This window comes from Stegodyphus dumicola, chromosome 1 (assembly GCF_044657685.1).
Source record: "Stegodyphus dumicola isolate Sdum_Otavi_A_Nest chromosome 1, ASM4465768v1".
Classification (NCBI taxonomy): domain Eukaryota; kingdom Metazoa; phylum Arthropoda; class Arachnida; order Araneae; family Eresidae; genus Stegodyphus; species Stegodyphus dumicola.
Window position 1 is genome coordinate 107,690,527 of NC_140768.1, and position 121,896 is coordinate 107,812,422.

Consider the following 121,896-nt stretch of genomic DNA (forward strand, 5'->3'; position numbering starts at 1 on the left):
TCGGGCAGCACACGGTTTCATCGGTTATTATCAGAATTCCCTGACATTTTAAACCCATCCAAATCAGGGCAGCATACTCATCAGCCAGAAGTGTATCATCACATTGAAACACATGGCCCACCTGTATTTTCCAAGCCTCGTCGTCTTTCTCCAGAGATGCTAAGAGCTGCTCGCAAAGAATTTGAATTCATGCTAGCACAGGGAACCATTCGCCCATCTAAAAGTCCATGGGCCAGTCCACTTCACATGGTTAAAAAGTGTAATGGTGACTGGCGGCCTTGTGGACATTATCGTCGACTTAATGCCGTCACAGTCCCTGACAGATATCCAGTCCCACATATCCAAGACTTTACCCATCTTTTTCATGGAACAAACATATTTTCTACCCTCAATCTTGCCAGAGCATATCATCAGATCCCAGTGCATGCTGAAGATGTACCCAAGACCGCAGTGACTACACCATTTGGTTTCATACACCAAGTACTGTCTGGCCTCGATTTCTGCATCCCATATTTTGATGATATCCTGGTTGCATCTACAGATGCGGAAGAACATTTTCAACATCTGCGTCAGATTTTCACTCGCCTTATAGATCATGGATTAAAACTAAATCCATCCAAATGTGTACTTGGTCAACCCTCAGTTTCCTTTCTTGGATGTCTTATCACTCAGAATGGAGTCAAACCTTTACCGGAAAGAGTCAAAGCAATTAACGACCTACCTCAGCCCAAAACCATCTCTGAACTGAAGCGTTTTCTAGCAATGTTAAATTTCTACCGACGCTTTCTGCCAAATGCCGCAAAAAGACAAGCCTGCTTACATGAGTTTCTGAAGGATAGCAAAAAAAAAAAAAAAAAAAAAAAAAAGATCAACGAGCTGTCCCTTGGACTGAATCTGCATCTGCAGTATTCGTGCAATGCAAACACGATCTGGCAAATGCAGCCACACTTTCTTATCACTCATTTAGTGATCAGCTCACTATAATGGTTTATGCATCTGACACGGCCATAGGAGCAGTGCTTCAAGCCCATACCACTAAAGGACTTTCCCCAATGGCATTCTTCTCCAGAAAACTTACTACTGCAGAAAGGAAATACAGCACATATGACAGGGAGCTACTTGCTGTGTACTGTGCTGTTAAATACTTCCGGCACAACTTGAAAGGACACGACTTCATCATTTTTACCGATCATCGACCATTAACCTTCGCTTTTAGAAAAAAATCTGACTCATGTTCTCCTCGTCAGCTTCGACATCTGGATTTCATCGCCCAGTTTAGTACAGGTATCAGATATGTCTCTGGTACTGATAATTGTGTCGCTGATGCCTTGTCTCGGGTAAACAATATCAACCTCACTACCCCAGATTTCCCTGAAATTGCAAAAGCTCAATTGCATGATGAGGAACTCAAGAACCTAATCTCAAATCCACAAACCTCCCTTCAGTTACAACCGCTGCACATTGATCCAACGCTTAAAATTTACTGTGACATAGAGAACAATAGAATACGTCCCTATATTCCTGTCAATTTTAGACGTGAAGTGTTTAATGCCTTACACAATTTGGCACATCCTGGAATCCGTGCCACCAAGAAGCTGATCAGACAGATTTGTCTGGCCAGCAATGAATCAAGACATCACAGAATGGACTCGTTCATGTATTAGATGTCAACGGTGTAAAGTATCCCGTCACACTCACAGCCCCATTCAACAATTTAACCTTCCAGCAAGACGCTTTGATCATGTGCACTTAGACTTGGTTGGCCCTTTGCCTCCTTCAAATGGTTACACTTACCTCCTCACTTGTATTGATCGGTACACAAGATGACCTGAAGCCATTCCTATTGAAAATATATCCGCTGAAACTGTAGCTCGAGCATTCATCTCCCAGTGGCTTTCAAGATTTGGCATGCCTACCACCATCACTACTGACCAAGGCCGACAATTTCAATGTCACTTGTTCGCATCCCTCACCTCTCTTCTTGGCATTCGCCATATTCGCACAACACCATACCATCCATCTGGAAATGGGATGGTGGAACGCTTTCACCGATCTCTCAAACAAGGTCTGAAGTACCACAGTAGCACACACTGGACAGAAGCCTTATCCCTAGTCTTGCTTGGTCTTAGCACAGCATTTAAAGAAGACATTAGTAGCACTTGTGCTGAAATGTTATATGGTGCAACCCTCCGTCTGCCAGGTGAATTCTTTCACCCAGAATCTACTCCAGTTATCGACCCTCCAACATTCCTTCAACGTTTACGTGAGACCATGAGCAATATCTCGCCAACCCCAGCATCTTCGCATAACCAGCCAAGCTATTTTGTACATCCTGCGCTTGAGACATCTTCGCACGTATTCGTGGGCAACAATGCAATTAAGCCAACTTTAACACCTTCATATGATGGTCCATTCAAAGTTGTCAAACGAACACCGAAACATTTCACCATCATCTGCAATGGTAAACAATCAGTGATTGGAATCGATCGTCTCAAACCAGCATTTCTAATGCAAGATACAACAACTTCCTCATCAACATCACTCCCGGAAGAAAGCTTACATCCCGTTAAAGTGCAACCTAAAACTACCAGATCTGGAAGAAAGGTTAAATTTAACCCACAGTACTTATAACGTACCGATGGTACTTGGGGGGGGGGAGTACTGTGACGAGAAGCTACTCCGCGCTGTGCCCTCATGTAGCTAGCCAATTAAATTAGACTTCTCGATGACATCAGATTGTGGGCGTGGTTTTCTGTTACGTTACGCGATGGTCCATTTTAACTACTGACTATCTATCTGACAATTATATGTTTTGGTAGTGATTGAATGCGTACTGCATGCCTTCGGAAGAATGTGTCCTTTGCATGTACTGCGAAAAATGTTTTAAAAATAGAGTGCAACTACGGAGTATACTTATGTTAATCCGCACCGTACATTTATTTCAGTACGCAGTAGAAGTATTACTTTAATTTTTTTCTTTCATTTTAAAGAAAATAAAATTGCTGAAAAGGTACTTTTTTCTTCTTTGCTATGCTTGAATTAATCGTTGTTAAACTTTTTCGGATCTTAACGATGTGAGAAGTGTTATAAATCTTTCTCTTTATCTTTTATTATCTGTAATACCAAAAGACTTAACCAACATTCCACTTGCAAATTACAAAATTATTATTACATTAACGTACCAGTTAGTCTTTTTGCATCTCTTGCATATTTAGGCTCCTTGAAAACTACGTTTATGGTATAAATTCATCACTCAATACATAAATTTTAATAACACTGTATATTTTTCAGTTTCATTGTCTTATTTTTTAAAAATTGGATACTCCTCTATAATTGGGATCAGATTCAGAAATGCACATACAGTAAGACCCCGCTTAACGCTGTTTCGTTTAGCGCTGTTTCGGTTTAGCGCTCTTTTATTTCAACCCGGCAATTCTCCGAAATTGTGCGCAGCGCTAGGTTTCCAAATAACATATCCGAAACAGTGTAGTTGTGTTTCTTGCTTGGTGGACGCATTTTTATCATTTGAAACATTTGTTGACATTATTGTAAGTTTAAGTTTGTATAATACTATAACGATTAATACAGTGACAAATATTATGATCTTTAGTTTTTATCATGGGTGATAATAAAAAACAAGAAAAGAAAGCAACCAGAAAAAGCATTTCACTGGAAACTCAAAGGCAAGTGATTAGAAGATTAGATTCTGGTGAACGTCAATCTCAAATTAGCGCTGCATTGATTTTGGCAACTTCAACAATAAGGACAATTCTTAAGAATAAAGAAAAAATACTGTCATCAGCAACTGCAACTACGTCAAGCTCTGAAACTAGAATTACCCGTTCTAGAAATAACATTATAGAGGAAATGGAAAAACGACTGTCTATATGGATTGACGACGAAATTGAACGCAATATGCCATTAAGCCAATCTATCATAATGCCTTCTTAACAAAAAGGCAGAAAATTGGAAACCCAGAATAGACTGAATGATCTGACTGAGAATTTTATTTGTTTTTAAAAGTATATGCGTTTATATTGTTTTTATTTTTGTAAGAAATAAATGTTTGATTTTATTTTTATTAAAAAAAAACATTATTAAATTTAATGCCTAACCATTTTTTATCCGTCTTCCCCTAACCCTATTATTTACATGTTAAGATAGCCTCGCTTAGCGCTGTTTCGCATTACGCTCTACTTCGATGGAACGTATCCCCCGCGTTAAGCGGGGTCTTATTGTACATACATTTCTGAATCTGATCCCAATTATAGAGGAGTACCCAATTTCTAAAAACTAAGACAACGAAACTGAAAAATACACTGATAAATATACATGCTTTATATACAATATATACAGTCATTAAAATTTGTGTATTGAGTGATGAATTTATACCACACACATACATATGTACACTGCTCAAAAAAAAAAAAAAAAAAAAAAAAAAAATGGGACAGTGCTATATCTCCCGTTCTACTGGGGCGATTGACAAAATTCAAACTACGTTTTTCATGTCTCGAAAGCGCGACTTAGGATATATATTAGATTTATATATAGCACTATTCTAACATAGGTATTTTGACACAAAATCGGACTTTTTCTGAAATAACATACCAATTTTTTTCCATATTTCGATTCTACGACTCAAATTATGCCAGAATACCAAGTTTTGTAAAAATCGTACGATTAGTTTTTAAAATATTAGCTCTCAAAATTTTAGCTCCTCAATGTTAATTGAATTTGGCAAACATTTATTAATATCTCTTTTTTTTATTAAACTTTTTTGATTTTTTCTCTCACATTTCGAAATTTTGGTTCATTCCAAATAAAATTTACCCATTTTTTGAGTTTTATTTTTTAAATTTTTATTTTTAAATAATTTCTATAGGTTTTTCGAAAAAAATTTTGAATTATAACCTATAAAATTTTTACCATCATCTTAAAGTAGGTGTATTTTTAAGCATATCTGCAAAAAATTAGACTTTTTTACTCAAAATTTTCTAAGATATACACGAATTTACATAATTTCGCGTTTTGAAATTTGGCACCTTTTTTTGAGCGATAATAACGCCAAATGTGGTCTATGGATTTTTGTTACACTGAGTTGCCACAGCTATTTTTAACCTTAAACTTCAAGTAAAATTTTACGGAGAATTAATTATATGACATTTTTTCCCTCAATGATGCGTAATAAATATTTATTAATACTATATGAAAGGCTATTTTTTTAAATTATAGATGATATTATTCAAATTTTTAACTATTTTTTTTTAAATTTCTCTCGTATCTTTTCTTTTTTTAAAAAATTTAAGAGTAAGTTTTTGTAAGAGTAAATTTTTACCTTCGGCGTTTTATCGTCTGCTACTTCGTTTAAATCGAATTGTCTAAAACTGAGAATTTTCGTTTGATATTTATTTGAATTTTATGACATTAACTGCATAATTTATTTCTAAACAAACTGTTGCTTTTGAAGTGGCTGAAAGAGCGGCTGATACTATTACCCATATTTTTAAAGCCCAATATATTTTTATAGAAACATAATATTTAGAATAATCATTTTTTATAAAAGTCAAATTATGATATAAACATACAACCCTCTAGAGACTGAATTAATGGAAGTTCAATGGTTATGTAAAAATGATCTGCAGCTACTTAATGGCTGGATAAGTCAGCAGATTCTGTGGACAAGTAACAATAATTATATAAACGACACCAACATTCTGGATTCAATAAACAACGAGGATACGATGTTTATTAAATGAATTAAGAAGTTTTAAAACATAAAAAATCAACTCATTTTTTTCCTAAAATGTATTTTTGTGCGTAGCGTATTTTCATTATATCCTTAAAATTCTAATTTAGAATGTAATTGTCAAGAACTGAATCCTAATCATCAGTAATATAATAAGTAATTATTGCTGTTATTAATAAATCCTTCTTATAAAGTAATTGCAAATATTTCAAAAAGCTTTCTGTCTGAATGCAAACATTTTTCTATGCAAATATTTTAAATTTTATATTAATCAAGATTGCACACCATATTACTTATTTCCACTTCAATTCTTACCGTCAGTTCTAGTAGAATTTACAAATCAATTACATTTAATTAAGGATTGAATTGGATTATTTAATTATGGCAAAGCACACGAGGGCTATCTGCCTAAAGGAAGGGATGCCTTCGTGGAGGACGTTCTAAGGGAAACTGGCTCGTATACACGTTACACATGGGAAAAACCACGAAACCGCCCATGCGACCAGCCCGTTCGCGGGATTCGAAACTCGAACCGAACTACCAGTGTTCAGCGTCTTTACCGCTCGGCTGTTGGTGAGCTATTTAATTAAGGAATGACCATCTAAGTTAAGAAACAGCGTACCGTAACAACATTTCAATTATTGGTTCCGTATCTTTCATGTTACTCCCGATTGGCTAGCTACAGGATTTTTAATGAGTATTCGGATTTTACTAGTAACTTCACTTGGAAATCGCGCCTTAAACTAGGTTAGTTGGTTATTTGAACATAGAAAGAACATGGGAGCTATTTGATTAAGATGCTTTCATAGAGAATCTTTGTAAAGATAACCTAAAAAACTACGAAAACCAACCATGCAGCCTGGGTTAGACTGAGCAGCAAACAATTAGTATTTAACAATATTTTCTTTTTCAAATGCTAGGCAACTGATGAGGCTCCAATTAAATCTCCAATTTAATATTTTATTTGTAAATATTTAAAATATTGTTGTATTCTTTGACACAAAAAGCAGAATTTAAGTTTTGATAACTCGTTAGTAAACTACCAAGCCGTAGTGCAAATGAATATTCAATTTCTTTGGCAATAATTGTATTCATTTAATATTCTTGGAACATGAGCTAAAGAAGGAAAGTTCTCGCAAGATTAAAGAAGTGTTTAAATCCAGTGATATTAGGTTTTTCTTACAAGCTCAGGATCAAAACGATTCTGCAATTGCCCGAGTAGTTGACTTGTAAATGGAAGTGAATTAAGCAGATGACTTTTAATCTTACGTTATTCAGCCAGAAAACGTATTCCAAATGTTTTGTATTGCATGACAATGCATCTTTTCATTATTCAATAAACAGTCGGAGATCTGCAGTCAGACAAAAAGTTACATCAGCGTAAATTCTATAATCTATTTTTATTCCACTCTGATTACTTTATTAACATACAGTGAATATATACTAAATCTTTAACTTTAGCTTAAGTAATTCGGAATTTTTGACGGAATTGTTGTCGGAACTAGGACTTAGAAGATAAGTCAAATTAAATATTTCGATAACCCAGTAAATTCAAGTTCGAAATTTCAATATTTTATTTTCGGAGGGAGGGGAAATGTTTTCAGTTTTGGTCCATTATACTAAGTATATTTGCTTCGATTTTTTATTTTTCCATAAAAGTGAAAATTTTACGCATGGTATACATATAACGCATAGCTTCAAATTAAAATTTAATAATATACAGAGTGGTTATAATTAAAGTTCCACATTGAAACGGTCATAAAAGGAAAACTACTGGATCAAATGTTATCAAACTTGGAAATCGTGTAAAGGAGGTCATGGGAATTTATTTTCCGCAAAAAAAAAAAAGAAAGTTCGAAACCTTACCACCAGGGAGGGAAATGGCGCTGTATGCAATATTGTTAAACGAAATATGGGTCGGAATCTAACTTAACCTTTTGTTAAACGGGTTTAATATGTTGTATACCCTTAAGAAACTTTGAAGTAGGCAAATTATTATTTAAAGACGTTAAATTCGATAAATGTCGAGTGCGCCATCCCTGTAAGTGAGAATTTCGCCCGTGAAAACCACGAATTAGCGATTAGAAAATGTGAGATCGCAAATCACTCTCACAAGTGCGTACAATCTGGAAATCGTTTTCTTACAGATCGCTAATTTGTAATTTTTTAAGCCTGAATTCGGCACTAAAACATGAAGATACTGATTCAAAACGCTTTTAATCAATTTGGGCCAAAGAAATCTCTCATGTTATCTATCTAGTTCCATTGCATTCTCCTACTGCATTCGATTGCATAACAGTCATTTCACACCGTTTACTCTTGAATGACAGCTAGTTTTATAACTGAACCATTTTTTCTGAAGAGCAGTCGACAGCTGAACCACTGCGATTGCAGTTCCTTAGAGCCAATATTAAAATGTTTCGTGATACATGAACTGCAGTAACGTGGCATTTTAGATACTACGATTTTTATGCAGGGCTGGGCACCACCTCAAGAGTGTCGCATAGTTACTTAGGCAACATTTCACAAATGAACGTCTTATAGGCCAACACTTCCGCTCTTCCCACCAGACCTCAACCTTTGTGACTTTTGTATATGACGTTATCTCAAAAGCACTGTTTATGGTGATAATCTAAACAATTTGGCAGAAATGAAAAATGTGATACACTGATAACATTCCTCCTGATATGCTATGTGTAACGTGTATACGAGCCAGTTTCCCTTAAAAAGTCCTCCACGAAGGCATCCCTCCCTTAAGGCAGATAGCCCTCGAGTGCTTTGCCGTAATCTAATAAACCAAACCAAAAACAAACCTGATATGCTAAGAGCTGCTGTTGAGAATGCAGTAACATGATTTAACTTGCTTTCGGAAAATGCTGGACGCTACATTGAACATGCTTTGTAACAAGTTTCGGAAAATATTAAACACATTTTAAACAGATGTTTTCGTGTCTTATTTCATTTAACAATATTGTATACAGCGCCATGTTTTCCCTGATGGTGAGTTTTTGAACTCTTTTTTTTTTTTTTTCCGCCGAAAATAAATTCTCATAACCTCCTTTACACGATTCCCAAGTTTGATAACACTTGGTCCGGTAGTTTTCCTTTTATGACCATTTCAAAGTGGAACTTTAATAATAACCACCATGTAAAATAAGCTTTAAAAGTCTGACAGTTTCGTTCAGGTACCAACTTTAAAAAATATATATATAAATATAAATTTTTATATTAATTCTCTTAGAAAGCATGTTTTAAGAAGCTAATTTTTTCTCTCGCGTTATAGATTGTATAAAAAAACATGATCTTTAATATGATTTAGATTGTTTCAGAGCGATATAAGAATCGGGTTACTCTGTGGTACAGAAAATACCCTGCTGGACTGTTTTTTTTCTTTGTCATTTAGCAAAAATCTTTTAATTAAATTATTTATCCTTTGGACTTCGCTTTAAACTTTATTTATAGCTAAAATGACTAAAAAATGAAAAGCTGTCTTTAGCTGAAACGCAATTCATATAATTGATATTTTAAAAAATTGACAAGAATGCAAAATGTATGGAGGTCTAGCAGTCGAAAAATCTTAATTTTCTTGTGTGAGCACTGAAAATAACTGTGGAAGGAAAGAAGAAAATTAGGGAGAAAAGTAAGCAAAAATTTGCAGGGAAATTTGGCTGTCAGACGTACCAAGATGTTCAAAAAGTTGGACGCTTTCGAATATACTTTCAGGATACTTCAAAGAATTTAGGTGTTCAAAGAGAAAACACTTGGACGAGTACACCAGCAAATACCATCAATTGAGCTTGTGTTAACAGAAAAGACAAAACGATATCATTGCAGATTAAAGTGAAGAGCGACTGGTTTTAAACTATATGGTTGTGTAAATTACGTTATAGAACATCATATCGTATCATAAATGGTGAATCCCATGATTTCCTCAGTCGAATTATTTGAAGATTCAGGAGTTTATCCAGTGATGTATGTGGATGTCACTTAAAGATGTTTTTTTCCCTTCCTGATGAACTAGCGGCCGAGCGGTAAAGTCGCTGAACACTGGTAGTTCGGTCCGAGGTTCGAATCCCGCGAACGGGCTGGCTGCATGGGCGTTTTCGTGGTTTTCCCCATGCGTAACGTGTATGCGAGCCAGTTTCCCTTAGAAAGTCCTCCAGGAAGGCATCCCTCCCCTTAGGCAGATAGCCGTAGTGTGCTTTGTCATAATAAAATAAACCAAAACCTTTTGATGAACCAGTCTTTCCTTTCATCTCATAGCTTCAAAATGTTTAGCCTCTAAAGACTGATAAAGGCTCTGACGAAATACTTCGTGAAGAACTTTCTAAGGGAAACCAGCTGTCATACGCGGTACACATGAGAAAATCCACGAAAACGCCCATGCAACCAGCCCGTTTACCGGGGTTCGAACCCCGGAATGAACTACCAGTGTTCAGCAACTTTACCGCTCGGCCGTTTGTGGGCCTTTATGAAATGGAAGGCGATAACTTTATTTAAAATGATAGTCAGAAATACCAAAATGTTTCGAAAAGTTGGATACTTTTCAATATACTTTCAGAATGCTTAAAGAAACAGAGAAGAAAAATAAATTTTTTCGTAAAATTTAGTATTCGTATTTTTTTAAATTTAAAACTTTTCAATCTTATGATATTTGATTCTTGCGATTTCAAAAATAAAATATTTGACTAAAATATGAATAACATTTTAAGAAACCAAATGTAGGATAAAATTGTGTAAAGCAATGGGCACAATGATAAAACTGTTTAAAGCAGCGTATGCAAGTCATCCTAAGTTAAAATATCGGTTATACATCTCTCTTATTTATATATATTTTTTCTGAACGGAACATTGAAAGGCGTGTAAAACTGTGCTTTACTGTATTTTCTCTTTTAATATAGTATGCAGTTTTCAAACTCATCGTAGTCTGGGTTATAAAGTATTCTTCCGAAAGAAACGCAGTTCAAATAAATAAAATCAAATTCTGGAAAACTGATATTAATAAATATATTTAAAATGCTCAGTTCCAAGGAATAAATAGAAAATTTTAAAACAATTATCTGAAGAGACAATGCAACACAAACAATTAAAATAAAAGTATAAAAATTTAAAAATTACCTAAAATAATAACTATGACGAAAAATATATATAAAGAAAACTATTTGAAAAAAAAAATAAATAAACGCTGCAACTTTATTTAAGCAGTTCGAATAGGTAAATAGAAATTTTTAAAACAGTTATTCGAAAAAAACCATGCAACTTAAACAATTAAAATGAAATTCGAAAAAGAAAAAATTACTTAAAATAATAAGTTATAATTAAAAATATAATATAAAGAATATTATTTGGAAAAAAGGAACGATGGTGACTTTTTTTCCTCTCACGGGAAAGGAAACTAGGTTGCCATATATTAAGAAGTTCGCCAAGTGAAGTATTCTTGGCGCAAACTGACAAAAAAGTGCCAACATAAATTTGTGAATTTCTCCGTAAATTTCGCTCCAAATTTTACAAAATTTCATATTTAGGCGTAATTTGAGTCGTAGAATCGAAATATGTAAAAAAATTGGTATGTTATTTCAGAAAAAGTCCGATTTTGTGCCGAAATACCTATGTTAGAATAGTGCTATATATAAATCTAATATATATCCTAAGTCGCGCTTTCGAGACATGAAGAACGCAATTTGAATTTTGTCAATCGGCCCAGTAGATCGGGAGATATAGGACTGTCCCTTTTTTTTTTTTTTTTTTTTTTTTTTGAGCAGTGTACATGAACACATGCATGCATACATACATACATTTCTGAATCTGGTCCCAATAACCGAAGAGCACCAAAAACTGGTATCGATACATTAAATTCCCCTGCTAGACATGATGCAGGGAGATTTAATTGGATTAATTCTTTTTTTGCTTTCATTCACTAAAATGTACACTGCGCAAAAAAAAAAAAAAAAAAAAAAAAAAATGGGACAGTGCTATATCTCCCGTTTTACTGGGCCGATTGACAAAATTTAAACTGCGTTTTTCATGTCTCGAAAGCGCGACTTAGGATATATATTAGATTTATATATAGCACTATTCTAACATAGGTATTTTGGCACAAAATCGGACTTTTTCTGAAATAATATACCAATTTTTTTCCATATTTCGATTCTACGACTCAAATTATGCCAGAATACCAAATTTTGTAAAAATCGTACGAGTAGTTTTTAAAATATTAGCTCTCAAAATTTTAGCTCCTCAATGTTAATTGAATTTGGCAAATATTTATTAATATCTCTTTTTTTATTAAACTTTTTTGATTTTTCCTTTCACATTTCGAAACTTAGGTTCATTCCAAATAAAATTTACCCATTTTTTGAGTTTTATTTTTTAAATTTTTATTTTTAAATAATTTCTATAGGTTTTTCGAAAAAAATTTTGAATTATAACCTATAAAATTTTTACCATCATCTTAAAGTAGGTGTATTTTTAAGCATATCTGCAAAAAATTAGACTTTTTTACTCAAAATTTTCTAAGATATACACGAATTTACATAATTTCGCGTTTTGAAATTTGGCACCTTTTTTTGAGCGATAATAACGCCAAATGTGGTCTATGGATTTTTGTTACACTGAATTGCCACAGCTATTTTTAACCTTAAACTTCAAGTAAAATTTTACGGAGAATTAATTATATGACATTTTTTCCCTCAATGATGCGTAATAAATATTTATTAATACTATATGAAAGGCTATTTTTTTAAATTATAGATGATGATATTCAAATTTTTAACTATTTTTTTTTAAATTTCTCTCGTATCTTTTCTTTTTTTAAAAAATTTAAGAGTAAGTTTTTGTAAGAGTAAATTTTTACCTTCGGCGTTTTATCGTCTGCTACTTCGTTTAAATCGAATTGTCTAAAACTGAGAATTTTCATTTGATGTTTATTTGAATTTTATGAAAATATTTTATGACATTAACTGCATAATTTATTTCTAAACAAACTGTTGCTTATGAAGTGGCTGAAAGAGAGGCTGATACTATCATCCATATTTTTAAATCACAGTGTATTTTTATAGAAATATAAGATTTAGAATAATCATTTTTATAAAAGTCAAATTATGATATAAACATACAACCCTCTAGAGACTGAATTAATGGAAGTTCAATGATTATGTAGAAATGATCTGCAGCTACTTTATGGCTGGATAAGTCAGCAGGTTCTGTGGACAATCCTTAAAATTCTAATTTAGAATGTAATTGTCAAGAACTGAATCCTGATCATCAGTAGTATAATAAGTAATTATTACGGTTATTAATAAATCCTTCTTATAAAGTAACTGCAAATATTTCAAAAAACTTTCTATCTGCATGCAAATATTTTTAATTTTATATTAAACAAGATTGCACACGATATTATTTATTTACACTTCTGTTTCTACCGTCAACTCTAGTAGAAGTTACCAATCAATTATATATAATTAAAGATTGAATTGGATTGGATGGATTATTTAATTATGGCAAAGGACACGAGGGCTATCTGCCTAAAGGGAGGGATTCTTTCATGGAGGACTTTCTAAGGGAAACTGGCTGGTATACACGTTACACATGGGGAAATCCACGAAAACGCCCATGCAGCCAGCCCGTTAGCGGGATTCGAACTTCAGACCGAACTACCAGTATTCAGCGTCTTTACCACTCGGCCGCTGGTGGGCTATTTAATTAAGGAATGACCATCTAAGTTTAGAAACAGCGTACCGTAACAGCAATTCAATTATTGGCGCCGTATCTTTCATGTTACTCCCGATTGGCAAGCTACATTTTTAATGAGTATTCGAGTTTTGCTAGTAACTTCACTTGGAAATCGCGCCTTAAACTAGGTTAGTTGGTTATTTGAACATAGAAACAACATGGGAGCTATTTGATTAAGATGCTTTCATAGAGAACCTTTGTAAGGAGAACATAGAAAACTATGAAAACCAACCATGCAGCCTGGGTTAGACTTAGCAACACACAATTAGTATTTAACAATCTTCAAATGCTAGGCAACTGATGAGGCTCCAAGTAAATCTCCAATTTAATATTTTATTTGTAAATATTTAAAAAATATTGTTGTATTCTTAGACGCAAAAAGCAGAATTTAAGTTTTGTTAATTCGTTAGTTAACTACCAAGCCGTAGTGCAAATGAATATTCAATTTCTTTTGCAATAATCGTATTCACTTAATATTCTTAGAATATGAGCTAAAGAAGGTATGTTCTCGCAAGATTAAAGAAGTGTTTAAATCCAGTGATATTAGGTTTGTCTTACAAGCTCAGGATCAAAACGATTCTGCAATTGCCAAGTAGTTGACTTGTAAATGGCTCTGAATTAAGCAGATGACTTTTAATCTCACGTTATTCAGTCAGAAAACGTATTCCAAATGTTTTGCATTGCATGACAATGCATCTTTTCATTATTCAATAACCAGTCGGAGAACCGCTTGTGTTCCGAAAATAAGTATGTGTACTCAATCGTCCTGCATGTTCTTCAAATTTGTCTTCTTGTGATTTTTTTTTCTTTCCCAAAAACTAAAGTTGCCTCTCGAAGGAAATTTTTTTGACATTGAAGAGACAAAAGGAGTATGACATCTAATTTTAGAGGCATGTCAAAAACAGATCTCTACAAGCCTTCTCTTCCATTACATGTTGTGCAGTCAGACAAAAAGTTGCATCAGCGCAAATTCTATAATCTATTTTTATTACACTCTGATTACATTATTAACATACAGTGAATATATACTAAATCTTTTACTTCAGCTTAAGTAATTCGGAATTTTTGACGAAATTGTTGTCGGAACTAGGACTTAAAAGATAAGTCAAATTAAATATTTCGATAACCCAATAAATTCAAGGTCGAAGTTTCAATATTTGATTTTCGGAAGGAGGGGAAATTTTTTCAGTTTTGGTCCATTTCCCTAAGTATATTTGCTTTGTCTGTTTCCCTCTCTGACTTTCTACGCTGCTGGTATTCAAAATGCAATACCATGAATGAAGAATCCAATAATCTTAAAATCTTCCTGTTAGATGACTTAGAATAGACTTTGATGGAATATGCAGATAATTAATATTGCAGTGTATACGCATATCACATACTCCAGTAATGCTATGTAGAAAGACTAAAAAAGAACTATAGGTTGTTTTAATTACTGGAATTGTATGTTTTGCCAATGCTCCTTTATGTGGGAAGTTTCAGCATTGCACAACATTCTTTTCAGACAAATCTCATTTTTGCCTTACCATTACGATGGTCTTATCTTAGTCTGGTGACATTTTAATAACAGATATCATGACCCTTGCATTATGACTTATCCTATCAGTCTATCACTAATGGTTATAGTTTAGGGTACCATTAGCACTGTTACTCATGCCTAATATACTACATTACAGGCACCCTCAGCAGCAATCACACATTACAGGCACCTTCAGCAGCAATCACTACATCTTAAAATTGTGTGCCCTGTTGTCTTCCCTCCCTTTCAAGATAGCCTGCTGCTGAGTTTCAATATGATCACAATATTCCACAGTTTTTCATTGCCTATTAGGTCATTATGCTGCCTTGGCAAAAAAAAAAAAAAAAAAAAAAAAAAAAAGCACAATGGCAAAATTACAACAAAAATCTTAAAATACTTATAAGGCCACACAAAGATGCAAAATGTTTACAGTCTGAGAAGATTGATGACAGAATATTTAAATTTAAAAGTAGCTCATCAAGAAGAATCTATTAGGTCCAAAAAAAAAATTCAGAGCATGATTGTAACAAACACTGTTTGAAAATGTATACACAGTGTAGTATTAACATGCAAGCATATACTTGTGAATGTATTGACCTTAGTATTCAAAATAATTTGTGCAAACACATTCTTTCAGCAGTAATGTACAATAGAAGTCAAACAAGTTATTCTGGAGCAATCATTAACTTCTGAAAAGAAGGAGCACAAAATTTAGAAAAACCACACATAAACTTCACTTCTGAGAAATCAACTATCATATTTTTTTTTAATCACTAGTAAATGAAATCCAAAAATTGTGCAATGAAAATAAAAATTTGCAGACTACATTAACAGACAAAATATTTCAGCAAATCATGCAACATTTAAATGCTGTTCAAAAATTATTACAGTTGTCAGAAAATTACAACACAATAAATCAAAAAATATATATGCACTAAATTTGAATCTACAAGTAAAAAGATTATTCTACAAAAAATATTTTTCTCAACAAAAATTTGTAAAAATATAAAAGCTGAACAAACCTACAGCAAATGAAACTGAAAGGTTCACAGATATTTTATTAGGACAGCAAAGGAAATGATTATAACAATTCAATACAGAAACATCACTAATAAGTTAACTTTATTTTGTTTGATAAAGAAATTTAATCATACAAGCTGATCATTACTTTTACTGTTAACTGCTTCTGTAAGTTTCTTTCTTTCTATATTAATAATTTAGAACAAACTATGAGAGATTATATGATTATTTCAAGTGGCTTTAGAACTTTTAAGATGTTTAAGAGATAATTTCATCTAGGAAATCTATTTTCTAAATGAAAGTGTGCTATGATTAAAGAAAACATTTGTAAATAATCAAACTTTTGAAAATAACATGACTAATGTAATATGTTTTGTCAATTACATCATAACTAAGATTTTACTTTTTTTTAAAAATTTGTTGCTGTAAATATTATTTGTTGAATATTTTATAGATAATAAAAATTTTGTGCATGCGCTTAATGTTGTAGGTAATTTCGAATGCTTCATCCCAAAAATTTAATTCTTTATTCAGATTTGTGAGAAAAGAAAAGAAAAAGAAACTTAACATTTATTAATAATAATGTGTATCCAACTTTTTATTAATTTCATAGAAGAATTTTATCTAGAATGTTGAATACTTGTATATACATTCACAGTCATCTACTTCCTTTTTTTTATTAAAGAAAAAGCTCATTAAGCTGTTCATTCATAGAATGCTCCAAAAACGTCATCCTTATTACAAACAATGCATATTTTCCTATAGCTTTAAAATTAGTTAAATTATTTCCTTGTACAAAATAGTTCCTTATGTTATCACAAGAACGAAAACAGCAACTTCATATGACATTGAAATGTAGTTCAGAATTAATCACTTATAAAATTTCATTATGCAATAAATCTTTGTTTTTTATTGTATTTTGATAGTGATTCTGTATAAATTGCATTCATAAACTGATAGAGCTATTGCTGAAGGAATAATAACTAATTGTACAGATATTTTTTTATATGGCGCAGATGCTTAAACAGTGTGATGTCCTAGAAATTATTTCATGTATATTAATATAAAGGTTGACATGTAAAAATATTATTTTTGAGACAACTGGCAAAAAGCCTGCGAATTCACGCAGGCTAGGCCCAGTATAATAACGGTAAATGTAATGGAATATTATTTTTGAAACTCGAATTAAATAATCAATGATTCAGCAACCGCCAAAATACAAAAACAAGCAGCACCAGGAGATACTCTCAAAAGGCATAATCTAATATAGTATGGAAAACTTGAGATTATAAAAGAAAATAAGATTACACTATAAAACTATATAAACACATTCATGTTTACATCGTCAGCCATTCACGATTACTCCGCCTATAAATGACGTCATTTTCAAGTCAAACATAATTGGCCATCATCAGAAGGGTACGGCGCGGAATCTAGCTTCTCGTAGTACTGTGGCGTTCCGACAGATACTTCAACTTCTATTCATGAGATGGCGCCACGTGTAAAATCCAGTTCTTGATCGGAGTAGCAAAGCGACGTCTTTACTCACTCTTTGCCATATTTTTTGCTTATCTTGCTTATACGACCGGCCATCTCGAACCTCTAGATCTTCCTTACTATTGGTGAGTATTTCTTTTTGCATTATGGTGACTCTCGGTGGCATTACATAGTTTTAAAGTAATCAGGCGCTAAATCACGAAACTTAAATTATGCTAACGCGTAGCGGTGCACAATGCACCAAAGATATGCAGCATACTCCAGGCTTCCCGTTTTGGAGAATAAATAGATTAAAAAATCTCGAAACTGAGCGAGAAAAGTTTATACAAAAAGGTCATGATGAGGGACTTACATCTGAAGATAGAAAAAATCTCTTAGAAATTGAAGATGAAATAGTTTTACACAATTCCATATTAGAAACTCTAATATCAGATGAATTATCACCAACTAATTCACCTAAAAAATTACCGATAATCGATCATCGTGAAAAAGAAAATAACCAAAATAAGGATAAAAACAATACCAATTCAAATGAAAACCAAATACAATCCCATGAAAATACCCCTACTAGCAGTAAACTAACTAAATTAGAAAGTAATCGATGGCGCACCATGCCCAAGCAACGTAATCAACAGAAAAATTCAGCAGATAAATCGCCAAATCTGGCTACCATAAATCCTTATGACATACTGCAACTGGAAGTTACTTTAAATGATGATACAATAGGTAACCATTCAGACACTCAAAATAGCATAAATATTCAAAATAACTCTGATGATGAGCATGCTAATTTTCAAAACTTTGAAAAACCAAAGAAATATGCTAATAAAATACCTCCATTCGTAATAACAGACACCAACGTAAGCTGGAAAACTCTAAACAAAACGTTAACTGAAAAACTCAATATTAAAAAATTGGATGGTAAACTAAAAGGAGGCAACTTAATAATTAAAGTTTTTGAATTAGAAGAATATAGAAAAATACAAGAATATTTTAAAGAAAAGAAAATAACCTATCACTCATATATACTGCACTCTGACAAAACCGTAAGAGCTATAATTAAAGATCTACCAAATGATGTAACTGAACAAGAAATTGAAGAAAATTTAAAAGACCAAGGCATACCTATCATAAAAGTAAAACATTTAACTAAAACTACTAATGGCATTTCAAATCTGATTCCAGTATATTATATCGAAGCACCCCGAACTGAGGATGGGAAAAAATTAATGCACGTAGATAAAATAATAGGACTATGGGTACGAGTTGTTAAATATCAATCCAAACCTGGGCCTACACAATGTTATAATTGTCAACGGTACAATCATACACAGCGAGCCTGTCACAATACACCTCGTTGTGTAAGATGTGCAGAAAACCATCGTTCACACCTCTGCCCTTTTAAGGGCACTCAAAATTATGATGCGAAGTGTGTCTTATGTTCAGGATCACATCCAGCATCCTCCATATCTTGCCCTCGTAGACCAGGCAATCAAAATAATGAAACAAGCAACGACATTCCAATGAAAATTCAACCATCTGCCATGAAAATAAGCCAAAGTTTGGATAATACTACAAAATATCAAAAAAGCCAAATAGGATCACATGACCCTATCAACCAATCGGAAAATAGCATATCCTACTCTGCTGTACTTCAAGGAAAAACCCAAACTCAAGAAAATAATAATACTAATAATAAGAAAGACCAAAGAAGCAATAGAAATCAAAATAATTCCCATGAAAGCAAAGGAAAAAATTTAGATCAATTTATAGCCTTCATGGCTTCTATATATGATCTCTATGATGACTTCTGTCAAGCTAATACCATCACGGAAAAAATGTCAGTAGCTTTCGAAGCACTTAGAATCTATGAAAACATCAATAATGACTAATAGCAACAACCACAGAAATTACTCAAAGGCAATAAGCTTAATTATATTAAATCCGTCTTCTACAATTGTAATGGAGTTATCAGGCAGCACCTGCAAATTACAAAATTTATCTTTGAAAACAACCTCGACATCATGATGCTAAATGAAACACATCTGAAACCCAATAAAATATTCAAAATTGCCAATTACAGTATTTACAGAAATGATAGATTACATAACAGTGGAGGAGGCACTGCTATAATTATTAAAAATTCTATTAGACACATGGAATATCAACTTCCTATATTTAATTCAATAGAAGCCTGTGCTTGTCTTGTGTATAGCAATAATATTAAACCCTACCTCTTTGTCTCGGTTTATAAACCACCACAGAAAATCATCAATACGGCTGAAATTGCTTATATTTGCAATTTGGGTTACCCCACATTAATTGCAGGCGACTTAAATTGTAAACACCCAGCATGGAATTCAAAATATACAAATAGTAATGGCAATAGACTGTATAACTTTATGCAAAATTCTATTATCAATATCCATTCTACAACTGAACCTACCCATATCTCTTCCTGCAATAGTCATATCTCAGATGTCATAGACATTCTCATTACTAGCAATATCCCACAAATCCCAGATCTTATCAATATCCCTGAGCTGGATTCTGATCATAACCCAATAATGTTCATCCTTAATAATATCATTCATTTCATGCCTCCCCAGCCAACTAAAGTCAACTGGACAGACTTTAAATACATTTTAAATGATAATATCTCTGCTACTGCTAGTATGACTACTCTCGAATTAATTGACAATGCAACAACTCATCTAAATAATAAAATTATTGACTCCATCAATAAAGCTTCTAGAAATTCTACCAAAAAAGACTACTCTCTACCACAAAATATTACTGAAGAAATTAGAATCAAAAATAGACTTAGGAAAATATGGCAAAGAACTCGTACCCATACTGATCACATCAACTATAAAAGGGCTTACTATAAAGTTAAAAAATTATGCGATGATTATAAAAATGACAACTGGAACGATTATGTAGAAAAATTATCACACACTGACCACTCTATTTGGAAATTAGCAAAGAAACTCAGAAGAAATAATGAAAAAATTGGACCTATTGAATGTAACAACAATATTATCCATCATCCTGAAGACATAGTTAATGAATTTGCTAATGTATACGAAGAACAATTCAACATCAATAGCATGAATCACCAAGAAGACAATAGCATAAAAGAATCTGTACAAAATTTTCTTAACTCCAATAGGAGTACAGCAAATTATCCTACTACACCTACAGAAGTTATTCATATCATTAAACAGCTAAATCCCAAAAAAGCAAGTGGATATGATAAAATATCCAACACAGCAATTCAGAATTTTCCTAAAAAAGCTGTTATTTATTTAGTCAATCTGTTCAATGCCTGTCTCAGAAAAAATTATATCCCTACTGCCTGGAAACATGCCACTATAATTATTATTAAAAAACCTGGAAAAGATAAAAAATTGACAGCAAGCTACAGACCAATCTCTTTACTACCAGCCATTTCAAAAATCTTTGAAAAAATTATTCAAAAACGACTACAGCAATATGCGCAAGACAATAATATCATCTCTCCCTTTCAATTTGGATTTAGAAAAAATTACTCCACTATTCATCAAGTTTCCCGCATCGTTGAGAAGATTGGTGAAGCTTTTAATAAAAAGGAAACTGTCGCCGCTCTTTTCCTCGATGTGGAGAAAGCGTTCGATAAAGTGTGGCATACAGGTCTCATTTACAAATTAATTAAATATAACTTTCCTGCTGCATTAATTCAAGTTATTCACAACTACTTGCAAAATAGATTTTTTCAAGTCCGCATCAACAATAGTTATTCTACAAAAAGAAGAATAAATGCTGGTGTCCCTCAAGGAGGGAATTTGGCTCCGTATTTATATATCATCTATACCAATGACTTTCCTATCTACCCAGGTACTGAAATAGCCCAATATGCAGATGACACTGCAATTTTTTCTATTTCAATCAACCCTTCTCATGCGCAATATAAATTACAACAAGCAGTTGACAATATCCAAGATTGGCTAACCAAATGGAAAATTAAAATTAATCCCCAAAAAAGCAATAACATAATTTTCAAAAGAACAACTAGAAGACCGGTTTGTGAACAGCTTCATATAAATAATCAACCTATAAATAGAGAAAACACAGTTAAATATCTAGGCATCCATCTTGACTACAAACTCAACTTTAAAGAACATCTTCATGCTACCAAAACTAAAACAATGCAGGCCTTCATGAGTGTATACTCTATTATTAATAGCCATTCAAAGCTTAGCATTAATACGAAAAGAATAATCTATTTACAACTTATAAGACCTACCATGCTGTATGGATCACCTGTCTGGGCTGCAGCAGCAAAACAAACAGAAATCAACTTCAAGTTATTCAAAATAAAATTATTAGAACCATGCTGGGTGCCTCTTTGTTTATAAGAAATGAAGTATTACATAGGGATCTAAACATTAACACAATAGATGAAGAAATTCTCAAAACAGTCTACAAATTTTACAATAAAATGCAACAACATCCCTCCAATATTATTCAAAATATTGGCAACTATGACTATATAATTGAGCAAAACTATAAAAGACCTCGAACAATTCATCATAATGTTCGGTGGTGAATTTTGCTATAATCATCTGTAATTTATCATCATCATTATCACATGAATTACTATTTAATCAAGATTTTCTCCACTACTATTCTATGTACATTACTGAAGCAAGTGTTCTCATATTAAGATTATTGTTTCTTATTGGCTAACTACAGTCACACCTATTTATCCAAGTTCTCTTTTATTTCATATTTATCAACAACTCATTTATGCAATTTTATACACTAACAAAGAATGTTAGTATTTATTGTCATGCATCTATTATTTAAAAATTTGTAAATATAGTCGAAAATACTACAAATTATGAAAATTCAAGCTTTTCTCGCTCTCGCCAATCACCATTCTGGATCGGAAACACGTGACCAGTCTCTCAATTTACATCTCAAGAATTTGATATAATATCAAATATTATATTCGATATTTGACTTTATTATATAATTGATATTTGACTTAATAAAATCCTTCATAATTCCTGAAGAAAAAATTCTACCATTCATAAAGCCTTAATTGGATTATTCATAGATGAGGCATGTACTTTAATTAGTACGATACTCATAGTCTAATGCTACGACCTGACCTGACCTGACCTGACGTCTTTACACTAGCGTCTACGGAGAGAAGGCAACTTTTGGGATCGTGATCTGATCCTCATTTCTTATGCGCATTCGCTTTTGCGCATCATATGACGTTTTTCTCTGACGCTGAAATTTGTTTATAATTCCTGTTTGATTTCGTGCGCATTATCTTTATTATATCTCTTTCACGTATTTATAATGAGTGAAGAATTTTTAAATAAAAGGCCCTTCTCAGGGCCAAATACTTCGGAATATTCTGATCAATTGATTCAGAATATTAGAAAATGTAATACCAGTTTAAACGAGCTAGATGATGGTACCCATGATCAACTAGACATTGCATCTGAAATTCACAGTTCCGCTTTGAATACGAGCGATAACATCTTTCAGACAACAATTTCAAAATCTTTCAGCTGTTCCGTATGCAAAAAGTGTTTTTCAAATGCCAGCAATTTGAAGCGTCATTTGAAGAACATACATTGCAATAAAGAACACATTTCTGCTGCAGAAGTATCCAGTTCAGATTATAAAAAGCATGACATTTTCAATGGTAATTCGATTTCAAATATATTGGCTACAAAATCCACAGTAAGTTCATAAAACTTTAACTGCCCTGATTGCAAAAAATGTTTCGCTAATGGCAGCATTCTCAAACGTCATTGCATAAAATTCCATATGCTACAACAAACAATGCTTAAAAAGAAAGTTCTTACATTCAAATGCAGTTTATGTAGTCGTCAATTTAATAATAACAAAAATTTGCTGTTTCACAAGCGAAGAGTGCATTCGCTGCCCTTAAGCATTCGGCGTAAAAACTTATATAAATGCCCATTATGTAATGAAAATTTTTCAAAGAAAAATTTTACTCTACACTTACAAATGGAACACGAAATACCCATGGAAAAAGAAGAGAGAGAATTCTCTACGTTTGAGGATTTCATGCTGTGGAAGGAGAGTTTTGAAAGAGAAACAAAATCTAAATTTGTTAAATTTACAAAGGAGCATGACCAATTGCACGTAAAGTATATTTATTTTGGATGCCATCATTCAGGACATTATATATCTAAAGTGCAAGGTATGCAACATTTAAAAATACAAGGGAGTAATAAAATAAACTCTTATTGCCCAGCCTCTATAAAAGTAAGCCAATTTAATAACGGAAAGTGCACTGCTTACATCAGAAAAACCCACGTAGGTCACAAAAATGATATAGGTCATCTGCCTCTTTCAAAATCAGAACGACAATTATTAGCAACTAAAATTGCTGGAAAAGTCCCTTTCGACGCAATTTTAGATGAAATTTGGGATTCTTTATCGGATACAGGGTTTGAGAGGTTGCATCTTTTGACAAAGAAAGACTTATGGAACATTGAAAATTCTTATAATCTGCAATCAAATGCTGTAAGGCATAAAAATGATTGTGTAAGTGTAGAAGCCTGGGTGAATGAAATGGCGAGCGAGGACAACAACTGTATTCTATTTTACAAGCCTCAAAATAAAATTTTAGAAAATTATCCCGAGTTTAAAAATGATGATTTTGCATTAATTATAATGAATGACTCCCAGAGGCACTTACTACAGAAGTTTGGAGCAGACTGTATATATATAGATGGCACCCATGGGTTGAACAGTTATGGATTTGAACTAATCACACTGCTCGTACTGGATGATTTGCGTCAGGCTTTCCCTGTGCATTTTTTATTACGAACAGAACTGACCAGGAAGTTTTGTCAGTGTTCTTTGCACATCTGAAGGATAAAGTAGGGCAATTAACACCTAAAGTATTTATGTCTGACATGGCAGAATGCTTTTTTAATGCATGGGTCAGACAAATGAATGTGCCTGAAATGCATTTGTATTGTACATGGCACGTAGACAGGGCATGGAGGAATAACTTAAAAAAAATAAATGGAAAAGAAAAACAAATTGAAGCGTATAAAATTCTAAGAATACTATTGCAAGAGTGTGATATCCACACTTTTAAAATAATGATAGGAAGTGCAATTAAAAAATTTTCTGAAGACAAAGATACACAAGATTTTGCAGTTTATTTCAGAAACAATTATGGAAACAATACAAATTCTTGGGCATATTGCTACCGATTGCACAGTGGATTAAACACAAATATGCACATAGAGCGCATGCACAGAACACTTAAATATATATATTTGCATGGCAAAAATATCAAAAGGCTCGACAAAGCAGTGCATGCTATAATGAAGTTTGTCAGGGACAAACTAATAGACAGACTGATCATTGTTCACAAAGGCAAACTAACTAGTAAACTAAAGGAACTGAGGAAAAGGCATAAAGCAAGCATGCTCTTAAAAGCAGAAATTTTGGAGCAGGAGGATGGGTGGGTAATATCTTCTTCCAAAAATACAGAATTGTATCATGTACAGGAGATAACAAAAGAATGCGACTGTCCACTATTATGCAAAGAATGCAATGCTTGTATTCATAGATATACTTGCAGTTGTGTTGATTCTGCAATCCGCTGGAATATGTGTAAGCATATTCATTCAGTTTGTTTAAAAAATAAAAGTAAACTTCCAGAATCAAATGAAGATAATAATCATGAGCAGTCTTTTCAAATTGATTTAGCTTATGAAGAATCTGATATTTTGCTTGAAGGATTTAAAAAAAATAAACAATCATGTGTATCACCATCGAAACTTAAAGATAATCTGCAAAAAGAATATGCATTGCTAATTGCCTCACTTTCTTCATCAGAAGAATATGAATTGCTTCAAAAAAATATTGTATCATTAAAAGCAAAATTAGGTGCAATACGTTTAAATAAAAATCCATCTGATATGCCAAAAAATGTACCTTCAAATAAAAATATTGACACTCAAAGAAGATTGTTTTCAACGAAGAGAAAAAGGAAAGCAACTTCTGTTCCAAAGCTGACAGTGGTAGAAGCTCAGGATACTGCATTAGACCTAATTCAATATCCAAAAAGTAAAAAATGACAAAACTTCTCTAAATGTTCTAACAAATATTCTAGTTTTACATGTATGTGTTCTGCTGCTTTTTGCTTTATATAAATATTTTGAAATTTAAGAAAAAGTGCTTATTAATATGAAAGTGAAAAAAAAAATTCCATATTTTCAACATTTAAAAATTACAGTTGTAGGTCCTCCTGAATTATAATGGCTATAATATTTTAGTGACATATTAACAACATATTAATTATTAACAACATAATGTCATAATTAAAATCAATATATTAATATATATATATTGATTTTAATTATTATGACATTATGTTTAGTAGATAGCTTATACTTCTGTAGTAAATTCACGTATCTTTTAAAATTTTCATAAGTAATCTCATCAGTGAAATGAAATAAAACCAGTTACTTAAATAATTTATCATATTTTATGTACCATTTGCTTATGGCTTGCCTGGTTAAGAAGTAATTCAGATTTATAGACATGAATATATTTTCAGAAATTTACGATTCCAAAATATAATAATTTTACTTTATTTCTCATTATATGAATATACAGCAACATGAGAAATTTGTATCTGCTTCTTTTAAAAAATAATATTTTAAATCTGAACTAATAGAAAAATTCAAACAAACAATTTTCTCTTACAATTTTTATGCTTTTTTATTGGTGTAAATAAGAAAAAATACTACAATACAAAAAAATGGATTTTTGAAAGTTTTTGTTTAAAATTCTTAATTGTAGTGCTTTTTTTAAAATTATAGGTAAATATTATAGCATGATATTCTACAAAGGAGTTTTGTTTCAATAATATTTCATAATACATCATAGTGATAAACATTTTAATAATTTTTATGCATTTATTCTAATGTTAAAAATTGTATTTAACCGCAATAATTAACTTGTGCTAGTATATTATAGTGATTATTTTTTTAAATTTATTTCTAGTTTTGCATAAGTTTTCTTATTTATTGTGAATTTCTTTTATTAGCCCAAAGGGGCAGCAGCTCAGAAAGGCTATTAGCTTTGAAACGGCATTTTGCTTTGTTTCACTATAAATGTCCGTTTCACTTTGCAAACTGTGGCCACCAAATATTATCGCTCTGTATTATATTTAAAGAAATTAAATAACGAAGAATCTGCATGAATGCATGTATGTTTCTTGCACTGAGGAAAAACGATGGAATTTAGAGCCATCAAATTTTGAATAACGTAATCGTCTGCCCGAAGGCCCACCAGCGGCCGAGCGGTAAAGACGCTGAACACTGGTAGTTCGGTCTGAGGTTCGAATCCCGCGAACGGGCTGGCTGCATGGGCGTTTTCCCCATGTGTAACGTGTATACGAGCCAGTTTCCCTTAGAAAGTCCTCCACGAAAGGCATCCCTCCCTTTAGGCAGATAGCCCTCGTGTGCTTTGCCATAATTAAATACACCACACCACACCACGTCTGCCCGAACATAGGCACCTGGTCTAATTTTGAATTGGTTTTAATCCATTTCATATTTTGTAACTTTAACAAAGTTTTGATTAACAAACTCAACTAGTTCAAAGACAGCAATAGCAACCCTGCACAGAAAATAACATTTTTATCTCAAGCATGGAAATTCTAAAGATACGCCATTTTCAAATATTTTGAGATATTGCTCTTGAATTGAAGCTCTGGGTTGATCTCTGCAATGTAATTTAAATTGTAATTTAGTACTTAATGTATTCTTTTGTTATAGGAGATTGTCTACTCTTATTTTCTTTAATTATATCATGCATTAAGCACACGACCACCAAATTTGTAAATAACTAGTATTTATGAGAACTTTTTTTTCAAATGTGGACTACCAGCTCATGTGCTTATTTTTGGGGTGTATGTTTGGCGGATAGTTTGGCTCAGGGTGTTTTACTTATTTACTTATTTTCTTGGAACTTTTTCATAGATCTGTTTCTAAGGTATACATTCAGAAAAAATACTTTTTTGGTGGATCAGGTACTCTGGTGTTGCACTACCTTCATTAATTCCCTTGAAAGAGTCAGTTTTCATGTTGGAAGTTTAACTATACATACAAGTTTAATAGATCCAAATAGATGGAACACAGTTTAGCTCAATTTTAGCAGTGGAATTTTATCTACGTAATAAAATTGCCAACTCCGACATTAGAAGCTCACAGTCTTGAAATATAGACATTATCATACTAAGCAATGGGTTAAAACAAATTTTCATTGATAAAGATACATCAAACACTGTTTATTATATTTTCACTTTCATAATGGTAATCTTGTACAAAATACATGCTTAGTGAATGAAAATGTTTATTTTATGAGATTATTCTCAAACTTTGATGTAATAAATTTGCAGTCCTTTTTAGTCTATTATCGTCGCTGAAAAAGATTGTTAAAGCTATTCTGAAAAGACGAAAATGTAACCTCACATCAATATAGGTTCTGTGGGTTTTAGCACTGCCATAAAATTTTCTCCTTTCCACAAGAAGTTACAGACAGTTTGTTTTCCAACCAGTCGACCATCAGCATTGAAGTAATCATCAATCAAAACAGTTTTAGCGTAGTTGTTTTATATCATGTCAAATCAAAAAAAGTTGCACCAAATAGTTTGTCTTCATAATCTTATTGTGATATGTAATATATTTATATAGCCATTTCTGCAGATGAAAAAATGTGATTTTTCTAGCATAAAAAGCATCACTTAGTCTATTCATATAAATTGTTGCAAATGCAAATTTATATATTAGAAGCTACACAACAAGTAAAAAATTATATTTAATGTAAAAAAAAAAAAAAATTCTGTTCAACTCTTCACAAGGAAAAAGAAAATTGATAGCACTCCAAAATCCATAAAATAAACCTTTCCTGGGTTGAGTGCTCCATTTAATCTTGGGACAATTTTCATTTCTAAACTAACAAGGAAATTACATATTGCATGTGCTCTCACAAGATGCCACCAAAATTTAAGTATTTTTAAAATTCTTGATATCCCATGTTTAAAACATAGCCATTAACTGGACTAAAACATACTGCAGTAGAAGACCTTCAAATGGAAGAAACTAATATCGAGTTCTATTTCCATATTATTAAACTTCCAGAAACTATGAAATTCTAAACAGTATTTTACAATATTTAACGAATATTGTAAACATACCGTGAAAATTCTGGCACACAGAGAATTTGGAATTTTTATAAAAATATCACTTAGGTCTTTCATACACCATATAAAAGCTATGTATTTTTTACAAAATATGGATTATAAATAACATTGATTAGATATTATTGAAATGCATATATAAATCTCAACTGTTTAAGTTTTCACGAGTTTTTTTTTTTTTTTTCCAGATGAGTGAAAATAATATAAAAAATAAATAGAGCGCTTGGAATTGATGTTACACACAATTCATGGACCAACTTCAATTATCAAAAAGTCTGATTATTATATTAAATTAATTAAATAAGCTATGTATAATTTTAATTTAAACATAAATTTAAGATGCACTACAATATGTCTCTAAGAATGTTATTTCCGAAAGTAGCATAGATGATAAACTAAAGATCTCACAGCAAGTGTTGCCATGCCATGAGCTTTGGATTCTGGCAGCATAATGGAATGTAACAGCTAGAAAGAGTAGGAAGATTGCAATATAAATCTTCCCGCGAATGGGCTGGCTGCATGGGTGTTTTCGTGGTTTTCTCCATGTGTAACGTGTATACGAGCCAGTTCCCTTAGAAAGTCCTCCACGAAGGCATCCCTCCCCTTAGGCAGATAGCACTAGTGTGCTTTGCCATAATTAAATAAACCAAACCAAACAATATAAATATTTCTGATAACATTTTATACTTTTTTGTTGCCTTTTCTATCCTCCTCAATATCATAAACACATATGCTATTCATTTCTTTGGTTACTTTTAATGCAACTGTTTAACTCCTGTAATGTTTCTCTCAATTCTTACTTTAGGTATTGATTGTATACTTTTGTCATTTTTGTTTTGATGTGTACATGTATTAAAATAACATAACAATTTGTATGATGCATGCTTCAGTGAACCAAAAAAATTAAAATAAAAGTAGTGAACTTTCACTACTTTTATTTTAATTTTTTTTCTTTTTTCTTCCAGTAATGAACAGTCATGTTATTTATGTACATGAAATGGTACTAAATAATTTTAGATTTTGCGAGGGATACAATCAGTTACATATTTAACATTAAAAGATGTTGAGCGTAGGAAAGAAATATCAGATAAATTTCTCCAAACAGGAAAATGTTTGAAAAATCTTTCTTTTCATAGAATATGTGTATGCACTTAATAGTTAATAAAATATGAATCATTCTATAAAATGAATAGCAAGTTTTTACAAGAATCTTATTTTTGCAGAATGAAAGTCAATATTAAATTTGTCAAACCAAACCAAAGAGGAAAAATAATTTAAAATATAGCCTATATTATACCTCCTTTAAAAAAATCTACTTATTTACAATCAGTTTAAATTTTTTTAAATTATTTTTTTGTGTATAAAGACCACAGCAGCTGATACGTGCTTGCATGTACCACACGTGTTTCAGGAGTTAAATAACATGCTTCATTTAACTGTCATTTCGCAGAACAGTAGCTACCTGCTCTTAAAATGTAAATAACAGACATAAAGGTTATTCTTTTTCACATTCAATTTCCTGTTTATTTAAGAACAGAACATCACCTATCAGCCATAAAGTTAGTCACACAATTTTTGCCAATTTACAAAGTCGTCAACTAGTTGAATGAATTAGAAGTTAATACGCCTAAGATAAGAAAAATATAAAATAAAATAAATGCTTGTATAGCTTTGAAAAATGTTTCAATCTCGTACAAAGAAGGGTTTTCACATTCATAAATCAAAGCTGCTAATGAAAAACAAAACTTTTTATTTTCCTCGTACAAAGTCCAATAATGCCCTTATTTACCCATTATATAGATGAGATTTAAATTAATGTAATTAACATTTAATTAGCCAAAATGCAGTCACCTGCTGGCATGGGATCGCATGCTCATATTGGATAATATAAATATGCGAAGTATTTGCATTCAGACAAACTTTTGCACAATTTACAAACAATTAATCTTACACAGTTTATTGAATGAAATTAGCCATTTTATTTTTAAGAAATACTAAACTAAGTAAATATAGCACCACTAACACATATTCCTTAGCGCCCACCAGCGGCCGAGCGGTAAAGTCGCTGAACACTCGTAGTTCGGTCCGAGGTTCGAATCCCGCGAACTGGCTGGCTGCATGGGCGTTTTCGTGGTTTTCCCCCATGTGTAACGTGTATACGAGCCAGTTTCCCTTAGAAAGTCCTCCACGAAGGCATCCCTCCCCTTAGGCAGATAGCCCTGGAGGCTTTGCCATACTCACACACACACACATTCGTTAGTATTTCACGCTATAGTAACATCAGCACGCGGTCTTCGAACATGAGCATTTGTGAGCGCTTGGATGTAAGGCTCCTACATACCAGGTTGAATCATCAGGCATTCGCGATCCCAAGTGGGAGATTTAATGTCGGCTGTGTAGTTACGGTGCAACAATTTTTTGTGTAAAATGGGCGGATGTACAGCTATTAATTGTTCAAATCATTCACGGAAAGGTCATACATTGGTAAAATTTCCTAAAAATGAAGAAAGAAGAAAAATATGGGTAAATAATTGCCGAAGAGACAATTGGAAACCTGGTCCAGGCGCTGAACTTTGCTTAGTAAGTATAATGTTAATTACGCCTTCATTTAGAGTTTATATCTTCTCTGATGTTTTAATGTGCAAGTAAAGTGAAATTCTTGTGTACAATAACCTGAGTATCTGCCAATTTCTGTAATAATAGCTATAATTAAATTAGTCTAGGGTTAATGTACCCATCGCCAAACATCGCCAATGTGGATGTTTTGAATGTGGAAAAGAAATTTCTCTTCTAATATAAAGTGCAGATTTTGTTTTCCTGTGCTAATTGTGGAATTTATACTAATGTAACATAAAAATCATTAGCGTATTGAAATTCATTAAAAAATAAATAATAATTTGGATAAGTCAAGATAAAATCTGAATGTTTGCTAAAGATATATGTAACATTATACTATAGTTGCAATATCATTGGAATGATATATAATTTTTTTCTTTATTTTATAATCACTATTGTTAAAAAGTTAGATGAGTTGTTTATGCACGGTGCCCTTTACTGTTTCTTGGTTAAAATAACTTCCAGAATTTTGACATTGACATCTGAAGTCAATAGAATAAATTGAATAGTGTGAGACAAAATATATATAATCTGACTTCAATAATTGCAAGGATTGTGCAAGTTTATTTATAATCACAGTATTATACAATTTGGCAATGGAGTAAAGATTTAGAAATGAATGCAGAACATTCAAATTATTATTTTCTTGTTTCTAATATATAGAAATATAGTTTATTTTCCAGTATAAAATTTCACTTAAGTTTTACTTAAAAGTATGGGGAAGCAGATTTGTTTCATGCATGATCTTTATAATACTGGTATGAAATGAATGAATTTTAATCTGTAAACAATTTTTTGTTAATATTGAAATACGTTTCTTTGGTTACATTTTTAGGCACTTGTGGATCATGTCAGACAACATGCAATAGGAAAAAAGATGTCCGTGTGCATAAATTTTCCCATTGTGTTACTTCATTTCATCTAAATTTCAAGGATAATTCTTTTCATTTTTATATGGCATGTTATCAGTATAAAGGCTAGTGAAAATAAATTGGTATGTGTATCTGTTTTTGAAGTGTAATGCTTAAATAAAAAGATGGTGTGTGTTTCTTCATTTAAACAAAATTTCAAGGATAGTATTTTTCAGTGTTGTACTGTTTGTTATTTCTCAATGTAAAGGATAACAAGGGGAAAAAAAGCTGATATGGTATATCTGTTTTTTAAGCATGATAATTTTATTTATTTCCTTAGTGATGCATATATATAGAGAGAAGGTATTTGGTCCAACTGAAGTTATAATAAATCTAATTTTACTAGATCTCTCCCTCCCCTCAGGTGTAGAAAATTTTCAAGTGCAGAAAGTTTATTTACAGAATTAATTCATTTCTGATAAACTTATTATCGTTAATTTTTTATATAACATGTTATTAAGTTACACATTTGACTACTGTGTAATAAACTTGTATTTAGGGCAAAAAATTAACTATAATTTTGCATCTGGTGACTAATATCATATGCTTCTAAGAATATTACTTTAACTTTTTCCATAATTTTTGTATTTAAGGAACATGAAACTGTTATTTTGATATACTTAAATAATAAAAGTGTGTATCTGAATCAATTAATGGATACAAATATTTTACAGTTATTTTTAGAAGATATTTGCCATATCGCTTCTAATAATTCATGAAGTATGTTAAAATATAGGTAAATAATTTGGTGCAGAATTCAAATTTAGGGGTACTTTTCGCCCGGTGGAAATTGTCATCAAAATGTCCTGAACAGACTTTTTGTTGATAATAACTTCCAGGCTTATCAGTACCTCCTTTTGAGTGGAGGGTATGCAAATATAGTACTCAATTTAAATTACATTGTGATTGCAATAATATTGTGGTATTAAATAAGTGATTATAATTACAATTTAGGTAATTGCATTGTAATTATATTACATTGTATCTGTGAACTCTTAATTTCATTACTTTATGCAATTATGTTGTAAGTGCATAATCTAATTGCAATAATATAATCTATTCGCAATTACAAAATAATTATAAATGTAGTTAGATCTTAAATAGAGGCCAATTTAATACTTTTAAATTTTCGCAAGATAACTTCCCATTAAGGTTCATTTGGAGGAAACTATGCAAATGCTAAAAAAGAAGTTATGCTAAATTTACATATTTTGTACAGTACTTTCTTGTTATAATGCTGTTCACTATATCTTCAATACTTTTTTAAATTTAACGACATTCTTTACAATCACTGTGGTGCTTTAAAAAGAAGTTTCTTAGTTATGCTTTCTAATAAGAATGGGTTTAAAATTAAGTATTATGTATAATAACTAGCAGTTAAAAGAACTTGACTGCATGAAAATGCTGTTGCTGTGTAAAATAAAAAATAAGCTTTCTTTTATGCTTTGAAATGAATTACATGTGGTTAAGTCGTCCTTTTACAATTTAAGAATGTGGTTAACACACATTCTTAAATTGGACAGGTTTTATCTAAATTATTAGTATAAAATATATAAACTATGAATTATTTTGTAACATAACTCAAATTACAAAATTCATTCTATATACGTTCAAAGTTATTATCTTGTATGGAATAACTGTTTTTTAATTTAGGTAAAAATTGGATTTTTAGAAGTATTACAAATACAATGCAACACAAAGGTGATCTGATTGGAGAGGAAGGACTTTTTATTACGGTTTCCAGTTCGTATTTATATTACAATTGGTGAAAAGCATCCAAAACACAGAATGCTGTACTTTTTTCTTCCATATATGTTATGAAATATTTTACACATTTAAAAGAAAGTGTTTCTTCAGTCTTGCACAATTATTTCCATATACCTCAGACTTAAATGACAACATATTCTTAAGTTATTTTTTTAGTATGAATTTATAGTGTTTTTATGGATATTTTTGTTAAAATGTCATTAAGATAAATTTATTTGCACACTCTACGCTTTAACTATTTCCCCATTTGACACTATTGAAAGTTTTTATTCATATCTTATTTATTTTAGTCTGCTAACGAAACTGAAACATCTAAAGAATAAGTTATTTTGAATATGTTTACAAAATATACGCGAAATTTTTATTTAAATGAAAACGTCTATATACTATTCAAGAATTAATAAATTATTCGAAAAGTTTATATGCGCTGAATGCCGCGATTCTATAAAATAAATCTTTAAAAAAACAGCAGACATTCAGCCAGCGTGTGCGATAAACGCGCCAAAATTGGCAGCGCGTTCACTCCCTCGCCAGAGGAGCCTTACTTGGACGAAATTCCCGTTTTCCCTCTGTCATTCCGTAACCCGTGCGATGAGCAAAACTAAGGTTTGGGGTCTAGACGCTTATGTATTGGACGCGCACTCCCAGTATTAGGTAAGTGACGTAGACATTGTTTCGAAAGCGAGCTACAGTTTAGAACGTTTGGCGTAAACGTATTCGTATTGTTGCACATTTTACTGGTAAGTGCAGCATTTTTTATTTATAGCTCAAAATGAGTTAAGCTTCGATTTCTGTTTAGCTCATATTATAAGCAAATGGAAAAATTTGTCATGAAAACATGACTCAAAACCTCCCGCCATTCAACGTTAGAGTGATGTTAACTTTTTTATTAAGTCATACTGTTTCAAATGTGATAAATATTTTAGTGTATCGGAATTGTTCCACATTTATTATAAACAGGGAAAGGTTTCCCTTATCGGCACAGCTTTAGTATTAGTCCTTTTTGGCGAGAAATTTGTTTGGCGACATTTTGGAGCAATAAGCGTAAAATTATGATAACGTTAAATACTGAGCTCAAAAACATGCCGCCATTTCTGTCCACGTAACTTTATTGAATTTGGTAAGTATCGGAGCTTTGATGGCAGGAGGGATAAATTGCTTGTTTTTCTTAAAGTTACGTTTGTGTTAGGAAAGCACAACATTTAAAATATTTTTAAAAAAGCTAAAATTTGATAGTTAAAACTGATGCTTTTGATATTACATCACATGAGTCTTGACATTTTTTCATATGTCAACTCTGCATATTATTATAAACTCCATTCCCCAAGGGAAAAAAAAAAAACACATTTTGAGTAGCTTAAGGTAAACTCTTTGTGTTTCCTTTGCTAAGGAGATCAAAATTACCATGGTTTAAAAATACTTTTTTGCCTCATATTAGAACTATAGGCATGTGTAATTGCATGAATTCATAGGTTCAAATCAGGACCAAAATTATTGCTTTTATAACATTTTTATAATTTGACTGACTATAAGAAATATAATGTTGCTTAGATTATGGAATATATTGCTTATAATTTACAGTTCTCAAATTTTGTAAATCTTACAACCTAATAGTAGCTGTGTATGAATAACCTTCACTGAGTATTATTACTTTTATTAATAGTATGTTGACATAACAGTCGACTTTTTATTTTAAATTTTATGCCAATTTTCTACGTTACTTAAACATTTTATCTAACAGAAATCTGAATTTTTTGTAATAAAAACTCTATAATAAAAGTAAGAGTACAATTTATATATAAAAATTTGACTACATGGCAAGCACTTAGGTACTGATTTCTTTAAATGTTATTATTATAAATTATTCATGTCTTTAAATGTTATTATTATAAAGTTTAGATATATTCTTATTAAGATATACTTTTATTCTCTTATAATGTTTAGATGTACAGTTAGTCTAGTACAGTTAGTATTTAGTCTAGATCGGATTTTGTTGACAATCCGCCATTTTTTTCCGATCTTGAAAGCCGGTATACATTGGCGACCGAAGTTTGTCGCCAAATCAAAAAATCGCCAGAAGGACCAATACTAAAGCTGTTCCATTTTATTGTTTCTGAAACGAAAATATAAATTTCTTAATCTAGAATATTCAAAACCAGTAATTTCACTTATATTATTAAATTCGATTAATGGATTTTAAATCCTAGCATTCTTAAGTTGAAGTGAATGTTTATAAACAAAAATACGAAATCATTAATTGAAATATAGTGTTATGTCCTCTCCCTAAATGGTGGTGTTCGTTGATGGCTGCCCGTTTGGCGAAGCCGAAATTTTTTAACGTCTTCTACGATTGTAACTTTCATTTCTAATCGGGTAGAACTTTCTTTCACCAGCATAAAAGGGCAGAATATAGTTTCAAACGATTTCGAGATAAAAAAGCTGTAAATGTAGTTGCATAACATACTTTCCTATCAGCAACACCACCTCAGAGAAGTGCCACACTGTTTCGTGTGGTCTACTAGATCATCGAATAACCCCCCCTTTTTTTATAATTATGATTATTAAAAAAATTACCCTTTATCGAGGAAAATGTTTCACATCAGTGAAATTTAAGTATGGGAATTTCTTTCTCCCCCCCCATTGATTTTTAGTATCATTTTAAGATTATTTGAGTTTAATCATAATCTCCTGGTACACATATGTAGAAACTCATATGGAAATTCAGCCAGTGTTTAATGAGTTAATATTTGTGTTTAGTATTTTTTTAACATCAGCATACATTACGAAATTTACCCATATATAACATGTATTGTTAGTTTTATCATATTTAAAAGTACTTTAATATATGAAGGCTTTCTTTCTCTACTTCAGATTTTCTCAGTATGAAAGTGTTAAAATAAGTATAAAATGAAATTAGCCAAAGGACATATAATTTAGAAAATCTGATTAAATTCTGATACCTTTTACATTTTTTTCCTTTTACAAAGCAAGGTCAGAGAAGATCTTGGTGTTTAATGTGCTTACTAATTTAATATATGCAACTTGAAGTGCAAATTTTAAATGTGCTTACTAATTTAAATGGGGAGGATGCACGCTGTATTATGTAATACGAGAATGTGCATGGGGTGTCAAGACACCCCAAACAATTAAATGACATACAAATTAAACATATTATTACAATTCAGTAAAAGAATGCATTCTATATTAATTGCAACATTTATTACGTAAAATAGCTTAAAATAATGCTAATTTTAAAATTAATAACAAATAGATAATTTTTTTTTCAGATGTCTAGGAATCATTGATTTCTAAGCAAAATGCATGTTTTTTATTTGTGAATGCAATTATAATCCAAATTTTGAAGAATTATTGCATGAACAATGAGTTATATAATTAATACTGAAATCAATTAGGCCCAAGAAGCATTAGATATTTTGTAATCTATACATGAAGCCTCAATTTCACAGTGCTCTTGACATATATTTTTTACACTTCACACATATAGTTTTTAATTTTCTTTTTTCCTTGAGCACATGTAACATCTTCTGTATTATATTTTGTTTTCTTTTTTTGTGGTTCATCAAATCATTTTCTGTAAGAAATTGGCCATTTCATAACTGGTATACCAATTGTCTGTGATAATGCTTCTTCCAGATTTATATAATGGAGATAGGATGCACTTTGCTTTTTCACTAGAACTGTTGACTTTCTTGTACGGCCCATCCGGCTGCTGACAGGGGTAAATAAAGCATATAAGGTTCTAGAATCAACCATAGCAAATATCTTTATACCATATCTTGCAAGTTTTTTAGGTGTATACTGCCGAAAGGAGCATCGTCCTTGAAAAGGTTCTAGCTTTTCATTCAAAGTCATGTATTCCCCTACGTGATATAATTTCCTTCAATTCTTGACAAAATTTTCAAATAAATCACTTATTGGAGCTAATTTTTGTCCTTTTCTATAAAATAGTCAGTTTGATGACAAGCAATGTCTTCTGAAGAATCGCACTCTTCTTCTGATTCAGACTCATGATCACTAAATATATCTTCATTATGTGAATCTTCTAATGTCTTTTTCTATAAAATCTTCATCCAACGAAACCCCTTCTAATAATTCTTGAAGTCTTTGCATTTCTTGATCATATGTCCAATGAGGAAAAGACCGAATAGAACGACTTGCATACGCCAAGGCTCACACTGAAAAATAGCAACACGAAAGCACGCGTGGGGTGTTGCCACACCCCAAACTATTATTTAAGCAACAGTAAATGCTCGGAATTTGCCGTTTCTTCTCGAGACATATAGAACATGACCTTGAAGGTCATCTTGAAGGTACTGATGCATCTAAACATTTCGGATTATAGGGGAAGATTGCCAGCGAATTTTTTTGAGTGTGGGATGCTGAAACACCCACGAGCTTCTTCCCGGGTTAATATATGCATCTTGAAATGCAATTTTTAAAATAAAAGTTGGAACTACTCTTACCTACGACCTCACTTGGCGACAAGAGAAACTCCATGGTGCCATATTACTATCTAAATTTTTTGTCTACATTTCGAACTTTAAGTCTAAAATGTCTCTAAAAAACGCGGTTTTCACACATGCAAAAACCACGTTTTGAACACACAATTTAGGCTAAAAATCTGAAAAAAAAAAAAAAAAAAAATTAGATATCAAAAATGAATAGTTTCTAACCAAAAAATATCTGACTAGAATCCATGTACATAGCGATATGTTATTAACTTAAAAAAAAATAATCTACAAATTGCACAATCTAGGCATTGCACAAAAATCAATAAAAGTAAAATAACTAAAATAAATTACAGACAATTAAAAAAACAACAATAACAACAGAAATTCATAGTAAAAAAAAAAAACAATGAACATAACATTCTACAAAATAAAAACAATAAAATAAAATGCACTTTGAATGAATGCTTTTTCAGACAGCAGAATGTAGCTTTAACATGCCGCCACATACTCTATTGTATTTATATGACAGCCGGACTCGCTATCCACAAAATTGATACTATAGTTAAAAAAAGAATTTGTTTAAAACCTTGTAGGATTTTACTCTGCACACAATCTAAAATATGGGACAGAAATCTTGCCACCATGTCTCTCATTGCAACATGAGTTTTCACAACTTTTCAAAACCCGCAATGACATGAACCAGCGAGCAAATAAAACCACTGCAGCAAAAGAGTAAGTTTCAATGTCAAAAGGGTTGCCATACAAACAACATCTTCCTCAAAACCATCACACAACACGCAATGGCGTCAAAAACCAGTGCAGAACACATATCGCCACATTTGGTGATTTTAATGCGTATATAAGATTAGAGCCTAAACTTTTTCTAAATTTAATGATTAAAAAAGTTTTTTTAAGTTGAAAAGTTGAAAATTTTTTAAAGTTTTTTTATTAATGATTTTTGGTTAATCTTTGGATTATGGTAACTTGGCGATTTTTTGGCAAAAATTTAGCAACCAACCCTGCTACAGCAACCTGCTAGTTTTTGTTTGGATGCCATTTTGTTTTCACGAAGTAAAGGCCTTTTTTTGTTTACTCATTTTTTCTAACAATCTGCTAGCCGAATTACACTTATGCTAAAACTTTTATGTAACAAAAGTGCTTAATCATGGCGAATATTAGGTGCGAAATTGGGAGAAAGTGCAGAATCGCAAACTGCTTGCCGCATTTTTAAGAATTGCACATACATGGTATCCATGTACACGTTGACCTTTTTTCACTTAAAAAAAAAATCCCAGAATTGCACAAAAATGGCATTGCGCACACTCTTGACTTTATCCATGTACACTGCTGAAGTCCTAGCTAGTAACCTTTATCGCCTTACCAAAATGTCGCCAAATTACCTGTTACCATATTCTAAAGATTAGCCGATTTTTTTGGCACTTGTATGTTAGCACAACCACCGTAAGATAATATGGAGAATTTTACGACACATGTGCCAGAGTTTGGCACATTCTGAAACTGGCAGTTTCTCTCAGGTGGTTGTGATAATACACAAGTACCGATTTTTTTCTTGTGTGTAATTGTTTACCATGCCCTAATATCTTCGTGCATATTTGTTTTTAGATTTCCTTGTACTTCTTTCCTTTTTTACTATTTCCTTTGTTTCTTTTTTGTTTGTTTGTTTGGAAAATCCACAAGCATCACATGTGCTACATTTATTTCTTCAAAATCTTTCTTTGCTAAACCTTTTGAAAAAGGAAATTAAAGAGATGAATTTTATAGTAATTCACATGCTCTATAAACAGTACTTTCTATTTGATCATAATGAGAATTTCAATAACTAGAAACAAAAACTATAACCCTAAGTTTCAGCTTCTCAGAAATTACAATGTGGAAAGCGTTCTGTTGATTATTGGGGTTCCAATCAAAAGTATTTTTGCAGTCGTGTGTAATCAAATTAACTTTGTAAATAAAGAAAAATATATGGTTTGTGAAAATGTAAGTATTTAAAGATGAATTATGCACTGTTGTCCAATCTCTTCATTAATGTTGATTTATACAATTGTTTTGTCAGAAGCTGCTTGAACATCTCAATTACAAATAATTTCATCAGAAGTGTTAAGACAAAAAAAAAAAAAAAAAAAGGGACACACATGCTCCCTGTTTATTTTCCAACAGAACAAATTGATACTTGTAAATTAAAGACCAGTGACTTCCATGGCAAGGAAAGTTAAACGTAAATTTATAGTAGATTTTTTTGTGGTATGCATTTAAGTATCCAAAGTGCCATAAAATCATCATTTAACCTCTCGGAACATGCACAGGACAAATTTTACCCCAGTGTTTTTCTCCCAATGTATAGCTAAATGCCATTTTCTTTTTTTTTAAATGAATGTATAAATGACTAATAGCTATGCGAATTCTGTTGAAACTTTTTTTTCCAGTTTTAATTCGAGATAATCTTTCTTTAAATTATACACACATTTCCATATTGCTTACCTAAAGTAAGCCATAAAAATCAAAATTTATACAAAATTACTAATTTATTTAAGATTTCTTATACAGTACAAAGTCTAATCCGGACTCGTCGGGACTTCGGCGATTCTGGATTAGGGATTTTCCAGATTATAGATAATCAATTTAAATCTGGTAAGATGGCATGTAGAAATTATCACCTTGCAAGACAACTCTTTTAGAACTTGTAAAAAATCTATCCTGAAAAGTTAAAGGAAGTAGCCCTAACAGTAACAGCTCTTCCCTCTACTCAAGTTAGCGTGGAAAGACTTTCTCAGCTTTGAAGTTTATCAAATCAGATCTATAGCCCTCCAACAAAGAAGATCTTGATGAAGCTAGACTGTTTCTTAGAAATAACTAATGCCAGTTTTTCCATTTCATAATAAATGCTAATTAATACAGTCAAAAGTCTTTAATCTGGACGTCCATAATCCGGACCTCTTAAGCTACAAACTTTTTGCGCATGCATTACCTTTAAGCTAAGCTAAAATTATCTATTTCAGTTAATGTTGCAGATTGCGTTGTTACTTAATCTTCTAATTGGATCCGGCTTATTATTTTTTGCAGACTGTTAGAGCAATTTTATAAAAGTAAGCTTGAACTTTCGATTATGTCAAATAGAATTTCCGATGCTGGAGCTTCCAAAGGATCTACAAAGCAAAAGCATGTTTCGATGTCCATCAAACAAAAAGTGGAATTGCTGCAAAAGTCATATCCTTTTTTTTTCTCTAACCATTCCGAAATCTTTTTATCAATTTCACGCTGCTGTGTGTGTGTAGGGGGGGAGGAACGTGGCGGTGCGCAATGAACTGGAAGTTGATCTGTCAGCACTATCCTTATCTTCAGGGCAGATGTTTTTATTTTATTTGGCTTATAATTCCTTACTAGACGTAGTATTTCATCTCAATGTTCTCCATCTTTGATATGATTTAAATCAAATTCCTCGTCATTATAATTCGCTTCCGATAGTGAAGAAAGTGACAGAGAGGTTATTGAAAACGAAAAAATTTTGATTGACAAATTAGTTGGTATTCTCGACACAGCAATTATAGGACTTGAACAGCAGAACTTTGTAACTGAATAAGAAATTATGTCTGTTTATAGAATTAAAGAGAAAGTATTATCACATAAAACGAAGCAACTTAAACAATCTACATTGAAAGAAATGTTTAATAAATTAAACAAATAAATGTTAACCTTTTTTTTGTTTTGTAAATTTTGATACCCTTTAGATCATAATTGTTCTTCATTTCATAAATTACGGTTTCATATTTTTAATTTTATAATTTCTGCATGCCATCTTACCAGATTTAAACTGATGATCTATAATCCGGAATCACCAAAGTCCCGATGAGTCCAGATTACAGACTTTTGACCGTATAAACAATTTGCTATGCCATCATTTTTTTTTTTTTCCTGTAGCATCTATTACTTCTTTTGTGTATAAAAAATAAACTGTAACCCATACGTATATGTTTACACACGCATATATATATATATGAGAGAGTCAGAGTCTTTAAAATTCCAAGAGTCAGAATCAGTCATTTTTCCTACAGACTCCACAGCCCTGCTGTTGACAGATGAGGCAATGGAGATACGAGGTTGGTTAAATTACTGAGTATGAGACACAGCTGCAAACTCTCCCGGTTTTTCATGTCATCTCTCCATGTTCCCATAAATCACTGAATCTTCCAATTTTTAATTTTTAGTCTTCACTAAGGAAAGTCTTTCCCAGCAATAAAAGAAATTTGAATGAATGAAACTTAAATTGGGCAAACTCTATTCCTGTAAGTTGTATGTAAATTCAATGTAAGTTGTTTAAGTTGCTTCGTTTTATGTGATAATACTTTCTCTTTAATTCTATAAACAGACATAATTTCTTATTCAGTTACAAAGTTCCGCTGTTCAAGTCCTATAATTGCTGTGTCGAGAATACCGACTAATTTGTCAATCGAAATTTTTTTGTTTTCAATAACCTCTGTGTCACTTTCTCCTGCAGTCATTGGATCTCTGTCAATGCAAGCATTATTTGCATGGTATAAATTTGTAGTCTCAGTAAGCATGATTCTACCATGACTGATTTCTGAGGTATGCTGGTATAAGTCCTTTCTTCTACCATAACATGACCTTCAATGCGAAAAATGATGAACTAATGCAATTTCTGAAGGAAATACTGACATTTCAGTATGCTTTTTCATGTAATTTCGAGGTGTCATTACTCTTGCTGTAATGCATGTGTACTGTGAATTGCTAATAATTTGCATATCCTAGCGTATTTTATATTTCATTCAAGTTTGTTGTGCATTTGCTTCGTAGTGTAGCAATTTTTAATGGTACTTTTTCTTATAATCTTTTGTAATTATGTTGTGTTTGAGAAGTTATCATTGTCTTTAAATGAAATATATTCATAGAGAGATCTATCCAAGATTGATTGATATCCTTCATTTTTCTGGAGGTTTTGCTATATTTTCTGGTTGTTTACACCCCTATCAAAATGTAAAGAACTCTGGTGACTTTAGAGAGAAACATTTGTTTGAGTATACTTGTCAGTTTCAAATAATACCTTTTTAAACAGAAGCCTCTCTACTGGAAAGCTGTAAATTTAGCAATGTCACAAATTGTTGGTTGTGTCAATGCTGAAAGATAGCTCCTTTGGTCAAACCAAGGCCAACTCAATGTGGTCATTCAGATGGCATTAAGAAGTTAGGGGGAATTGTCCTTGGTCATGAGAAGATGCTTTAGTGAATTACAGTGTTGTTTTAGTAGGTTGAATGTCTGTATGTTTAATATAAACTTCATTTTTTTTCCAGTTTCCATTATGCCTCTAAAATGTGTGCCATTATGCCAAGAAAATTATAATTATGGTCCCAAATTGTCAGTATACAGATTTCCTTAACTCCTTAACAAGATTTGTTAAAGAATTACTAAAATCGATACCACGAGAAACTTGTACCACTTTGAATTATTCTAGGGTAACTTAGTGTAATTTGAAATTTAATGAGGTATTTGCGTCTGCATTTAAAAGAATGGATGCATTAATATTATGGAATTTCATATCTGTTAGTATGCATTATTACTGGTTATCAAAATTAAAGGATAATGAGAAAAAATATGCTTACTAAGTTAACATTGCAACCAATGCCCAGTGCTGTAATTATTTATGTTAATTAAATTCAGAGGAACCCTAAAATGCGCTTCCAGGCATATGTTAGCCCCGGAAATATGTAAATCTGATGATTGGCAATGTGGTGCACAATGGACATGTTGGAATTTCTTTCTGTAGTGTTGTTCAAAGTGAATGTGATTTCTGATAGTGATCAGTAGTTATAGCTCAAAGGCATAATTTAAGTGAAGGTTAAAAGTGTGGAATAATTGGTAGAATTGAGGGAAGTCAGCCCAAGATTTGGATATTCCTTAAAGTGTCATATCAAGAGTTTGGAGCTACTTAAGTACTGGATCAGTTGATAGACGGCCTAATCAAGGGCAACAGCAATAACTGCATCAGAAGACTGTTTTCTGTCCTTGTTGGCTCAAAAAACTGTCAAAATGACTACAATACAATGACATGAGATTTATTTGGCTGTAGACTTTCAGGTTACCACATATTCTACTGTTAGATGAAGGCTTAACGAGGTTAAATGGTATGCAAGAAAACCAGTGGTTTATATCACAGTCACTCCAGCTTCCAAACGGGCCCTTTGAAACTGGTGCCATCATTATGTTTAATGCAGCCAAAAAGACTGGGCCCCACCTATTCTTTACTGGTGAGTCCAGATATAGTCTGAACAGTGATTCTGGATATGTTTTGATCTGGAGAAAAGAAGGAACACACAACTTGCCTTCCATTGTTCATGAAATATCCCGTTTCCATGACAATGGTTTGGGGAGGAATCATGACTAATGGCTGCATCGAGCTGCATATCTTTCAAGGAGGTTCTGTAACCACTCAGAGATATGTGGACGAGATATTGGAATCCAAAGTTAGTCTGTTTAGAGGTGCTATTGGCCCAAAGATTTTGCTAATGGATGGCAGTGCTCGGCCTCAATGAACGTATGTGGGGTCAGAATACTCTCACTCAAATGGATTGGCCACTTTACTCACTCGATTTGATTGAGCATGTGTGAGACTTCTTAGGTTGCCAAATTCCTCCCTAGACACTCCAGGAGTTGAAAAGTGAACTTTTGAAAGAATGGCATGCAATTCCACAAGACTTGATCAGCACTTAGGAGGTGACCATAGAGAAACATTTTTTCCACAACAGGTGACTTAATTTTCATTTTCTAGTTTTCATAAATTTGGTTTAATTTTAATATTTCGGGAATGGTCACCTGCCAAACATTGTAATTGATGTTAACTAATGCTTTTGTATGTATTTCCATTACTCCTAGAATCCTGCCCTTTGAAAAAGTTACGGGAATGGTAACCATTTTTCTTCGAGACGAAGTGTGCATAAGCATATTTAAAACCTATTGTAAAAGCTTATTAAAATAAATATGCACTACCTGCAGATGATTTCATGACTCTGAAATTTCAAGTTAACAAGAAAGTATCATTTATTTATTCTCAGAGTAGTGTTTACACGTAGTAGCATATTGTTCTGCACATTACTCAGGAACATGTTTGATAAAAGTTGGGTATCATTCTGTGCAAATTGTACTGGCAAAATGCACAAGTGTTTCTTTTTTTACTGTCAGGTTGCTCAGGAGATTGAATGTTCAAATTTAATTTCAACAGTTTGATTATAATTGTTCTTTTTGGTCCATGCAAAGTTGGTACTTTGTAACGCTTCTTCATCCATGGAGCAAGAACATGTTAACTTAGCTTTATTGTGAACTTTTTTCTTGATAGTGTCTTTTCGGATTTTATATTATGCACATATATAACATGTGCATTCATAAACTGATATTTAACATGCTCCAAAATGCAAAAAAAGAGGCCTTTGAGTTTTCTACTACATGACATATTGTTGCATATCTGATCTAATGTGTCTGCAGTTCCTTTTATGGCTGAGTCCTTTAGTTTTTTAATAAATTGAATAATATTATGAGATGCTGTCCTTGTGTTGCTTGATTTAGGAACAGATGACACTTATCTTTACCATTGAGCTGAATTTTACCCCGGTAAATAATAGATTTTTCACGACTCAAAAAATTTCGTAATTTTTCAACTTCTTTGGCATTTTTTTTAGCTCTGTATTTCAAATTCAATTTTTCAATTCTTCATCTTTATTGTCAAATGATAATTCCTCATTTTCATCTTGTAGCTATCTTTGAATTCCTGATTTCTAAGCTTATCTTTCTTCAATTCATCCCAAGAAATAAAATTTTCTTCATCACTCTCAGATAGCTTCAGGTCTACCCCAAAATTTTTCTCCCCGAAAACTCTGTAACATTCAAGGCAACACAAAAATGAACCTAAGTTGCATTCTGAAATGAAACGTTACAGCTAACTATTTGTATGCGAGACGAATATTGTTCTAAAAATGCTACATGTGAAAATATTTCCATTAGAAGAAATGCCCTTACCTGTAGCAACCAAGATCATATATAGATACCGAGTTGCACATCTCGATTCCTGTTTTAAGGAAGGCAGGGGAAGGATGTTTGTTATGGGCTGTGTCCAGGAGACGAATGGGTAGCATTCTAGAGTTAAAAAAAAATTTAAGTATCAGTTACATTTTATTTCTATCATTATGCTTTAATTTTGATGACCAGTGTATAATATTGTGTAATGCAATTATTTATCAAATTGTATGATTGCTAAATATTCACTTACTTTTTGAAATCTCAAATTTTTAATTTTTTGATTAATTTTATAACTTGAAACTTTTAACATCATATAGGAGAAAATGGAAGTATAAAATGTTATACAGTCAAAAGTCATTAATTTGGACACCCATAATCCGGAATGATCTATAATCCGCACCTCAAAGCTAAAAACTTTCTGCACATGCGCATAGACGTTTACGCGTGCGCGTAAGACCTTTACGACTGCACATATGCGTGTGTGCAAGCGCAGAATACGTTTTCGCATGCGCGTTTAATGTATCACGGACAGTATAAGCTAAAATTATATAATTATCTATTTCAGTTAATGAGAAATGAACTTAACAACTTAAAAATTTTCTTTATGGCAACAGAAGTTTGTCAGATTCATCTTCCATTATATCTTCAGGCACATCATCGAATTCTGTTTCTTCTACACCAACACTATTACTCTGATCCATAAATAAATAATCACCTTTCCTTCAACCTAGATTGTTAAATATACTACGTTTTAAAATTACTTTTAAATTTTGTGGGGTTTAAATTAAATCCATGCTTTTATTTTCTATCACATACTTGTTTTAGACAGAGATGATGCATTTGGTCTCTTTTTATAAAGCTTTTTGTACCTTCTGACATCCACGTGTTCCACTGTCTTTCAAAATTTTTTTCAATTGTTTATTGATACATATATCTAAAGGCTGAACTAATGGCATTAATCTGCCTGTAATAACTGCAACGTCTTTATATTGCAATCTTTCAACAATTTCTTTGCATTATCCGTTAGATGAGATCTAAACATATCTCAAACTAAAAGACTCTGGATTCTTTAAGGCAACAGTATGTTTTTGCCAACATTTCTTATCCACAGTTTCTCAGCATTTTCGTCTATCCTTTCTCATGAACATGAATGAAAACACCATCTGAGAAATTACATTTCAGCATGATCTTTCTTTTAAAAACAACCATGAGCTTTAATTTTGTATCATCCACTAAGTAGAAAAGCACTACAGTGAGGTGAGATTTTTTGTGATCTATTGTTTTATGTGGATCATATTTGCATTGTCTTTTTCCTTCTGTAAGGCAAATAAACATAGTCTGTATATCCTTGTAATAATCTTGTTATAATTAATCCATTCTGCAGATTTTCTTGGACCCAGTTTGCAGCATTATCTTCTAGTATAGGCCATTTTGTTATTCCTTTACGCAAAGCAAATTTGTTCTTCGGCACATTGTGATTTCATTTTTCTTTCAACATATATGGACCTTTCACCAACATCAAACATCCTTGCTGCAGTATGATTTCCATTTTCTTTCATAGATTGAATGACTTAGTATTTGAAAACCAGCACTGTGTTTCTTTTTCCAGGAGCTGTATTAAGTACCAAAAGGACAGTAAATCAACTATATTTCAATTCAAGGAAATACAATTTTTATTGTTCCCCTTATCGCTTGTCAGTTACCTATACTAAACTGAACAAACTATAATTGTTTGAAAGCCTGGGAAAAATATTTGAATGAATGACTGCTAAAGATAAGAACATTGTACATGTATCTTTCAAGTTTCTTCGTGAAGAAAAGGGTATGTGTTATCCTATGAATATACCTAAAAATTCTAAAATATAGTTAGAAATTATAGATGCATGTTTTATGCCGAATTATGGTATATTCCTTTATTGAACGATAATTAAAGATCTAACGATAATAATAGCTGTTCTGTACGAGATATGGCTATACACCGCAAAGACGATGTCTGCCTTAGTTCGTTGCATATGGAATTGAACGACATTTCTGCGGAAATCAGTTACATTGGCATACAAGGCCTGTTGTTCATTACATATTTTTTCTTTTGTTGCAAGATATTTTGAATGCACAGTATTACATATGAACATTCATATTACATAATTGAATACTATATATATGGGAAATTATATTGTATGTATACATATACAGACAAAAGTCTTCTAATCCGGACTCATTATATTGTATGTATACATATACAGTCAAAAGTCTTTAATCCGGACTCGTCGGCCGATGATTATCGATTTTTCTGGATTATAGATCATCAGTTTACATCTAGTAAGGTGGCATGCAGAAATGATACAATTAAAAATATGAAATCATAATTTATGAAATAAAGAGCAATTGTGATCTAAAGGGTATCAAAATTTACAAAAAATTAAAAAAAAAATAAAAAACCTTAATATTTATTCGTTTACTTTATTAAACATTTCTTTCAACGTGCACATGCGTAAAGCATACATTATGCATAGTCGAAATTAGAAAATTGCAACCAGAAAACTATTTTATGTGTATTCGTGATATTTATAATGACGAGGAAATTGATTATATCATACCGGAGTACATCGAGATGAAATACAGTCAAAAGTCTTTAATCCGGACTCGTCGGGACTTCGGCGATTCCGGATTATCCATTTTTCTGGATTGTAGATCATCAGTTTAAATCTGGTAAGATGGCATGCAGGAATTATAAAATTAAAAATATGAAACCGTAATTTATGAAATAAAGAACAATTATGATCTAAAGGGTATCAAAATTTACAAAAAAAAAAAAAAAAAAAAAAAAGCTTAATATTTATTTGTTTACTTTATTAAACATTTCTTTCAATGTAAGTTGTTTAAGTTGCTTCGTTTTATGTGATAATACTTTCTCTTTAATTCTATAAACAGACATAATTTTTTGTTCAGTTACAAAGTTCCGCTGTTCAAGTCCTATAATTGCTGTGTCGAGAATACCGACTAATTTGTCAATCGAAATTTTTTTGTTTTCAATAACCTCTGTGTCACTTTCTCCTGCAGTCATTGGATCTCTGTCAATGCAAGCATTATTTTATCCATTTTTTGCAGCAATTCCGGTTTTTGTTTGATGGACATCGAAACATACTTTTGCTTTGTACATCCTTTGGCAGCTCCAGCATCAGAAATTCTATTTGACATAATCGAAGTTCAAGCTTACTCTTATAAAATTGCTCTCACAGTCTGCAAAAAATAATAAGCCTGATCCAATTTGAAGATTAAGGAACAGCGCAATCTGCAACTTTAACTGAAATAAATAATTAGATAATTTTAGCTTAGCTTATATTGTCTGTTATACATTAAACGTGCATGTGTAAACATATTATGTGCATGCGTAGACTTGTATGCGCACGCATTAACGCATGTGCAGAAAGTTACGTTTACATATGCACGTTTAATGTAATATGCATATGGCAGTGCATTAAATGAGTACTACATTTGGTGTATAAATAAGTCAAATGTGCTACATTTAAGTGATGACAATCAATGTGGAAGAAAGATTTTTATACTACAGATATCTATTAATGACATTATGCAACACTGTTATTGGTATTTCATGTCTTAAATTGACATAATTACTATATTCGAATGAACACTTATGTGTGTAACAATGTATGATGCTGGATGAGTACAAATATTTGTATATGTCAAGAAGTTGATTTGATGGAATAAAGATTTTTATAACAAAAGAGTTAAATAACTATATATATATACAGTCAAAAGTCGTTAATTCGGACACCCATAATCCGGAATGATCTATAATCCGGACCTCAAAGCTACGAACTTTCTGCACATGCACATAATACGTTTACTCATGCGCATTTAATGTATAATGGACGGTATAAGCTAAGCTAAAATTATCTAATTCAGTTAATGTTGCAGATTGCGTTGTTCCTTAATCTTCGAATTGGATCAGGCTTATTATTTTTTTGCAGACTGTTAGAGTAATTTTATAAAAGTAAGCTTGAACTTTCGATTATGTCAAATAGAATTTCCGATATATATTTACTAATATGTAAAGGATCTACAAAGCGAAGTATGTTTCTAAGTCCATTAAACAAAATGTGGAATGGCTGCAAAAAATGGATAAAGGCTCTTTTGTTTATCTAACCATTCCGAAATCTGTTTACAGCGCGCAATGAATTGGAAGTTGATCTGTCAGCACTATCCTTATCTTCAGGGCAGATGTTTTTATTTTATTTGGCTTATAATTCCTTCCTAAATGTAGTATTTCATCTTGATGTACTGCTGTTTTCGATATGATTTAGATCAAATTCCTCGTCATTATAATTCGCTCCCGATAGTGAAGAAAGGGATACAGAGTTTATTGAAGACGAAAAAATTTCAATTGACAAATTAGTCGGTATTTTTGACACAGCAATTATAGGACTTCAACAGCGGAACTTTGTAACTGAAGAAGAAATTATGTCTGTTTATAGAATTAAAGAGAAAGTATTATCACATAAAACGAAGCAACATAAACAACTTACATTGAAAGAAATGTTTAATAAAGTAAACAAATAAATATTAAGCTTTTTTCTTTTTGTAAATTTTGATACCCTTTAGATCATAATTGTTCTTTATTTCATAAATTACGGTTTCATATTTTTAATTTTATAATTTCTGCATGCCATCTTACCAGATTTAAACTGATGATCTATAATCCAGAAAAATCGATAATCCAGAATCGTCGAAGTCCCGACGAGTCCGGATTAATGACTTTTGACTGTATAAATATTTTTAAAAATTAAATACTTATATTACAGGAGCTGAAACCATAATTTAGCTACTTGGGGGAATGACTGCGGTTAGAGCTGTTCCAGATTACTGCATTTTTGCAGGGCAGTATTAGGTGATAGCATGTAGTTTCGATAGAGCAGCATTGTTATTTTGAATATTATTCCACCATGCTGCGCGAAACATGGGTGCTGGTTTATTTAGATGGAACTTTGCCATCAAGCAGCATTCAAAGTAATAATGGTCTGGGCTGTCTACTTTCCCCCAGTTGCAGATGTCTCTGTTGGAAAGACCAAACCTGTGTAGATAGGCTTTTGTCCATGTCCTGTTAGGAAATGCGACATGCTGCCAGTTTTGCTCTGCAGATCCATGCTTACACTTGGGAGCATTGCATGTGTACGTCGACCTGTTATGACATTATTCCAGAGGGTTTGCCACTGTCTTATGAGAAGTTTGCATGTGGAATGCTTTAGCAGCAAGATTGGAAGTGTTGTTGGACACTCAAGTAGGGATGCACTATTGACAACTTCTTTAGCCATAGCATCTGCACTTTCATTTCCTAGTATTCCTACGTGCGCTGGCACCCAACAGAGTACTGGATGAAAAGGTATAGGGATACTGAGTAGAGTTCTCTGTATTTTGTGAACTAGAGGGCTCCTGCTGTGTATGCATGAAAGTGCTTGAGGCAGGTTCCGTATAAATACGAACTTGATTAAGACCATTCCTACGACTGTGGCTGGTTGCTGCGTATAAGGCTACGAGTTCTGCCTGAAACACTGAATTACTTTCTTTCAGTCTTCGTTTCCAGAAGAAGATAATGCTGTCTTTGTCCAATTTGCAGAATCTACATCCTGTGCCAGCCTCTGTCTTAGATCCATCAGTGTATAATGCATGATCATTTTGCATTGGAGAATCTGAGTGTATGTGGATGGTATTCGTTAGGCCAAATTGTGCTGGGTAACAAAAAGAATGAGATTTGTATTTTTCATAGTTTGTGTGGATTATGCTCTGTCCCCACAGTGATGTATTTTTATTAAGCCTTGTAGCTTTTATCACTGTGGCTTTTCTCTTTACTGCAAGATCAAGAAGGAGGACCTGCAATGACTTGTAGAGCAGATGTCGGAGAAGTCCAATAGGCCCGACAGATGAGCAGAAGTTGATTTCTTTGTATGGAAAGCAAAGTTTTCCTCATGGTAGAAGTAAGGTTCTGGCTCCAGGTGGAGGCTCTGTACAAAATAATGCATTCTGAAATGGTTTTGTACCAAGATTTCAGGAGATTTGCTGGTATGTCCCATTTTATACCTGCAGTACATTTCATACTGTTAGTGAGATTGCCAATACGCTGCCTGAGAATTTTAAGATGAAAAGTCCATGAAAGTGTATTATCAAAGGAGAGACTTAGGTATGTTATTTCTGAGACTGTTTTTAATGATTGTCCCTGTAGTTTTAGATAGGTTCTTCTTCTAAAGGGATGATGGCATCCTATTATCAAGGCTTGTGTTTTTTTCTGCACTTATTTCAAGTTTATGTACCTTGGACCATTGAGCAAAGATATCTAGACAATCCTGTGATCCTTGTTGGATGTCGCTGCAGCCCACTACAATAATGAGGAAATCATCAGCATATGCCAGAATCTTGACTTAATGAAGGTTGTTTGAATGCTGGAATGCAGTGTTTGCTATTAAGTTCCATAGGGTCGGACCTACGTACGAACCCTGAGGGCAGCCACGAGTAATTTTTTTGGGGATAATGTCATTATTCAGACTTCTCTGTTTTCCAGGTAACTTCTAATGAGATATATTATCACACCATGTCAGGAAAGAGAGGACAAGCTGTTGATAATGTCTGGCCACCAGATGGGGTCAAATACACCCTGGTTGTCAATGGAAATGATGAAAGAGTGCACATCTGCACTCTTATTATTTGACAGCGTTGTCATTAGATCATCCAATGCATTTTCTGTTGACATTCTGGCTCGAAAACCATGCTGGTTAGGATGCAATGCCTGAATGGTTGCAAGGTGGCAGTTGAGCCTCATAAGGATGGTACGTTCTTGCACTTCAAGCGCTGATAACAAACAGATCGCTAGTATGATCTTGGTATACCCGGATCCTTCCTTTTTTTGCAGAAGAGAGCTACTTCTGCCACTTTCATTCCTTATGGAAAATGACATTGCCTCCAACATGCATTGAAGAGGGAGTGTAGTAGGGAAGGAAAGTGCTGGTAGATGATTTTGATAATCATATTATCTAGCCAGGAGCTTTCTTAGGAACTAGGTAATTTATTATGTGGGTAATCTCGTATGTTGTGGGAAGTGGCTCTTTTCTTTTCTTTGTTGACCACCTGAGTTCGTTGAAGAGCTGCCTTGCATGCCTTTGTGCTACCGAACTATCTTCCTTGTTATCTGTGCAGAATATACAGTCCATAAGAGTGAAGCTGTCAGCATTGTTTGTCGAAATACTTTGTTGCAGGCTATTCTCTGCACTACACCGTAAGTTTCCATTGCTGTGGAACAGTAGTGCATCCAAGAAGAGAGCTTTGCAGCTGTAATGTTGTGCCTGTGTTGCGCTCTGGCCTTGCGAAATTCCAGCATGCGTTGGCTTGTAAGTGGCTGAGCTGTTGTTGCTTGTGCTCTTCTGCGTAAAGTCCGAAATTTGCTGCGTTCTGTATTTAGTGTAGGGGGTCCACCAAGAAAGGCTTTTAGTTGCAAATATGGCCTTTTTGTGAAAGGTATCGCAAGCTTTGATTAAGTGTTGCACAAGTTGATTGTAATGACAATCAAGTTGTTGCTCTGGGCTTTGACAATTATCTAAGTTTGCTTCAAGAGTTGCTATATATGGTTGGAGTTAAATTCTGAATGTCTGCCATAGCAGGTTTTCTAGCGACGTTTTATGAAGTAGGTATCCGAGGTCCCTAGGTGAAATGTGATAATGCAGTGATCACTGACAGAAGGTAGGTCGCTGACTTCCCAGTCCTGTATTAACGCTACTGTATTAGCTGATACAATTGTTAGATCGGGCCAGCCTTGTGCTTGTGTAATATAATGTTTGCTGCACTAAGATAAACTAAGAAAAGGTTTCATGCCATAGTAATTTTTATCCATATGGAATAAAGTATTAAATCTAGTTAGAGATCTGTTTACAAGACTGTATTTAGTGCCTGTGGCCAAAACTCTTACACTGCTCTTCCCTCGGATTTTTTTAAAGCATAATAGGTATGAAAAATGAAGATTGTGGAGTAACTTAATAAATCAACATTTTTCATTGAAAGCTAATTAAATAAAAAATACAGTATCCCTTTTTGTATACATGATGTTCATGATTTCAGTTTATAATGAGTTATGATATATACAAGCATACATATTTTAAACCAGTCTTGTTTCCTTATGAGTTACAGTAAGCTAAAAAAAAGGTGAAATTAAATTGTTTAATAAGTAAATATGTTGTTATGAATTTTGTATGTAAATAATTTAGTCTAATTATGTAAAATTGTAGTATCTTTTGTATAATGTAACACGAAATTCCTCAAAAGACAAAGCTCTGCTCAAAAATTAAGATTATAGGAACAAGATAAAGTAACATTGAAGTAGATGGCTATCTCACTAAATTTGTAAGATATCACAAAGCTGGTAGTGGTTTTAGTGATTAATCTTTTTGACCAAATTCAGTGAGAAATCACCAAACTTGGCGATATTTTGGTCCAGTCCCTGTGTAAGTATAATTGAATATCAAATTGATCCCTATATGTAACTAACTGTTTAAGGCCATTGTATGTAACTTTAACTGTATATGCCTTCCAGTAACTTGGCATTACATGGAGAAATGGAAGTTACTAGAGATTTCTCAGTGGCTGGGAGAAACCTACATAAGACTGGAGAGAGTGTTAGGTCTCAGTTTTTAGTTTAGAACTGATTTCGAAGTATTGAGTGATCTCTATGAAAATGTAGCTTTTTAGATGCGCTTTCTGTTATGTTGTGTTTAACATTATTAGTAGTAACCACTGATTATGAAGCGGTAACCACTGATTATGCTCTGACCTACTGAGAAGAGCTGTGTGAATACTTTTGTAGAAAGTTTCAGAACTGTAAAGCATTTTTATCAAGCTATTATGGATTGCATTACAAAATCGTATGCACCCAAGAATTTTAAATAAAATATAGGGTACTCTTGTGTTAGTGCAGCCATCTTAACATAATTTGGTAATTTTTCCAGATGAAAAGGTAAAAGTTACGTATTGGCTGTAAGTTTGTGGTTTTCGTGATTTTTTCCCAAAGGTATTCATATTATTGTCTGATTCTCTTATGAAAGGCATACAAAAATAAAATATAAAGGTTAAACTTTTTTCTAATTTTACATTTAAAAGGTACAAAAAATTATGTATATTATACAATAGAAAGATATGGAGACATTCTTGAAAGAAGAGGCCGGGTAGAGATGCCAGACATCCTGATTTTTGATGAAAGCATTCACTGTCCTGAAATAATGTTTTGGGAACATCATTACCTGTTTTCCGTTCTCAGTAGAAAATTTGTGAAATGAAGTAAAAAGCAAGGGAAATTCTTCATTCTCTATTTTTAGTTTTAAAAAATTATTTTCTCAAATATTGCCCTTGGACTCTTTTTGTCACTCCTCCAAACAAGAAGGACGAACTGTCTTGTTCTACTAAAGGGTATTTATGAGTTGGATGTGATGGTGCATGCTCATGAGGTATTTTTTTTTCCATTAGTTGCAGTCCTTGCATGTATGTGCACTCAGATTTCAAAGAGGACCTTAGAAATTCTTAATATCCCTGAGATATTCCAGAGGGAATATAACAAAATTCTGTAATCTTCCAATCATACTGTAGGCTAAATCTGGCATATAAACGAGTCAGACTGCTTTAATATGCCAGGAACATTCCAAAAGTATCTTAAAGGATATTCTTTACATGTCCTAGGAATGGTTCTAAAATTTAACCTGTAATTCAAAAGCAAATCTATTACCTCTCCAATATCTGAAGATTTTCTTTCTACTTGTATATAAGAAGCTATTCCAACTCACTTTTTCAAGGATTGGTGTATTTTTAAAAGACCGAAGATTTCTTAAAATAATCAAGAGCATTCCCATGAAATAAATCTAGAATGCTCTAGGCATATTCCTTCCAGTGGATCAGAATAATGTTCTAAAATAGAATATTCTAGGAATATTCCTCAGAAAGCATAATGATGTCCCATGAGTCATAAATTCAAGGTTGTTCAGGATCAGGTTGGGAGAGCATTAGATTGACAATCAAAACTTCAAGATTTCACAGAACACAAAAATAACATTTATTAACAATAAAACTTTGTGATATAGTATATTACTTCTGCCTGTAGCGACCATGAAAACATAATCAAGCATAAAAAAAGGTATAAGACATGCATCTGTTTAAGTGGAATATTTTTCATCGACGCACAGCAAGAGCACCACCTATCTACCGAAAAAACAGAACATACTCCACCCCGATGAACATTGGTTCATTACAACATTATTATAAAGATCTTGAATTTTAGATTTAAACAAATTTCCCAAACGTTCAACAGTATATCATATAAAATAACAATGCATAATGACAAATTTAAATTGAATAACAGCATTAAATTTAGCACAAAAATTTACAAATAAAACATACTTACAATCTCTGGAGTGAAAACAAAATAATGAAACTGCTAAATTACCATAATCCACAATTGTTAATCCATTCTCTGAATCTGAAACATAATGTAAATTAATAATAGTAGAGACACAAATTATGCATATAATTTTTTTTTTTTTTTTTTTAAGATTATTCACTCAATGGTAAGTGGGAAAGTTAATGTATAGGACACGTCATTTCACCCAATAAAGTTTTTAGTTTCACATCATGCACTTTTCCATCAGCACCAGGATATAAAATTACTCATCCAAGTCGCCACTTTAATGGAGGCAAATTTACGTCCTTTATTAAGACTAAGTCATTGAGGGCTAAATTTGGTTTATCCCTCAACCATTTGGTAAGCCCTAGTAATTGTGAAAGATAATCTCTAGACCAACGTTTCCAAAAGCTCTGGAAAATTTTGTGTCAATTTCCATCTTTCAGCAGGGGTTAGCTTATTATTTGTAAGATCAGGTTCAGGAATTGCTCTTAATTTAGTCCCAATTAGGAAATGTCCTGCTTGAACGCTCTGACATCACGAAAACCGTCTTTCCACTTTGTCAACACCTGCCTCGTGCTCTGGTAGCGTAGTGAACTGACTGTTGTTTGAAAGTGTAGTGCGCTGTAGTAGAATATTTTACATTTGCGAATTATTTTATTTTTTTTACTATGCCACACAAATGATGTTGCAACATGCAAAGGAAACTACAAGAATGGCCCGAAGGTGGCCGTATTTAGTTTTCCTGCAGAAGAAGAGCTCAAAAAGAAATGGATTTGGAACTGCAAATGACAAGATGGATTCCAGCCTACCAAACATTCAAAGGTAAACATGCATTCCACTTTTAAATTAGAAAATTCCTGAAAGATTAATGCTGTTGAAACATAAGTGACTTGAAAATGTTAAACAAAAAATTCCGACTGCAAGGGAAATAACATACTAAAATTCTATCGCATTCAACCAAAGCAAATAAAACGAACTTTTATATTATCGTTTCATTGCTTTCCATACAAGCATGGTTATGTATTTATCTAATAGGCTGAAATTCCTTTTATACACATTATGAATGAGAATTATTAATGAACTCTTTAATTACTTTATATTTCCCCAGAACCATCGAGATTTTTTAACATGTACATTGGTCTGTGATTCATTAATCTTGCAGGAATTTTCATTTATGTAATACAGAGCTTATGTTGAATTTTAAAGTGATTATAAAAAATCCTTTTCTCAATAAGAATAATAAAATGAAATCAATAATAATAAAATGAATCCTTTTCTCAATAAGTATTCAATATAAAATCTACCTATCTTATAATGTTCATATAATTTTGATTTATTAGATAAACATACAAAATGTATCAATATTAAAGACGTTAATTTAAAGTTGTTTTAGATTTAAATATCTTTGGTGGTCGTGTGCAATCTCCTATAACAAAAGAATATATTAAGTACTAAATTACAATTTAAATTACATTGCAGAGATCAAGGCAGAACTCGGAACGCAGTTCATGCTACCGTCGCGTATAGTTGTCTCACAAGAAGTCTGAGTGAGTAATGACGTCGCTTTGCTGCTCCGATTAAGAGCAGGATTTTACACGTGGCGCCATCTCATGAATAGAAGTTGAAGTATCTGTCGGGACGCCACAGTACTCCCCCCCCAAGTACCATCGGTACGTTATAAGTACTTTGGGTTAAACTTAACCTTTCTTCCAGATCTGGTAGTTTTAGGTTGCTCTTTAACGGGATGTAAGCTTTCTTCCGGGAGTGATGTTGATGAGGAAGTTGTTGGATTTTGCATTAGAAATGCTGGTTTGAGACGATCGATTCCAATCACTGATTGTTTGCCATTGCAGATGATGGTGAAATGTTTTGGTTTTCGTTTGACAACTTTGAATGGACCATCATATGAAGGTGTTAAAGTTGGCTTAATTGCATCGTTGCGCACGAATACGTGCGAAGATGTCTCAAGCGCAGGATGTACAAAATAGCTTGGCTGGTTATGTGAAGATGCTGGGGTTGGCGAGATATTGCTCATGGTCTCACGTAAACGTTGAAGGAATGTTGGAGGGTCGATAACTGGAGTAGATTCTGGGTGAAAGAATTCACTTGGCAGACGGAGGGTTGCACCATATAACATTTCAGCACGAGTGCTACCAATGTCTTTGAATGCTGTGCGAAGACCAAGCAAGACTAGGGTAAGGCTTCTGTCCAGTGTGTGCTACTGTGGCACTTCAGACCTTGTTTGAGAGATCGGTGAAAGCGTTCCACCATCCCATTTCCAGATGGATGATATGGTGTTGTGCGAATATGGCAAATGCCAAGAAGAGAGGTGAGGGATGCGAACAAGTGACATTGAAATTGTCGGCCTTGGTCAGTAGTGATGGTGGTAGGCATGCCAAATCTTGAAAGCCACTGGGAGATGAATGCTCGAGCTACAGTTTCAGCGGATATATTTTCAATAGCAATGGCTTCAGGCCATCTTGTGTACCGATCAATACAAGTGAGGAGGTAAGTGTAACCATTTGAAGGAGGCAAAGGGCCAACCAAGTCTAAGTGCACATGATCAAAGCGTCTTGCTGGAAGGTTAAATTGTTGAATGGGGCTGTGAGTGTGACGGGATACTTTACACCGTTGACATCTAATACATGAACGAGTCCATTCTGTGATGTCTTGATTCATTGCTGGCCAGACAAATCTGTCTGCGATCAGCTTTTTGGTGGCACGGATTCCAGGATGTGCCAAATTGTGCAAGGCATTAAACACTTCACGTCTAAAATTGACAGGAATATAGGGACGTATTCTATTGTTCTCTATGTCACAGTAAATTTTAAGCGTTGAATCAATGTGCAGCGGTAGTAACTGAAGGGAGGTTTGTGGATTTGAGATTAGGTTCTTGAGTTCCTCATCATGCAATTGAGCTTTTGCAATTTCAGGGAAATCTGGGGTAGTGAGGTTGATATTGTTTACCCGAGACAAGGCATCAGCGACACAATTATCAGTACCAGAGACATATCTGATATCTGTACTAAACTGGGCGATGAAATCCAGATGTCGAAGCTGACGAGGAGAACATGAGTCAGATTTTTTTCTAAAAGCGAAGGTTAATGGTCGATGATCAGTAAAAATGATGAAGTCGTGTCCTTCCAAGTTGTGCCGGAAGTATTTAACAGCACAGTACACGGCAAGTAGCTCCCTGTCATATGTGCTGTATTTCCTTTCTGCAGTAGTAAGTTTTCTGGAGAAGAATGCCATTGGGGAAAGTCCTTTAGTGGTATGGGCTTGAAGCACTGCTCCTATGGCCGTGTCAGATGCATAAACCATTATAGAGAGCTGATCACTAAATGAGTGATAAGAAAGTGTGGCTGCATTTGCCAGATCGTGTTTGCATTGCACGAATGCTGCAGATGCAGATTCAGTCCAAGGGACAGCTCGTTGATCATTTTTTTTGCTATTCTTCAGAAACTCGTGTAGGCAGGCTTGTGTTTTTGTGGCATTTGGCAGAAAGCGTCGGTAGAAATTTAACATTGCTAGAAAACACTTCAGTTCAGAGATGGTTTTGGGCTGAGGTAGGTCGTTAATTGCTTTGACTCTTTCCGGTAAAGGTTTGACTCCATTCTGAGTGATAAGACATCCAAGAAAGGAAACTGAGGGTTGACCAAGTACACATTTGGATGGATTTAGTTTTAATCCATGATCTTTAAGGCGAGTGAAAATCTGACGCAGATGTTGAAAATGTTCTTCCGCATCTGTAGATGAAACCAGGATATCATCAAAATATGGGATGCAGAAATCGAGGCCAGACAGTACTTGGTGTATGAAACGCTGAAATGTTTGGCCAGCATTGCAAAGGCCAAATGGCATATATAAGTACTCAAAGAGACCAAATGGTGTAGTCACTGTGGTCTTGGGTACATCTTCAGCATGCACTGGCAAGATCGAGGGTAGAAAATATGTTTGTTCCATAAAAAAGATGGGTACAATCTTGGATATGTGGGACTGGATATCTGTCAGGGACTGTGACGGCATTAAGTCGACGATAATCTCCACAAGGCCGCCAGTCACCATTACACTTTTTAACCATGTGAAGTGAACTGGCCCATGGACTTTTAGATGGGCGAATGGTTCCCTGTGCTAGCATGAATTCAAATTCTTTGCGAGCAGCTCTTAGCATCTCTGGACAAAGACGACGAGGCTTGGAAAATACAGGTGGGCCATGTGTTTCAATGTGATGATACACTTCTGGCTGATGAGTATGCTGCCCTGATTTGGATGGGTTTAAAATGTCAGGGAATTCTGATAATAACCGATGAAACCGTGTGCTGCCCGATACAACACTTATGTTGGTAGGTACGTTCGATATGTGAGAAGCTTGGCCCTGTGATGTCAGCTGGGTTGTAGCATCAATTAAGCAATTATTCTTGACATCCACTAGAAGGTGGAAATGTGTCAAGAAGTCGACACCAATAATTGCTTGAGTTACATCCGCAATAATAAAAGGCCAGTTGAAAGTCCGGCGCAAGTTTAAATCAAGTGTCAATAGTTTGGTGCCGTAATTTGCAATTTGGGTACCATTGGCTGCATACAGTACAAGTTTATTAAGTTGGTGAGCATTTGTTTTAGTTCTCGGGAGCACTGATATGTCAGCTCCAGTATCTACTAGAAAACATAACTGAGTTGAACGATCAGCCAGTACTATTCTGTCGATGTGGCGGACATTCTGTTGGCCAGCAGAAGACCGCCCATTTAGTTTCCCGCTTGTTCAAAAGTGCATGGAGGGGCACACTTGCGACCTTGAGCGCCAAAATTCATATGATAAAAACATATGCAACTTGTGGGTTCTTTGTATTGCGTTGAGTATTGTGACAAGATCGACTCCTGCTTCGGGCACGAAATTTATTACGTGGGCCCTGATTTGATCGATTGTATCTCCGTGAAGCATGAAGACTTGTAGAGAGTTCAGATACTTTTTTGGTCAATTCGGCCACTTGTTGTTCGAGGGATGAACTGGAAGGTGCAGCATTAGCAGCACTGACATAAGCTGGAGTAACAAGTTCATTAATTTTGTCAGCCATTGCTGCTAAATGGGTTAGATCTTCATTGGAAGCAGCGAGAATTATTTGTATGTTATTTGGGAGATGCGAAAGCCTTAGTGACTTCAACAAGTCATCACTAAAATGGCTTCCTGCCAGATCATGCATTCGTGACAGCAAGTATGAAGGTCGCTGATCTCCAAGTTCAAGTCCTTGTAGTAAAGTACGTATTTTTGAAGATTCATTTTCTGAATAGATTTCAATGAGCCGCTGTTTCAGTTTGGAGTATTTATCACAATCAGGTGGTTTGAGAATTAAGTCATGCACTGAATTCAGAATATCAGACTCAATTGCTGCAACTACATGGTTGAATTTTGTAGAATCCTCACTAATGCGAGGAATAAAAAATTGTGCTTTGATCTGAGCGAACCACAATGAAGGATTATTTTTCTAGAAAGGCGGTGGCTTCACCGCAACGCGTGTGATTTGTGGCTCTGGTGGAATATCGTCGGGCATACTGATAGATAATTTTCAGTTTAATTAATAAACACTTAACAGCACAAATATTGTTGCTTGAGGATACACTATTGATATTTTGCCATGATAACAATAAATATTTTAACCATGCAGAAAAAATTTACGTAACGATACACACACAAATAAGTTAGGGTCAGCAATTACACAGACAAATAATATTTTACAGAAATGCATTTGAAAAGAAACCTCTATTTGAGAAAAAAAATGATGTGTTCATTTTGTATTGCGCACACACAAAATCACCACTTCACACTGCTAAGGCACTTTCGAAGGAAAAAGTAAGTCACTCCTGTAGCACATGGGAAAAAAATTCACTACTTTCGAAGACTGAGGGAAGAATTTTGCCGTAGCACGTTGCAGAAAAATTACTGATGTAGCAAATTTAGCGAAAATCACCATTGTATCACATTTGTCACAAAAATTGAATGATCGAAGAATTATTGCACGACTGGCGAAGTCAGCGGAACGGAATAGATCACATTGATGATTTGCTGAAGCTCCTTGCGATGATATGTACGACTTTGAAAAAAACACAAGCAATATATATAAATACTTCTAGAAATAATTGAAGGCGTACGTTGTAGCATATGTTTTAATGTCCATATTCGTTGTTATTTTTAGTCAGTTCTTCAGAATGCCTTGGATGCACGTGGCTTAGGGTCGTTGAAAATCCATTGTCAGTAGCGTGCTCAGTCAAAAGGTCACCACTTTTGGTGGTCGTGTGCTTAATGCATGATATAATTAAAGAAAATAAGAGTAGACAATCTCCTATAACAAAAGAATATATTAAGTACTAAATTACAATTTAAATTACATTGCAGAGATCAACGCAGAGCTTGGAACACAGTTCATGCTACCGTCGCGTACAGTTATCTCACGAGAAGTCTGAGTGAGTAATGACGTCGCTTTGCCGCTCCGATTAAGAACTGGATTTTACACGTGGCGCCATCTCATGAATAGTAGTTGAAGTATGTGTCGAAACGCCACATATCTAACTGTTTGGTATAGTATTAATTGCTCTGATTTAGATTAAGTCCCATTATACCTTTTATGTATTTTTTCGTTTTACAGTTAAATGTATGCAATACCCTATTATATTCTAGGAGCATTTGAGAATGCATTTTGCTCATAGATCATGTAAACAGGAAGTTAATGCTAATGATGCAATGTTCTAAATTTTACTAATTGAAAAAAAAAAAAAAAAAAAAAAAAACATTAAAAGAAATTAAGAAATATAAGTAAAAGAAAACAAACGTATAAATAAAATAGTGTTTCACTGTAGTTATTTTAATTTCTGGAGTAGGTTGTTGGGTATTAAAATAACCTACTAAGTAAAATTGCCGCATATTGTAAGCTTACTAGTTTTCACTGTGCATGGTAGCATAAATCCTGATTAGCTTATTAAAGTGTTCCATACACAAATATATACGAGTTTCATATACCAGTAACACGTAACTTGTTCCTGGCATTAAGTTTTTATCTAAAAGCACTTACTGGTGTTTGATATATTTGTAGTTGTTGCAGCCGAATGTAAAAATGTTTTATTGTATTATTAAACTATGTTGATTAAAAAAATTTTGAAAAAGTAAAGAAAATCATGTGGAATATAAGCAATCTAAAAATGAGCAATCCACAGCAATATATTGTCAAACACGATGCATGATTTGACACGTGATTGTGAAACTTTCACTCAAAATCACATAATAGCCTAAAACATTTGATTTCTACAAGTGAATTCTTAAATAAACAAATTCTTGTTTTTCTCTTTTTTATTTCATTACTTTAGCACTTATACTTCTCTTAATAATAATAATAAAAAAGGAGCAATTTTTTTTAATGATTTATGTTTTATGTTCTTAAGTATAAACATACATATGTATACAAGTAAATTTGTACTTCTCATTGTGAACATGTCAGTTCTCAAAATGTTTAGCAAAAGAGCCAGTAAATTTATATCCGAATGCCAGGAGTGAATGCGGATTGCTTTATCCATCAAATTGATGATTAATCATATTCTTTACATAACTGTAGTATGAACTTTTTGACTGTACTTTAACCTTCCAGCGGGCACGCCTTCTGCACCAACAAGAAAGGTTGTGCGTATTTCCTAGATACGCTATTATAAAAAATAAACTTTCCAGAGCAAAAATATGAAAATTATTTTGTAAATAGTTAAATGCTAATAAGTACAATTGAGTTAAACAATATTAACTTTAAATTAAGGAAAATAAAGTAAGTATAAAACACTAAAACAGTATAAAAAGGACTAAAGACTTACCAAACTAACTTGAAAGTAAAACAAAATTAAACTGCCAATATTTCAACTGAACTTTTATATTTTTAATAAGTGGAAAAACACATTAGATATTACATAAAAATTGAATTTCATAATCACTTCATTGCATCGCTGCAGCCTGAACAAATATGTTTACAGTGCTCTAGACAAATGAATTTCAAACAAATCTCACAGCTGAACCTCGTAATTCTAGTGTGCTTGTCATTTTGGCAGGGTTTGCATCTTTTTTTCCCAGAAATCGTTTCTTCAACAACACCTAATTCTGATTTTCATTTCAACAATTTTAATTTCAGCTCACTTTGAAGAGAGGTAGGGCTTCTTTTTTCAACATTTTCCTTCATAAGAGCATTTGCTAGCTTTCGCAGATATTGCCTTCTAAGTAATTTTTCACTATTATTCGTTGAATGAATTATGTAGCTGTTGATTGCTGCTGTATTCAGCATAGAGAAGAAAACTACAAGAGGCCAACGCCTGGTGTTCCTGGCAACATTGTACGAAGCACAGAGTCTGTCCACTGTATCCACACCTCCTTTGGTACGATTGTAAAATGTGATAATCTCAGGCTTTTTTTGCTCCTGGGTATCTTTATCTATTGCTACGTCATCATGAAGACTTGAAATCAATGTGACGTATCTGTAACAATTTGGTACATAGGAGAGAAGTGTCATAGTTTTTCTAAATCCAAAAAGACTCGTATTGGGTTCCCGATTTTCTTGTTTTTCTTGAACTGATCCGGAATTTGAGGGTTTTTTTTTTTTTTTTTTTTCAGAGTACCTACAAACGACAATTTCTTCTCATCTAGATCTCGTACTAACTCAAAACTTGAAAACCAGTTGTCTGTGGTTATATTTCTTCCAGTGTTATGAATAGGTTCTGTCAACCTTTTTACAACATCGTGCGGTTTGTTGCTTATGCAAAAAGGACCATCTGGCTGCGCTCCAGCATAAATTTCCATATTCTATGTATAAAAACATACAAGCATCTGCCATGGCATAAATTTTTATGCCATATTTATTCGATTTTTTAGGAATGTATTGAATGAAACCACATCTTCTTCGATATCCTTCCAATTTCTCATCGATTGTGACATTCTCTCCAAGTGAATAACACTTCTGGCAATTAGAGACAAACTTTTCAAAAATGTTTCGTATTGGAGCCAAGCGGTCGACTCCTCTTCGTTCTACTCTTGTGTTTATGTCTTCAAATCGTAAAGCTCTTAGTAAAAACAAAAATCTCTTCAAGTTCATTACTACTTTAAAATCATCCATTCTCCACAGTTCCTCAAGATTAACTCTGTTGCCATGATAAATACCAGCTAAGTAAAGTAAGCCCAAAAGAGCTTTTATTTCTGCTCCATCCGTGTGTCTGCTGTCCCTTATACGAGAATAATTAGACCTCACAGAAGAAATAAACTTATTTGTATCTTCAGCGATGATTTCTATCATACTATCAGTAAAGAGGCGTTTCCATATATCCAGAGATATTTAGCTTCACCGATGATTCCAGGAATATGAACACATATGTCTCGAGGCGCTCGTTTAGTTTTCTTAAATGGTTCTTTATGCCATCTCCAAGAATCGATGACTTTTCTGTTCTTCATTTGATGAGCTATATACACTTCGAAAGAATTATCATTATTATTTTCCTCTTCAGAACTGCTCTCTGCACTTGTCTCCGATTCTGAGTTACCTTCTCTTTCTGAAATTTGCTTTCTTCATCTGTAATGCTTTCATCTAAAATAATGTCCTCATCGTCCTCACTGTCACATAAAAGCATATTTCTTTTTATCTCAAGGTCCGTCGGATTATTCATGTCGAGTATTTTACTTTTATCCGCCATAACTGAAAGGAAAAGAACAAAAATATCGTACATGGTCGCGCGTATGGTGATGTATACAGTGCTTCTATTTTATCATTAAAAGTAATTATGCACACAAATTGTATAATTATGCAAAATTTAGATGCAAAAGAATAAAGATTTTCTATAATAAAAAAGGAAATTAGATATAACAAAAACTTACTTCAACGGTCGCGCGTATTTCTGGAATACAAATAGTAAATCTGCAGACTCGCATTAACCCCTCAAAATTCAGCAGACGACTGAAAGAAGGGCGAATGAAGAGGAGAGAGTAGTCAAGGTCAGCACCCTCTGGCCTACGAAACAAATGCGAAATTAATATCTAGTGTATCTCACACATACGCGTGCCCGCTGGAAGGTTAATAACCAAGTGTTGTCTTCAAATAACTGAAGAGAAAAATATTTAGGATGTAGGAATTATATGTTACTTGATCTGTGCATTTGGCATATGACAAACAACAAACATGTGCTAATTGTTTACACTTTCAAAACTTTGCTAAAGCAGCCATGGCTCTTTTTAGCTCAAAAGGGTTTTTAATTTTGTTTTGGGATTTCCCTTTTCAAATTATTGCCACCATATATTATCGCTTTGTATTATTTTTAAAGAAATTAAATAACGAAGAATCTACATGTAGCAACACTGTTTGAAATAAAATATTTTCATCTCCAACACACGAGATTATTGCCATTTGGGAATGTAAGATTTTTATCTCTTAGTATCGAATATTTTCTGATTTTGCTATCGAATTGAATTTTATATGGCCTAAATGCAAAGAACATGATATTTAATAAAGTTTATAATAAAAACAGGAAAAGAAAATTTAACATTGATATGATGAATAAGAAAAGAGTGAAATAATAGAAAAATGTATGCTAACCTTTAACAATACATCCATCGGGAATTCTAAACATATTCTGCTGTTAAGCTTTTAAAAAATTTGTGGTTGTGTTGTTGAACTGTATGTGGTGCAAATGCAAAGAAAACTATGTTTAATAATAATGCTAAAGAGAAAAATGTTAGTAGAAGTGAGTGCAAGAGCAGAATGGTAGACTGCAAGGTCAGCGAGAGTGTAAAAAACCCTGATAAACTCTTGCTTGTCCACCAGCAGCTGAGCGGCAAAGTTGCTGAACACTGGTCATTCAATTCGAGGTTTTTCCCAAATGTATACAAGCCAAATTCCTTTAAAGTGTCCTCCAGGAAGGCATCCCTTCTCTTAGGCAAATAGTCCTTAAGTGATTTGCCCTGATTAAATAAAAATAAAATAAAACCCTTTTGGGTGACCGTTAAAATCTGTATTCTTCCAGATTTCTTTTTTTTTTTTTTTTTTTTTAAAGTCGGTAATCTTTAGCGTACACATTATACACTTAGATTCGATAAGATTACACTTATAAGGTCTATGGATGTGTTTAATAGCATGGCAAAATGCTTGCCATTTTATAATTTTTTTAACTTTAATGCGTGTTTATTTATTTATTCTTTTTTGTATTGAAAGGTGTGTGAACTTCACTTCAAACAATAGGATGTTCTGAGACAAACTGAATTCTTTGGTGAAAAAACTAATTGTACCACTTTCATATCCTTGTTTAAAAAATGGAGCAATTCCAAGTCTGTTTCCTGATGGTCTGAGTCATCTTAGCTCCAGTGTTTCATCAAGGGAATAACCAGAGCTTAAATGACTTTAAAGAGAAAGAGATGCACTTGAAAAAGCAGTAGCCTGTAGCTTAGCTGAAAAGGAAGAGTATGAAAGAAAACACATGTTTTATAACTTAGATGAACTAAAAATTTGTTTTGATACTATGATGTTACCAAATAACTGGATAGTTATACACAGGCCCATTCATACCATGATTCTTAATATTTCTAATGACAATAATCCAAGAATTCTAAAATCGATAATTATTGATTGTAATTTGAATATATCTGTAGCCATTAGAAATGTACCAATTAAATCATTGAAGCAAGACCTAATCCCATCAAAAATTAACAACCTTAAAGATCTTTTAAGTATTTTAGAGAGCGTAGACTTATTTGTCTCTAATGCTTCATCTGAAGACAATATTCAACATTACTTGCAAATTGTAAGTGAATTGGTGACGACTTTAAAAGAGAGAATTCCACATAAGAGCAATGAAATAAATTTTCTCCTTGAGCAAATATCAAACTTAAATTCTGAAAAACAACAATATAGGTATTCAGCAAATTTTTTAATATTTTCTACTTTACTTCACACGATTTCACCACACGCATATAATTTTATTCGAAAGTCGGAAAATATTATTATGCCACATCCACGGACCATACAGAAATTTTTTTCAGATTTTAATAAACATCCAATAAATGAATAATTCAACCAAAAATTCCTAAGTTACATAAAATTTATATTTCAAGAATTATCACAAAAAGATCTGCCTGTTATTTTAATGATTGATGAAATCCACCTAAATCAAGCATTTGATTATTTAATTATTTATTAGCATTTGATTATTGAAGGTGGTAATTTGTGTGCAATGGCATATAATTGTAAAAATGCTGCATCTAGTGCATATTTTTTCATGTTTCGTAGCCTGTTATCTGTTTATAAGGATGTTGTACATAATTTGCCAGTGAAAACACTTAGTGCAGATAACTTATATTAAAAAAATTGTTGTGTGATCAGAAAATATTGGGTTTAAAATTATTGCTGTTGTCACCGACAATAATTCAATTAATAAAAAGGCTATGTCTCTGTTTTCAGAACCACCTAAAGTTAGTATCGTTTATCCAAATCCTGTTGACAAATCTAGGCCATTGTTTTTTATTATTAATACAGTGCATATTTTAAAATGTATTAGAAAATAACTGGGTAAATCAAAAAAAATAATAATCAGATAAAATAATATGTTTTTTCCAAGTTTTGATGCTTCACATATTGAAACTGCATCTTTTTCTTGTATTAAAAAATTACATGAATTGTAAACTGGTAAATTATTAAAGTATGCTTATGGTCTGACAATAAAAGCTCTCTATCCAACTAATTTAGAAAAACAAAGTGTAAAGCTTGCATTACAGATTTTTAATGATAATGTTATTGAAGCATTGTTTTCTTTTGAGCAGCAGAAAAAAAATAATAAACTTTCAAGAAACTGGAAAATTTATTAAAATAATAAACACCTGGTGGTCAATTGTAAATGTAAAATCTATTTTTAAAGGGGTTCATAAAAATAATATATTTGAAACACCTTTCACTGTGGCAGACAATGATGAAAAAAATATTTTTATGAACAAATTTTTTAATTGGTTAGATAGTTGGAAAAATTTGAATTTAGCATCTGGTTCCCTAATCAAAGAAACTAACCAAAGAAACTGCAGTATCTCACACAACATATGCTTTAATTGAGATGTCAAGTTATTGTATAAATGAACTGGGTTTTGAATATCTTTAACTTGGCAAAATACAAACGGATATGTTAGAGGCTAGATTTGGTAAGTATAGGCAACTGGCTGGAGCTCACCATAATATTTCAATCAGACAGGTTTATGAAATAGAGGGTAAATTAAGACTTCAGAGTACTTTACCAACCTTAATAAATTCTTCAAAATTTGAAAAATTCCTCTTCATATATCAGATTTTATAGATGCCGAAGAACAAGCTTTTAATGACACTGATGTTCAAACGTTCATGGATGATACAGTCAAAAGTCTTTAATCCAGACACGCATAATCCGGAATGATCTAAAATCTGGACCTCAAAGCTACAAACTTTCTGCGCATGCATCAACGCATATATGCGTTGACGCATGCGCGTAATACCTTTATAAGTATAATGGACAGTATAAGCTAAGCTAAAATTGTCTACTTATCTATTCCAGTTAATGTTGCAGATTGCGTTGTTCCTTAATCTTCGAATTGGATCTGGCTGATTATTTTTTGCAGACTGTTAGAGCAATTTTATAAAAGTAAGTTGGAACTTTCGATTATGTCAAATAGAATTTCTGATGCTGGAGCTGCCAAAGGATCTATAAAGGGAAAGCATGTTTCGGCGTCCATCAAACAGAAAGTGGAATTGCTGCAAAAAATGGATAAAGGCTCCTTTGTTTGGGGGGGTGTGCAATAAACTGGAAGTTGATCTGTCAGCACTATCCTTATCTTCAGGGCAGATGTTTTTATTTTATTCAGCATATAATTCCTTACTAAATGTAGTATTTCGTCTCGATGTACTCCATTGTTGATATGATTTAAATCAAATTCCTCATCATTATAAATATCACGAATACAAATGAAATAGTTTTCTGGTTGCAATTTTTTAATTTCGACTGCGTAATGTATGCTTTATGCATGCGCGTTGAAAGAAATGTTTAATAAAATAAACAAAAATAAATATTAAGCTTTTTTTTTTTTTTTTTTTTTTTTTTTTTGTAAATTTTAATACTTTTTAGATCATACCCAGGCAGCAAATATCTCCAAGAATATACGTATAATTTTGGTGAAATAAGCATATGGTATTTTTTGCACGTTACTTTTACGAAATTTATACGAATGAAAAAGGGTGAAGTTACTGTTGACTCTTTATCGTCATTTTTACGAAAATTATACGAATCCGAATATACTGAAAAAAACTACCGCCATAATGGTATATTTTATTTGTCACTTTTACGCATATTATACGAATCCGAATGTTCTGAAAGAAACTACAGTCAAAAGTCGTTAATCCGGACTCGTCGGGACTTCGGCGATTCCGGATTATCGATTTTTCTGAATTACAGATCATCAGTTTAAATCTCGTAAGATGGCATGCAGAAATTATAAAATTAAAAATATGAAAAGGTAATTTATGAAATAAAGAACAATTATGATCTAAAGGGTATCAAAATTTACAAAAAAAACCTTAATATTTATTTGTTTACTTTATTAAACATTTCTTTCAATGTAAGCTGTTTAAGTTGTTTCGTTTTCTGTGATAATACTTTCTCTTTAATTCTATAAACAGACATAATTTCTTGTTCAGTTACAAAGTTCCGCTGTTCAAGTCCCGTAATTTCTGTGCCGAGAATACCTACTTACTTGTCAATCGAAATGTTTTCGTTTTCAATAACCTCTGGGTCACTTTCTTCACTATCGGAAGCGAATTATAATGACGAGGAACTCTATTTAAATCATATCAAAGACCGAGTACATCGACATGAAATACTACACTTAAGTAAGGAATTATAAGCCAAATAAAATAAAAACATCTGCCCTGAAGATAAGGATAGTGCTGACAGATCAACTTCCAATCCGCAGCGTGAAATTGATAAACAGATTTCGGATTTCAAAACATACTTTCGCTTTTTAGATACAAATTACATATTAGTAAGTATATATTGGAAATTCTATTTGACATAATCGAAAGTTCAAGCTTACTTTTATGAAATTGCTCTAACAGTCTGCAAAAAATAATAAGCCGGATCCAATTAAGGAACAACGCAATCTGCAACATTAACTCAATTAGATAATTTTAGCTCAGCTTATACCTCCGTTACACATTAAACGTGCATGTGCACAAACATATTCGCAGCCGTAAAGGTCTTACGCGCTCTCGTAAACGCATGCGTGAATGCGACGCATGCGCAGAAAGTTTGTAGCTTTGAGGTCCGGATTATTGATCATTCCGAATTATGGGTGTCCGAATTCACAACTTTTGACTGTACTGCCTTTATGGTATATTTCATTCGTCACTTTTACGGATATTATACGAAGTCTAAAAAGGTTGAAAATGAAGTTTATTAATTCAAAATATTTAGTGCATTTTTGGTATTTCACTTTGTTTTCCTTTTCCACGAACATGAAGAAAGGGGCATTCATATATGAGGCTAAAATTTTTCTATGAATTTTAACATGTGAACTAAATCTTTACGTGCATTTTTGCAAAAAATTATATTTTCTTAATTTAAAGATCTTCAAAATAACTTATTTATTTTCTTATATCAAATTTGTTATTTTTATTCATATCAACAGTTACATTAATTTACACAGTTTAATTTTTTTTATGAAAATCCTATTACCCATTTAACTGGAATAAGCTGTATATTAAATTTGTGTACTTACTGAGTTTGGTACAATACTCGCCTTATTTTATTTAGCAAATGTGGGCATTTAAATTGGAATAAGACTAGCAAATCTTTCATGTCGAGGAATAGAATAATAAATAGAGGAGAAGATGCTTGAAAATGTTTAATTTCTTGAAGAATAGTTTAATGTAGACCAAAGGATCATTAATTATAATCAAAGACATACTAATATTTTTATTTAATAATAATAATAATAACTCTACGAAATTGCAAGCTGAATCCTGATATTTTGCATATATTTCAGTTCCTTTAATCTTTGTTATAAAAATCACAAGAGGCTAACACAAAAGGAAAAATGATATAACGATTTTAATAATTTTTATATGAGGAAAAAATAAATAAATAAATATATTATATTTTATATTTTTCCTGAAACAGTTAAAGACATTCTTAATATGGAGATCTACAGAATAAGTACAAGGGTCCAGTTAAATGAACTCAAAATCTGCATAGTTAATTTTACGCTAACTCATAAAAATTAACCGGATTTACGATTATACACTGAGCATGCGCATACACAGACATTTCTATTTTTCGTAGAAAAATTGAATTATTAACCTTAATACAGAGATGCTGTGAATATAAATTTATATAATGCAAAAGTAAGTTTATTTCATATGCTAATTTAGAGGCTTTCTTAATATGTTTAATTATAAAGAAAAAAAAGCGTTGCAATTCTTGTTCACTGACCAATGGCAAAGCAGACACTTTCTACTTCCGGTTGTGTCGGGATATTTGTGAAGTCAGCAATGGCGGTCGAAAAGAATGGTAAAGTCGCAAAGAATACTGTTTGTTCATGGATTGGCGTTTGTGACTGAAACCATCGATGTTACTAATTATTTGAAGAAAGTAAGTGAATATTTTATATTTTCAGTGTTTAATACTCGTACTTTCTTCACCTATATAAAATTTTATAAATAGCGTCTGTGTAGGAAATGTGATTTTCCATGTGTTGTTCTTTTGTGTACATGCCTAATGATTCATTTTCAGGATTTGGTACTGTTAATGACATAGAATACCAAATAAATAAATTGAAAAAATTTTGCACTAGTCTGTTTCTTACTGTTTGTGTCACTCCTGTTTGTATGTGTCTCACCTTTTTATAGTTATATTATTTTTACTCAAACGTTTTAATATTTATCTTAAAGCATACTGTAATTAAGCAGGAAATAGCTTTTAATGGAAAAAGAAAGGCAATATTAACATGACTAATTGTTCAGAAATCTGTTATGGAAATATTATCTACCTTATGCCAAAAAATAAAGCATGTAACTTTCATTTATTTATGAAATTCAAAATTTTTTATTTGCTTAGCGTTTTCCCTAAAAATAATTTAATTTCTTATTTTTGAATTTAGTTTTATAAATTTGCTTTAATATATAATTTTTAACTCAAAGATATTGTGCTATTAAAAAAGAAAATTTTATGCGATAGAAACACAGGTACTTTGTTCCAAATCTGTGTTAATTTTTTTTATATATATACTGAATTTTCATGCACTTGTAATTACTGAAATATATCCTTTCATGAATAATAAGTAAGTCCTTTCATGAATGTATTTCTTTTTTGTTTGTTTGATTTTGTTGTTTTAAAAGATCTGCCATAGTTAAAGAAAGAAAATAAAGTAAGAATGCTTTAACTTTCAGTTTTGAATAAATTTATTACTATTTACTGCAGCTTCAAGTTTCTCTAAACATAATTTTCGAAGTCAAAACTTGATAGTTATGTTGATAATTAGACTTGCATGAAAAAATTTATTGAAAAATTAATATTTGATCTAAAATACCTTAAATTATATGAATTATATTTTACTAAATCATGTATTTTGATATAACTAGATAGTTAAAAAAATGAAAATTGTAAATGTGCAGAAATGCTTATATAAAACCAAGAAATTGTTTATATTTTTGTTGCTTTTCCCTTGTAAATTAAATATATATATATATTACAGTCTGGGGAGTCAGCACCCTGCTGAATTATAGTAAACGAGATGTCCAATCTACTAGACCATCAAAGACGCAGATTTGGGTTTTCTATTTCATAGTTATTGAAATCATAATGGTATGTTTGTTTAAATTAGTACTGTTTATGAATGTGATAAAAATAAATTCTGATAAGCTAAGAAATGATTTATTTTCTATTAATTATGAACTGTAAATAATGTAACCAATTTTCTTCATAGTATTTACTAAACATTTTTTTTTTTTTTAAAAGGCAGGCAGTCTTATTTATACAATTCTTGCAGAGATACCAAGAAATAAAACATTTCAGGAATTTTCACTCAGTATATCTTGATGTGTAAAATCATGTTGTTCAATGCCATATTACTTTTTCACAGGAAAGTAATTTTATTCATCTAACATCTGCATAAATCAAACTTTTTTAAGAATGATTACAGTTTCTAAGCTAACTTAAAATTTTCAGATTTAGAAAATATATGTTTAATGTAGCATTAGTTTTCCATGGAATAGAAAAGGTTTTCAAAATGTTCAGTTGTTAGAGGGAAATAATATAAATGAGATTCTCCTGATATAGTTTCAACTGGAAATGAAACTGAATTTTCGGATAGTGAAGATTTCATTTAAGAATTCTAATAAAACTGATTAATGTAAATCCTCTGCATTTAAGAATTCTAATAAAACTGATTAATGTAACAGCTTTAGCTTAGCACCGATTTTAAATGATTCATGTAGGTATTCTTCTGTTATCAGGACCAGATTCAGAAATGTGTGTTTATATGCATGCATTTTTAAATGTAGGTGCTCGTGTGTGCATGTGTATATTCTTTATGTATGTATTTGTATACACATATATGTGTATACATATATATGTGTGTATACACATATATGCGCATACATGCATATACACATGCTTACATATCTACAGTGGAACCCTGAGATACAAGTTTAATTTGTTCCAGCATTCAACTGGTATAGCGAATTTCTCGTATCTAGAAACAAGCTTCCCCATTGAAAATAATGGAAATTCAGTTAACCCGTTCCACACCCCAAAAAATATCAACATTTTAATATCAAGTCAATTTTTCCTAATAACATTGGTAAATAAATAACCATAGTTTAACTTTGTTACCAACATTTTAACTCCTTCTCATTAATCCAAACCAACAACGATTTCTCAACATCTAGGAGTACTTTTATGGTGCTTGGAAGCAACAATAATTCCTTTGGCTACATCAGGTTTCTTAATTTCTTGCTGCTTCTTCAGAATAGTATAGATTTTTGATGTTGAAAGGCCGCAAGTCTTCGCCAGTTCCGTCACCATGCTTATGTTGATCTATGATTTCTTTCTTGATATCGATGGCCATGGCCTCCTTATTTTTCTTTGCAGCACTATCTGAGGCAACAATCTTCTTGCGATTCATATTGAAATAATTATTTTCACGTTAAATGTCATAACAATTAACTTACAAGTGCACAAACACGTATATAAAAGAACACTGAGTGATCTGACGAGGTGGTTCCCTGAGCTGAGCCGGATAGGGAAATGGCACCACCCCTACCAACAGCCTGGCTCATTGCTCGTTATCTGAGTCAATGCTCGTATTTTGCTCATACTTTTCTGAATCCCATCCTAATAACAGAGGAGTACCTTTGCCAGTATTGCAACAGAGCTAGAATGAATTATTGTGTTAAATATGTGGAAAATGCATGCTTAAAGTACTGTTATTTTCTAAAAATATTCTGTATGTCTATTTTTTACAAGAATAAAAAAAAGCTTAAAGCTGTTAATTTATTTATTAGTCCAAAGGGGCTTTGTCCCTAAAGAACTATTGTTTATGTTTTGCATTGGTTCACTATAAATATCTGTTTCACTTTTCAAACTGTTCCTACCAAATGTTAGAGTCCCTAGTGTGGGATTAATACTATCTATATTAGTGCCCTCTTTAACCTATGTTAGGGTTAACCTGTATAACCTACAAGGATTGCCAGTGTAGGTGAGATATCTAGGTAGTCATCATAATACATACCTTATTTTTTATTATTTTAAAATTAAATTGAAAGTAATAAACTAGTTTTCAAGAATGGAGTTAAACTAGATTTGCATTCAACTCTGGTTTATTGTGTTAATGATGTTTTGCTGTAACAACTATGATTTTTTTGTTTAAGTATAATAATTTAAAATGTTTTTTCTAGAGAATGAAGTACTGCCACTAAGTCGTGTTGGATATGTTGCAAGGTAATTTTCTATTCTACATTAACTCAAATCTGTATGTCCTGTTACAGATATATTGGCAAAAATAATGAAAATCTGACATTCAAAAAGAAAAATAATAACATTGAATGTAGTATATTAGATGGTTAACTGCAGTTTGGCAGCTCATTAATAATCTTTCACATATTGAATACGAATAACTTTGACAATTAGCGGTATTTTCAATAATATAAAATTAGGCAAGAAAGCAGCTTTAGCTTAGCACTGATTTTAAATACAACTCTCTTAATTTCGAAGGCGATCCTGCACACACAGGTCCTGTGTAATAGAAGGCTCGCCAATGGTCCAGCAGTAAAGTCGCTGAACACTGGTAGTTCGGTTCGACGTTTGAATCCTGCGAACGGTCTGGCTGCGTGGCCATTTTCATGGTTTTCCCCATGTGTAACATGTATACGAGCCAGTTTCCCTTAGAATGTCCTTCACGAAGGCATTCCTCACCTTAGGCAGATAGCCCTATTGTGCTTTGCAGTAATCAAATAAACCTAAACCAAACCTGTTACAGATGTATTTTTATGTTACTAAAATAGTAAAACTTAAAACTAAACTAAACAAACAGCCCTTAGAGAGCCATGGCTGGCAATGCCTTGATATCTACTTTCTAGATGATGAGCTCTGTGGTGTTTGTGCATAAGTGGTCAGCTTGTTGCAGGCCCCCCGGTATTAAGTCCCCAATGGAACTTGGTACTAATTTTATTGACCCACTCAAGGGATGAAAGGCTGTTTCAACCTTGCCCAGCCTGGGAATCAAACACCGGACCTCTGGTGCTGCTGCATGACGCACTAGCCACTGTGCTACCGAGCCTCCCTAAAATAGTAAATTTATGAAAATTATAAAAAAAAATTTGAAATATCAGGGTACTTTTCCGTTTCGCCGGCGCAAATCTTGCCAAGCAGACTTTATTGGCTACAACACACAGTATACACATAAAAAATGTTAGTTCTAAGAAATTTTTATTTTAAAGGCATAAACATTTTAATATCTTCTAAAATTTTGTAAAATGATAATAAAGACAATAAATTTGTAGAAAGACATTAATTTGTATTTGTAAAAAGAGATTAATTTAAGAATTTACTATGCTTTCATGGTGCAACATTCTGATTCGCCATTTCATATCACGTGACCCCAAGTGATCTCATCTCATGTTAAACTACACTAATTCTCTCAGTAATTATCTACATTAATTTCAAGTTAAATCTTAATTTGGAATACAAGTTTAAATGCAAGAATTATTTCATTTCGTATGAATAGCTTACTCAGAAATTATGTAAAACCGCAGTGCTTTACTTCGCTAGTGCATTCTCATTAGAATTGATGAATTTAACCCTTGATTTTGCCTTTTCTATATTTTCGGGTGAGCGTGTGATTGCATCCTAATTGATTTAATTACTGCAAATGGCCTTAGGACATAAAATTGAACTATCTGGTAAAAATTCTATATAGTTGTATCCCAGTATTGAAAGAAACATTCAGTCTGATAGAAATAGCTGCGACGTGTTTTGAAAATGAAACGTAAAAGGTTACCAGCGAGGATATTCTGTTTGGCATTGGTTGTACCATTTTGGGCGACTTTATCGCTTGCACCGGCAAAATGGAAAAGTACCAATATTGGTTTGACAAAGGTAAGATATAATTGAATTTAATAAGTTGGAAATACTGTCTGTCTTTCCATGAGTTAAAAAATAATTTCAAATAAAATTTCTTTTTTCACTTTTTCATGTTATTGTAATCTGATTTATCATATTTAGTCACATATTCCATCCCTCTTTGCACTATAGTATATAATTCAAAGGACTTATCAGTTTCAGCAATAATTTTTTTACCAGTATACATTTTTACCATAGCTCTGTTTCTAAATCATATCCTGAAAAATTAAGGAGTAAAGTACACAAAGAAGGAAAATTTGCAAGTAAATAATGGCATTTAGTGTTGTTTATGTGTCTAATATTTGTCCTAGATTGTAAAAGTTATAAAATTCTGTTAGCTTTTTTAAATTATTCTTTTTTAAATTGAGATGCTTAAGTATGTGCAAGCAAATGCATACATTAACAGTTACGTAGAATTATGTTTTGGGTATCAAATTCAGAAATTTTTGGCCTGTTTTTAGAAGATTTATTAATGATTTATACTATATTAATATTGGTAAAAAAATTCTGTGGCTTTTATATGAGAGTATATATTTTAAAATAGCTGCATGATATGGTAGAGGTAAAAAGCTTCATGTGGATCATAAATTAATATTATGTGGGAATTTTTCATTTATTTAATAAAGAAAATATTCAAGCCACAATTAAATTTTTTTCACTGGATTATTTGCATACAAAGTTTGCAGCAAATATTTCCTGCAACAGAAGTGACAATTTTTATTTTGCCAAGACAGGAAATTTAGTTAGTGAAAGCAATAACTCTATTTTTGAAGGAAGACTTCATTTAGTCTTGCTATTATTCTACGTGGCTTTTAACTTTTTTATGGTATTTATAATTTTATTGTTATTCAGCTTTCTGTTTGCTTAGAATGCACATGAATGTAGACTTAATATTTTATATTGCAAACTGAGATGCCATTGTTATCATAATTAAAGATTTGTGTTCTGATTTTGGAGGAATTTACTGATAATACTTTTGATTGTGTATTGGTTTCTGGTTTATTGAAATGTGTAAAATAGCCTGTTAATGCATATATGTATGTTAATGACATGTATATAAAGTATTCTGTTATATGTATATAGTGTTGTGATTAGTTTTCTGCTTACTCTTTATTTAAGAAAAAGTTATCTATAAGAAAGCGGATATTCTTTACTATATGTAGGAGTAAAATTAAAAAGGCTAATGCAATATAATTAATACAAAATTAAGTTTTTTCTCGTGTACTTAAATACAAACATAACCATTAAAGACTTTCTTAACCTTGCAGTTCTAAACAAATCTTTAGGTATTTTTTACTTGAAATTATAGGCATTGTGTAAGTTATATAATTGAAGTTTACTGTGTAATAGTATGAACTTAAATTTTTAATTACTGAAATGTAAATTTTTAAATATGAAATACTCAGTGCATTTTATATGCATCTTTTAATGCTTCAACTATATTTAAAAACTGAAAACATCTGAAGTGTGAAATTATTACAAATTTTTCTTTTTCTTGTTTAGGAGCTGTTCTCAAAACATTGGGTGACAAAGAATTCACTTTTACAAAAATCGAGCAGGATATTAAAGACAGCGAACTATAGAACAGATATGGCGAAGCTGAATGAAATCTATGTTGAATTTTATTATTGAAAAAAATTATGCTCTTCAGATTGTTTAACAGTAATTGCAGCTTTCGAATACCTGTAAAATAAACCTAATTCGTAAATTAATTTCATGTGTATTTCTTTTGAAAGTATTACAGTTCTTAATACTTCAAACAACTTGAAATTTGATACTTGTAAATTTATGTGGTATATGTTCATAATAATTTTATAATTTAAATAACTCATTGTCATTATATGAGCATAATCTAAAATGCACAGCATTTGACAACAAATTAATAAAAAATTAGCCAATAATTAGCCTTCTAATTGCTTTCTTTTGTCCAGTTGCCTCCTTTTAAATCATTTAATACAATAAAGCTATTTGATGAAAAAAAAATAATTGGTATGTACACATCAACATGTACATTTATAATGATGTTATAGAAAAAGTCACATGAGATAAATATTCAAAAACTTAAATATTCCTAAACAAATTAACTTTTTAAAATTTTATCTGGTATATAAGATAAAATAAAGAACATATTTATGTAATTTTGAATTTGCAGAATTTTATGAACTTATTTATGAAATTAACAGTTACATTGTAAAAGGGAACTTTTTAAAAATACTTCGATAAAGCACTTCTTTTGTAGAGGTGAACTTTTAGTACTGATCTAATATATTTTTAAGATTTTAAACTGAGAAAGACAACAATTATAGATTACAATACATTGCAAGATTCACTGATAAATGTAAAATTTTTCATATCATAATTATGTGTGTAATTAAAACAGAAGTTACTCGATTAACTTGCATGCAAATTAATATTTTCTTTAACATGTGTGGGATAAACTAAATTTTAATAAATAAATATGTATATATTTGTGTATTATCTGAAGATATGAATGAAATATTTGTGACAAATTTATCTTCAAGGAAAATAACAAAAAGTCAACTTGGTAACTATTGGAAAAGGTAAGTTTTCTACAATTTCCTGGTCTATATTTAACAATTTTAAAATTTAGCACACTCATTCAAATAATCTAAACGTATGATGTTTTCTTTTGTGCTACAGTCGTTTACTGAATTTGGTAATTAACTATATTGTACTTTAAATTAACGTAGATATTCCCTGTATTCATACCTGGCAACTTTTACGAATTTTTCATAATTTTTACGAAAATGCGTTTGTCTTTACGATTTTACGATCATAATCCATTTTTTACGATTCTTTTCATTTTTCAAGTGTTTTTAGTGATTTTTGTCGAAATTTTAGAATTTTTCACCAATTCAGCGATTTTTGCCAATTGCATCGTATTTTACCGCCAATTACCGACTACTTCGAATCCAGTAACCTGCGGTTTCTCCCAACTCGCCGCTTAACCAGCCAATCCAATGCACTGCAACTTTTACGAATTTTTCATAATTTTTACGAAAATGCGTTTGTCTTTACGATTTTACGATCATAATCCATTTTTTACGATTCTTTTCATTTTTCAAGTGTTTTTAGTGATTTTTGTCGAAATTTTAGAATTTTTCACCAATTCAGCGATTTTTGCCAATTGCATCGTATTTTACCGCCAATTACCGACTACTTCGAATCCAGTAACCTGCGGTTTCTCCCAACTCGCCGCTTAACCAGCCAATCCAATGCACTGAACTTGTTTCTCCCACTCTTTTCTTTGTGGGCGCCAGATTATTTTTTTCGCGTTTGCTTCAGCAGCAAGGGAATTACTCAGCGAGCGTGGATTGTCGCATTCTGTTTTTTTTTTTGTTTGCACGTGCTACGAATTTTCTTAATACGTCGTTGTTACAAAATGAGTTAAAAAAAAACGTATTCTCAATATTTTCGGCCTGCCTACAAAGCCGAATTTCCAACAATTAAAGAATCCTTCAAAGGAAATAACTATGCATTTTGCAACGTGTGCGTGTGTGACTTCATAATAAGTCACGGTGGAAGAAGCGATATTGTGAAGCATGTTAAGTCTAAAAAGCATGGCGTTAATGCTTCGGCAACGTCAAAGAAAGTGGATGATTTTTTTTTCAAATTCGGATGCCGATGTCATTTTGGCAGAGTGTTTGTTTACTGCATTTCTCATCGAACACAACGTGCCGCTAAGCGCTGCCGATCACGCCGGTCAACTTTTCAGACGGATGTTTTCCGACTCCAAGATTGCTCAGAAATATGTTTGTGCTCGCACGAAAACATCTATTGTGAACGAAATTGCTTGTGATGCACAAAGTAAAACAATAGCTGCACTCCAGAGTTCAGCATTTTCGGTGTCAATCGATGGCAGCAACGACAGCAATTGGAAGCTTTACCCCATCGTTGTCACATATTTCTGTGATGTTTCTAATGAAATGAAAACTCATCTTTTGTGTCTTCCATTGTTAAATGGAGACGCTACGGGGGAAAATATTGCCTCCTTGGTAATTAATGAGTTGAAACAATTTAACATCCCAATATCAAACTGCATTTCATTTGGTGCAGATAATGCTCATGTCATGGTGGGGGACAAAAATGGTGTAGCCTCTTTCCTCAAAAAAGAACAAAATGAATTAATTGTTATTGGATGCCCATGCCACTTAATTAATTTGGCAGCAGAAAAAGCTGCAGCTGTAATTCCACACAGTAATGCTGAGTGCGAGAAAGTCTTCAGTGTTGTGAAGAAAAACAAAACTATGTTTCGTTCTTCAATTTTACCAAAAACTATAGAAAACATTTTAATTGCTAAATGTTATGAGGAAACTAATTGTTATGACAGGAAATTTTCCAAAGAATTTTCGGCTGAAGCCAAAAAATGCACTCTAAATTCATTGCAATAATTTTTTTGTGTAACATTAAGTTCTTGTTTTATGTTTCCTAATAAATTTTTTAGTTACTAGTTAATTGAGATTTACTAACGCAAGTACAATTTTCTTTCTTCTGTTTGTATAAATTGTTATTTTTTTAATATCAAAGCATGATATTAATTCTTCGTGTTCTTCTGAATTTTGGAGAAATCTTCTGAATTTTTATCTTTAGAGGTTGGCAGGTATGCCTGTATTTTACGGTACAAAAACTTATATATTTGATAATAATTGACCTAAATCTTCCGTATGTTTTCTTTGCATATACAAATGACTTTGGTAAAAATTTAGTCTGATGTCTTCTCTTTACTGTGTATAAGTGCACATTTTTGGTAAAAAATTTGCATAAATCTCCAATTACCTATTTACTGCATTTTTCGTAAAATGTGCTTATTTTAATCTCGTATTTTTACTTCCTTGTACGAAGTAAAAAGGAAGTATTATAATCGCGAAAAGTTTCAGGCAGCATATTTCAACGAAAATATCCATTTTGACCGCTATCGAATGCAATTTAACGATGTTTTTGCGTGTTATCTGTACGTAAGGACAGAATAAAATACTCGTTTCCTTCAAAAAAATTATAAAACTGCTTTAAAATTAATTCTGAAGAGAATTTTTCGTGGCATTATGTACGTATCTCGCATAACTCAAAAACGAGTAGCCTCAGAACGTTGAAATTTTGTATGTAGGACTGCTATAAAATGTAGATGTGCACCTCGTATTTTGGTTGCAATTGGCTGCACCAAACATATATAAATATACTTATAAATATATCCACTCTTTACCCTGCTCGGTGATCTCAGTTTCTTTACTCTTATATGTTTGTAAATTGTACATTTTTTGCTTTAACCTTTTGAGGTCGGGGCTTTGGTAGCAGTAAAAGCTACCAAAGGACGGGGAATTTTGAACCGAATGCTTTCCCCCTTTAAGAAATCACCTCCTACTTGCAACAGATTCTTGTGTGTTGTTTAATGGATTCTCAGAGGGGTGCATCTATCTCGCAAAAGGAAGATCTTTGAAAGAGATAAGTGGTTAAAACCCTATGGACGTCAAATTTGACATTTCACCCCACTTTTCAGCCTGGAAAATGGGGGAAAATGACATGGCCTCTAAAGTGGACAACCCAGTCTTTTCAAAGAGAGGATTCTATGGCCACTATAATGGCCATCCCGTCTTTAAAAGGTTAAAAATGATTGAATTATGTTGTTTTTATCTTCCGGTTAAGGATTTTACGCCTTTAGTAAATCTGTGTGCTATATTTTTAGAATTATCAGCAATTTTAAAGTTGTTTAATTGCCGCTAAGCCTGTTTTTAATGACGGCCATTGATGTTTACATTTGAAACAGGAGACTAGTGGATTTGTTGCCAATCTAGAGAAATTTAGCTTCGCAACAACAAAGATAACACATTTATTTATTATTGTCAATTAAATCATGCTTAATTCTTTTGAGATTTACTTTGTAATTTTTAATATAGATATTTTGAGTTTTTATGTATTTTTGCCTTCTTGCGAAGTGAGAACTGAATTAATTAAATGAGAAATATTCAATCATCTGTGAGAAGCTGTTTCTTTTTTGTTTTGTTTCCTTAATTTCTTTTATACATAGTTCTAGCTTTATTATAGTATTTGAATAGAACATGTGGCAACGATTAGATAATTCTTTAAATGATATACATTTTGTGCATTCTGAGTTATAATATGAATGAAATATAATACTGTTGAGTAAACCTAGCGCCAGAGTGTTGGTATGGTAAACAAAGTGAATTTTAAAGAATGCATTTATTCTATTGTGGTTTATGCACTGTCGGCGAAGTAGGTTTAATTCAATCTAATAAGTTTAAATAAAATGCAAGAAAAAATGCATATAATTTAATATTCCGTACAAGGAAGTCGTGGTGTACACATCAGATTTTTTATATAAATCTATGCAAAAATGTTCTGCATATTATGATTAAAAGATAAAATATTAATTTGATATCAAATTTTTACATATCCACCTTTTAGGTATGTACAGCAATACGGAATATATATAACTGGAAAATTTAAATGCAAAAAAATTAATTTCTATTCAAAAATTACGTAACACTTAAAGGCTGAAAATCACTTTTAATATTTCATTTCAAAGTGACTACAAAATATGCAATTTATTTAAAGTGTTATTTAGTAATAATGAATTTAGTAAACAAAAATGCAAATGAACGATAGCATTAATTGATTTAAAACATGGAATTGATGTTTACAAAATTTATTGCATATTTTGTAGTCACTTTGAAATGAAATATTAAAAGTGATTTTCAGCCTTTAAGTGTTACTTAATTTTTTGAATAGAATTTTTTTTTTTTTTTTTTTCATTTACTAGTGCATTAAATTTTCCAGTTGTATACATTCCATATTGCTGTACATAACTAAAAGGCAGATATGTAAGAATTTGATATAAAATGATATTACCTTTTAATCAAAGCATGCAGAAAGTTTTTGCGTAGATTTATATAAAAAATATGAAATTAAAATAAGTACATTTTACGAAAAATGCAGTGAAAAGGCAATTGGAGATTTATGCAAATTTTTTACCAAAAAAATGTGCATTTATACACAGTAAAGTGGAGAAGACATCGAATTAAATTTTTACCAGTCATTCACATATGCAAATAAAACATAGGAAAGATTTAGGTCAATTACTATCAAATATATACGTTTTTGTACCGTAAAATACGGGGAATATCTACCTTAATTTTTACCTAATATATATGTTTATATACAGTAAAAAATCGGGGAAATTTACGTCAATTTTTACTAAATATATACGCATACGTGAAGCAAAAAATTGAGATTTGCGTATATGTGATAAATATACGTAAATTTTACTAAAAATATACGTAAATCCCTGAAATTTATGTCCCGACAAGTCCGGATTAAAGACTTTTGACTGTATAACAGTTGATGATAGTAACATACACGACATAAAATTGGATATACCTATTATAACATATATAGCTGGATATTGCTGTTACATTATCTTTAAAAAAGTTAAAATGTGATGTATGTAAATCCAGTATTACTATTGATAAGGAGTTGGCTTTGGAAAATATTCACTTATGGATTAAGGTTTTTGGTAGAGGACTAATGTATCCTCATCCTGATATTTTACATGCTGTTATATATAATTTTATTGTTGTGAAGAAACTAATTTCAGATGAATATGAGCAAAAATTTTTATTTTCGGCTAATCCACGAGATACAGTGTGTAAAATTACTGAAAATTTACTTCATGAAAAATTTTTTTTTAGAACTGAATGACTGCAAAACTTCATAACCCTCAGATTATTTTGAAAAATATCATACAATCATCAACAAATATTTTTCTAAATAATTACTGCAAAAAGTTAAATGATAATCTTTTAAGCAATAATTTAACTAAGCAATGGAAATTGAAAACATTAAAAAAATAGTTTATGTACAATGTACGTCCAGAAAGTAAGTTTCGTTTGGTAATAAAAGTAAATTATGTAAGCTACAGAAAAGTTATTTATTGCACAAAATTCAACAACTCTTAAACTACTTTTCCCCATAACTGCCGAAATATTGCAGGTATTTGTCATAGCGTGGCACAAGTTTTTGTATACCTTCTTCATAGAAATTTGTCGCCTGTGTCTTCAACCAGTTGGAAACAGTTTCTTTCAGCTCGTCGTCATTGTTGAAGTGTTGACCGCTAAGGAAAGACTTAAGATGTAAGAACAGATGAAAGTCGCTAGGAGCGAGGTCAGGGCTGTACGGAGGATGGTCAAACACTTCTCAGCCAAATCCCTGTAGGAGGTTTTTCGTCACATTTGCAGTGTGTGGTCGTTCATTGTTGTGAAGAAAAACAACACCTTTTGACAGCAATCCTCGGCGCTTATTCTGTATTGCGCTGCGCAATTTCCGAAGTGTCTCGCAATAAGCATCTGCTCTGATTGTTTGACCACGCGGTAAGAAATCAATGAGTAAGATGCCTTTCCAGTCCCAGAACACTGTGCACATCATTTTTCGAGGTGTCAAAATTTGCTGCGGCTTAACCTTTGCTGGGGATGAAGTGGGCCTCCATTCCATTGATTGCCGCTTACCTTCAGGGGTGTAGTAAGAAACCCAAGTTTCATCTCCTGTGACTATCTGTGTCAGAAATTCTTCACCGCTTTCAGCATAACGGGTCAAAAACTGAAGTGCACTACCCATCCGTTTTGTTTTGTGTTGCTCGGTAAGAATCTTTGGTACCCAACGTGAGCAAAGTTTACGAAATTTCAGTTTTTCGGTAACAATTTCATGCATTAGTGATCGTGAAATTTGGGGAAATTCCATAGCGAGAGCACTAATTGTAAACCTTCGGTTTTCATGGATCTTGTCATCAATCGCGTGAACCAGTTCTTCTGTAACCAAAGATGGACGCCCACTTCATTCTTCATCGTGCACATCACTACGTCTGTCATTGAACTTTCAGACCCATCTTCTCACCATTGAATCACTCATCGCTTTTGGTCCGTAAACATCGCAAATTTGCCGATAAATTTCACTAGGTTTCACTTTCTTCGCATTCAGAAAACGAATCACAGATCTGATTTTACAAGCGGCGGGATTTTCAACCAACACCGACATTAAAACAAGCACAACAAAGCGTACGTGACTGACAGCGATCTCTAAATGGTGCGCGTTTCTTCTCCTTGATATAGAGCGTATTCTGCGCATGTGCGGAACTGCGATCGCAGAGCTGCAGCGGAGATAAATTGAAACGGAACTTACTTTCTGGATGTGCCTCGTATGTAGCAGAAATGAAATATACAGTCAAAATCTTTGAAACATGGGTGTACGCAAAGTCACACGTTGCATTAGTCACAGGAATGTAATATGCTGTTTACTCAGCAAATTTGACTCATTTAGCATTTGTATATGTCCTACGATCAGATAGTGCTTTCGTTTTTACCATTAAAACAAAAAAGAAAAAAATTTCGCTAAGCGATACAAAATAATTGTCTCAATGCCGAAAAACTCCAAGAGTAATAAAAACGTCTCTAATGATAGAACATCTACTCCACTATAACCATTAAAAAAATAAAATTAAAATAAGAAAAATTATTCCAGAGCATCGAGAACATGTTCATTTGTTATATAAAATGACACAGTAAGAGCCATTACATTACTCAACACTAACGAATTAGCAATTGTGTATATTCTTCGTTTAGATACTGCTTTCGTTTGCCACTAAAAAAAGTTCACTAAAATCGTTTCGCTGACGATTAAAAATGTTTATCTCAAAGCAAAAAAAATCTAAAATAAAAAAAAGGAAAAATATAAGAGTAATAAAAAAAAATCTGTAATGTTAGAACATCTATCCTACTATATCGCAAAAATAAAAATAAAAAGTTCCTCAGTGCAGCGAGAGAATGTGCATTTGTTTATATCAAATAACACAGTTAAAGAGACATTGCATTGCTCAACACCCACCCATGAATCTCACTCTCATTCCGAAACAAAATACCAAAAATAAAAATCATTGCATAGGAATAAAGGTAAACATACCTAACTTTCGATATATTCCCCCATAACAGGCATACCGCTACATCTAGCGGCAACAAAAAATATTAATTAAACGTTCTATCTAAAAAGTTAAACGTGGTATGCACGCCCGTCCGCTAGAGTGAATTAAATGGTGATTCAAATATGACACACCCGGCCGTGAGGTAATGTTCGCTGCTGATGCACATATGACACGCCCGTACGGAACGGGTTAAAGCATTAAAATCTTCAGAGTCAGATGAGATGGAAATTATTGGGCTTCAATTCAAACATGCCTCGATTTGTGTAATTAAGGTGTGAAATTCTTCGTATGTTAGAACCTGTCTCTTAATAGTCATTCATTTGCTTCACTCCAGCCTCCCAGAGGACTCCAAAGTGAACAGGAGGGTTGAAGATCCATTGAATATTTTTACCACTCAGGTAGTTTTGAAATGCTTCCTCAGAGGAAAGTGTAGCTATGTATCTTCTTAATTCTCGATCAGCCCCAACAAAGTTGGTTCCTCTATCTGAAAAGATTTTCTTGGTTTTCCTCTGCACGACACAAATCTTTTCAGAGATGCTAAGAATGCTTCAGTTGTTAGATCACTAACTACTTCTAGGTGAATGGCCTTTGTGGTGAAGCATATGTAAAGGCAAACATAGCATTTATATCTTGTTCCCCCTCTTCCTTTCCTAGCTTTAATTAGGAAGGGGCCTGCAAAATCCAGTCCTGTATTCGAGAATGTTCAATCCGGCAATATGCAAGAAGCTGGTAGGTCGCCATTACCTGACTGGATGTGCTTGTTCGATTTTTAAAACATTTTATACATTTCCAAATTATTTTTCTTACAATTTCTCGGACATTAACAATCCAATATTTCTGTCGCAGAGCAGATAATTTTAATGTGGCTCCTTCATGAAGGTTCACTTCGTGAAAGTGTTTGACTATCAATTCAGTAACCTGGTAAATTTTGGGAAGAATGATTGGATACTTTGTGTTTTCTGAAAGATTCGAGTTACAGCGTCTACCACCGACTCTAAGGAATTTCTTCTCTATCAAGGAAAGGATTTAATTTCAGGATTTTACTGCTGAGATTCAATTTCTTCCCTGCTTTCAAAATTCTATTTTGTCAAAATTTACACATTTATCATTGAATATATATTTTCTAGGAATACACAAGTTGAGAATAACTTCAATTTCAAAGTACCAAGTTACAAATTTTTCACTCAAATCACTGGGCAAAATTGTGTCCCAATCAATACCCAGTTCCCATAACTCTTGTAATAAGAATTTTATTCTGATAACAAAAGGTGCAATGAAGCCAACTGGGTCATAAATTTTTGCCACGATCTGTAATAACTTTCGCTTTGTAACGCGTTTCTAATCAACTGGTTGTAAAAGTTCTTGTACATCTAATTTCAATGTGTCCTCATCCAAATCCCAAATTATTCCCAGCACCTTTAACGCTTTCTTATCCAAACTATCTTCCTTATTAATTAAAACAATATCTTGCCAATGATTTTTTAAAGATACGGAATTTTATTCAAATTTTCTTAAGTTCATACCAGCGTCTTGAAGAATTTTAACTGCATCAGTTGATAATGAAAAAACTTCGTCAATGGAGTCTGCTCCATGGTTAAGTTCATCAACATATAAGGACTTATTTAGCATGTCAACAGCTTTGCTATATTTCGTTTCATAACACTTAATATGATGTTTGATAGTGGCGAACAAAATAAACGGGCTTGTTGTCATCCCAAACACCACTCGGCACATTCGGAAAACCTTAAAGCCTAAACTATTGTCACTATCGTTGGAAGAATGATCAAACCACAAGAACCTTAAAAAATTTCTATCTTCACTATCAATTTGAATTTGGTGAAAAGCTTTCTCTATGTCTGCACAAAATGCAACTTTATGTATGCTAAATTTTAAAATTATATCCAACAGGTTAGGATTTAAATTAGATTCTGATATCAAACATTCATTTAATGATCTAGCTCCTTCAGACCTAGAGGAGGCATCATAAACTATTCTTATTCTTGTTGTTACTTTTCCTTCACGTATAACGGGCATATGAGGCATATAACAACAGATAGGTTCGTTTTCAACAAACTTGTTCAATAATCCCTTTTTCAACTTGTTCTCTAATTATATTAGCATATTCATTATATAGGAAATCATTTCCCGTGAATTTATGCTTTAGGCATAGAAATCGTTGTTTAGCAACGAAAAAATTATCAGCGAGTTTTGATTTATTGTCCTTCCAAAAGAGTTTTGTTTCGTACCTGCCGTTATTAAATTTCAAACTCTCGTTGAAATGCTGAATAGTATTCAGATCAGTTTCCGAAAATGTTTTGTTTTCAATTCCTATTGAATCCAATTTCCAAAATGACTGCAAGTCAAATGTATTCAGCGGTAGATAAAAAAAAACGCATTAATTCAAGTATTATTATTTTTTACTTTAGCCATCACTGTGTATCCAAATACCGTCGGTACTATAAACAAACCATCATTTATCATTGAATTACTTCCTGTTTGTATACGCCAAAAATGCTCGGCGCCAAGTAAAATATTTATGTTCTCATTAACGGGACTTGTATCTGAAAGTTCCAAACCTTTTTTAGTCATAAATTCTTTAATGTTTTGACATGTGGATGGTGCTTGGAATTCTATTGATGATATTAATTCTATCCCGATAGTTTCTACAATAAGGCAGCGATCATCGTTTTTATTTTTAGACTATATACATCAAATTCTTGCGAGTTACCGCGCTGATTTCCGAACGAATGAATGGTTAGACATTCTTTTCTAACGACTTGCAATTCTAAATCGCGCGCTAACTTGTGGGTGATGAAGTTTCTTTCACTACCTGAATCAATTAATAATCTTACGATTCTCGTTTTATTTTTGCTTTGAGCAATAACAGAACATGTCAGTAAAAGCACACTGTATTCAGGTGTCAGAGTATTACAGTGGGAAGTAAATACTAAAGTTTTATTTTGCGGATTTAACATCTTCCATTTCTTTCGATTTCAAACGGCAGAAAAGTTTATTATGATTTTTCTCGTTACTTTTGCATGGTTGTATTTTTGATCTGCAATTCGATGATAAATATGATTTTAAAAAGCATCTATAACAACGACCTTCCCCTTTTAATTTGTTTCGTTTTTGTTCGTCGGAAAATTTCAAACATCCGGCAGATGTATGTTCGTTTGGTTTGCAGAATATGCAAAACATTTTTACCGATGTGTTAAAAGCAGAAGCTTGTGATTTGACTTTATAATTTTTAAACCCTTGTTTAGGTTTAAACCCTGTGTATTTATTACCTTTTGAGCTATTAATCCTTACCTTCTCCAGCAGCAGTTAAATATTATTCCTATTTAATCACATGCTCTCCACATCATCCAGATGAGTTCATTGAAATAATGTGGGATGGTGATAATGTTTTGACTCATCAACGTATATCGTATAATATTTTATGGTATGTTGCATGAGTATCAACCAGGTATCCAAGACACATATGTATATTTTGAAGTATCTTTCTAGGACCTTGCATAAAATTAGCATCACAAGAAAAATTCTACCTTGAAAGAAGGACAATTTATCAAAAGAGTAAACTGCAATACAAGGTGACACAAGAGAATGTACTCATTTCTGAATGAACGTTACATAGTTAATATAATTTCAAACTGTATCATTACTGTAAAATACGTGTGAATAATATCACTTATTTGACATTTATTTCAGTAACTATAGAATTGTGATTGGTAGTATATCACATGGTCACCTAGAATACCTATGGTAGAAATAGCAAATCAGTGGCGACTGCAGCTTAGAGGTTATTCTTTCAGAACTTCAACAGTGAATGGCATGAAGCAGTTTCTGCATGCAAAAGTATCTTAAAATAGGTTAAATAGTTTTGAACCACAAGCTCTACACCTCCTGGTACTGAACGTATAGCGAGAACACTAGATAATGTGGTGAGAGTAAGAAGAGTCATCTACCAAATTTTATCTATCAAATTAATCTATCAAATTTATACGAGGCGTATTCGGAAACTAAGTACCGTTTTGAAAAAAAGAATAGTAAAACAATTTTTTCGAATCCAATTCTATTTTTACATGAAAATACATGTCTTAAACTATTTTTCAACATAGTTTCCGCCAATGATCAAACACTTGTCATAGTGGGTAACCAGTTTTTGTATACCATCGTCAAAGAAACTTCCCGCCAGTTTCGATAACCACGATCCACAGCATTTTTTGTGTCATCGTCAGATCCAAAGCGCTTGCCACCAAGCTCGCGCTTCATGTGCAGGAACCAAGTGATAGTCGGACGGCGCCAAGTCCGGGCTGTACGGCGGGTGATCGAACAACTCCCAACGAAACTGTCGAATTAACGATTGAGTGACACCAGCAGTATGGGGCAGAGCATTGTCATGGAGCAACACAATTCCTTTACTGAGCATTCCTCTTCGTTTGTTTTGAATGGCACGCCTTAGTTTTGTTAAAGTCTCACAATATCGTGCCGCATTAATGGTTTCACCTCTGGGAAGAAATTCAGTAAGCAAAACGCCTTTGCTATCCCAGAAGACAGTGCACATGATTTTTTATGATGACATTGTCACTTTGAACTTTTGTTTTTTCGGAGAATGAGTGTGTCTCCACTCCATCAATTGTCGTTTCGATTCTGGTGTGAAATGACACACCCAAGTTTCATCACCTGTCACAATTTGGTTAAGTTTTCTCCCTCATCACTGTACCGCGTGGGAAATGTCAGGGCACTACCAAGTCGCTTTGTTTTGTCAATAACAGTGAGCATTTTTGGAACCCATCGGGAACACAGTTTGCGATAATTCAAGCGGTCAGACACAATTTTGAACAAAACAGTACGTGAAATTTGTGGAAATGCCTCTGAAAGAGTTGTCATTGTGAAGCATCTATTCTCATGAATTGCTTCATCAACTTTCCTTACCAAATCATCGGTGACAACAGAAGGCCGACCACTCCGAGCCTCGGCGTGGACATTTGTTTGACCTGCATTAAACATTCTTACCCACTTTCTCACCATTCCATCACTTATCGCGTATTCACCGTAAACTTCTGTCACTTGACGATAAATTTCGGCCGGTTTAACATTCCTTGCGTTCAAAAATTTAATCACAGCACGAATCTTACAGTCAGCGGGAGAACTAATTGTCTTAAACATTTTGAATGTGCACAGCAAACTGAAAGCACAACATAGAGCAACCAAAATGGTGACAATTGAAAGTCAGTGGACAAGAAAGATTAGTGCGCATGCACGGGACGCCTACCACAGCGCTGCGACGGCGCTAGAATTAAATGGTACTTAGTTTCTGAATACGCAACGTACTTTAACCATCCATAGCTCCTTGAAATCTACATACAGCTATCCTAAACTTCCTCTCACCCAAGAAATCAAAACCATTACAGATAACAGGATTCTTACTAAAAATAAATTAAATATATAGAAGACCTTATTATGCAACTTTAAACTCATCCTGAAACATAATATACTTCAATTGATCTCAATACCCTTTGTATATACATATAAACACTGAAAATAATTCCATCTCAATATATTATTCAAAACTTTCATTTGGGCATACTCTAGCCATAAGTAAATAATACTATCAAGCAATTAATATCACTAATAAATATCATAACTAAAAATCAATAAGCAATTCTCTGTAGTGCTTGACATTTGGTTCAGTGTCACTCTTTAGCATTTCTTCTGGAACGAGACTTAGTAAAATGAATTTTAAAAACTGATTTAAAACTCTATCTATACAGAATTCTCTATTTGAACGCATGTAAGGCAACTTCATCTCTTGACTTAAGCCTGCACAGTGGAAGTAGGACATTACCTGCCAGAGGAGATTTCTTTCTATGTAACATAAATAGAATTCTTTTTCATGTCTCTTCAAACGTATATCATAAAACCTGGTATTAAATAAACTGTACAATGCTCATTCAGAAATGAGTACATTTCACTATGCCATCCCATGATAGAAAACGAATTATCATCTAAGAAATCATTCCTTTAAATCGCATATACAGTACATCTTTAATCCAAAACGTCCATAATCCGGAATGATCTATAATTCGGACCTCAAAGCTGCAAACTTTCTGCACATGCGTAAACGCATGATGTGTTTACTCATGCGCATAATACCTTTGCGCATGCGTGTTTAATGTATAACGGACGGTATAAACTAGGCTAAAATTATCTAATTATCTATTTCAGTTAATGTTGCAGATTGCATTGTTTCTTAATCTTCTAATTGGATCCGCCTTATTATTTTTTGCAGACTGTTAGAGCAATTTTATAAAAGGTAAGCTTGAACTTTCGATTATGTCAAAAAGAGTTTCCGATTCTGGAGCTGCTAAAGGATCTACAAAGCGAAAGCATGTTTCGATGTACCGCGTCCGATAGTGAAGAAAGTGACAGAGGGGTTATTGAAAACGAAAAAAATTTCGATTGACAAGTTAGTCGGTATTCTCGACACAGCAATTACAGACTTGAACAGTGGAACTGAACAAGAAATTATGTCTGTGTATAGAATTAAAGAGAAAGTATTAGCACAAAAAATGAAGCAACTTTAACAACTTACATTGAAAGAAATGTTTAATAAAGTAAACAAATAAATATTAAGCTCTTTTTTGATACCCTTTAGATCATAATTGCTCTTTATTTCATAAATTACAGTTTCATATTTTTAATTTTATAATTTCTGCATGCCATCTCACCAGATTTAAATTGATGATCTATAATAATAATAATGCAAATTTTTCAATATTTAAATTAGGTAACTTTACTTCAATATTTAAATTAGGTAATTTTACTACTTGTACCAACATTGTTACCATTCAGAGTACTACTAATACCATTACTAGTTATAAGTATACTTCTTTCAACAACTTCATTACTGTTAATTTTCTCTACTTTAATAATAATCTTAGCTTTAAACATTATAATTTTTTCATCATATCATACTCTTCACATGCAAATAGTTGGTTATCATATTATTTTTCATAAATTATGAGAGCATCAATCTTTAAGTTTCTCATGGTATTCAATTAACAATTCATATGATGAATTTGATGTTCTTCTAGATGTTCTTTACTTAATTCTTCTGATAATAATTTCTCAAGTTTATTTAGAAGTGTAGTAATTTTACTACGAACACTAGCACGTTTTTTTTTTTTTTTTTTCTCTTTTGCTAAATCATCCATTATGTTTCATTTTCAAAGATCGATACCAACAACAAATAAATCAAATTCTTACCTTTCAATAGGTAATTCCCCTTTTTGCGGGTTTCAGACACCAAAGTACTGGTGCTGCACTAGTCATAAAGTCAAGGTTGTTCAGGATCAGGTTGGGAGAGCATTAGATTGACAATCAAAACTTTCAAGATTTCACAAAACACAGAAATAAAATATATTAATGATAAAACTTAGTGATATAGTATATTACTTCTGCCTGTAGCGGCCATGAAAACATAATCAAGCATTAAAAAGGTATAAGACATGCGTCATTCATTCTGTTCAAGCGTCAAGTGGAATATTTTTCATCAGTGCGCAGCAAGAGCGCCACCTATCTACCGAAAAGACGGAATACGTAATATTCTGTATGTAATACTGTAAATCAGTTGCAATGTTTCAAGAAGATTGTGAGATGACACAGAAAGAAAATGGAACGCCTGCGAGATTTTCTGTGTTGTACTAGGCAAAAATATAAAAGTTGCAATGAGATCACTTTTAAAATGAATTATCTCATTGCCTGTATTAATACCATAAAACATTGCTAAATTTTTCTTAAATTATTTTATTAAAATTAATTTTGGGGATAAAAGGGTGGTTCTTTTATCAATAATGTATTTGTTGACAGTAGTAAGATAGGTGTACTACTCTGTCAGTCAGAAAAAGTAACAAGTGTCCAAGGCATGTGCTTTGTGAGCCTTTTATGTAAATCAGGCCCTGGATCTAGCACACTAGGGTACTAAAATTTTGTAAAAGGTTGTAGCAGTAGTCTCCTTATGTTGGCAAGAGACTTAAATTTTAGCATTTTTTTCACTTGTGTTTTGAATAAATTTTAAACAGTTCATATTGCTTAAAACTGACCCTTTGATTTTAATTGCAGGTAAAGAAACTAAGTGTAATGCTAGCAGTCATTGATTGCATTCATCAGCTCAAGAAATGATCCTCGAAATATCTTGTATTCAAGTTTCGAAGTTATACAGTGAAATCCTGAATTGAAACCAGTGAAAATTAAAATTATTTGTTTTCAAAAGTCTTATAAATTATTTGAAATATGAGCGTGAGTAAGTCAGATATTTTGGAAAAATTTATTGTTGGTTATGTGAAGGCACCATGTTTGCTCAGAGAGCAAGCAGAAATAACAATAGCATTTGAGCTGTGTCGGCATGATGAACTAGCCATTTTCTTTCAAGAAGAGGAATTTGCTAAGAATTGTACAAGAAATCAATTCAAGGAATGGAAGAAGGCAGTTGAAAGGAAGTCTGTAGCATTATGTGAAACACTTCCTCTTCCGCGTGAAGTAAAGTCTAAAGTAATTATTGCCATTAAATCAATAGCATTGCAGTTATTAATGTGGACAATTCATCATCAGGAATTATTTGATGTATTGCCTGACTTTATGTCTCGCTCCTTGACATCAGTGGATTGTTTCACTGAAGGTATATTAAATGAAAAAAAATTAGCAGAGTACCTAGTTCAAAATACAGGGATCCCAGTTTACCGGCGTTACAGAATAGCATGTATATATTGCTTAAAACAATATATTTTATCTTTGTGGAATCAAATGTCTTCAGAACAAAAGAATTTTTGTGTTTCAGGAGATTTTCAGCTCAGCCTAGTTAGCTTGTGGTCTCATTACATTGCAGGAAAAGTGGATAGATTTATTGGAAATGAAGATTTGTTTTGGAAGGATGCATTTCAAACTGCTATAAAAGGGGGTCAAAAGACAGCTGCTATCCACTGCTGGAAGGCCTTGAATGAAAGTACAAAAGATAAAATAGTTATGGATGCTGCTTCAGATTTAGCAGTTTTTGTGAGAGACAAAAAAGAGCTAGAACTGGGGCTACCCATGATAACATATTATATGGATATTTCATGTTTTTTTTTGTCAGAGATCATGGAAGACAAAATTTTCTTTGTTGAAGAAACGTCCAGAGTCTTTTTACCATATGCATTGGAATATTTTCTCGAATGGCCTCATCAAGAATATTTTTTTCCTGTCATCACCTTTCTGTGGGACTTATTAGATGAATGGGCTTATGGAGAGCTTTTAATCTATATAGCAAAAAAACATGCTGATCAAGACGAATATCGAGATTATGATTATGGGAGTTTATTAGAAGAAGTTTTAGCACGGACTCCTGAATCATACAAACGTTATTTGTTTGATTATTCAAACAGAAATGTACATTGTAAAGCAGAAATGTTGTTACTCATGATAACTAAAATTGAGCCATTTGATAACAACAGAGATTTGAGTATATTACAACGTATTTTAAATATGGCTACTAAGGAAGAAAAATTGTCACTCTTGTATTCAAACTCTGATATTCAACTTTGTGACTGTATAATTACAGAAGGAAATTTAGAATTGTTTGACTTAGTGTTAAAGCAGTGTTTACCAGAAGAAGACATAAATGATTTTAGAAAACAGTTTGTTTTGTCTTCCAGAGGCCGTTTTCACTATTCCGATTTAATATGGAATAATGAGTTAAAAGAAGCAGATTTATTCTTGGAATGGGGATTATTATCAGCTGAAGAAATTTGTGAATTCAAAGCACAAATGTTTAATAAATATCAGACTTCATTTGTACCTTCGATATCAAATCGTCAGATTGATGTTGTGAAAAAGCTTCTTAATTTTTTTTTGCCGTGTGCAGATGCTCAAAAACAGTTTAAAAAGAATTTGATTGAAGAATATGGATGTGTTCTGTTTTTTAATTTTTTGCAGGAAGCCCTGTGGGAAGAACTGGACAAAGTACTTTTTTGGTGTTTGGAGTCAGAAGAATCCGTAGAAAATTTCAAGCGGGAAATATTTCCTGTGATTGCTACAGATATCCATTTTTTGTTCATGTGCAAAAATCTCTGGGAAGATGCTGTAGTCTTTTTCCAGTATTTTCATTTATCTCCTAAAGATATTGCAAAGCTGAAAAGTGAGACTCTGATGTCTCATGATGTGTTTAATAGTGTTTATGATATGCTGTTTAATGATAATGATGATCAGACCATTCAGCTTTTCTTAAAATGGTGTTTTTCTGATAAGCAAGCATTAGAAGAATTTTTCGAGAGAGTTAAGCAAAAGTGTAAACTAGGAAAAATTACAGCCAAAAAGCAACATATGCTGCAGAAGGTTGATAACTTTATAAAAGAACGGTTGCACGATTTGGCAAATGCAGAACAAGGTAACACAGAAAGTCACTGTTGGAAGAATAAACGAAATTCAACTGAAGAGCCTAGTTTTGTCAAAAAAATGCGATATGATAAATACTCTCATCCCTATTTTTAAAGCCAAAGTGTTGCCACACTACTTCTCTGATAAGACACCAGCTTGCAACAAACATAAACATTGGCATGAAATGTAACTACAGTTGAATCTCTCTTAAGTGCCATCAGCTGTACCACACCGATTCCAGATAATTGAATATTGTATTTCTAGAACTTAATGTGTTCATGTTTTGTAGAAATACAGCTTGAAGAATAGCTATAAAAAATGCAGCTTGCAAAGTCCATTGATCATTTTTATCGATCCACTGCACATAATTAAATAAATAACTTTGGAAATTGTACAAATTATTTAAAATTAAAACACACGTACATGATTTAATATTTCAAAAAGAAAAAATTAAACAACATTTTAAAATTACCCAGAAGTCCACTGAACGTGAGTTCAATAGGCATATATCGTTAGACCAGTACATATCTTTATACCTCACATGCATAAATTTCAGATTTAAATTTAGACCATCAGTGTGGTTTTGAGCTTGCCATTATAAGAGATTTTACTGTAAATGGTGGCAACCGTAACGATATATAAAGCTTCATAAAAAGAACAAATATTTCGTTAAATCCAGAATAAAGTGGAAATAGAAATAAATTTAATACATGGGATACCAAATTTGTGTAATTCTTTGATAATTTTTTAAACGTAAATGGATCACTGTCATAGTTTCCAGCTCTACTGGTTAATCACCGAACCTTTATTAAGAAAAATGTTTCCCAGCAGGAAATGAAATTTATTGAGTAGATGAAACTAAAATTAGGCAAATTCCATTGCCCCATTTCTAATGGTTTTCACAATATTTTTTTATTAAATTTTATTTCACCAGAAGTTTTTTATTACCTTTTAATTATCTTTCTAAATTTCATGTGATCAGAGCTGTAGTCTGAATATGAATATACTGTAGATATCTGTAGATTTTAATATGAAGATTCAAATGCTGTTTAATCAATTAATATTTACGTTTAATTTTATTTTACTTCAATATGGGGCACATTACTAAGTATATACACGTTAACTATTTTATTTTTGTCATATTAAAAAGTGGTCAATAAAAGCTTTCCTTTTTTACTCAAGATTTTCTCAGTATAAAAGTGCAAGAACATTTTAAAATGAAATTATCCAGTGGACATAAAATTTAGATGCCTGGTTAAATACTAATATATTTTACATCAGAATTGCAGTACAAAATGTTGAATAATATGAATCCTACACTAACTACAAGTCTCCGTGGAGTCTTTAACTACAAGAAAAGTTTCCACATCAAGTCTATCAAATAATAAATTAATGTTTTAAATAGTAACTGTTCACTAACGTAGCAGACTTTTGTTGCATTAAAATTTCTGCATTATTTTCTTCATGTGTATTATTATCCGAATATTCAGACTTCTGTGTGAATACTTCATCCAAGGAATTGAATTCACTCATATAATAAATTGTCTTCTAAATATTTTGGAAGTTATATAGCAATTAATAGTGTTTGTACCTGCATCGTGCTTGTTTAGGACAAGAAGATCCTTATGAATTATGGCGTTTATATTATGGGAAAATTTACATATAAAATGAAAACAAAAAAGTTGAGAATTTACTGCATATGCAACTTTGCCTATACAACTACACGATGCTGAATATCGTGAAAAGTGTAAACATATATGTTGTAATAGATGCTGACTTCCCCCCTCCCCTACGGTATGTTTACTAACGTAGCATATTTTTGTTGCATTAAAATTTCTGCATTATTTTCTTCATGTATATTATTATCTGAATATCCAGACTTCTTTGTGAATACTTTTTCATCCAAGGAATTGAATTCACTCATATGATAAATTGTCTTCTAAATATTTTGGAAGTTATATAGCAGTTAACAGTGTTTGTACTTGCATTGTGCTTGTTTAGGACAAGAAGATCCTTATGAATTATGGCATTTATATTATGATAAAATTTACGTATAAAATTAAAACAAAAAAGTTGAGAATTTACTGCATATGCAACTTTGCCTATACAACTACACAATGCTGAATAACGTGAAAAGTGTGAACATATATCTTGTCATGTACTGCCTTATGACTGGCTATTGGATAACACCACAAGTTCACATACTAGTGCATGATTAACAGGGAATGTGTTAAACATTTTGCTGTAAGCTTAATAAATGTGAAAAAATATTTTATTTCTGTAACTGTTTAAATTGAATGAGAACTATTAATGATGTGAAAACTTGTGTGAAGGCATTGTTGAACACTGTCCACCAGCTGTAAAAATGTAATATTAAGCATATAGATTTTTGTTTTTTTCCTCATGAAATGCTTCTTTTTACTATTACAGGGTGTGGCAAAGAAACTTCCTTATTTGAAAAGCGCGACATCTAGTGATATACTTATTCAGAGAAGGGTGGGGTAACGCTCATTGAAAAGAACGGTATCTAAAGTTTTATGTCATGTAAGTTTAATGCCGATCCTGCAGTGGATGAGAGAGGAGTGCGCGTTCTCCATGGAGTCTTATTTGATAACGTATTGCATTTTCATCCATATAAATTGGCAGTGGTGCAAAAACTTAATCCACGCAATTTTCTTTCACGAAAAAATGCATGCAAAGCCGTTCTTGACAATACACCTCAAGATGCCTTTGTGTTCTTTATCGATGAGGCTCAATTTCATCTTTTCGGTTGCAGCATTCATTAAGCAAAACGTGCAATAATGGAGTGGCACAAATCCCCGAGAATTTCATGAGCAGCCCCCTCTTTACAGAACACATGACTGTTTGGTGTGCATTGTCCAGAATAGGCATCATTGGACTATGATTTTTTTGTGAACATTTCCCTGGACGCTTTATCTCCTTATGAGGTGATTGTCAGTGGTCAGCACCCTCGCCTGATTCAGGTCCATGTGATTTCTTTTTGTGGGGCTATCTGAAATCTCTAATGTCCAAAGACCCTGGCTCAACTGAAGAACAATATTCAAGCTGCTATCGACAACATACCCTTTGATATGCTAGTAAAAGTGATAAAAACTTTAAAACTCGACTATCTCAATGCATTGACCAGAACGGAGGCCACCTTAATGATATTTCTTTTAAACCGTAATAAAAAATAAAACTAAAAAAAAAAAAAAAACTTTAAGTGTCCCTCTATAACTTGGAGAAAAATTAAACTGATATTGCTTATACTATTTGTGTTATTCATTTTTAAAATAAGGTAGCTTCCCTGACGCACCCTGTATTTGTAAAAGTGCGCTTTGTACCATAAAGAGAAGTAAACATTTTTTGCGGAATTGTAAAATCACCAATGTGCTGCCAATATTTTATAGGGGTACAAATAATCAAACAGTATTTCCGGTAAAAAGAGTGGAATCTTGAATAAAAACTGCAAAAATGAGCATAAAAAATTACTTGGAAAACCTTGTTTATTCAATATGTATGCATTCGGTGGGTGTTTTTTTATATATAAAAGATTTTAGCCTAAATAAACAAATTTTAGTTTAAAAATTTTTACTATCATATTTTTTAGGAGTTTATTGAAATATTTTGTTTTGGCATGAATATAAAATCTTTGTCTGTTAATGTAAAAGTAATTAATGTTTGTTAGATATCAAGCTGATGTAATTAAAATTATTGTTTTTCTCTTATTAAGTTTGAAGAATTTGTTAATCAGCTATGGATCTCAATAAAAATTCAAAATAAATAAAAAAGAGTAAATAAATTTTCGTGGAAAGTACAGGAAAAGTTTCCACATCAAGTCTATCAAATAATAAATTAATGTTTTAAATAGTAACCAGTGTGGAATTTGGATATTTTTCTTTCTATAACAATCTTGCTTAGCAAAAAATGGCGTTGGTGGAATTCAGAAGTATGTGCAGTTTGTTGCTGAATGTTAGAAACATCCACGAAACGAAATGGACTCTACTGTAACCCATGAAAATCAGCAGTTCATTCAGTGTCTGCAGAACCTATTCTTAATATATACAGGTAGAAACAATTTAATGTAAATTTGCATAGATTATTTAACACAATTCTGTCAGCAGTTTGTTAAAATAAACAACATATGTAAACTTGTCCAAAAATTTAGTACTATTCCGTTTTGAGGAGCGTAAAAAAATTGCAGGGAAAATGTATGCGCGAAAGCGCCAAATCTAGCAAACACGCCAGCGTGCAAATCTAGCGTACGCGCTGATTTCAAATTACGTAAGTTTATATAGTTTTATATTTCTTAAGACGCCATTGAAATACTAGTTTAATTTTTTAATTCTTTTTTGATATCCTATGGATTTAACAATTTGGGAATTCCCATGATGAAAAGTCTGCGATAGAATTTTGGGTAAAGTGTGTAGAATCACCCACTGCTTGACGCGGTTTTAAGAATTGCACATACTCGGTATCCATGTACAGATCGATTTATTTTCACTTGGAAAAAAAATCCCGGAATTGCTCAAAAATGGCACTGCGCGCACCCTTGACATTATCTATGTACACATCGACCTATTGTCATTTAAAAAGTAAAAGAAAATTGACAAAAATCCAATTGTTTTTACCCTTGTAAAAAGCGGCAAACAAATAAGTGGACGATTCTGCACTTTACCGAGAATGTTTTCAAAGAAAAGGCATCATTCATTACAGTCAAAAGTCTTTAATCCGGATGCCCATAATCCGGAATGATCTATAATCCGGACCTCAAAGCTACAAACTTTCGGCGCATACATAAGCGCATAATATATTTACTCTGCGCATATACGTTTACGCATGCGCGTTTAATGTATAATGGACAGTATAAGCTAAAATTATCTAATTATCTATTTCAGTTAATGTTGCAGATTGCGTTGTTCCTTAATCTTCTAATTGGATACGGGTCATTATTTTTTGCAGACTGCTAGAGCAATTTTATAAAAGTAAGCTTGAACTTTCGATTATGTCAAAAAGAATTTCCGATTCTGGAGCTGCCAAAGGATCTACAAAGCAAAAGCATGTTTCAGTGTCCATCAAACAAAAAGTGGAATTGCTGCAAAAAATGGATAAAGGCATATCCTTTGTTTCTCTAACCATTCCAAATCTGTTTATCAATTTCACGCTGCTCACGGGGGGGGGGGACGTCGCGGCGGCGCAATGAACTGGAAGTTGATCTGTCAGCACTATCCTTATCTTCAAGGCAGACGTTTTTATTTTATTCGGCTTATAATTCCTTACTAAATGTAATATTTCATTTCGATGTACTCCGTCTTTGATATGATTTAAATCAAATTCCTCGTCATTATAAATATCACGAATACACATCAAATAGTTTTCTGGTTGCAATTTTCTAATTTCGGCTATGCGTAATGTATGCTTTAGGCATGTGCGCGTTGAAAGAAATGTTTAATAAAGTAAACAAATAAAAATTAAGCTGTTTTTGTAAATGTCGTTTGAGTTGTAGCAGTTCCAAGCGCAGTGTCTAGCGTTAAGGTCTCCACCAATAATAACATGTGTACCAAGTTATAGTGAAACCAAGGAGGTTAGAATAGATGGAGTAAGCCTTCCCCGTATGTTCCCATGCAATGAAAATGAGGCCATGTTACGTCACGATGCGTGACGTCACGACTCATATGTGTGAGTCGTCAGCCATGTTTTTGCGACCCTTTAGGGTTGCAATTTCAGTTGGGGGCCAATCTTTGGCTCTTTAGCCGTATTAGTTAAAAATTTAATTATTTAACATTTTAGAGGACCTTTTAGAGAATCTTAAGTTCCGATTTTTCGCACTCATATAGAGATGTGTGACTTCTCTCTCGTAGTTTTTTAAAATGACGAATTTCTCATATGATTCATGATACGTTTTTAAAACATTTTCACATATACTTCAAATTCATATATAAGTTACAAAAACGTTTTTGTCAACTTACTTCTGAATTTTCAGTTTATACTTTTACATACATGCATAATGTTAGACAACTCAAAATGTACTTTTTGACAAGAGATTTCCCGCAGCTGTATTCTTAATTTCCATGAGGTTATAATGGGTTTGAAATTACGTTTTCATATTTATGTAACTACTTTTCTTTTATAATTCAAGGTAGTTTCATGTATTATATAAAAATTATAAGCCTTTCAATACAGTACTTGTATGATAATTCTTAATATCTTAACTATACCATTTCAGTACTGATGGAGTTAAGCATATTACTTTTATTTACATTACATGTTAAATTATTTAGAGAACATTAAAGCTGTGGCTACAAATTTGTATGAAGAAAACTTCAGTAATTTTTAAGTTTCTAAAGCTTTTCTGAATCAAAAGTTACTTTTTTAAAATTGTAAGCAAATTTTATATGATAAGTGGATAAATACATGCTGATGCTTTAATATATCTAGCAAGTTCGCATTTTAAACTTCTGAAAAATTTAATAGCTTGTCTGCATAATAATTCTTGTTTTTCATTTTTAATCTACTTCTTGTTTATTATTTTTAATATGCAGTTTGAAGTTTGCTCACATGGAATCGAATGTCTATTATTGCAACAATTTGGTTTAAAATGTTATTTTGTGTGCATATCCAGAAAAAGGTAGCTAAAAGCTTTATGATTTTAAATACTGATTTGAGATATACACCTTTAAATTTTGATGTTTTAGCAGAATGCTATAAAAACTATTTCAATGCTCTAATGGCTGTAGGAATCTATATTTTAAAAATATACTATTTTTATATAAATTTAGCAATGTAAAAATTCCATATCAAAAATACAATTTTTGTTCTTTATTTAGCTCAAAAGAAAATTTTAAAAATTAATAAATACACACATAAATAAATAAAAAATAATTTCCCCCTCTATTAAAGGAGCTACCCTAAGAGACATATTTTATTTACATATATCTCATTAATTTGTTAAAAATATAGCTTAAGTAAGTTTTATGTGCATACTGTAAGGAAGGGGAAAGCCTTAATTCAAAACCTGTTTTAAAGCAGTAAGTAAATAAATAAAATACATTGCTTTTATTAGCATCTCAAAAAATAGTGTTTTGGCTTCTAAAAACAAATCCTAAGCATCACATCATGATAGATAATAATCTTACGTAAGAAGAAATATCTGATTAGGAATACATTATATTTATTTGATAAGATCAAAACATATATGCAACATCACATTATGAAAAATCCTGCGAATTACAACACTGTAAGACATTGATTAGTAAGGTAAACATCAGTTGATCATTCTTTCACAGTAGCAATAAATTTTTCATTCAAATTCTTAAAAATATGCCAAAACAAATTTACGATTGGTGCTTAAGATTTAAGGTCACACAAAAGTAAATTTGATTTAGCAGAGCTTGATATCTTCCATAACATAAAAGTAACTGCTACATGATGGAAGTTTTTGTGAACAAAATACAAACATTTTATAAATACTTAACCTTAATGACTAACTTCAAATTTACTTTGTATGATATTTCTATGTAAAATCTGAAATTTATAATAGGTGAAGGACTTTACATTATTTAAACAATGAAGCCCCACTTCTGAAAGCGAGGACTTAGACAAGACATATAGGACATTAAAACATACATTACCATATTATTATATTACTCAAAATTATTACTTTCAATAATACTGTTCTTTTGCTTACTTAATGCATATTCCTATATATATGTAAAATTTAAAATTAAGCAAAAAAGTTATTTTAGTTTAATCCTGATTTTGAACAAACCTCTGTGGACTTTGAAGGCAATCAAATACAGGTTTCTCTTTTTTAGGGGCAAATCTGAAGAAATAGACCTGTGTCTGATAGGCCTCGAAATCAGTAATTTTAATCAAAAACTATATCAAATTGAGGTTGCTTTTATGCCTCATTTTAAATATGATTATTATAATAAAATATACATTTAATTATATATATATATAACAGCAAAATTTAAACAGTATTATGAATTATTATCTATTAAAAATTTCAAATTTTAATCTATTCTTAAGCACTGAAATTAAAGTTTAATCATATAATGCCTGAATTTCAATATTTTGATTTATTTATAAAACAAATTAGTCCATTTTTAATATGAAACATTTTTTATGAAAACTATAAAACTTAAAAAAACATACATTTTAAAAACTGGATATCATTGAATGGTAGTTTGGTAAACCCAATGCCTTTTACATGCTGTGGGGTCAACAGTTGTGTTGGATTAGGCACATTAAACAAGGCTTTAGTTTTTTAAACCCATCTTTCCTAGAACATTCAAACTGGTTTTCTTCAAAATGCACCTTCAAATTTAACAAAAGCATGTATGAAGTTTAACATCAAAATCAAAAACACTAGTATTTAATTACAGTTGCATGTACTAAATGAATTTAATCACACTATTAAGAATGAAATTTTGTGAAAAATTTTAACTTTTATATGAAAATAGGACAAAATTAAGAATAAATAATTAAGTTTATGAAGCTTTCTGAAGGACACAGAATATATTTACCTTACTATACACAATAACCTAAACAATTTATAATTTATGTTATACTTACCAAAGGCTGGCGCCAACTGATATATTTGGCGACAATACATCAGAATCAAAATACAGCATAGACCTTTAATTTACTATTCGTACAGTAAAATTTAAATAAAAAAACGTCTATTACAATCCCAACCGAGACAAAGTTTACATGAAATGTAGAATACAATTTTACAAACAGTATAAACTATTAGCAACAGTATTGGCGATATTTTGCTGCACAAATGCACACGAATTCCACAATTGATTTTATATTTGTAAAATCATTTCAGCGTCAATAAGTGACGGCTAAATGAAAGTACACATTTTGAAAAAAAAAAAAAAAATAATAAGGGAATTTTTCTCATATGCTATGAAAAAATACGAAGCTGCACTTACTTCACAAAAACACGCTCCTGCGACCGAAATCCATTGATCTCGACCAGAAAGAATTACTTCTTCTTCGTCTTTTTTCATTTTTTGCGAAACAAAACATCCTAAAGTTATTTCTAGAATGATTTGACAATTTGGTGCAGCACATCTATCCATATTTCTCAAAATCAGGTCGAAACGATCAACAAAGCAATGCTGAACTAATAGCGAGTAGCAGAGAAGTCAGAATAATAGAAATACTAAAATACCTGTTTATGGCATTTACTTATGAAATTAGCTGCGTAGCAGCGGGAATGATTGACGTCCTTCACTACATTCACCAATTTTATCTGGCTGAGCAGTTTTAATACAATTATAAACAAAGCTTTCGTCTTATCCGTACGCTACACGGCAGCCATGCTGGCTGATCAGTCGTGACTAGAGCTGGAGCAAACCGCATGTATTCGTTACTGAGTAACGGGTACATCGGTTGACTCGAAGTACCGATTCGGTACTCACAAATTCATTTCGTTACTCGCATCTGTAGTACGATGCGGTTTGTTCGAGTACGAATGATGCGGTTTCTATGCGAATACAAATGATGTGGTTGCTGTTCGAATACGAATGATACGGTTGCGTCACAATGCGCTCATATTTTTCATAGATAATTTTGAATTTTTTTGGGCATCGGGCAAACTCTTGTTTACATTATGTGTTTTAGTTGAAATACTATTTAGTTGTTGATATTTAAGAAAATGAGCACTTTTGATAGCGTGAAGCGTTATTTTGTATTTGCTTTTTACTATTGCTATTTATGTTTGTAATTTGAAAATTTAGATGATTCTTATTTTTTTTTTTTTTTTCTTGAGCGTGTTATAGTCAGATTTTATTGATTTGAAATATTTATATACTGCACTTAGGTATTGTTTCTATAAGAATATGTAGGTTAATATAGGTTCCTTACTTCATTGTATCAAATAAAATGGTAGTAATTATTGTAATCGAGAAAACTTTTGGGTATCATATTTAACGGAAATATCCGTTTTTCACGATTACGGAATCCATGTGAATTATTTTTTGGGCTGACGCCTGTACGTACGAAAATAATGAAGGACTCTCTCTCTCTCTTTTTTTTTTTTCAAAAAACCTTATTGTTAAATGTAATCCCATTTACTCTAAGCTGATACTTATGACTAATGATTATGACTCTAAGTTGATACTTGAAAGGGATTTTTTTAGTGATGTGTAAGTACGTATGTATGCATTTTGCATAACTCAAAAAAGTTAGTTATAGAACGTTGAAATTTTGTATATGGGTCCGTTATTTGGTGGTCGTGCGTGCTTAATGCATGATATAATTAAAGAAAATAAGAGTAGACAATCTCCTATAACAAAAGAATATATTAAGTACTAAATTACAATTTAAATTACATTGCAGAGATCAACACAGAGCTCGGAACACAGTTCATGCTACCTTCGCGTACAGTTGTGTGACGAGAAGTCTGAGTGAGTAAAGATAACGCTTTGCTGCTCCGATTAAGAACTGGATTTTACACGTGGCGCCATCTCATGAATAGAAGTTGAAGTATCTGTCGGAACGCCACAGTACTCCCCCCCAAGTACCATCGGTACGTTATAAGTACTTTGGGTTAAATTTAACCTTTCTTCCAGATCTGGTAGTTTTAGGTTGCTCTTTAACGGGATGTAAGCTTTCTTCCGGGAGTGATTTTGATGAGGAAGTTGTTGGATCTTGCATTAGAAATGCTGGTTTGAGACGATCGATCCCAATCACTGATTGTTTACCATTGCAGATGATGGTGAAATGTTTCGGTGTTCGTTTGACAACTTTGAATGGACCATCATATGAAGGTGTTAAAGTTGGCTTAATTGCATTGTTGCCCACGAATACGTGCGAAGATGTCTCAAGCGCAGGATGTACAAAATAGCTTGGCTGGTTATGCGAAGATGCTGGGGTTGGCGAGATATTGCTCATGGTCTCACGTAAACGTTGAAGGAATGTTGGAGGGTCGATAACTGGAGTAGATTCTGGCTGAAAGAATTCACCTGGCAGACGGAGGGTTGCACCATATAACATTTCAGCACAAGTGCTACCAATGTCTTCTTTGAATGCTGTGCGAAGACCAAGCAAGACTAGGGGTAAGGCTTCTGTCCAGTGTGTGCTACTGTGGCACTTCAGACCTTGTTTGAGAGATCGGTGAAAGCGTTCCACCATCCCATTTCCAGATGGATGGTATGGTGTTGTGTGAATATGGCGAATACCAAGAAGAGAGGTGAGGGATGCGAACAAGTGACATTGAAATTGTCGGCCTTGGTCAGTAGTGATGGTGGTAGGCATGCCAAATCTTGAAAGCCACTGGGAGATGAATGCTCGAGCTACAGTTTCAGCGGATATATTTTCAATAGGAATGGCTTCAGGCCATCTTGTGTACCGATCAATACAAGTGAGGAGGTAAGTGTAACCATTTGAAGGAGGCAATGGGCCAACCAAGTCTAAGTGTACATGATCAAAGCGTCTTGCTGGAAGGTTAAATTGTTGAATGGGGCTGTGAGTGTGACGGGATACTTTACACCGTTGACATCTAATACATGAACGAGTCCATTCTGTGATGTCTTGATTCATCGCTGGCCAGACAAATCTGTCTGCGATCAGCTTTTTGGTGGCACGGATTCCAGGATGTGCCAAATTGTGCAAGGCATTAAACACTTCACGTCTAAAATTGACAGGAATATAGGGACGTATTCTATTGTTCTCTATGTCACAGTAAATTTTAAGCGTTGGATCAATATGCAGCGGTTGTAACTGAAGGGAGGTTTGTGGATTTGAGATTAGGTTCTTGAGTTCCTCATCATGCAATTGAGCTTTTGCAATTTCAGAGAAATCTGGGGTAGTGAGGTTGATATTGTTTACCCGAGACAAGGCATCAGCGACACAATTATCAGTACCAGAGACATATCTGATATCTGTACTAAACTGGGCGATGAAATCCAGATGTCGAAGCTGACGAGGAGAACATGAGTCAGAGTTTTTTCTAAAAGCAAAGGTTAATGGTCGATGATCAGTGAAAATGATGAAATCGTGTCCTTCCAAGTTGTGCCGGAAGTATTTAACAGCACAGTACACAGCAAGTAGCTCTCTGTCATATGTGCTGTATTTCCTTTCTGCAGTAGTAAGTTTTCTGGAAAAGAATGCCATTGGGGAAAGTCCTTTAGTGGTATGGGCTTCAAGCACTGCTCCTATGGCCGTGTCAGATGCATCAACCATTATAGAGAGCTGATCACTAGGTGAGTGATAAGAAAGTGTGGCTGCATTTGCCAGATCGTGTTTGCATTGCACGAATGCTGCAGATGCAGATTCAGTCCAAGGGACAGCTCGTTGATCATTTTTTTTGCTATTCTTCAGAAACTCGTGTAGGCAGGCTTGTGTTTTTGCGGCATTTGGCAGAAAGCGTCGGTAGAAATTTAACATTGCTAGAAAACGCTTCAGTTCAGAGATGGTTTTGGGCTGAGGTAGGTCGTTAATTGCTTTGACTCTTTCCGGTAAAGGTTTAACTCCGTTCTGGGTGATAAGACATCCAAGAAAGGAAACTGAGGGTTGACCAAGTACACATTTGGATGGATTTAGTTTTAATCCATGATCTTTAAGGCGAGTGAAAATCTGACGCAGATGTTGAAAATGTTCTTCCGCATCTGTAGATGCAACCAGGATATCATCAAAATATGGGATGCAGAAATCGAGGCCAGACAGTACTTGGTGTATGAAACCAAATGGTGTAGTCACTGCGGTCTTGGGTACATCTTCAGCATGCACTGGGATCTGATGATATGCTCTGGCAAGATTGAGGGTAGAAAATATGTTTGTTCCATGAAAAAGATGGGTAAAGTCTTGGATATGTGGGACTGGATATCTGTCAGGGACTGTGACGGCATTAAGTCGACGATAATCTCCACAAGGCCGCCAGTCACCATTAGACTTTTTAACCATGTGAAGTGGACTGGCCCATGGACTTTTAGATGGGCGAATGGTTCCCTGTGCTAGCATGAATTCAAATTCTTTGCGAGCAGCTTTTAGCATCTCTGGAGAAAGACGACGAGGCTTGGAAAATACAGGTGGGCCATGTGTTTCAATGTGATGATACACTTCTAGCTGATGAGTATGCTGCCCTGATTTGGATGGGTTTAAAATGTCAGGGAATTCTGCTAATAACCGATGAAACCGTGTGCTGCCCGATAAAACCCTTATGTTGGTAGGTACGTTTGATACGTGAGAAGCTTGGCCCTGTGATGTCAGCTGAGTTGTAGCATCAATTAAGCAATTATTCTTGACATCCACTAGAAGGTGGAAATGTGTCAAGAAGTCGACACCAATAATTGCTTGAGTTACATCCGCAATAATAAAAGGCCAGTTGAAAGTCCGGCGCAAGTTTAAATCAAGTGTCAATAGTTTGGTGCCGTAGGTTGCAATTTGGGTACCATTGGCTGCATACAGTACAAGTTTATTAAGTTGGTGAGCATTTGTTTTAGTTCTCGGGAGCACTGATATGTCAGCTCCAGTATCTACTAGAAAACATAACTGAGTTGAACGATCAGCCAGTATTATTCTGTCGATGTGGCGGACATTCTGTTGGCCAGAAGACCGCCCATTTAGTTTCCCGCTTGTACAAAAGTGCATGGAGGGGCACACTTGCGAGCTTGAGAGCCAAAATTCATATGATAAAAACATATGCCACTTGTGGGATCTTTGTACTGCGTTCGAGTATTAAGACGAGATGGACTCCTGCTTCGGGCACGAAATTTATTACGTGGGCCCTGATTTGATCGATTGTATCTCCGTGAAGCATGAAGACTTGTAGAGAGTTCAGATACTTTTTTGGTCAATTCAGCCACTTGTTGTTCGAGGGATGAACTGGAAGGTGCAGCATTAGCAGCACTGACATAAGCTGGAGTAACAAGTTCATTAATTTTGTCAGCCATTGCTGCTAAACGGGTTAGATCTTCATTGGAAGCAGCAAGAATTATTTGTATGTTATTAGGGAGACGCGAAAGCCATAGTGACTTCAACAAGTCGTCACTAAAATGGCTTCCTGCCAGATCACGCATTCGTGACAGCAAGTATGAAGGTCGCTGATCTCCAAGTTCAAGTCCTTGTAGTAAAGTACGTATTTTTGAAGATTCACTTTCTGAATAGATTTCAATGAGCCGCTGTTTCAGTTTGGAGTATTTATCACAATCAGGTGGTTTGAGAATTAAGTCATGCACTGAATTCAGAATATCAGACTCAATTGCTGCAACTACATGGTTGAATTTTGTAGAATCCTCACTAATGCTAGCGATAGAAAATTGTGCTTCGATCTGAGCGAACCACAATGAAGGATTATTTTTCCAGAAAGGCGGTGGCTTCACCGCAACGCGTGTGATTTGTGGCTCTGGTGGAATATCGTCGGGCATACGGATAGATAGTTTTCACTTTAATTAATAAACACTTATCAGCACAAATATTGTAGCATGAGGATACACTACTGATATTTTACCATGATAACAATAAATATTTTAACCATGCAGAAAAAATTTACGTAATGATACACACACAAATAATACAGGGTCAGCAATTACACACACAAATAATATTTTACCGAAATGCATTTGAAAAGAAACCCTTATTTGAGAAAAAAAAAATGATGCGTTCATTTTGTATTGCGCACGCACAATATCACCACTTCACAATGAAAGGCACTTTCGAAGGAAAAATGAAATCACTCCTGTAGCACATGGGAAAAAAATTCGCTACTTTCGAACACTGAGGGAAGAATTTTGCCGTAGCATGTTGCAGAAAAATTACTGATGTAGCACATTTAGCGAAAATCACTATTGGAGCACATTTGTCGTTGAATGATCGAAGAATTATTGCACGACTGGCGAAGTCAGCGGAACGGAACAGATCACATTGATGATTTGCTGAAGCTCCTTGCGATGATATGCACGACTTTGAAAAAAAAAAAACACAAGCAATATATATCAATACTTCTAGAAATAATTGAAGGGGTACGTTGTAGCATACGTTTAATGTCCATATTCGTTGTTATTTTTAGTCAGTTCTTCAGAATGCCTTGGATGCACGTGGCTTAGGGTCGTTGAAAATCCATTGTCAGTAGCGTGCTCAGACAAAAGGTCACCACTTTTGGTGGTCGTGCGTGGTTAATGCATGATATAATTAAAGAAAATAAGAGTAGACAATCTCCTATAACAAAAGAATATATTAAGTACTAAATTACAATTTAAATTACATTGCAGAGATCAACGCAGAGCTCGGAACACAGTTCATGCTACCGTCGCGTACAGTTGTCTGACGAGAAGTCTGAGTGAGTAAAGACGTCGCTTTTCCGCTCCGATTAAGAACTGGATTTTACACGTGGCGCCATCTCATGAATAGAAGTTGAAGTATCTGTCGGAACGCCACAGTTATAACATCTAGATGTGCACCTCCCTTTTTATTGCAATCGGTAATACTACCAAACGTAAAATGTATATATATATCAAATATATTATAATTAAATGTATAGTACACACACACACACACACACACACACACATATATATATATATATATTATATATATATATATATGTAAGATAAAAAAAAAGTACGATTGCTTTGCTCTTTGCGAAACAGCAACCTTTAATTACTTTTCTGCAATTCAGGATCGTCCCCTAACCCAGTACCTGCTAGAAAATTCACGCCTATTACATAACCTCCTCATATAAATGCTGCGTCATAAGTTTTCTACATTTTTCTAGAAGCTACTCTGTTACATAACCATTCATATAAATGCTGAGTCATAAGTTCTCCTGGACAGATGCCTTCTCGCCTTCGTCCTGCTAACGCTTCCGCTATGCTGCTCTTTATTTGTTAGAACGTTATGATGTATTAAAGTTTAAAGTCAGTTCAATTACTGAATAAATTATTTGATTAACTTCATCTGGAAAAAGTCATCTGCTATAAATTAAAATAAAGATATGCTTGCTGTTAAAAGTGAAAAGTCCTGAGTCGTCTTTTTTCTCCGTGTTTCAATCACCCCAGCTTCGTTAACCATCTGCCAGAACGTGTAATGGAATAGCCTCACCATTCGCCCACGATGTGATGGAATAACTGAAAACATTACATATATATATATATAATAAATGCCAAATAAGGCGAAAAAAAAGCTTTGGCTTTTATTTTATTTAATTATCACTAAATAAGTTACTTGACTTTTATTTTCGCAATCATCGGCTGTAGTCAGGAATTTAAATAATTTTTAAAATTAGAAGCTCTATGGAAGGCCATCAGGAAAGATGATTAAATAAATAAATAAAAACAAAAAATAAATAAAATAACTATTACAATAATAAAATAATTAGCTACTAGAATATTAAATGATTATTATTATAATTCAATAAAAATGTAATTAATTCTTAAATTAATGCTGGATAACTAAGTAATGAGATAAAATACCAGACGACATCGTCTTGTTTGGGGGCTATGGCTAAAATTGCAATTTAAGAACTAAGCCGAGCATTAGCTAAATTTAGGCTTTTGATGAGCAGATAATGTACAGTTTACCAGAGTATAGATAGAAATTTGGTTATGTAGCCCATTCTTCTAAAACGACGTTTCGTAGCTGCCTTCCACCACCAATTCCTTTTTTTTTTTTAGTTTCGGTTTATTCGGTTACAGCAAAGCACACTAGGGCTACTGCCTACGGGGAGGGAGGCCTTCGAGTTGGATTTTTTAAAGGGAACTGACTCATACGCAAGTTACACACGGGGATAACAATGAAAACGCCCGTGCAGCTAGCCGTTACCCTGGAATTGAACCCCGGACCGAACTATCAGTGCTCAGCGACTTTACCGCTCCAGCTCTGGTGGGCTCTTTTTTTCTTTTCATTCGCTGTTTGAAAAACGGGTGCTCACTTTACGATAAAGTAAGCACCTGTTTACTTATATTAAAATGGGTTAGACGATATGACTCTTCCTACTTTAATCTCACTTAGCTTTTTATTTCTAATATTGATTCAATGTTTTCTGTAAACAAAGTATTCTGATTAGAATAATAGATTTCAAACATGTTGAGAAGGTGTGTATCTGAATATAATTAGGTTTTTATAACATAGGGCACATTTTATTAGTATCACATAGTTCTAAAGCAATTGAACCACAGCATCGCTGTTTTGAAAGGAAGTAAAAATGTGAGAAATGTATAATGAACATTAATATACAGGCTTTATTAAAAGTAGTCAGCCTTTTAAGACGTGACCGTCTATGCTTTTAGAGGATTTTTGGAGCTGTGTGCATTTGCTCTGGCATCTTAAAAAAGGTATGTTAAATATCAACGTATGTTTATGTTCTCAAAAATACAGGTCTCTTTTAGAAAGCGACCTCTTAGAAGTCGTCCATAAATGATTCAGTATAGTTATTTTCTAATAGACCATAGAATAAATTTATTTTAACGTCAATTTAAAAATGGCTGCTTCTACTAAGAGTTAATAGCAATAAGACTCTAATTTTTCTTTCGCAATTAGCTGTCATGCCAGCTGAATTGTTTTCAGCATAATCTTTATTGTGTATAATTGAAATATTTAGCTATACATTCGACAAATATACAACAAATGTAAGACAAATCATTAAAAAAAATTAAAATTTGAAACATTAATAATAATTTTTCTGCTATACATAAAATATTATTAATGAATGATGAATTTATATCATATTATATATAATCAAAATTTAAACTCCTATTCCTTTATAATAAATTGAAGAAAAGCTATAAAGTAAATTAATTTTTAAAAAAAAAACGAAAATTAAAAAAAAAATTTTCATATACCTAGAATCTAAAAATGACGAATACTGAATTTTACGACTCATGTGTGTATTTAATTATGGCAAGGATCACTATGGCTATCTGCCATAGCTGCCTAAGGGGGGATGGCTTCGTGGAGGACTTTCTAAGGGAAACTGGCTCGTATACTCGTTACACATGGGGAAAACCACGAAAACACCCATGTAGCCGGACCGTTCGCGGGACTCGGACCTCGGAAAGAACTATCAGTGTTCAGAGACTTTACCGCTCGGCCGCTGGTGGGCCGTTTTACGACTCATATAAGAATAAATGCATATTCATATTGTAACAGAAATTTTGTTAGAAGTCTAGCATATGTATAGTTATTTGTGATCTTTTAAAACTGTCGTAACATGATGCATATTTATCATTATCGTGAACCAAAACAGTATGCTTTACATCCTTACAAATATACGTGATAGATTTTAATATTTATTTCTGCATATACTTACGTTTCCCAAAGACACGAAAGCAAGTCAAACAGATTTTTGTTGTATTAAGCAGACTTAAGTTCTCTGTTAGCTAGTGTAACATAATTTCGGATGTTAGTGTAACATAATTTCGGATTCTATGAGCCTTCTAGAATTATTAGCAAAATAGTGGAAACGTCTTTACAAAGTGTTTTTATAGGCAAACAGCAGATGTACACTGAGCAGTGATCAACTGATATATTTCTTAAATGATTTGGTTTAGTTGATTATGACAAAACACACTGGGGCTATGTGCCTAAAAGGAAAAATGCCTTCGTAGAGCACTTTCTTAGGAACGCTGGCTCGTATGGTACGTGGTAAGCTGGCTTGTAAGCTGGTACGGGAAAAAAAAACCACGAAACGCTTATGAAGCCAACTCGTTTGCCTGAGATCGAACTCAGGTCGGAACTACCAGCGTTCAGCGATTTTACCGCTCGACCGCTGGTGGGCCATTTCTTAAATGAATAAAGGTATACTCATAGCATTATGAAATAACACTGATTGAAATACTTAGTGCTTCACTATTATCTCTAATAAAGTAACATAAAACTTTCCTTACCTTTTATAGATTTCTAAATTTCTTTGAAGCTCTTATTGGTAATTAACCTATACATTTGCGAATGTTTTTATCGATTTTATTGTTAAGTGTAAAAAGCAAGTTGACATTTATAATATAGCATTCCTTGTCTCAACAAGTAACAGTCTCAACAAGGAGTTTTTGGAGAGAGGATGAATCGGGGAAATTTCACCCTTTCGTCATTAGCGGTTCTGATGAAGGGAATGGGGGAAGCAGCAAACGAAGTAACGAATAACGGACAAATAACGAAAGCTAATCTTTAATGCGGTCTCCCAGTTTCTGTATTTGCATTTGGGAAAGTTTTATGGTCTTTATGAAAAAGTGAAAATTTGATATGTATTCCGCGTGACTTTCTTCTATGACTATTTAAATTATGCTTATTTTTGCTGCACTTCATTTAAACTTATTTCCTCGAATTATTCTAACCTAATTAAGCGATACCCGAAGGCAAGTTACAAATGGCATCAAACATTGCAAATTTTGAAACTAAATTTCCCAGCCAATCTTTGTCCTACGGGACTCTTGTATTTTTATTTTGTATTATTAACTTCTTGTATTTTTATTTTTTCATAACGAGTATAAAACTTCGCCAGATATAAATATAGAAACCAGAAGACGACATTAAAAGTTAGATTTCATAATTTGTCCAAAATTAATTCTTTTTAAAATCTGACATTGACAAAATATGGATATTTTCGTCATTTAAAATATTTCTGTATTTTTGTTGCACCGTATTTAAACTTGCTTCCTCGAGTTATTGACATTAAATTACATTAATTCCATTATCTATCGGAAAATAATTATTGCAAATCATCTATTTACGACATCTCTAAGAGGTCACCTTTTATGACATCTCTATTTTTGGGAACATAAACAAACATTGGTAATGAACATCATCTTTTTAAGACCACCACATGTAAAATCCTCTAAGAGCATGAATGGTTGCATTTAATGAGGACCCATTACTTTTAATAAGGAATGTAACATTAATCTTAATTATACATGTTTTTGATGTGTGTGCCAAAATAGTGATAACGTACTTCTGTTGCTTTAGAAATGTGTGATATTAAAAAAGTGTATACTGTACAACAAAAATGTTATTATATTCAGATACGCACCTTTTGAACACGTCTGAAATTCATTATTCTGCTCAACATAATTTGTCTGCATAAAATATTAAATAATATTAAAAAATCAAAAGCTAAGTCGAAGTAGAAACAGTCATCTCTTCTAAACCATTTTAATTGAAGTAAACAGACGTTCGCCTTGTAAAGTAAACACCTATTTTTCAAACATCGGATGAAACGGGAAAGAGAGAATTGGTGGGGGAAGGCAGCGAACGAAATAACACTTTTTCGAGCTGGGTATGAAATGAGAAAGGACGAAACGATACTAAGCCAATAAGACAAGATCTGGTATTTTACTTTATTATTTAATTAGTCATCATAAATTTAAAAATTATTTTAATTTTTATTTGTTTTTACATTTTTATTAAATTGTACTTATAAGTATTTTATATTTCAGTTGCTAATTATTATGTTACTTTAATTATTCATTATTTTAATCACTATTTTTTATTATTTTAATTATTAAGTTTTTTAATAAGTAATTTTTTTGTTATTTTAATTACTAATTAATGTTATTATTGTAATATATATTTCCTTTCTTTCTTTATTTTTTATTTTATATTTTACTGTTTTCCTGACTGCCTACCGTACACCCTTCTGACTTTAGAAACTAAGCCCTGACAGCAATAGAAAAATTAATAATGAATCCAGTGTACCAAAAAATAATAGCCAAAATAAAGTGAATTATTTCTACCCAAAATTGCGACGCAACTCCCTATCGCAGCACTACCCAGTTCCCGCGGGGTAGAATAGCTCATGCGATTCAATGCAATGCGACGTTTCAATGCCCTTTTTAGGTCCGTAGACCGATAAAAAAGGGTCAGGATACGGATACCGATCAATTTTACCGAAAGTAACGAGTAACGATACGATAGTAACGAGTACTGGTTCACCGAGTAACGAATACATACGGGTACACAATTTCTCGTTACTTCTACAGCACTATTCGTTACTGAGTAACGGGTACATCGGTTGACTCGAAGTACCGATTCGGTACTCACAAATTCATTTCGTTATTCGCATCTGTTCGTTACTCGCATCTGTCGTACGATGCGGTTTGTTCGAGTACGAATGATGCGGTTTCTATGCGAATACGAATGATGCGGTTCCTGTTCGAATAGGAATGATACGGTTGCGTCACAATGCGCTCATATTTTTCATAGATAATTTTGAATTTTTTTGGGCATCTGGCAAACTCTTGTTTACATTATGTGTTTTAGTTGAAATACTATTTAGTTGTTGATATTTAAGAAAATGAGCAATTTTGATAGCGCGAAGCGTTATTTTGTATTTGCTTTTTACTATTGCTATTTATGTTTGTAATTTGAAAATTTAGATGATTCTTCTTTTTTTTCCCTTCAAATTTAATTAATTCTTAAATTAATGATGAATAACTAAGTAATGAAATAAAATACCAGACATTGTCTTGTTTGGGGGCTGTGGCTATAATTGCAATTTAAGAACTAAGCCGAGCATTAGCTAAATTTAGGCTTTTGATGAGCAAATAATGTACTGTTTACCAGAGTATAGGTAGAAATTTGGTTATGTAGCCCATTCTTCTAAAACGACATTTCGTAGCTGCCTTCCACCACCAAAACCCTTTTTTTTTTCTTTTTTTTTTTTTTCAGTTTCGGTTAATTGGGTTACAGCAAAGCACACTAGGGCTATTGCCGACGGGGAGGGAGGCCTTCGTGTAGGATTTGTTAAAGGGAACTGACTCATATGCAAGTTACACACGGGAATAACAATGAAAACGCCCGTGCAGCTAGCCGTTAGCCGGGAATTGAACCCCGGACGCGTATTTCCAAACCCTACCTCACTTTTCGAATTTTTGACGTCATGGACAAATCGACTAGTTTTGTCTGGATGGTAATTGTTGAGCATGCGCTGAAGGGTGAGAAGTAACATAAACAGAACTTTGGCTTGCGCTTGTAAACAGTATTAAGTATATTGTCTGAAAGTGTATTCGTTTATGTAATTGCATAATTTTACTGTTTCTGTAATAAGAAAACTTCATTCAGATAAAATTTATTTTAATATTATTATTATCTGGTTATAGGATTATACGAAATGCTGAATACTCTAGGTACTATCGTAATCTTCGCATAACCTTTCACAGTGGATTTTGCCTTATCATTTTAAAATATATTGTATTATAAAGATTAAATCAAAGCAAATTAGTTTGTTAGAGATGTGAATGTTCTAACTGAATTTTCTTTTTATCACTTTTTATTTATTTCCTCTTTGAAAACACATTCATATTTGACAAATAATTATCTCCGCTGAAAATGTTTTGGTCGTTTAAAAACTATATTTGTCAATAATGTAATAAAAACTCACTAATCTAGTGCTTCAAAGATCAATATGACAACGAATTCAAAATGCTTTAAAAACAGTTCTTTAATCTTTATTTTGTAGTAGATGCAACTGTTACAGAGAAAAAATATTTCAATAAAAAAAGTTCTCCATGTTAATTCAATAGCAAAATTATTTCTATTTCAGTGAGAAATCCACTTTCAATGCTTATATAACAGAAAAATGTAAGATAAGCATTTTAGAAGTTTTAAATATAAGCTAAAGGTTTACTGTACAATTTTATGTAAGAAGCGTAATAATTTACTTTCATTCCTTTTAAATCCGCATATTAGTTTCCAATCAACTAAAATTTTTGGCAAGTTAGAGACTTAACTTAACACACAGTATTCTGTCACTTAAAATATCAATCAATTGTTCTTTTTCATTTAGAGATACATTGGAATTGAAAATACCAAAGGCAAAATGGGTCA

General features: G+C 32.8%; 1 protein-coding gene, 1 long non-coding RNA gene and 1 pseudogene across 7 annotated transcripts; 2 read left to right on the plus strand and 1 right to left on the minus strand.

Annotated features, from left to right (window-relative positions):
• The first annotated feature begins 22,782 nt into the window (after positions 1-22,782).
• LOC118184730 (uncharacterized) lies at positions 22,783-26,119 on the plus strand (annotated as a pseudogene).
• An 8,502-nt stretch (positions 26,120-34,621) lies between these two features.
• LOC146999192 (uncharacterized) lies at positions 34,622-102,857 on the plus strand. 6 transcript variants are annotated; one of them, XR_015041742.1, is made up of 4 exons: positions 73,560-73,685; positions 74,788-74,897; positions 76,991-77,033; positions 80,217-80,609. XR_015041742.1 is itself a non-coding variant. In XM_085819021.1 (3 exons), the coding sequence occupies exon 3, from the start codon at positions 97,012-97,014 to the stop codon at positions 99,241-99,243; it is 2,232 nt and encodes a 743-aa protein (XP_085675147.1). In that variant the 5' UTR covers positions 73,560-73,685; positions 74,788-74,897; positions 96,841-97,011; the 3' UTR covers positions 99,244-102,857. The 6 variants fall into 6 exon arrangements, 5 of the variants coding, with proteins under 5 accessions (XP_085675155.1, XP_085675142.1, XP_085675172.1 ...); XM_085819021.1 differs by lacking the exons at positions 76,991-77,033; positions 80,217-80,609 and adding an exon at positions 96,841-102,857; XM_085819029.1 differs by lacking the exons at positions 73,560-73,685; positions 74,788-74,897; positions 76,991-77,033; positions 80,217-80,609 and adding exons at positions 34,622-34,724; positions 96,841-102,857.
• A 4,338-nt stretch (positions 102,858-107,195) lies between these two features.
• LOC118206140 (uncharacterized) lies at positions 107,196-108,593 on the minus strand. Its single transcript, XR_015041744.1, has 2 exons — positions 108,072-108,593; positions 107,196-107,448 (listed from the first exon to the last, which is right to left on the minus strand). It is a non-coding gene; the product is annotated as an uncharacterized LOC118206140 (long non-coding RNA).
• Positions 108,594-121,896: the final 13,303 nt, after the last annotated feature.

Bases quoted from the DNA above. Each gene is read 5' to 3' on its own strand.
- LOC146999192 (XM_085819029.1), top strand. From the start codon at position 97,012: ATGAGCGTGAGTAAGTCAGATATTTTGGAAAAATTTATTGTTGGTTAT.